The 144,179-nt window shown below is 45.5% G+C and overlaps 3 protein-coding genes and 2 long non-coding RNA genes across 23 annotated transcripts; 4 read left to right on the top strand and 1 right to left on the bottom strand.

Moving 5' to 3' along the window:
* Positions 1 to 34,609: 34,609 nt before the first annotated feature.
* LOC100343250 (signal peptidase complex subunit 3) lies at positions 34,610 to 37,407 on the top strand. The gene has a single exon (XM_008273059.4). It carries the CDS (start codon positions 34,937 to 34,939, stop codon positions 35,477 to 35,479), a length of 543 nt encoding a protein of 180 aa, XP_008271281.1. The 5' UTR covers positions 34,610 to 34,936; the 3' UTR covers positions 35,480 to 37,407.
* A 23,961-nt stretch (positions 37,408 to 61,368) lies between these two features.
* LOC127484897 (uncharacterized) lies at positions 61,369 to 81,136 on the top strand. The gene is made up of 6 exons (XR_011385331.1): positions 61,369 to 64,481; positions 66,544 to 66,777; positions 67,646 to 74,156; positions 75,332 to 75,549; positions 78,090 to 78,182; positions 81,000 to 81,136. It is a non-coding gene; the product is annotated as an uncharacterized lncRNA (long non-coding RNA).
* On the bottom strand, positions 77,839 to 118,497 carry LOC103351959 (uncharacterized). 14 transcript variants are annotated; one of them, XR_011385329.1, is made up of 11 exons: positions 117,996 to 118,434; positions 117,441 to 117,601; positions 107,261 to 107,449; positions 99,026 to 99,164; positions 97,176 to 97,323; positions 85,362 to 96,524; positions 84,243 to 84,392; positions 83,077 to 83,263; positions 82,517 to 82,583; positions 81,997 to 82,125; positions 77,839 to 80,892 (listed from the first exon to the last, which is right to left on the bottom strand). It is a non-coding gene; the product is annotated as an uncharacterized lncRNA (long non-coding RNA). The 14 variants fall into 14 exon arrangements; XR_007912110.2 differs by having other exon boundaries at positions 77,839 to 81,057; positions 84,243 to 96,524; positions 117,996 to 118,470; XR_011385328.1 differs by having other exon boundaries at positions 77,839 to 81,057; positions 84,243 to 85,470; positions 117,996 to 118,470.
* Positions 118,498 to 133,294: 14,797 nt separating this feature from the next.
* LOC100338018 (large ribosomal subunit protein bL32m) lies at positions 133,295 to 133,915 on the top strand (the record flags this gene model as incomplete). Its single annotated transcript, XM_002720333.5, has 1 exon — positions 133,295 to 133,915. A coding segment is annotated over one exon (498 nt), but the record flags the coding sequence as incomplete, so codon positions are not given.
* A 1,003-nt stretch (positions 133,916 to 134,918) lies between these two features.
* On the top strand, positions 134,919 to 138,298 carry TCEAL4 (transcription elongation factor A like 4). 6 transcript variants are annotated; one of them, XM_051827424.2, is made up of 3 exons: positions 134,919 to 135,209; positions 135,813 to 135,884; positions 136,231 to 138,298. In XM_051827424.2, the coding sequence occupies exon 3, from the start codon at positions 136,258 to 136,260 to the stop codon at positions 136,855 to 136,857; it is 600 nt and encodes a 199-aa protein (XP_051683384.1). In that variant the 5' UTR covers positions 134,919 to 135,209; positions 135,813 to 135,884; positions 136,231 to 136,257; the 3' UTR covers positions 136,858 to 138,298. The 6 variants fall into 6 exon arrangements, with proteins under 6 accessions (XP_051683384.1, XP_051683383.1, XP_069922532.1 ...); XM_051827423.2 differs by having other exon boundaries at positions 134,953 to 135,209; positions 136,236 to 138,298; XM_070066431.1 differs by having other exon boundaries at positions 135,076 to 135,209; positions 135,745 to 135,884; positions 136,236 to 138,298.
* The last annotated feature ends 5,881 nt before the right edge of the window (positions 138,299 to 144,179 follow it).

Raw genomic sequence — 144,179 nt, 5'->3', positions numbered from 1 at the left:
ATCAGCTTTCATAGTTCACAGACCTTCAAACTTTGGCTAGTATTACATCATCTCTTTTGGGTCTTCAGCTTGCTGACTGCAGACCTTGGACCTTATCAGACTCCAAAATCTTGTAAGCCAATTCCGTGTACTCTCTCTCTCTCTCTCAATATAGCAATCACATACACATACATGCACATATGTTCACATGCAGTGTGTGGGCACTACATGTGCATATGTATGTATGTATGTATCTCAATGACTAATACAGATTTTCATACTGGGAGTGGTTCTAGAAAAATGGAATACTAAGGATAAGTTTTCTGAATTGGTTGGTTATAGGGTTTCTGGAACTGGCTCTAATGTGATTTGATTTAAAGATGCTATTGATTTGCTCTTCAGAAGTAAATAGATCATTGATAGTACATAATGTTTTCTGGCAATAGAGATAAGCAAAATATTACCATTTGACACTCCTAAATCACTCATAAGATTCTAGAATATGGGTACTGTGTACATAATATTTTAAAACAATTTTATCAAGTTAATGAGTATAATGATATGGGTTGCCTGTACATAATGTAGTTGGACAAAGTGGAGACGGAAAAGGATGTGCTCAGAGATTTGAATTCATAGTTCAAGTTCCACATATATTACCTGAAAGCTTCTATGTGTACCTTTAAGTAGACCCTTATCTACGGTACCTAGAGGGCTGAGATTTCTGAAAATCAAACCCAAGATATCATTCTGTGATAAGCTAAATTACAATACAACTTAAGCTCCCTGCTTTATAGGATGGCCACTGTTAAAGTGAGGCCATTGATTTGGAAGAAACAGGATCCTGAAAGTTTGTATGGGCAATATATGATGAAACTATGATCGACCTGGAAACACTAAAATCCCAGATTCTGGTTAGTCTTCTTTGCCAGTGGATAGTTTCTCCATTTTTAACAAAATTGACCTCTGCAGTCTGTCTGAAGGAGTTAAACCTGAATTGCCTGAAGAAATTGTAATGGCCTCCATAAGGCAGTTGCTGCATAAGACAATGCTGAGTCACCTGACGACCCTCTCCATTGCCCTTTTTTGCCACAAGTCCTATAACTAGATCCAATCCCCAAAAGGTGAGGAATGAATTTTGACCCATGAGGAGATTCACTATATTCCAAAAGAACTACTAGAGTTTTCTAATCTCTGCAGACAGAAATTCAGCGAGAATGTGTGGGAATGGTTACTAAGGGTGTGGGATAATTATAGAAGGAACATAAAGTTGGATTAGTCCAAATTTACTCATGTAAGCTCTCTAAGCAGGGATTCTGCATTTAAAGGTGAGGGTCAGGAAGATAAAAAATGCTCTTACTACTTGAATGCTTAATTGAGACATGGACAAAAGTGACTACCGTGAGTAAATTGGAAATGTCTCACTTGCCTTGGTTTGATGTAGAAGAAGGGATTCAAAGGCTTAGAGTGGAATGTTAAATGTCATTTAAGACCTATTTACTCACCCTGGGAGAGTCCAAAAGACATACATACCTTTCACTACGACCATGAGAAATAAATTCATGAAGGGTTCCCTGACATAATTGAAAAGCTCTGTGACCACTCTTCTCTATAGGCCATAACTTACAGTGGGAACTACGGTCACTGAATTGAGAAACCTAAATGCAATGGGAGCAATTAGATCCCAGATGTTAGAGGCCAAGTGGTGATACCCAACTACCAAAGACAAGGTGTATTTAGTTAGAAAGCAGAGTCAGAGCAGCAATTGACATGTGCAAGCCTATGGCATTGGCTAGTCATTTATAGTATTCCTAGGAGTGAAATAGGAAGTTTAATTCTTATATCATCTTGATAAGCAGAAAAGTTCTAGATCAAATGAACAAAATTTTAAACAGAACCATAGTAACAGAGTCATGACCCCTTAATCAGTTCTCCTGGGGAGGCACTTTGTGTGACACAACCTTGTGAAAGAAGGGAAGGCCAGACTTCCTTGAGGTAGGACTCCTGTACTTTGTCAAAAATTTATACTGTTAATCTTTCTCCCAGTCTTCAACATGGACCTACAACCTTTTACCAGGGTAAATGTATATTGGGGAAAAGAAATGGTCAGATTCCAGGAGACCTAAGAGATAGAAAAAAAATCAACATGTATGTTTTCTACTCTATTCTCACCACATGACAGAATATTTATAACACCAGATGTGTGAGGTTTTCCCCCCAACACCAAGCAATTCTCCAGCACATGTCAACTGAATGTTCTCTAAGTCAATTCAGTTCTGACATTATCTACCTGGAGACAGCATCAGACCCAGTAGGTTGAAGGCTTAATCCCACAAGACTGCTATCCACTTCAAATTCCCATCAAGTCACAGGTTGTGACTTGTACTTTTGATCTACTTGTTGTAAACCAGGGGCTCTGAAGACCTCCTCAGTTTCAGCTAATTTACTAGAGTGGCTCACAGAAGCTAGGGAAAACACATTTACTGGTTTATTATAAAGGATATTACAAAGCATTCAGATGAATAGCCTGATATAAGAGATGCATTGATGGGATACAGGGTTGGAGAGGGATGCAGAGCTTCCATGCCTTTTCCAGGAATATGAACTTGTAACCACAATTCACATGTTCAGCTATCAGGAAGCTCTCTGATCTTAGTCTTTTTGAGTTTCTAATGAAGGCTTAATTGTGGACATAGAATTGATTAAATCATTACACAAAGGTGATTGACACGGGGCCAGCGCCATAGCACAGTAGATTAATCCTCTGCCTGTGGTACCGGCATCCCATATGGGCGCCAGTTTCAGTCCCGGCTGCTCCTCTTCCAATCCAGCTCTCTGCTATGGCCTGGGAAGGCAGTGGAGGATGGCCCAAGTCCTTGAGCCCCTGCACCCACGTGGGAGACCAGGAAGAGTCTCCTGGCTCCTGACTTCGGATCGGCACAGCTCCGGCCATTGCAGCCAACTGGGGAGTGAACCAATGGAAGGAAGACCTTTCTGTCTCTCCCTCTCACTGTCTGTAACTCTACCTCTCAAATAATAAATAAAATCTTTAAAAAAAAAAAAGGTGATCAACTCAACCTTCAGCCACACTCTCTTCCTTGTAGTTTGGGGGTGACAACAAGCCCCTGCCCTGAGGCTCTCTAGAAACTCACCAAGAGTTGCCTCTTTAGAACAAAGGAGGTTCTTCAAGAGGCTTCCATAGACTTGGCAGCTCATGACAAGAGCCTCGGGTAATTACTGATGTCATAAATAAGAGTGTCAATTGTTAAATCAACAACAGGAGTCACTGTGCACTTACTCCCCATGTAGAATCTCTGTCTTTAATGTGTTACAACAGTACCATGCGAATTGATGGTACTACTCAAAGCATATTCTCTACTGTGTGTGTCTGTGTGGGTGCAAACTGTTGAAATCTTTACTTAGTATATACCAGGTTGATCTTCTGTATATAAAGATAATTGAAAATGAATCTTGATGAAGAATGGGATGGGAGAGGGAGTAGGAGGTGGGATGGTTTGTAGGTGGGAGGGTGGTTGTGGGGGGAAAAACCACTATAATTCAAAAGTGTACTTTTGAAATTTATAGTTATTAAATAAAAGTTTTCTAAAAAAAAAAGAACAAAGGAGGTTCCTATTACCCAAGAAAGTCTGTCTATGTCAGGTGCTCTTATCTATAACTCAGGCAGGGAATTACAACAGTGTTAGAATCGCTGAGTCAGTAACTGGGGGCAGAGACCAATGTATATGTTTCTTACTGTACTACAAGATCCAAACTTCTACTGTAGTCCACCACTCAAAGCAGGGGCTTACAGAGGTCAGGAGATCAATAGAGTTTTAATTCAGGTCCATCTCACAGTGGGCCCAGTGGGTCTCCAGATACATTACATGGTTATTTCTCCAGTGCCAGAAGGCATGATTGAAGCAGACATATTCAACAGATAGCAGGATACCTACTTGGTTCTCTGACCTGTGGAATGAGAGTTCTTATGGTGGGAGATACCAAGTAGAAGGCACTAAAACTGCCCCTACCTAGGAAAAGGGTAAATAAAAAGCAATACTGCATTCCCAGAGGAGTTACAGAGTTAGGGCCACTATCAAGGGACTTGAAAGATTCCCACCACATCCCCTACAAACTTAACTGCTTGGCCTATGCAGAAGGCAGATCAGCTTTGGACAATGGTGCTGAATTATACAAAGCTTAATCAGGTGATGATGCCAATTGCAGTTGCTGTACCAAATGTGGTTTCATTTCTTAAGCAAATTAATATATCTGGTTGCTGGTATGCAGCTACTGATCTGGAAAATGCATTTTTCTGCATATCTATCAATAAGGACCACCAGAGTCAATTTTCTTTCAGTTGGTAAAGTGTCTTCACAATCCTAGCCCAGGGGAATATCAATTTATGAGCTCCATGTTGTAATTTGGTTGCAGGGAGTTTTTATTGCCTTTCCCATCCACAAGATATCACAATGGTCTATTACATTGATGACATTATGCTATTTAAACCTAGTGAGCAAGAAGTAGCAACTGCTCAGGACATGTTGGTAAGACATTTGCTTGACAGAGGATGGAAAATAAATTTGACACAAATTCAAGGGCTTGCTACCTTAAGGATCAAATGTATAAGATATGTTGGTATATCTGGCCCCTCCTACTACAAGTGCACTGTCTAGTGGCCTCTTTATTTTTGGAAGGGAACATATTCTTACCTGGTTGAGTTAGCCTGGCCCATTGACCAATTGATCCAAGAATCTGTCAATTTTGAGTGGAACTCAGGACAAGAGAAGGCTCTGCCAGTGCAGACTATTGTGCAAACTACTCTACCACTTGGGTACTATGATCTAGCATATCTAATGGTGCTTTAAATATCAGTGACAGATAGTGATTTTGTGTGGTCTTTGGCAGGCCACTATAGGTGAATGGCAATGTAGCCCCTTACACTTTGGAGCAAAGCCCTGCCTTCCTCTCCTTTTTGAAAAATAGCTCCTAGACTACTAGTAGGCCTTAGTAGACACTGACCACTTAACCATGGACCACCAAGTTTCCATGTGACATAGACTACCTACTGTGAACTAGGTATTGTATGTCCTACCTAGCCATAAAGGTAGATGTGCACAGCACTCCCTCATCAAATGGAAGTTGCATATATGAGCTTGGGCATTTGCAGGTCCTAAAGATACAAGTAATTTAAACAAAGTAGCCCAAATGATCATGGTCCCCACTTCAACTACATTCTTTTCTGTCTACATACACTATTTTGAATTATTTATAAAGATAATTTATTGGGGCCAGCGCTGTGGCATAGCAGGTAAGCTGCTGCCTGCGGTGACAGCATCCCATATGGGTGTTGGTTCGAGTCCTGGCTGTTCCACTTCCAATCCAGTTCCCTGCTTATGTGCCTGGGAATGCAGCAGAAATGGTCCAAGTCCTTGGGCCCTTGCACCCATGTGGGAGACCTGGAAGAAGCTCCTGTCTCTTGGCTTCAGCCTGGCCCAGCCACAGCCACAGCCATTGCAGCCATTTGGGGAGTGAACAAGCAGATGGAAGACCTCTCTCTCTCTCTGTCTGCCTCTGCCTCTCCCTCTCTGTGACTCCAACTTTCAAGTGAATAAATGAATCTTTTATTAAAAAGGTAATTTATCACCTCAGACTCATTTGCTGATTTACATATTTATTTCTGTGAGTATAGACTTATGTATATTTATTAGATAGGCTGGGTTGTTTTGTTAAATAGATCCATCTAGAAGAATGTCAAGTGTTAGGATTTTCTCTGATGTGAAACACGCACTTTGACTCAAGGATCATAAACCTGGAGCTGGTATTTTGGTGTAGCTGGTAAAAGCTGCCACCTGAGATGCCAACATCCCCTATGGGTGCCAGTTTGTGTTCTGGCTGCTCTACTTCTGATCCAGCTCCCTGCTAATGGCCTGGGAAAAGAAACAGACAATGGGCCAAGCGCTTGGGTCCCTGTATCCACATTGGAGACCTGGATGAAGCTCCTGGATTCAGCCTGGCCCAGCCCTGGCCATTATGGACATCTGGTAATTGAATCAGTGGATGGAAGATTCTCTCTCTCTCTCTCTCCCTCTCTCAAATAAATAAATAAATAAATAAATCTTTTTTTATTTAAAAGAGTAACAGAGAGAGGGGAAGAGACAGAGACAGAGGGGCAGGGGAGAGAGAGAGAGATGGATCTTCCATTTGCTGATTCACTCCCCAGATGGACTCAAGAGCCAGGACTGGGCCAAGCTGAAGCCAGTAGCTTCTTCCAGGTCTCTCATGTGGGTGGTAAGTGCCCAAGCTGTTTTCCCAGGCCATTATTAGAGAGCTGGGTCAGAAGTGGAGCAGCCAGGACATGAACTGGTGCCCATATGGGATGCTGGAATCACATGTGGTGGCTTTACCTGCTACACCATGATGCTGGCCTCATAAATTAATATTTTAAAAGGGTCATGAACCCACAAAAAAGTTCCCTGTAGCTACCATATTTCAACACTATTATATTGTCTTCTTGTAGTATATTAGACAATGTTTGTAGACAATACAGTTAACTATTACAAGTATGAAACATACTAATTTCGGATGATTTCACTGCACTTGTTAATTCCAAGTAAAAACAGATGACAGGGGCCAGCGCTGTGGCGTAGTGGGTAAAGCCGCCGCCTGCGGTGCCAGCATCCCATATGGGCGCTGTTTTCAGTCCCAGCTGCTCCACTTCTGAACCAGCTCTCTGCTATGGCCTGGGAAAGCAGTGGAAAATAGCCCAAGCCCTTGGGCCCCTGCACCCGTGTGGGAGATTCGGAGGAAGCTCTTGGCTCCTGGCTTTGGATCGGTGCAGCTCCGGCCGTTGTGGTCAGTTAGGGAGTGAACCAGCGGATAGAAGACCTCTCTCTATCTCTGCCTCTCCTTCTCTCTCTGTGTAACTCTGACTTTTAAATAAATAAATAAATGTTTTAAAAAACAGATGAGATAGAGGTCATTGAAATGACCAAGACAACTTATTACTGTCATTTAGTAAACCTATTTGCATAATCCCCTTCAGTGAAACTGAAGTATGAGATACAGGGTAGGGGAAGGGGAGATGTGTGCTTCATTTAAAAACACGTCATCTGTAGCTCAGCCTTCATGTCATCAGATGCTCACACTTTGGAAGGTGTTTTTCTAGTCTGACTTTTAGATAATAAGCATTGAAAATGCTTCCTAGGACTTTGGTTGCAAAAAGGAGATGGTATATAAAGAATACCAGTAGGAGTGTAGAGAGGTGGTCAGGGCATTATTACATTTTGTACTCATCAATGGTAAGGAATTTAATCTGTTTGAAATGTTAATGTGAATGAGTCATCTTTTCAGATCTACTATCTGAATTTACCACAGCACCCTTTCTGTATTTGATCCACTCTGGGAAAAACTAAAACTTAATCAATGCTGTAGAGTTTGGCCTTAGTGTTTGTCAGCTGTGTCAGTGGTTGGAAGGATAGATGGATGGATATACAGACAATGGATTAAACATGTGCTGATTCACAGATTTTTATCTTGAGTCAGCAGAAAAGCAAGATGTATTTGATGTCAGTGTGGCATGCGGTGAAGTATCACACAGTCTACACATGGACAGATAGGGTGCTGGTCTCTGCCTTTCCACTTAGTAGCAAATTGACCCCCAGCCAGGTTATTTAATCTGTATACATCATTGTTTCCCCAGCTACAAAATGATTTAAAGATCAGATCCTCTAGCTTCCAGTAACATTGTGGGAATTACGTGATTTATAAAAAAGTACCAGTACCAGCATTCAGAAAATGGGAACTTCCATGGCTCCCTGAGGTCAGGGGTCTTGCCCGTCTCTGGGAGTTTTAGGTTTCAGCTACCCATATGGTTCTGCAACCTCCTTTTTGAATTAAAAATAGCATCTGTTTAGGTTTCCACTTGCATTTCATTGGTCAATGTATTTTTTAAGATTTATTTATTTACTTGAAAGTCAAAGTTACACAGAGAGAGAAGGAGAGGGAGAGAGGGAGAGAGGGAGAGAGGGAGAGAGGGAGAGAGGGAGAGAAGGAGAGAGGGAGAGAGAGAGAGAGAGAGAGAGAGAGAGAGAGAGAGGTCTTCCATCCACTGGTTCACTCCTGATGGCTGCAATGGCTGGAGCTGCTTTGACCCAAAGCCAGGAGCCAGGAGCTTCTTCCAGGTCTTCCATTGTGAGTGCAGGTTTCTCAGGCCATAGCAGAGAGCTGGATTGGAAGTAGAGCAGCCTGGACTCGAACCAGAGGGCATATGGGATGCCAGCACTGCAGGTGGCAGCTTTACCCGCTATGCCACAGTGCCGGCTCTAGCCATGTATTTTCAAATGTTTCTTCACTTGAGTTCTCTGTATATAACTGTATTATTTATCTATTCCTGCACAACAAATTACCCCCAAACTTTCATCACTTAAAACAACACACATGGGTCAGGCATCTGGTGCAATACACTGCTTGGTACACCTGCATTTCTTATTGGAGTACCTGGGTTCAAGTCCCAGATCTGCTTCCAATTCCAGCTTCTTGCTAATGCATACCCTGGGAGGCAGAAGATAGCAACTCAAGTGCTTGGGTCCTGGCTACCCACATGGTAGACACAGATTGAACCCGAGCTCCTGTCTTCAGTCTGGCCCAGTCCTGGCTCTTAAGGATATTGGAGGAGTGAACCATGGTATGGAAGATCTTTCTCTATCTCTAACTCTGCCTTTCTGCCATTCCGATTAAATGAAAAAATATATTTAAATCTATTTTTAAAAAAGAAGTGTATATTAATAAATATTATTTTACTTGTGACAGGAATCTATATCAAGGTCCCTCATTAGACTATAGTTAAGTCCTAGGTAGGGGCCATAGTTGTCTCAAGGCTCACCTTGGGTAGGATTCAATTCCAACCTCATTCATCTGCTGTTGGCAGATCTCAGGGTCTCACTAGTTCATGGTCACATAGGTAGACCATAACATGCAAGCTGGTTTTCCTCATAGCTAGCATGAGAATGTGCCCAACAAGGAACACACAGCTTTTTTAAATCTAAAGTCAGAAAAGACATCCCTTTTCTTCCTACGTATTTCATTTATGAGTAGTAAGTCACTAATTCCAGCTCACACCATGAAAAAAATTACACAAGGGCATGAATACTAGGAGAAAAGGATCATTGGATGTAATCTTAGAGGCTGCCTACCACATTATCATTAAGCCCTCAGATTACTAAGAATGATTCATATATCATTAGAATTAGCCCCATATAATCTAAAAGTATTTATTTTGGCCTCCTCAGATAAGCTTTAGTGATTTATTTATCCATGCAATGTTTTAAGGTTTTTAATATTATAATTTAAAAGTAATATGCCTTATTATATAAATGAGCAATACCACCTACAGCATTACTTGTAATCATTCAGAGAGATTAGCACATTCAGATTCATGGTGGCTTTAGGACATAAAAGCTTTAATAAAATTCCAGGTTTTATTTCCCAGCAGGAATTAATGAAGCAATTTCTGAGATTTCCTGAATCTCTCTTAACTTTCCATAGCTTGATCTACAGTTTGTGTTTAATATTAGGTTACTTGAATAAATGTTATTATTAAAGGAGAGATAACTTAGAGTGCTTCTTGATTACATTAGTTTTGTCAACATTCATTTTCTACCCCTCAGATCATTTGTTGCAATGGAAGCATCTGTTTTTCTGAGTGTGCCCCTTCTTGCCTCTTTCAAATCTAATCAATTCCCATGATCCCAGAGCCAGGACTCCTGGCCCCAGGGTAAGGATTTGATTTCAGGCATCACCACAAGGATTGATATAATCACTAAGAGGGGTTGTTGAGTGAGCGTCCATGGAGCATTGTAAAATGAACAGTTCTTAAGCCCTGATAGCTCATCTTCTATATAGGAGGTCACTGGCATATGCAACATTTCTCAGTCTTCTTTTAATATTGTCCCCTACATAGAGACCTATTTAGACATTTGCTCCTCTACTTTCTGCCCAGAAAATGAAGTTTTAACATTATAGACATAATGATAATTATTTATGTATTGTGATCCTTTGTAATTCTACAAACCATTGTAATGCCGCCCTCCTCCTACCCTAAGGAGACAATTTTTAGCCCCTTAGGGGGAATATCACCCTTCCTAGGAGTACATGAAATACTGTTATCAAGGCAAAAGCTGGAATCCCTTCTTGCTCCCTGCTTAATGTGTAATGCTGAAATACTTTCTTAGTCTCTGCTAAACTGCTGTTTATCAGCCATAAAAAGAGACTTGATGCTTTTTTAAAGAACTGTTCTGTATGATAAATAAGAAAGCCTGTACAGCATAGATATCACATAGAACTTCATTAAATGTTCTTCCCGACCCAACTTTCTCCTCCCTTTCAGATAAGTGATGACAGTTGTCTAAACAAAACAGTATAACTTCCATAGACACCACCTGGAAATGACACCACAAAAAGTTGCACATACAATTATAATTTGAATGAAGCTTTGGGACAATTTTTATGCTGTATAATGACTTTGAAGAAGGATTTGGGGGGCTGCAAGTAGGACATCAAACTATTTGCTTGATTCCTCATCATTTTGTGCCCACTTATTTGATCTGCTCATTAATATTAGAAAAAAAAATTTCCCATTGAGTCCCACATGAAGAGAGAGGCAGATAAAGAGGCAGAAATCACAAGCCCTTGATCTTCATAACAGACCCATTACCCCTTATTTGACTCTGTTGGGATTTCATCTGCACCATCTACTTCTTCAAGGACAGTGGTTGTTGGGTGAGTACCCATGAGGACACAATACCAGAAATGTGTATGATTACAAGTTTCTAAGTCCTAGATGCTCATCATATATAAAGGAGACTGTTGGGTGTCTGTTGAAGAAAGTAGGAGGTATAATCCTACCACCGCACCTTACCAGACAGATCTGAAAATCAGTGAGTTAGATTTTATCATCTGTAAATCAGGAATGCTAATGTCTTCCTCACAGAGCCACCATGAGAAAGTTATGTAAAAGCATAACTGCTTGCACATGTTTAGCTATAAATATTTAAGTGACATCACAGAGCAGGTGCTCTTTTGAATCTTTTTTTCCCCCTCTTAAAACAGTACTTCTCAGAGTTCTTTAATAAGGCACCTTTGGGGTTGTTTTTATGTTTTGGCCATGCGGCATGACCATGCTTAAACAAGTGCCCAAGATTTTCCATACTCCAGACCTAAGAGTACAGTAACTGATGGAATTGCACTTGGTTTTCTCTTAGAAGTTGCTAAATGTCTTCACAAAGAAGTCATACCAATTTATCCTCTCCCAGAAGTTTATGGAGTAATCATGGCCCCACGTTTTCCACTTAATCATGGTGCAGCATAAACACAAAATTACTGAATGGATTTTCTTTTTGAACTCTACAATTATGCCAGAACATACTATAAGGCATAAACTGGGACCATTGTCTTTGCATTTAGAAATGCACATTTTCGGGGCCAACGCTGTGGTGCAGTGGGTTAAAGCCCTGGCTTGAAGCATCGGCATCCCATATGGGTGCTGGTTCTAGTCCCAGCTGCTCCACTTCTGAACCAGCTCTCTGCTATGGCCTGGGAAAGCAGTAGAAGATGGCCCAAGTCCTTGGGCCCCTGCACCCATGTGGGGGACCCAGAGGAAGCTCCTGGCTCCTGGCTTCGGATTGGCGCAGCTCCGGCAGTTGCGGCCATCTGGGGAGTGAACCAGTGGATGGGAGACCTCTCTCTCTCTCTTTCTCTCTGTCTCTACCTCTCTCTGTAACTCTGTCTTTCAAATAAATAAAATAAATCTTAAAAAAAGAAACTTGATTGCTTTTGTATGTATATTAGGTGAGGCCTTTGAGAAGTAATTGGACTGTGAAGCGTCTTCTCTCATGAATGGATTAATGTTGTTATCGCAGTGGACTTGTTATCACAGAAATGAATTTGTAACAAAAGGGTAAGTCCAGCCTCTTTTTGCTCTCTTTCAACCTCTCACCTGTTTCCAAATGCTTATACACCAAAAAGGCCCTTGCCAGATGCCCAGCACTAGATCTTGAACTTCCCAGCCTCCATAACTACAAGCCAATACATTTCTCTTCACTATAAATTACCTAGTTTCAGGTAGTCTGTTAGGGCAGGAAAATGGACTCAGAAAACTGGTACCAATTATTGGAGTTGTTACTATAGTAAATTCTTTATATTGTGGAAGTGGCTTTGGAAATAGGTAATGGGTAGAGTTTAGAAGAATTTGGAGGAACAAACCAGAAAAAGTTTAGGGGCCGGCGCTATCATGCAGCAGGTTAACGCCCTAGCCTGAAGCGCCAGCATCCCATATAGGTGCCAGTTTGAGTCCTGGCTGCTCCACTTCCCGTCCAGATCTCTGCTATGGCCTGGGAAAGCAGTGGAGGATGGCCCAAGTCCTTGGGCCCCTGCACCAGCATGGGAGACCTGGAAGAAGTTCCTGGCTCCTGGCTTCGGATCGGCGCAGCTCCAGCTGTTGTGGTCAGTTGGGGAGTGAACCAGTGGATGGAAGACCTTTCTCTCTTTCTCTGTCTCTCCTCTCTCTGTGTAACTCTGACTTTCAAATAAATAAATAAATCCTTAAAAAAAAAAAAAGAAAAAGCTTAGATGACTGTGGATGAAACATTAATTCTGGGGAGTGTTGAGGTTGATTTGTCTGAGAGGAGGAGCGCGGTGGGGGCAAGAGGTGTGGAGTCATCACACAGACCCCGGGAGTCAGGTGAAAGCAGGCCAGAGGGGAGCAGCCCGCACACTCATTTATTTCAGTTAGTACAACAGCTTAAATAGCCAAGGCAGCCAATCCGGTCAAGGGGCCGTTTATGCCCTAACCAGTCACAGCCTGTTGCCAGGCGGTATCCGAAGCCATCCAATCACAGCCTGTTGCCAGGCAGGCTCCGTTGCCATGTGGTTTCCAAAGCCATCCAATCACAGCCTGTTGCCAGGCAGGCTCCGTTGCCAGGTGGGTTTCAAAGCCATTCCTGAGTAACTGATGCTGGCTTGCCAGCAACCATCTCAGCATGGCCTTCTCATTCTACCACAGGGGAGGGCTTAGATGAAGAGAGGAACTGTAGGGAAAGTCTGAAACTTCTTAGAGATTACTTAAGTGATCATGATTAGAAAGTTTGTAGAATTATGAGTAGTAAAGGTCAGTCTGATGAACTCTTACAGGGAAATGAGGACCAAGTTGTTGGACTCTGAAGGAAAGGTCAGCCGTGTTATAAAGTGGCAACAAATTTGTGCTTTGTCTATGCCAAAGGGCTTTGTGGAAGGCAGAATTTAATAGCATTGAGCTATGATATATGGTGGAAGAAAGACATAAGCAGAAATGCATTCAGGCATGTGACATCCTTTGCATAGCTTCTTTTAGCTGTATTTAATAAAACATGAGAGAAAAGAATGATTTAAAGATATAATATATAGTTAAAAGGGAAACAGAACTTAAGAATTGGAATGATTCTCAATGTGGCCTTATGGTAGGGAATGAAAGAGCATTTTCAGGAAAGGAAGTCAAAGGTATGACTAAGCAACATTTGATTAAATTAGCATACATAGACCAAAGACACAGGTTATTCATCAGCACAATTATAGAAAGATCCCAAAGTGGTTATGGATGCTGTTCCTCCAATCTCTGGCCCAGGGTGCAAATACTTGTGGAAAGGAAATATCTAAGGTATGCTGGGAACCCTGAAGCATGATGCCCAGTGACGCCTCAAGTCTTTGCTCCTTGAATTCCAGTGCAGAACTTCTTGAACGCCCCAGCCATGGCCGAAGCAAACACAGGTGCTGCTGTCCACATGGTGCTAATTTTGCAGGTGCACAGAATGCAAGAGAAGTGGAGACATAGCTTTCTACACCTATATTTCAAAGGGTATCACAGAGAGATTAGGGTCCTGGGCAGAGACATGTCATAGAAATGGAGCCACAGCAAAGAATTCCTACTAAGACAATGCTTAATGGAGCTTTTGGAGCAGGCCAGCCTGAAGAACCTAGAACTATAGAGCTACTGGTGTGCAACACCAGCCTGGGAGAGCTTGCAGGCATGAGACTCCAACCTGTGAACATTGCTGTGTCAGCTAAGCCAGCAAAGCCATATAGATGGGGCTCTCTGAGGCTTGAGGTCTCAACTCCAACCCCATTGTGTCCAGAAGGCAGGACATGGAGTCCAGGAAGATTACTCTGCAGATTTAAGGTTTAATGTTGCTCATCTCATTGGGTTTTGACTTACTTGTGATTAGTTACTACCCTTTATTTTTCTTACCTATTTCTCTCATTTGGAATAAAAATGTGTATCCTGGGCCTGTCCCAACATTGTGTTTTGGAAACACATAACTTGCTCTGATTGCACAGGCTCACAGGATGAAATTTGCCTCATAATGAATCCTGCCATGAGTCTTTTTTCATCCATATCTGATTTAGATTGGACTCTGGACTTTGGCCTTTTGAGTTGACAGTGGACTGGGTTAAGAATTTGGAGGCTATTGGGATGGAATGAATGTATTTTGTATATGAGGAAAACAAGTTTTGAGTGGCTAGGGGCAGAATTCTATGGTTTGAATGTTTGTCCTCTCCAAAACTCATGTTTTTTTTTTTAAGATTTATTTGTTTATTTGAAAGTCAGAGTTACACAGAGAGAGGAGAGAAAGAGGTAGAGAGAGAGAGGTCTTCCATCTAATGGTTCACTCCCCAGATGGCTGCAACAGCCAGAGCTGCACCGATCCAAAACCAGGAGCCAGGAGATTCCTCCAGGTCTCCCATGCGGGTACAGGGGCCCAAGAACTTGGGCCATCTTCTACTGCTTTCCCAGGCCATAGCAGAGAGCTGGATCAGAAGTGGAGCGCCCATATGGGATGCCGTTACTGCAGGTGGCAGCTTTACCTACGCCACAGAGCTGGCCCCAAAAACTCATGTTGAAATGTGATTGCCCTGTGACAGTATTAGGAGTTGGTACCTTTCACAGGTGACTGGGCCATTAAGACATTACCCTCAAGAATGGATTACTGCCATTATCACAGCCATAAGTTAATAATAAAAGGGCAAGTTCAGCTACCTTTTGCTGTCTGTCTTGCCCTCTCACCTTTACCATGTGATAACGAAAAGCAAGAAGTCCCAGCCTCCAGAACTATGAGGAAACAAATTTCTGTTCTTTACAAATTACCCAGTCCCAATTATTTTGTTATAGCAACATAAATGGACTAAGAAATATGTTAGTTATAGGGAAACAAGATAAGGAAGAATGAAGAGTAATATAAAATCCAAACAATGGTCTGTCACATTAGCAAATAATAATAATTTTGTGACCCCCCCATTATCTGCTTAGATAGAATAAAACAGGTACCTTCATCTTATGTTTGATTGTGACATATTAGTAAAGAGACTTTAGAGTTAAATCAGTTTTTTTAAAGTTTTTTTAAAGAGATTTATTTATTTATTTGAAAGGCGGAGTTACACAAGTGTAGAGTCAGTGAAAGAGAGAGATCTTCCATCAGATGCTTCACTCCCCAGATGGCAGCCACAGCCGGAGCTGCGCTGATCCGAGGCCAGGAGCTTCTTCCCAGTCTCCCACTCAGGTGCAGCGGCCCAAGGATTTAGGCCATCTTGTACTGCTTTCCCAGGCCATAGCAGAGAACTGGATCAGAAGAGGAGCAGCTGGGACTAGAACCAGCGCCCATATGGGATGCTGGCACTGCAGATGGAGGCTTTACCTGCTATGCCACGGCACTGGCCCTCGATTAGATTTTAAAGTGTATGTTCTTTAACAAAGCAGTACCACATATGGAAACCTATCCTCCATGTAGAGCCTGAGGAAGCCCCTGCTATTATCACTCATGCATCCACACTGCTCATCACGCTGCCTATTTTCCTAACCGGATCAGTACTTTTAGGAATCCTTACCCTACTGCATTCATCCTTCTATGCAAACAGAGAAATATGTCTCATGGCTGGATGCCCAGCCTTGATGAACCATCCAGGAGCTCTCGAAGCATGCATTTGAAGCAGCACTGGGATCCCTACACCCTATCTTGGAGAAATCCCCCCTTACCATCCTTTCCTTGAGTCCCTAGAGTTCCTACTCACCTCACTAGGTCCAAGCAGCTCATAAGTTTAAATGTTTAATAAGGAATGGAAGAAGCACTGGCTTCAGTCTGCCGCTTCTTCCAGCTCTCCCTTTTGGCAAGGGGAAGGAGCACCTAGCCTGGCTCATTGCTGGACGTGCAGGGAGGAGAAACACTGGAAGAACAGAGATCCATACAGAGATGATAGCGATACCTCACTAGCAGGTTGTCATGAGACTGACTTCAGCCACTAAAGTGGAGAACCTGGATCTGAGCCCCTCTAAACTATGTGCTTTATTAGCAGGCGCTGTATTTTCTCCCTGGAGCAGGAAACTCGTGTGGCAACCTGGTCTCCCATGCTAGTCAGGGCCAGGATGCACCTCAAAATCACCTTGATGGCCTTTGCCTAAACCCTCACCAGCAACTCCCTTGTTGATAGAAAATAGGACTTCTGATTCAAAGGTAACTCAACTTATTAAGTAATAATACAGGCTGCAGAAACAGATATGTCCATTTGGGACTAGGAGTATACAAAAGGTTTGTGGAAAAATGAGATTAAAAGATATATTTATTTTGGTGCAATTTTTTTTAAAGTCCATATGTAGATTTTTTTCATTTAAAAGTTCATGTAAGATGCATATTATAGAAAAAACTATCGGGAGCCGGCGCTGTGACGAAGCGGGTTAACGCCCTGGCCTGAAGCACCGGCATGCCATATGGGCGTTGGTTCTAGTCCCAGCTGCTCCTCTTCTGATCCAGTTCTCTGCTATGGCCTGGGAAAGCAGTAGAAGATGGCCCAAGTCCTTGGGCCCCTGCACCTGAGTGGGAGACCGGGAAGAAGCTCCTGGCCCCTGACTTCGGATCGGCACAACTCTGGCTGTTGTGCCGATTTGGGGAGTGAACCAATAGACGGAAGACTTCTCTCTCTGTCTCTACCTCTCTCTGTAACTCTGTCTTTCAAATAAATAAAATAAATCTTAAGAAAAAAAGAAAAAACTACGCATTGATTTTTTTGCACCAAAATAAACTTATACTCTACTGCCATTTTTTCACAAACTTTTTGAAGTAGTACCTTTTATTCTTAAAGGTTTACTTATTTATTTGAAAGGCAGAGTTACAGAGAGAGGTAGAGACAGAGAGAGAGGCCTTCCATCTATTGGCTCACTCCCCAAATGGCCACAATGCCCAGAGCTGGGTCAGGCCAAAGCCAGGAGCCAGGAGCTTCTTCTGGATCTCCCACTTGGGTGCTTGAGTCCAAGCACTTGGGCCATGCTCCCCTGATTTCCCAGGTGCATTAGTCAGAAGCTGGAGCAGAGGTGGAGCAGCCAGGACATGAACCGGCACCCATATGGGATGCTGGCTTCTCAGGAGGCGGCTTAACTCATTACACCACAAGGCCAGTCCCTCAAAGTGTTCTTTATTTTTAAAGATTTATTTTATTTATTTGAAAGGTAGAGTTGGCGAAGAGAGGGACAGAGACAGAGACAGAGACAGAGAGAGATCTTCCATCCTCTAGTTCACTCCCCAGATGACCACAAGGCTGGAGCTGGGCCAGGCTGAAGCCAGGAGCCAAGAGCTTCTTCCAGGTCTCCCACGTGGGTGCAGGGCCCAAGCACTTGTGCCATCTTCCATTGTTTTCCCAGGCCATGGCAGCGAGGTGGATCAGAAGTGGAGCAGCTGGGACTCGAACCAGCACCTATATGGGATGCCAGCACTGCAGACGGCAGCTTAACCTGTTGCACCACAGCACCAGCCCCCTGTATGTGTCTCTTTCTCCTTCCTCCCACCAGGTAGCATTTGCTGTTATTTCCTGCATTTTGTTTTGGTACCAGCTTTTGTCTTTAGTTTCAGAGTTCTGTTCCATAGGCTTGTCAGATTTAGTGAATAAAAATACAGAATGCCTCATTGAGTTTGAATTCCAAAACATCAAAACTATGTTGCATGCCACATACTAATACTAAAAACTTTTCATTATTTATCTGGAATTCAATGTTAATAGAGATTTTATATTTTAATCTGTCCATTCTACACATGGGGAATTACACAGGCTGGAAATAAGGTTGTCTAATCAAAGCCCCTGCTGAACTCCCAGCAGACCCTGGCACCAGTCCTTATCCACATAATAGAGGTCTCCTGGATGTCTCAGACAAGGAGAGTGTCCAGATGACTGAGATGACAGACACCAGACTACCCAGCTGGCCCTGTCAATATGTACAATTCTGGCTACTGTTTAGAGGTGCAAAGCATAAATTGATATCCAAAACTAGTGGTTTAGGTGTACTCTTCCTCTTTTTCTGCAGTTTTTTTTTTAATCATTAGATAACATAGGGATTCTCTTATTCTTGTAGCCTTGGTAGGACTATGTTATAATTTTGGCTACAGTATGTGTGTGGGTTTATGTGTGCATGTCAACTTCTGAATATTTCCTCAATGTTCTCTTACATGTTTTTCCAAGGGAACTTTCATGGTGTATGATCTTCACACTACTCTTGGAATTTAGAACCTAATTCCAACCCCCCTCCATGATAGGAACCTCCACTGAAGTCACAAGGGTTAAGGTACTGAGAGACGGATCCTACAAATGGCTCCATTAGTCACATAGAAAGCCATGTCCTTAGAAGATTTCAAAGGATCCAGTCAGGATAAGGGGTACTTATTCACATTGAGAAGTGTTTCTCAAAGATGTCCTGAAATTCTTCCACTGTAAGTAGTCTTGCAAGGAAGCTGCTTTCCTTGAGCACATGTAGACAGATCTCCATCAGCAGACAGCAGAGAGGATACGCACTGCGGTGCTTGACTTCTGTGACTGTCCACTGGAGCACCACTGGGTGGATAAGTTTGTGCAACTCTGGGGTTCATTAAGAAGAAACTCATGTGCAGAGTTAAGCTACTTTCTCCAATATAACCCTTATAATTTACTGCTCTCTTTATTCTTTTGTCATATTTCCAAGTTTATGTAGAACTCAGAATTGGAGTGGGGATGGTATTTTGGAGGCCCCTTCAATCCCAAACATTATGGAGAAAGACTACCGTATTCTTGGAAAGACTGTGAAGGGGAAAAAAACGTGGCCCCATCGTATGACCCAACCCTGAGGGCAAAACAGAACGTATGTTGGCTAAGTGCTGATCACTACCAAGAGTTTTGGAGGGAGAGGGCCGGGGTGCACAACTCCTTGTTCTCCTTCCAAACTTGATGCGGGCCAGCCGCACCTGTTGAACGGAACCTGAAGGAGGGAGTGGGAATGAAAAGAGGGACAAGGGCGCAGAGAATGGAGCCAGAACAAAAGTCTGATCAAGGCTCATTTATTCCAGTGTCTCAGCGATATTTTATACATAACCAGCTGCAGCTCAAGGCAACACAGAAGTTAACAACACAGGCAAGCAACTTACCAGGCTTTCTGCAACACAATCATAACATAGTCAATTTTAGCAGAGTGCTCTTGTTTGATCATTCTCCTTCAGCATGGGAGTACGGGACTTTCTCATCCCAGGAATTCCACAAGCCAAGATTGACTTTGACTTTTCTATGACTTGTTTATGGGCTGCCTACACAAACTCACTCAGCTGGTAAGTGATTCCCTTCAAAGAGAAGGAATGAGTGTATACAGAGACTAGATGTGTTCCTTGCCCCCCTCCACACACACACACACAAATACATCATTGGAGAGAAAATTCTTGAAATGGAGGTTAAGAATTCTCTCCCCCAGGATATTGGGATCCTGAGAGATTCAATTATAGAAGTCCCTGCCTACTAATTAATATTCTAGCCTGGCTTTCCTGAAATAACTCAGATTCTTTAAATGGCTTCGTGTGTGTGTGTGCGTGTGTGTGTGTGTGTGTGTCTGGATCATTTAGTTCTCCTCCATGACAGGAGGAGACAACTTGTTAATGGATGCTGACCTGGACTCAAGAGGAGCAGAGTCCCGCCTTCGGATGTTGGACCTCAGCTGAGGGTGTGGGTGCCCCGCGGTGAGGACTGAACCTCCCTGGGATATGGGAGATGAAGGAATCCCAGCTCCAAGTCTGCTCGGTCCTACTTTGGAACTCCGTGCCTGGCTATCTCGTGAGCGAGAGGGTTCCTGGCCCCCAGGAATGGGGTGTACTGCTCCAGGAATGAACTTCATCTTTAATGTGCCTTTGCAACCAATTTACATATACAGCTGTTACAGCCATTTGGGGAGTGAACCAGTGGATGGAAGACTCTCTCCGTGTAACTCTACCCTTCAAAATAAATGAAATAAACCTTTTTTAAAAATCAGTTGACCAGAGACCAGTGCTGTGGCGTAGCGAGTTAAACCAACGCCTGCAACACCAGCATCCCATAAGAGCGCCTGTTTGAGTCCCAACTGATCCACTTCATATGTAGTTCCCTGCTAATGGGCCTGAGGAAACAGCGGAGGATGTCTCAAGAACTTGGGCCCCTGCCACCCATGTGGGAGACCCAGATGGAGTTCGATGTTCCAGCTCCAGCCTGGCTGTTGCAGCCATTTGAAGAGTGAGCCAGGGGAAGGAAGATGTCTCTCTCTCTCTCTCTCTCTCTCTCTCTCTCTCTCCCCCTCTCCCCCCCCTCTGTAGCTCTGCCTGTCAAATAAATAAATATTTTTTTAAAAATTCAGTTATTCATATAGGTGTGGGTCTATTTCTGAAATCTTTATTTTCTTCCTTTGATCTACTTGCCTAACTTGGTGCCAGTACCATGTTATCTCGATACTGTAGGTTTGTTTATAAGGAGTCTTGAAATTGGCAATGTTTACTGTCTAACTTTACTCTTTTTTTATGCTTTTTTCATAATCTATGTCAGATATATATATGATGTATATCATATATATATGAGTTTGGTGCAGTTGCCAAATTCTTTTTAAAATCTTTGTATGATTTTTATAAGAATTGATTGCATTAAATCTGTATATTAGTTTGAGGAGAATAAACATCTTAAAAATACTGAGCTTTCCCCAGTGGAAAGAACAGGTCTTCAAAGAAGGAGGTACCTTTCTCTGAAGGGAGGAGAGAACCTCCACTTTGACTATGACCTTGTCTAAACAAGATAAGAGTCGGAGAACTCAAGGGGCTTCCATAGCCTTGGAAACTCATGACTGGAGCATAGGGAGATTACTGATGCCATAAACAGGAGTGTCAATTTGTAAAGTCAACAACAGGAGTCACTGTGCACTTACTCCTCATGTAGGATCTCTGTCCTTAATGTGCTGTACATTGAGATTTAATGCTATAACGAGTACTCAAACAATATATTTCACTTTGTGTTTCTATGGGGGTGCAAACTGTTGAAATCTTTACTTAATGTATACTAAACTGATCTTCTGTTAAAAAAAAAAAAAGAAGAAATTAGCAATTCCCAACTTGACTCTCACTGGGATTAAACATGACAATAGGTCTGATCTGATTTCATCATCATTTAAAAAATCATCTATTATTTTTCACTTTATGTTTCTGTGTGGGAGCAAACTGTTGAAATCTTTACTTAATGTATGCTAAACTGATCTTCTGTATATAAAGAGAATTGAAAATGAATCCTCATATGAATGGAAGGGGAGAGGGCGTGGGAAAGGGGAGGGTTGCGGGTGGGAGGGACGTTATGGGGGGGAAGCCATTGTAATCCATAAGCCGTACTTTGGAAATTTATATTCATTAAATAAGTTAAAAAAATTAAAAAAAATACTGAGCTTTCTTTTTAAAAAAGATTCATTTATTTATTTGAAAAGTAGAGCTACAGAGAGTGAGCAAAAGACAGAGAGAGATCTTACATCTTCTAGTTCACTACCCAAATGGCTGCAATGGCAAGGGCCGGATCAGGCCAAAGGCAGGAACCTAGAATTGCATCCTGGTCTCCTGCATGAGGGGCAGGGGTTCAAGAACTTGGGCCATCTTCCACTACTTTTCCAGGCTCGTTAGCAGGGAGCTGGATCGGAAGTGGAGCAACCAGGACTCGAACTGATGTTCATATGGGATGTCGGAGTTGCGGGTGTTGCTGAATCTGCCAAGCCACAATGTTGGCCCCAATACCGAACTTTCTCACCCATGAACATAAGTCCTCCACTTCTTTGCTCTTCCTTAATTCTCTCTCCAATATTTTATATTGTTCAGTATACAGATATTTCACATGTGAGGAAACATCATTCATAATATTTTATACTTTTTCATGCTGCTATAAGTGGTGTTGTTTCTTAAATAGAATTCTTAATTATTGTACTTATTACATTTAATTATTTATACTTTCACTAAACCATCAGCAATCAAATGTTTAAAAATGTTTAAAAATGACTGTTCAGGAATCTTTTCTTTGAAAATGTGGGGTGTTTGAGGATGAAAAGTGTATTTGATGTTTAACATACATTATCTATCTATCTATCTACCTATCTATCTATTTATATCTCCATATCAGCTTTTATCAATCAATGGCAGGGCTGGCACTATGGCATAGCCGGTAAGACCATCGTCTGCAGTGCATCCCATATGGACAACCGGCTCAAGACCCGGCTACTCCACTTCCGATCCAGCTCTCTGCTACGGCCTGGGAGAGCAGTAGAGGATGGCCCAAGTCCTTGGGGCCCTTCACCCATGTGGGAGACCGAAGAAGCTCCTGTCTCCTGGCTTCGGATCAAGTCAGCTCTGGCCGTTGTGGCCAATTGGGGAGTGAACCAGTGGATGGAAGACCTCTCTCTCTCTCTGCCTCTCCTCTCTCTGTGTAACTCTGCCTTTCAAATAAATAAATCTTAAAAAAAAAAAGAAATCAATGGCAACACATTGAACCTGGTTTCAGTTCCCTCTCTGTTTGCAATTCAGCTTCCTAATAATGCTCACCCTGAGAGGCAGCAGGTGGGGACTCAAGTACGTGTGCCTCTGCCACCTGTGTGGGAGACCAAATTGAGTTTTGGGCTCCTAACTTTGGCCTGACCCAGCTCCTACTATTTCAGACATTTGGGGAGTGAACTAGCACTTGCTCTCACTCTCACTCTCGCTCTCTCTCTCCCTTCCAAATAAAAGCTTGGGCTCTTAGATGGTGAGAGAGGAATGGGAGAGAACAAGTACGTTTTTGATTTGTGTGTATGCCTTAATTTGTGTAGCGCTAAAGCTTCCAGGATTGTGTATTATGAAATGCCCTCGGTGTTAATTACTGCGTGTTATGTCAATCCTTTTCAGTTCCTAGAGCAAGGGGCTTGGGGCCGGCGCTGTGGCGCAGTGGGTTACAGGAGGCTTATTTTTCCCCACAGCTTTCCTTGGCCAGCATGATTACCATGGTACTCAGTGACTGTTGGGGGATTTGGCACAGGCTTGAGCTTCCATTTCCGATTTTTGCCTGAGTCACTTATTACTACGATAGTTAATGAAGTGTTGCTTTTATACTGCTCATATCCCTTCTAAAATTATTAGTTGGCATTTGATAATAGTGCAGAATTTCCTCTTCTGTTGCACGTATATAGGTATGTATGCAGTTATTTCTATCAGTGTGACTCAGGGATTCACTTTTTTTCTGAAAGGATTGCCATTCTGAAGCTTGGTTAGGATGTGTCTTTCAACAGATTTCTTCTGGCTTATTATTTGGGGGTTGGGGGAAGAAGATTGATCTGGGAGGTTCGTTTCTGCCAGATGGGGATGAGTGTCACCATTCTCTGTATGGTCTCCTTACACCACTCCAGTAGGTAGGGCTGCCTCGTTACAGCCACGTGAAAATGGAAGTGTCTGCTCCCTACTTGGCCTTCACTTGCATGGATTAGGGGCAGTGCAGTCATTTTCTGTGCCAATCACCTGCAGGGACATGACTGGAGAATGCACACCATTATATTGACAACAGATACATTTGAGTCAGAGGGTAGAAGATGGGCCGGTAAGAGATGCGCATTAACTTAGGCTCACGGTTGTCTGAAATTCTGTACTAATGAAAAAGTGTTTTGATAAAACATTTGAAACCAATGTACTTGCGATCAGACTGACAAAAATAATGTGTGCATGTGTCTTTACTACATGAGAGGATTCGTTGTACTCAATTACATGGGGAAACAAATCACATTTAAAGGTTGAGTTGCCTGTGCATGTGTGTGCATTTCTTCCTCTAGCTGTACTGCCTCAAATACTCATGCAACTCACAGTTGTAGCTTAATCTGCAGTTCTCATGAGGACCAGCTTCCTATCTCTGGTTTACAAAATGCAGAAAATGTGCTTTTTTATATTTGGGAAAAATTATGGCTTAAGAGAGTGTAAGGAAAAATTTTTAGGATGAAGAGGCTTGTATCTAGGTTCGGCTCTGGTAAACAAGTAACTTGTCTGCCGGATGACCTTCTCCTGCTCCTTGGGAGCCTGGCCAGTTTCCAGGGAGGAGGATAAAGGAATGTTTCTGATAAACAGGTGGGCATGCTTTGTGTCTCGGCTCTCTGGCCAAGATCCGAGACGGGACTCACTGCTTGCCTAAAATCTTGGCAATGAGCCCTCTTTGTCCTTGGGGGCTTTAAGAGGGAGCCAGAGCAAGCCTCTGCTGCTGCTGTTCCATCCCAGGGGAACACGCAGTCATGCTGGACGTTGAACTGCCGGTGATGATTACTGATGATGTTTGGTTCTCAGTAGGGATCCTTTTCCGGTGCTGTGTAAAGATTGCCTAGTGGTAAATTCCCAGGTTGAGTCCCTACTCTTAGGGACTCCCCCCCCCCCGTTCTCTCTCTCTCTTTCTCTCTCTCTCTGCCCTGCTTCTTAAAATTTGCTACTCAAATAAACTACTTGTTTCTTTATACTACAAGGCTTGCAGAGTATTTCTTGCGGATCGAACTAAAAGTAACTAAGTCTGTGCACAGCAGACAGCTAAAAAATAATTTGCTGTCACAGAGAGGTAGCCTCAGATATGTGAAAAATTCCTGAAAACTCATCCCATTCACCTCCCCATATTCCCCCCTCCCCACCTCCCTCCCTTCTTTTCTCACGCTGAACCCCACCCCCGACCTCTCAACGCTGCAATCCTGAATATGACCACAAGGTGGCATCACAGCTTTCTCCATTTTTGTTCTTTTGTAATGAAAGGAGTTTGTCAAGAGTAATGAATGCTGCGAATCAGTTTGTTTTCTAGGACACTCAGCCTGTTTGAAATATTCACCTGCATATTAAATCAGTTCCATTTGTTGCTGGCTGCAAATATATATATTTATATCATATTCACTAATGTATCTCTTTGCTCTTCAGTGTAGGTTGAGACGTCCACACTGTAGAAGGGTCCCTCCCTGAGAGCAGCACATGTATCTTCCATTACCCCGCTCCTGTAAGGCTTCCCAGACTCTCCCACTCGCTCTCAGTCATCCCCTCTCCAGCTGGCCGGATGCTGCTCCGGCATGCGCATGCTCTGTCAGTCGCCAGGACCCTGCCCTGAGCTGTTCTGTAGCCACTTAAAGGTGCCTGCCAAGGCCGGCAAGAGATACTCAGTAGTTCAACGCATGGATCCATGCCTGGGAATATAGAGTAGATGCTTTTTATTGTGTTCTTTTTTAAAGATGTATTTATTTACTCGAAAGTCAGAGTTATGCAGAGAGAAGGAGAGGCAGAGACAGAGAGGTCTTCCATCTGCTGGTTCACTCTCCAATTGGCTGCAACGGCCGGAGCTGTGCCGATCCGAAGCCAGGAGCCAGGAGCTTCTTCCTGGTCTTCCACGTGGTTTCAGGGGCGCAAGGACTTGGGCCATCTTCCACTGCTTTCCCAGGCCATAGCAGAGAGCTGGTTGGAAATGGAGCAGCCAGGAGTCCAACCAGTGCCCATATGGGATGCCGGCACTTCAGGCCAGGGCGTTAACCTGCTGAGCCACAGTGCTGGCCCCTATAATTCATTTTTACTGCCTGTCTAGAATTCTATCCAATGCATGTGGCATAATCACTTTTCACACCCTTGTTTTTCTCAGCATTCTGGCACCCCTGGTGTGTGGGTATATCTTTTCAGAGTCTGTGCGCTGTGAAAGGGCACAGTTCTCTGGAGAGTTCATGTGGCTCTTTGGACAGTTCACTGAATGTGTCCTGTTTGAATGCAGAAAACCCTCTGCGGAGCTCTAGGATGATGCTAACAGAACCAGGATGGGATATACATGTCCTTGTGAGTGTGAGTGTGAGTGTGTGCTGATGACAGTCACATTTCCCTCTGCTTCTTTATGCCTCTTCATGGCTTTGTGTAGAGATGCTGCCTAAGGGACTCTCAGGGGAGCACCCCACCACCACCGAAATTAGAGGCGTGGCCGTAGTTTCTGCTCAGACCAAGGATGGGCACACCCACCCCAAAGGAATGTGGCAGTGAGAGCAGCAGGGGGCATGGACATTATTGGTACTTGGAGTGTTTTTGAGAATTTGTAAATTTGCATGAGCATCTAAATGGGCCGGTCTCTGAAGAATTTACAACACAACCCTAATCCCTATCTTAGACCACCAGACCGAATTCCTTTTCCCAAATCCTTCTTAAGTTGATGTATAGCCTTGCCTACATGTCTGCTGGCCTGTAGACTTGCTGGTACCCTCTAAATAAAAGTGGGAGCGCATAGCTATCCACAGGCATGCTCTTAGAATAGATGCTCTCATGTCCTGTCTCCTCATTTGAAAAACCCCACAGTTTTGCATCCCACTTGATCTCCCTTTCTAAATTCAGACCCCGAAGTGAAGGAAGAGGATTCTCAGGATGGCAGTCCTTATGATCAGATCCTTATCCACATTCATCACTGTGTCCTGAGGATATAGTTCTAAAAGCGTAATTATTGGTGCAAAGGGCATGCTAAGTGAGCTGGTATGAATTTAGCCTCCCCAAACTGGAGTCATGTGAGAATGGAGATGAGTGAAGATGGTAATGACAGTGACATCCTGTCACACATCACATGGACTCCATTAGGAGCCACTCCCAAACCACTCTCACAGTAGGAAGATCGGGAAGTGATCAGACATAAACGAAACCACACAAGTAATACTTGAGCTAGTGGGAGTTGGGGGGTGGTCACTACTTACAGGAACACGGAGCAGGGGCAGCTCTTTATCAGATGACTGAGCTCACATCAGTTGTTGGAAGGAGGCGGATTCCAAGGATCTGGGTGGTGATGACTGTTGAAGCTTCTACTCCAGATTTGAAGGGCAGCCGTCCTCAGGAGACCCTCAACACTTCCATCCCTGGGTAGGGTACGACACCTGGCTAAAGTGAGTTCATAGACCTAAAAACATCCTGTGTGCAATAGGGCCTGTGAGGTTTGTAATGATCTAAATGTAGAGAGGCTACTTTGATCTCCTGAGTGAAGAGATTTAGCAGGTGGAATTTCATCCCATCACCTGGTAGCCCCTGAGGTTCACCTTAGACATACCCACTTTGTCTAAAAGCAGTAAATTCCCCTCCTTGAGGAGAGAACTTGATGTTTTATGTGAATTTAAAATAATTTCATGTATTTGCTAATTGTCTAAATAAATATCAGTGAAATCTAGTCACCATCATTTAGAAGGCATTGTGCCACTGGAGTTTGGATTCTTCTCTGATAGTTATATATTCATCAACCCTAGAGTGACATTTTATAGAATTCAAGTAATTTCAAAATGTTGTTTTAAAATGAATTGAAATTATCTTTTTAGGCCAGCACTGCGGCTCACTTGGCTAATCCTCCGCCTGCGGAGCCGGCACCCCAGGTTCTAATCCCAGTTGGGGCGCTGGTTCTGTCCCAGTTGCTCCTCTTCCTGTCCAGCTTTCTGCTGTGGCCTGGGGAAGGCAGTGGAGGATGGCCCAAGTGCTTGGGCCCTGCACCTGCATGAGAGACCAGGAAGAAGCACCTGGCTCCTGGCTTCGGATTGGCACAGCGCACCAGCTGTAGCGACCATTTGGGGGGTGAACCAACAGAGGGAAGACCTTTCTCTCTCTCTCTCTTTCTCTCTCTCTCTCACTGTCTAACTCTGCCTGTCAAAAAAATGATAAAAAAAATTATCTTTTCAAAATTAGCAATTTATCCTGGAAATTTGCCCAATTACTAACACAATCGTATTCTCCAAAATAACCAAGTATTCTTTTTTTAAATTATTTTATTTATTTATTTGACAGGTAGAGTTACAGACAATGAAAAGGAGAAACAGAGTGAAAGGTCTTCTGTCCATTGGTTCACTCCGAAAATGGCCGCAATGAATGGAGCTGCGCCGATCAAAGCCAGGAGCCAGGTGCTTCTTCCCGGTCTCCCACTCAGGTGCAAGGGCTCAAGGACCTGGGCCATCTTCTACTGCTTCCCCAAGCCACAGCAGAGAGCTGGATTGGAAGAGGAGCAGCTGGGTCTCGAACCAGCACTCATATGGGATGCTGGCACTGCAGGTGGAGGATTAACCTACTGCACCACACAGCCGGCCCCCCAAGTATTCTTAAACAGCACTATGATTTTTTTTACCAGTTGGGTCTTCAGAATGAAATGTTCACCAACTTTCCCTAAACATTTAGATGCCACTAATTGAAAATGATTATTTCTCTTTTAGTCATATATAGTGTGGACAATTTGGGAAAAAAAAAAGAGATAAGGTGCATATGCTAGTACGGAAAGACCATATTAGTGGAAATTGTTCTATAATTAAGATAATCACATCAGAAATTTGAAAAAGTATATTTCAAATGCTCTATTGAGGTATGATTGACATGTGATACCCTGGGTATATTTAGCTGTTTGTTTTAGTAAGGTTTTTTTTTAAAGATTTATTTATTTACTTGAAAGTCAGAGTTACACAGGAGAGAAGGAGAGGCAGAGAGAGAGGGGTCTTCCATCCACTGGTTCACTCCCCAGATGGCTGCAATGGCCGGACCTGTGCTGATCCAAAACCAGGAGCCAGGAATTTCTTCCAGGTCTCCCACAAGGGTGCAGGAGCCCAAGGACTTGGGCCATCTTCTACTGTTTCCCAGGCTGGATCGGAAGTGGAGCAGCCAGGACTCGAACCAGCACCCATATGGGATGCCGGTCCGGCAGGTGGTGGTTTCACCCACTATGCCACGGCACCGGCCCCTGTTTTAATAAGTTTTGACATCCTGTATGCATCAGCAAAAACAATACTGTGCTCAAGCTAATAAACATATCCATCACACCAAAAATCATTTTCCTCACACCTACCTGTTCCTTCCACCCCTTCCCATTTCCAGGTGACCACTGATCTGTCACTGTAAATTATTTTTCATTTCCTAAAATTTTGTGTAATGGAATCATGTACTATGTATCCTTTTTGTGTGTGACTTCTCACATTCAGCCTATTTATTTTTAGATTTATCCATACAGTTTCATGATTGAACAACTCCCTTTTTAAGTTGCTAAGTAGTATTCCATTATGTAGATATTCCACAATTCGTGTTAGCCATCCACTTTTTCATGGGCAGTGAGCGATTTTATGTTTGGGGCACTTTTAAATAGAGGTGTTGTAACACTGTGTAAAAATGTGTACATGGACTTCTTGTTTGTTTTTGTCTAGAGTAAATACTGGGTGTACAGTGGTTGGCTCATAGGGTAGAAGTGAAATTAACATTAGAAACTGCCAAACTGTTCCCAGAGTGGTTGTACCATTTTTCAGTACCATCAATATTACATGAGAACTCCATCCTCCACAGTCTCAACACTGCTTAGTATGGGCCTTTTAACTCGAGCCATTTTCAAGGGCATAAAAGGGTTTGTGACATCCAGTGTAGTTTGAACTCAAGTTTCCCTGACAATTAATGACATCATTGATCATCTCTTCATGTGATTATATGCAATTTGTGCATAGGTGAATTATCTGTTCTAATCATTTGTCTATTTATTAATTGGAATGTCTATTTGGCTCATATTGAGTCTTGCGAGATATTCTGTATTTTGGATATAAGTCTTTGGTCAGATATACAATTCACGAATATTTTCCTAGCTTATCTTTTTTTATCTTTTTCTCCCTCAAGTGGCTTCAGAGGAGCAGAAGATAACAATTTTGAGGAAGCACAATTTATAAGTTTGTTCACTTATGGATGATATTATTGGTGTGTTATCTAAGAAATATTTACCTATTCCTCCTATGTGTTCTTCTACAAGTTTTTACAGGTTTAGGCATTATATTTAGCTCTCATATTCACTTTAGTTGACTTCTACAAATGGAGTGTACATATGTACATACCCACATACACAAATACACACAATACATATTCATTATATGGGTATCACTGAATTGTATTTGTACCTTAGTTGAAAATTGGTTGTTCCTGGCCCAGCATTGGTTATCATGGCCATCTGGGTAGTGAAATCAGCTTATGGAAGGAAAATTTCTCTCTGTCTTTCCCACTCTCTAACTCTGATTTTATAAATGAAGAAATAAATCTTTTTAAAACAAAGATTTTTTTCCACAGTCTAGTAACTTTGCATTTTCATTTGAATGTTAGAATCAGCCTGTTAATTTCTCTTAAAACAAGTTTGGGGCCGGCGCTGTGGCTCACTAGGCTAATCCTCCGCCTGCGGCGCTGGCACTCCGGGTTCTAGTCCCGGTTGGGGCGTCGGATTCTGTCCCGGTTGCTCCTCTTCCAGGCCAGCTCTCTGCTGTGGCCCCGGGAGTGCAGTGGAGGATGGCCCAAGTGCTTGGGCCCTGCACCCCATGGGAGACCAGGATAAGCGCCTGGCTCCTGGCTTTGGATCAGTGCAGCACGCCAGCCACAGTAGCCATTGGGGGGGTGAACCAACGGAAAAGGAAGACCTTTATCTATCTCTGTCTCTCTCTCTCTCACTGTCCACTCTGCCTATCAAAAAAAAAAAAAAAACAAGTTTGGTAGAATTTTATTCCGCTTGCAGTATAGGCCTCTCAGCAATGCTTTTCAGTGTTCCATTGCACAGGTGTTGCAAATGTGTTTATGGATTATCCATAAATATTTCAAAGTTTTCATATTATTTTAAGTGGTATAATTTTTAAAACATAATTTTCAATGGCTATATTTTTAAAAAAATATTGATTGATTTTAAAGGCAGAGTTACAGAGAGAGAGAGAGAAAGGGAGAGAGAGAGAGAGAGAGAGAGAGAGAGAGAGAGAACCTTTAATCTGCTGGTTCACTCCTCAAATGGCCACAACAGCCAGAGATGGGGTGGTCAAAAGCCAGGATCCAGGAGCTACATCCAGGTCTCCCACGTGGATGAAGGGGCCCAAGAACTTGGGCCATCCTCTGCTACATTCCCAGGCCATTAGCAGGGAGCTGGATTGAAAGTAAAGCACATGGACTTGAACCAGCACTGCACTGGCCCCAGCAATTATATTTTCTATGAATTGTCGGCAAAAAGATGTTTTACAATAACTGTTAAATCTTTTTGATTGAAAGCACAGACATTCTGGGATGGAAAAGGTATTTTGATGCTTAAGTTGTATTTAGATATTGTGTTTCCATATCAACTTTTAGAGGTCATTGGCAATATATTGAAACTAAGGATAAGGCTGGCGCCGCGGCTCAATAGACTAATCCTCCACCTAGCGGTGCCGGCACACCGGGTTCTAGTCCCAGTCGGGGCACCGGATTCTGTCCCGGTTGCCCCTCTTCCAGGCCAGCTCTCTGCTGTGGCCAGGGAGTGCAGTGGGGGATGGCCCAAGTGCTTGGGCCCTGCACCCCATGGGAGACCAGGAGAAGCACCTGGCTCCTGCCTTTGGATCAGCGTGGTGCGCCGGCCGCGGCAGCCATTGGAGGGTGAACCAACGGCAAAAGGAAGACCTTTCTCTCTGTCTCTCTCTCTCTCACTGTCCACTCTGCCTGTCAAAAAATAAATAAATAAAAAATAAAAAAGAAAGAAACTAAGGATAGACAAGTCCCAAAGACAATTCTATAGGTCATCTCCAGAAAAATTAATAGTATAAGAACATAGCTTAGTACCTTTAAACTTTGTATGGGTAGTTAGAAATTAATCCATTGTAATGTGGTTCTTTTTCACCTCACAGTGAATCCACCTTAATGAATTCTTGGAATGTTGAATGGCGAGAGAGCGGGAGAGAGCATTTATGTACATAGACATGTATATATGCATGTGTGTATGCATTTGTATATCATTGAAACTGCCAGGAATGTTTATTTTGAGGGATACTTCAGGTTAATTACTGTGATTATGTCAGCCCTATTAAGTGCCTAGTGCATGTTGGGAAGAGGCTTGGAATGATGCTTTTTTCCTCACCTTTCCTAGGCCAGCATGGTTACCATGGTGACTCAGTGACTGCTGTGAGATTTGATGCACACTGAGAATCCATTTATGATTCTTGACTTAATTGCTTACTACAGTGTGTCGTGCGCTGTTTTTCCAATTCTGTTGTTCCTTCTAAAATGATTAGTTGACATTTGAGAATAGCTTAGATAGCATTTTGTTATTTAATTAGTCACATTTTTTAAAGATTTATTTTATTTATTTGAAAGACAGAGTTACACAGAGAGAATCAGCCAGAGAGAGAAAGAGGTCTTCAAGAACTTGGGCCATCATCTACTGCTTTCTCAGGTCATAGCAGAGAGCTGCATCGGAAGTGGAGCAGCTGGGACTCAAACCGACGCCCATATCGGATGCCTGCATTGCAGGAGGTGGCTTTACCCGCTACACCACAGCACCAGCCCCTCATGTATTGATTTATAGCATATGACTCATAGATTCCCATTTCTCTTAGATGGTTAAATTCCATTATTATTATTAAATATTTTATGCTCAGATTGTCCCAGAATTTCTTGGCGGGAGCCCCTTCAAATTCACCTCAGTGTCTATTTGACACCTCCTTAGAACTTGTCAAGCATATACTTCACTCTCTGAGCTCATCTTCCCAACTGTAGAAGCATGGAATGATGCTCACCTCACCTCACAGCATGACGATAAGCATCTCAAGAGAAAAACCTGAAAATAGCAACCTATGGTCTGTGGTATGCAGTAGGTCCACAACAAATCTGAGTTCCTTGCTCCAGCCTCCATGTTCTGTCGATGCAATCAATGCCTGGGTCTTTAACATAATAGCATGACTGCAGAGAGAATACTTGGAAATGAAATACCAGGCAGGGATAATTCCACTTTTCCATTATGTCCGAACTTCAGTGTCATTGTTGTATATGGGAGGTCATTGTGGATAGAGCTGGAGAAGAGGAAAAGCGTCATTGAACAACTCCAAGTGGGGAAAAGGCAAGCCATGGCTCACCTATCCCCTGTGTTTAATGTCTCTATTCCATGTACTTTCTCACCTCTTACTCTGCCATCTAGTGTCACACCAGACAAAGGTTTGGATTTTGTGCCCCACAACCAAGAACCCAGAGAGAAAAACCAAGTGTGATGTGGAGTCTAATAGCTTCAGGGAGTGGGAGTGAAGAGACCAGGGTTCCATCATGGGATATTTTAGGTAAGTGCCGTGCCTTCCACTGGCCTCATCTATAAAACAGGATAACAATGTCCAATCCTCCTGTATTGGTCACCTTTTTGTTACTGTAATGGAATACCTGTGACAACTCACTTTATGAAAAGAAAGCTTCATTTAGCTCACTTTTAGAGGTTCAAGTCCAAGATAAGGCATTCCCATTGCTTTGGCCTCTGATGAGGGTGGTGGATGACAATGGCGAGCCATGTGTGTAGGAAAGGTCATATGGTGAACCAGAAAACAAAGCAATTTTGTTGGCCCCAACTCAGACTTTCTTAAGAACCCTCTTGTGAGAACTCAAGAAGTTACATGAGAACTACCTTCCCAAGGCATATCCCCAATGACTTAAGGATCTCCCATTAAGGCACACCTCCCAAACACCATAGTTGAATTAAGTTTACTCCCTTTTTCTACCATTAACTTATGACTTTGGAGTTGAAAATTCTGTATGAGTTCAAGAACCAAATCATATCCAAAGTATAGCACCTCCCAACTACCAGTAATACTCTGGAGACTGAGTGAGATCCCACGTGGGAAAGCAAGCACTGGTCTTAGGAGAGAGGACCACTTTTGAAGAATTGCTTTAACTGACACTCCAAATGTCCCAGAACTCTCCAAGAAAGGCAATAAGTAAATTGTACTGAAACGTGAGCTGTTTGGGTCAAGATTTTTCCAGTGGATGGAAGACCTCTCTCTCTCTCTGCCTTTCCTTCTCTCTCTGTGTAACTCTGACTTTCAAATAAATAAATAAACCTTTAAAAAGGAAAAAGAAAGTGACTGGAACAGGGATGATTTAAAAAGGGATTGCCTCGAAGGCTGTCTCAGGAAGTGGTACTTGAGCTGACTCCTGCATGACAAGAAGAAGCCAAGTATGGACAGACAGTGTCCCCACTCTTGGTCTGGCACCAGTTGCGCCAGGAGCAGAGGGAAAGCTGGCGTGGCTGCAGCCTGGCAGACACGGTGCAATCATTGGGAGGGGATGTGGAAGGGGCTGACGGAAGCCACATGCACTGGACCAGGTCAGGGATTTGGCTTTGATGCTGAGGGAGGAGGGTTAGAGTCTGGGAGTGACCCGATCTGATTCTTGTTGTCAGGAGACGCTGAACAGGCACAAGTTACTGTGTGGGGCTGAGCATAAGGGGAATGTTGCAGAAATGCAAGGGAGGGACGCGGGTAAACAGGACGGTGCTGGAGCAGTGAGCAGAGGCAGGCTCGCATCTGAATAGGCGCGGCCAGGAGGGCAGGCAAGCCCCGCGGTGGTTGTGTGTGTGGGAATCAGGGACGACCACCGGGGCTTTTTGTTCCACCAGGTGGAGATGTGGTGCTACTGTTTTCTGAGATCAGTTGTTCCTTGCGCTTTGAGGTGTTCTCAGGTTAGTTCATCCCACAGTGGTTGTAGAAAATATTAGTGACTTGCAGAAAGCATTCGGGGCGGCGCGCGCTCCCGGGAACACGCGCACACTTGAGGAGTTGCGGATCTCAGGGAGGAGGTGCGCCTGAGGAAGCGGACCCCGGAGCCCTTCTGTACGGGTGGAGACGGGATTGTGGTTGACAGTCACGATGAACACACTGCTGTCGCGGGCAAACTCGCTGTTTGCCTTCTCGCTGAGCGTGATGGCGGCGGTCACCCTGGGCTGCTTCGTCACCACCGCATTCAAAGACAGGTGCGTGCCGGTGCAGCTGCAGGTCTCCCGGATCATGCTAAAAAATGTAGAAGACTTCACTGGACCCAGACAAAGAAGCGACCTGGGATTCATCACATTTCATATAACTGCTGATCTGGAGAAGACGTTTGACTGGAATGTTAAGCAGTTGTTTCTTTATTTATCAGCAGAATATTCAACAAAAAATAATGCTGTGAACCAGGTGGTCCTCTGGGACAAGATTGTTCTGAGAGGTGACAATCCGAAGCTGAGGGTGAAAGATGTGAAAGCGAAGTATTTTTTCTTTGATGATGGAAATGGTCTCAAGGGAAACCGGAATGTCACTTTGACCCTATCTTGGAATGTTGTACCAATTGCTGGAATTCTACCTCTTGTGACAGGATCAGGACATGTGTCTGTCCCATTTCCAGATGCATATGAAATAATGAAGAGTTACTAAGTTGTTCTGAATTTCAGACAGCATATTTTTAGACTTAACGAAGCACGTGTCATTTTATTTCTTTGCTTATATCATCGTTTGGTTTTTATTCTTAATTAATTTTTAGTATAAGAACCAACATGAAAAGGAATTCTTGAAAGGAAATGTTAATGGCCTAATTAAACTTAATTTTACAACCAAGAGAAGAAGAAGGAGGAGGAGGAGAAGAGGAAGAAGAGGAGAAGGGAGGAGAAAGAGGAGGGAAAGAAGAAAGCCCACGAGAATGGAGTATTATAAGACAACTGCATAATAAGGATTTGTAAAAAAGGATCCATATTTGAAGTGTTTGTTGTATTTCACTTATTCTTTCCAGACTATCATGGGAGCATGAAGGGTAGTCAAAACTCCCAGGTATCTATGGACTCATAGGAACTCTTGTGTTTTATGCCCTTCTTTATGTAAGTATACACTGGACGTGATGTACAAGTACACATCCTCTTTTAGAGTATATGTCATTACTGGAAAAATTAATGTTGTGAGTTGTTTGAAGACTGGCTTACAAAAAGGGGCCAGAAGTGATGGATTTTCTTTTTCATTTGTCTTGGGACTGTCCATAATACTTGTCTTTTTTTTTTTTTTTTACAGGTGGCTAGTTAGTTTCTAAACTTAAAAACGAAATAGCTCTTTATAGTTATAAGTCATCCTAATTCATTTTAATGTCTCAAGTCAAACAAATGTGTGGCTTTTGGTGCTTTCTCTAAGAGTGTCACTTTGCAGTAATGTCTTTGTATAGACTTTTAGCATTGCTATTGAAAGCTGATAATGTTTGCATGGTTTGCCCTATGAATTAAATTTGTTGTAGTCAGCATGTCTGTAGTGCCACTAAGTGGTGATTATTTACAATTTTCTGTAGGTCCACATTTTAATAATTATTGGGGTAATGATAATATTTGCAGGGTGCTTTTTCTAATACAAAACACTCTAATATAGTCCATTGTAGCTAGTAGTGCAAGTGTTAACTCCTTGCAGATGAAGAAATTAAAACTCAGAAGTTTGTTGAATTGCTCCGACATTAAATGGCTAGAAAGGGGAGAGTTAAGGCTTGAACTAAGATTTTCTGATTCTCTAAGTGTATCTTTTCACTTTTACTTAGATCACAATAAATCAAGTTTCACTTCAGGGCATAAGTTAACAGAGCTATTATCACACTTTGAATTGACATGAGATGGGTTTATAGTGAAAGCTGGCAACCTTGGTAATAAACAAACATTTCTCCATTTTAAAAAGCTTTCCTAGCTTTTAGCAGAGAGCTTGTGTACATTATATATGACAGCTAGTGGTTCAGAGATCTGTTTTTAAAAGTTATATTATGGCCTCAAATATTTATCATTTCTTTTTGGAGAGAACATTCAAAATCCTTTCTTCTAGCTATTTCGAAATATATGTTTTTGTTAAATATAGAGCACTGGAAGGTGTTCCTCCTAATTGTAATTACCCTAATGTGATCATTTCATATGTATGCATGTATTGAAACATCACACAGTACCCTAAAATATGTATAATTATGTGCCAATTAAAAATAAATGAAACTAAAAATAGCAAAGGTGTTGCATGTTTCACTTTTTTCTCCTTTAACTCGCTTTAAAAATTGTTTAAAGTGTACATATTTGTGGAGTACAGTGTGATAATCTTATATGTATTCAATGAATGATGATCAAATCAAGTTAGTTAGCATTTTCTTCTCTAAATATTTTTGGGGAATTTTTAACAATTGAACTTTTGATTACCAGTTATCACTCAACAATTGCACAAATCTATGAGGTACAATATGGCATTTCCACAAAGGTATACAATGGAACCGATCAAATCAAAACAACCAATGTTACCCTCTCCCCATCATCATGTTTTTGATGCCATTTCTGAAGTTATTTACATCACAAATACAAATTCGTAAGAATTTCATGAAAATATTGACTATACATGTTTAAAGATATTTGCAGTTACAATACATACTCAGAATATTTTCAAATGAGATTTTGAAAAGTATCAGTTGATGAATAGGACTGAGTTATAAGAATTGTGAAAGTTGTCAGAATCAAAATGTAATAACTTGGATCAGCCCTAAGTCAATGAAGGTGGAAAATTATGAAGGAAGGGTTCTCATGCATGATTTCTTTTTTCATATTATTTATTTATTTATTTGAAAGTCAGAGTTACACAGAGAGAGAAGGAGAGACAGAGAGAGAGAGAGAGAGAGAGAGAGAGAGAGAGGTCTTCCACCTGCTGGTTCACTCCCCAGTTGGCTGCAATGGCTGGAGCTGCACCCTGAAGCCAGAAGGCACCGGGTCTCCCACATAGGTGCAGGGACCCAAAAACTTGGGCCATCTTCTACTGCTTTCCCAGGCCATAGCAGAGAGCTGGATTAGAACTGGAGCGGCTGGGTCTCGAACTGGTGCCCATATGGGATGCCGGTGCTTCAGGCCAGAGCATTAACCTGCTGCGCCACAGTGCCGGCCCCTATAGTATGTTTTCTCACATTGCTGTGCCACTCTCAAATGACTTAATCTTTGGAGAATCTTGCTCTACTTGTTATTTAGTTTGGCAGACTATTAAACTTTATAGAAGATAGATGCAAACTATAAAACTATAAAATATCAGCCAGCTAATATTTATACAACATTCACCATTTTAATTTTTCATTGTGTATCTAGCACTGGTCTAAGGGTTTTTATATATTAACTATTTCTTCAAGCAACAACCCATGAATAGGAATGGATGTTTTCCCCATTTTACAGAAGGAGAAACTGAGACACAGAGATTTTTCACTTTTTGAGTGAGGCTGCCAGATCCTGGACTGTGAACCTCCAAAATCGTGAGCTGAAATAAACCTTGTTTCTTTCTTCCTAAGTCGCTGCACTTAGGTATTTTAGCTGTAGCAAGGCATGAGAATGCTTGTTTCCACACACACTGTCTTTAAAAACCCTGGGGAATGGATGACAACATGTGAGAAATCTGTGAAAACCACTGCACTAAACTTGGAGAATTCGATGTTTGAGAAGGATTCCTAGTCCTGGGCTTGTCTTTGAGAACTGAGTCTCTGCTCTCTCTGTCTCTGTGAATCTGGGTCTCAGGCCCCTAACTGGGAGAGCAGGTCTTACCTGAGGCAGAAAGTCCTGGTCACCTCAGAAGGGACCTCCCTTCCAGGGAATTACAAGCATAACACCAGTTCTGAAACCACACACTCTGACCTTGCAAAGCACTCAAGGAAGAGTAAAGTCTATAGTTCTCCTCCCTTGAGACCACACAGGGTGGACTTGTCCTTCAGTCTCTGTCTATAAGTGAGGGCCTCTTGGAAGGTCATCCCTTAGCGCTAGGTGCCAGTTTCCCAAGGTGCAACTTCTCCTGAACTCAACTGCATCATTTCCTGTTTAGATGCTGACTTTCCAGGACTGAGGGTGAAAGTTGGAATAAACTTGCTTGGAATGGAGAATGGAGTTCATTTGAGGCCATACAGAATGGGGTGAACTCCAACGTCCATTTTGCTCCCATGGACAGTTTATGACATGCAGGTCCACAGATCAAGAGGGCGGGTATGGAATGCACCTACAGAATTGGCCTGACAGTGCCTGGTGACCAGTAAGCCCCAATACATGTTTACTAAGTTTATGAAATGGAGATGTGGGACTGGGCAGGAAACAAAACTGTGCATAGGTTCTACTAAAAAAAAAAAAAAAACTATGCATAAGTCTTTTCAGTCTGTTTACAAACATAGACATCTTTCTAAGAGAATTGAAAAAAAGCACGGTACTTGTTTTTGTTTGTTTGTTTCATTTGAAAGTGAGTTACAGAGAGAGAGGGTGAGGCAGGAATCTTCCATCTGCTGGTTCACTCCCCAGATAGCCGCAAAGGCCAGGGCTGAGCCAAGCTGGAGCCAGGGTCCAAGTCTCCCATGTGAGTTAGCAGGGGCCCAAGCACTTGGGCCATCCTTTGCAGCTTTTCCCAGGCCATTAGCATGGAGCTGGATCAGAAGTGGAGCAGCCAGGACACAAACTGGCACCCATATGGGATGCTGGTGCTGCAGGAGGCAGCTTTACCTGCTGTACCACAATGGCGGCCCCTATATTTGTTTTTTCTTCATATGTTTTGAGGAAAAAAACTTGTCTCTGTTTACAAAATTATGCCTTTTTGTTAAGAGACAGGCAACATGTAAAAAATATATATCATGATGCCGCCAGGTGGGCAGAGTTAGAACTGCAGGATCGAGGTCTCAACAAGCGGGGCGTGGCTTTTGTTGATTTCCTGGCTCCTGACTTCTGCCTGGCCCAGTGTCAGCCACTGCAGCCGTTTGGGGAGTGAACCAGCAGATAGATCTTTCTGTATCTCCGTCCCTCTCTATAATTTTGCCTTTCAAGTAAATAAGTAAATATTTTATGAAAAAAAAAGAGTATTTAACATATGGAGGATTTGAAATCTATGATTAAATATTTCTGCATGCCTTTATGTATTTACACATAAAAATAGAACTTTCATCTTACATTTAGTCCTTTATCATGCTTGTTTCACTGTAGTGGGTGAAACAGCCCCACTCAAAATAATCCAATCCTGATCCCCCAAACTTTACTTGGAAATAGTGTCTATGCAATTAAAGATCTCTGCATGTGAATATCCTGGATTTAGGCTAGTGTCTAAATCCAATGAATGGGTTCTACATAAAAACAAAAACATGGCGATATTACATACACAGGGAAGAAGGCCATGTGAAGATGGAGGCAAAGATTGGAATTATGCTCCCACATACCAAGCAAAGCAAGAGTCACCGGAATCTAGAGGAACTAAGAGAGCATTCTCTCCTAGAGACTTCTGGTGCACTGCAGCCCTGCCTACGCCTTGGTTTTATGCTTCTAAACAGTAAGGTAATAAATTTCTCTGTTCAAGCCCAGAAAATTCATGATAATATGTTATAGTAGCCCTGGGACAAATAATAAACTCACTAATAGCATACTGAAATGTCATTGAGTATGGATAAATATTAGTCAGTAGCCTGTTTTTTCATGGCTACAGTGATACTAATGCCAATAAGATGTAAAATAACTAACATTTCCTGTGTAATACGATTCTTGTGTAATGAGTCATTCCATGCTCAGAGCACTCTTATTAAAATAGATACCGTTGCTAATTCCCATTTTATAACTGAAAAATTGAGAGCCTGGCAGAATAAGAAGTTTGCTCAAGATGGCACATTGAATGAACTGAGTGGCTTTGATCTTCCCGGTATGTCATGCTCCAGAGCCCAGGAAACTGTCATAGATTGGTTGTCAGGCGAAAGCTGCAGTCTGCACAAGCACACACATTTTAGGGGGTCACTCAATGTAATACAGATCATGTTGATACAGATATATGAAAACCTGAACCTAGTGACAAAAGAAGTCAGTTATGACCCTGGAGAGAATGTTTGTTGCAGTCCTGGGGTCAGAAGCCATAGGGATAAAGACTCAGTTGAGGGGCCGGCACTGTGGCACAGTGGGTTAAAGCCCTGGCCTGAAGCACTGGCATCCCAGTGGAGGATGGCCCAAGTGCTTGGGTCCTGCACCCCATGGGAGACCAGGAGAAGCATCTGGCTCCTGCCTTCGGATCAGCATGGTGTGCTGGCCGCAGCACGCCGGCTGCGGCGGCCATTGGAGGGTGAACCAACGGCAAAAGGAAGACCTTTCTCTCTCTCTCTCTCACTGTCCACTCTGCCTGTTTAAAAAAAAGGACTCAGTGGTAAGTTAATAGAAAATATAGAAAACTATGGGACTTTGAAGGGGAAGACAGAAGATAGGAGGGAGGGAGTACGGGGTGGGGGAGAGAAAGAGAGAGAGGGAGGGAGAGAGAGAATGAATTTCAATCCTCTGTCTGAATGAGTGATGAGGAGTCCAAAGAAGGATTGCTAAAAAATATTCAACTTCCTGAAAGCTGAGAAAGGTTCAATTTAATGTGAAAGTGATATGCCATCTCAGTTTTAGCCCTTGAATTTGCCCATATACTCCATTCCTTCTTATTTCCACTTCTGAGTTCACGAGGTGCCTCCAATGTGCTAGCATGGGTTTAAGCTCAATGAATATGCACTTACTGGCAAATGAAAGAATGGAGAATTGTGTCTGAAAGAAATGCTAGTTAATCTTGGATAGTTGCCTCACAGGGAAGCAGCAGGTGGCTGGAATCTGTGTGTGATGTGACTGGATAATGCATCATCTGAGGACCCTGCATTCGTGACTGTGAGATAGATAGATATTTTTCTGTAAACACATTAACATACCCAGAAGTCCAGGAGAAACTGTTGAACACCACACCTGGCTTCTCTGACCTATCACGGAGCTCACAAGGTGAGCTGACAGACGCACCTTGTCTTCCCAGCTTGGGGCCCCTGATTTGGGTCTGCTCCAAGGTTTGAGGGTGATCAGTGCTTATGAGATTATGAAATATCAAGAGGGCAGAGAGCCTTCTGGCTGTAAGACTCTGAACTTCGGGCAATCAGATGTGTATTTGCTTCCCTGCTCTAGACGTGTGTGCCCCCATCAGGGGAAACAGTGAGACGTGAGGGGCACAGTGCCTGCCTTTGTCCTGGGCTCAGCCAGCCCCTCCTGCCCTGTCCCAACTTTTAAAGGAGCAGAGAGGCCCCACGGGATCCCTATGCTCTGGACAGTTTCCTCATTGACCCCCGGGGACAGCTCTGTAGGGGCAGTGCGGTCAGGCTCATTTCACATGACCCAGCTCAGCTCCCAGAGCCTCGGTCTGCTGTGCAGGTGGGTGGGGGGAGTGGCAGGAGGTTCTGTCCCTCGCCCTCCCTAGGGGACCCTGAGCAGCCTCCCTTCTAGAAGATGGGCCTCCAGCTTGAGACGTGGTCAGAGGGCACAGCCCTGCTAGTGTGGCCCCGCGCCTCCCTGTACGGCCCCTCTCGGTGACAGGGGAGGTGGCATCCCAGCCTCTGTGCCAGGAGCCTTGGGTGTGGGGCCACCTGAGGGGCTGGTCCCTGAGGTGGTGCATGGGCTCTGGCAAAGGCTTGGGTGTTGCTCTGGGGACAGGTGACAGTGAAGGAAGTTAACGTGCTCTGAATATTTTGACCAAATACACTTCATACTTCATCTCCTTTCATCCTCACAGATTCAAGTCACCCATCCTTGTATTCAGATAAGGGAACTTTCAAAGGCTTTAAGTAAATCAGGGAAACCTTTTGTGGTCTTTCTATGAGCAGTTTAGCCTGTATTCTCAAGTTTTCCCATTTTGTCTTCATGCCTTCTAGGTGCTGAGTGACTTCATGTGCCTAGGGTATGCTATTACATGCACCTATGACCAAAATTATGACTTGTATAGTTTTTAAGTCACAACATCAATGAAATTTAAAAACAAATTCTCAAATGCTAAGAATTTTGTGAAAACTGTGGAGAAGCTAGAAAACTATACCTTAAACATTGGGTTAGTATTCATGTTTTGTGAAATACAAACAAAAAAGATTGGCAAGTAAGTGTGACAGAAAACTCATGTATAAATATACATAGGATGTATCTCCATTTTCCCTCTGTTTTAATGAAAGGAGTATATCTTGCTAACCATAACATGTCTTCTAGTATACCAGTTTTTTTGGAAAAATTCACTTGTATATTAAAGCAGTTTGAATTGCTGTTGATTGCAAATGTAAATTTGTAAATTTTTAAAAATTTATTTTAATTTTTATTTGAAAGGCAGAAAGTCAGATGGAAAGAAATCTTTCATCCCCTGGTTCTCTTTACCAAATGTCCACAACAGCCAGGGTTGGGCCAGGCTGAAGCCAAGGGGCCCGGAACTCAATCTGGATCCCAGCAATCCAAGTAATTGAGCCATCACCTTCTGCCTTCCAGGGTGCATTAGCAAGAAGCTGGATCAGAAGTGTAGGAGCCAGAATTCGAACCAGCACTTGAATATGGATGTAAGAGTCCCAAAAAGCAACTTAACCACTGTGCCAAGTGCTTACCCCACAAAACTATGTCTTATTTATTAATTTATCTCTTCCTCATCAGTGTGGGGTGAGGTGTCCACACCAGTAAGGTCCCTCCCAGAGAGAAGATTGTGCACTCTCCATGACCTCAGCGCAGTACAGGCTCCCCACACCTCCCTGCCCCGGACATGCCCTCTCCAGGGCCTTATGGACAACAGCTGCCCAGCCCCCATCTTCTATCACTCACTTCCTGCCTGCCTTGTTCTGCCCTATGCCAGCTCCCATGGTGACTGCCAAGGCACTGTGGGGCTAACTGGTGTTTCATTATATGGGTGTCCTAAAGTTTTTACATCTATCATTTTTCAGTTGGAAATCAGAATTATTTTGTCCATAGGTTCATAAACTGAGTTTTAAAGGACATGTTGTAGGGTTTGTTTTTTTTTAACACTTTGCATACCTGTCTTTGTAGAGAGGTGGATGATGGAGGCATGTTTGTGTACCCTCATGACAGAATCCTGAACTGCAGCTGAACACTGAGGTGCAAGAAGGCGGAAGGGAGGGGCAGGCTGTGAGCCAATCTCACCCTACAGAACTTTCTGGTAGTCTAGGTGGAAAAGAGGGAATTTCTAGGCAACAGGTATACAGACCTCTTCCAGACAGAAATTCAACCTTTTACTGTAGTAAAGAGAAAGTTGCATGTAAAAGGAACAATAGATTATAGTAATTATATTAATATATTATTATAATTACCCAAAATAATTTATTTTAAATAGTGACATAATTTCCATATGCTTACATGCATCAGTGTCTCACCATCTATGACCCAAAGTTTAAGTCAGCAGTACCTTCTTGATGAAAATTTAGTAGCCTTATCATACTTTCTTTTTTAGATTTTATTTTATTCATTTGAAAGAGAGTTACAGAGAGAGGCAGAGACAGAGAGAGAGGTTTCCCATATGCTGGTTCACTTCCCAGATGGCCACAATGGCCGGAGCTGTGCTGATCCGAAGCCAGGAGCCAGGAGCTTCTTCCAGGTCTCCCATGCGGGTGCAGGGGCCCAAGGACCCAGGCCATCTTTTACTGCTTTCCCAGGCCAGAGCAGAGAGCTGGATCAGAAGAGGAGCAGCTGGGACTTGAACCGGCGGCCATATGGGATACTGGCACTGCAGGTAGCAGCTTTAACCACTACTCCACAGCACCAGCCCTGCTACCACTTCTTTCAAAAGCAGCATATGAGGTCAGCACATGTGTACAAATACTTGGCATGCAACCTGACGTTCTGTCGGGGCCAGTGCTTCACAGCTGAGGAATAAGGGTCCACAAGTGTGTTTCGTGCCTGGTTGATTAAAGGATGAGATAAGGGGCTAGGGGAGGAGCTCTTTGAGATTTCTGACCAAGAAATTCAATTCTCTGGGCACAGGCCTGGTTTTGCTCATATGTGAAATCTGGCCAGTGTCCATGCTCCCCTACTTCTCGTTCAGAAGGTGCATTGCCCATTCCAAACTGAATATTCCATGCACCATCTTCTCAACAGCAAATGCCAGTCTCTCAGGAGATTGGGTGGGAACCGCAGGGTGCAAAGTCAGGGGAGCTGCAGGACACATTGCTAATATCCACTGGGATGAACAGGCAGCGGGGACACTTGTCCTGCTGAAGCCTGGTTGGGGTGCGTTTAGTGGCTGGTTTTCGTGTTGTCGCATTCACCGGCTAGTGGGTGTTTGTGGGTTCTGACCCCCGTTTTCTCTGCCTGTGGCTGTTTGTAACAATGCTGGGGGATTGGATATACCGTTCCTCCCCTAGCTTTAGCAAATTGTAACCCTGGAGCAGTAGGCCTCCTACACCACACGGATTTGTTACCTGCTGAAGAAATGTATAATACGTGAGAACGGACTTTCTTTCTCTTTCCCTTGCTGTTATCAATGCTGGCACTGGTGCTACTAGTATTGGTCGTTGTATTAGTAAACTGGCCAAAATACCCTTATCGGCCAAAATAACAGCTCATTTTCTTTGCCCTTTCCTCAGATATGAAAATCCACAAAGCTAAAAGCACACAAGGCATTTCACAAATGCAACTGGAGACATTTTTTTAAAATGTGCACTTTAGAAAGTTGCTGCCTTTTTATGCGGCTGCTAGCGGGCGTCCTATCAGGAGAGGCCTTCACGCGCAGTAGTAGTTGGCACGAGGGCACAATCAGTCCTTATTGAAAGGGCAAAGTCAGAGGGAGCAGAGAAACCTGCTAGCACCACCTGCAGCCTCGTGCGCGGCTTCTTTTGAATGGGCGCGTCCGCGTTTGTCTTTTTTTTCCCCAATGACTTGAATCTGTGCTGCTCTTCCGCACAGGTCGGGCTGCCCCGCTGACTCAAGGGAGCTTGGTGTGCTGTCTCAGTGGCTCTGTCCCCTGCTGGGCAACAATGCTCCCTACATTTTGTCTTTCACTACTGAGGGTTTTTTTCTGTTTTATTATCAAAATGCACAAAATGAAAGGGAGCTAGACAGATGTTCAAGAATCGGAGTCATGCCGAGGCAAGAATGCCAGCCAAGTGTGCAGTCCCCTGAGACGGTGTTCACAAAACACAGGAGGAGGGAGAGCGGGCTCAGGCTGGCCAGCCCTGCTGCTGCAGAGAGGCTGTGGCCAGCCTAGGAAAAAGCTCTCAGCCACTTCTCTCCCTATCCGCCAGTAGCCCTAAATGAGCAACTATGACACGAGCTGCACTTCTTGCAAAGCAGCCCGTGAAAGGGAAGAGGCTGCCGTGTGCGACAGGAGCTGTGGTTCTGGCCCAGGATTGGCAAAGAGGCCATGGGAAGCGAGAAAGGGCCATGGTGGACAGGGGACACCAGTGCCGTGACGGGGACAGACTGCTCTCTTCCTCCCTCATTCAGCAGCTCGTTTACTTTCAGAATCATCCAGATACAACCACATGAAGCAGGTGGGCTGTACTTCTTACCCCCATTTGACAGATGAGAAAACAGAGGCCCCGAGAGCTGCTTGGGAAATTGAGCTAGTAATGGATACAGCTGGTGAGACCCTGGGCCTGCAGCCGACGCCAGGGTGGGTTCTGATGCTGCAGCATATCCCGGCTATGAACAGCTAGCTGAGTGGTGCAGTATAACCTGAGGCTGGAAAACCTATCTTCCCAGGGCTCCCACCCTGGGGAAGGCTGACTCGAGGCATCTGAAGAGAACGTCACTATGAGTTTGTGGCTGCCCAAGCAGCCAGCATTCTAAGAATATTCCACATGCAGCACAGGCTAACCAAGCACTTCCTGTGAAAGCGTCCTGAAGTCTTTAGGTACTGAGTCCACGGGGAGAATGGGAGCTGCCCAGATATTTGGTTGTTCAGTTTTACTTTTGGTGTAAACCTAGAGGATGGCTTTCTTGCAGGGACGGAACAAGAGCACACTGAGGCTGACATGATATTGATAGTTGTCTCATTCCAAGTCCAGAGCCAGTGTCCAGAATGCTTATTGTGGGTGCTCTAATTGGGAGGGCCCAGGGCACCCTTCGCTGCTCCACTTCTGATCCAGCTCCTTGCTAACGTGCTTCGGAAAGCAGTGGAAGATGTCCCAAGTGCTTGGGCCCCTGTCACCCACATGGGAGACCCAGATGGAGTTCCAGGTTCCTGGCTTCGGCCTGGCCCAGCATCAGCTGTTGCAGCCATTTGGGAAGTGAATCAGCGAGTGAAATACCTCTCTCTTCCTCCTCCTCTTCTGTCACTCCTCTTCTCTTCTGTTTCCTCTTCTCTGTCACTCTGCCTTTCAAATAAATAAATAAATAAAGCTTAATAAAATCCAAGTATTAAAAAACAATATTCTCACTTCTTTTTTTTTTAAGATTTATTTTTATTTATTTGAAAGGCAGAGTTAGAGAGAGAGAGCTTCCATCTGCTGATTGACTTCCCAAATGGCCTCAACGGCCAGGGCTGGGCCAGACCAAAGCCAGGAGCCAGGAACTTTATCTGGGTCTCCCACGTGGGTGCAGGGGCCCAAGGACTCAGATCATTCTCTGTTGCATTCCCAGGCTCATTAGTAGGGAGTTGGATCAGAAGCAGCTGGGACTCTAACCAGCGTCCAGTATGGGATGCTGGTGTTGCAGGTGCCGGCCCTCCTACTCTTCTAATCCAGCTTTCACCATTGTGTACCCTGAAAGGTTCAAGTACTTGGATCCCTGCCCCCACCACCACCATGTAAGAGATCTAGATTGAGCTCCAGCCTGGCAGTTTCAGCCTGGCCCAGTCCTCGCTGTTGTGCTGTTGTGGGCATTTGAAGAGTGAACCAGTGGATAGAAGATATTCTCCCTCTCTTGCTCTCTCTCTCTCTCTCTCTCTCTCTCTGCCTTTCAAATAGAATGAAAATAAATACATAAAATTAATTAAAAGAAAAATATCATAATTTTTACCTATTGTAAAGGTAAATTCATTGTTTATCCATTCATCAGCTGATGGTCACTTGAGCAGGTTCCACTGACAATTATTAATTAGAGTACCTTGGGGCTGGCGCTGTGGCGCAGTGGGTTAACGCCCTGGCCTGAAGCACCGGCATCCCATATGGACGCCGGTTCAAGTCCCAGCTGCTCCTCTTCCAATCCAGCTCTCTGCTATGGCCTGGGATAGCAGTAGAAGATGGCCCAAGTCCTTGGGCCCCTGCACCCATGTGGGAGACCCAGAAGAAGCTCCTGGCTCCTGGCTTCAGATCGGTGCAGCTCCTGCCATTGCAGCCATCTGGGGAGTGAACCAGTGGATGGAAGACCTCTCTCTGTGTCTCTACCTCTCTCTGTAACTCTGTCTTTCAAATAAATAAAATAAGTCTTAAAAAATAGAGTACCTCAGTAAAGGTTAAGATCAAAGGAGATACATCATTCAGTTCCATCCATTTTAAAAACCTTACTATCTTACTCTCCAGGCCAGCTGTCTCAGAGGAAGCATCTGTTATTCTGACTGAGTCCCTGCCACCTTACCAGGTCACATAGTCCCCAGACACTTTTCTCTCTCTCTTTTTTAAAGATTTATTTATTTGAAAATCACAAGTTACACACACACACACACACAGAGAGAGAGAGAGAGAGAGAGAGAGAGAGAGAGAAAGAGAGAGAGAGAGGTCTTCCATCAGATGGTTCACTCCCCAGTTAGCCGCAACGTCAGGAGCTGCACCCGATCCAAAGCCAGGAGCTTCTTCCAGGTCTCCCATGCAGGTGCAGGGGCCCAAGGACTTGGGCCATCTTCCACTGCTTTCCCAGGCCATAGCAGAGAGCTGGATTGGAAGTGGAGCAGCTGGGTCTTGAACAGGTGCCCATATGGGATGCTGGCGCTTCAGGCCAAGGTGTTAATCCACTGTGCCACAGTGCTGGCCCCACCAGACCCTTTTCAAGGTTTCTTGATCCCATTGGCAGGATTTCACTTGCACTGTCAATGTCCTCATTTATCGTCACCAGGAGGGGTTCTTGAGTGAGCATCCAAGGGTAAGTGTAATTTGGTCAGTCCTTAAGCCTTGGTGGTGCATCAGCTACAGAAGAGGTAACTGGATGTATTCAGTGTTTCTCAACTTTCCGTCATTACTGCCTCCCCAAAAGAGACATTTTACAAATTTTTACCCTAACACACCCTGTCTGCCCAAAATAGGAAATTGTAATACCACAGATGTAGTGTTAACTGTTTATGTATTGTGACTCTGTATTGCCACAAAACATTGTCATGTGTACTATCCTTCTACCCTGAAGAACTTAACTTTCAGCCTGAAGTGATATCACCCATTTCAGGAGTGTACGAATTATTGTTCTAAAGGCAAAAGCTGAAACCCTATCCCCACCTTATTTACTGTATGGCAATGGAACACTTTCTTAGCCTCTGTCAACCTGCCCTTGATCATCTGCAAAAGGAGACTCCGGAGGCCTTATTTACAAAACTGTGGGATGAGAGAGAGAAATCCCGTTCAGAGTACATGGCACATAGTAGAGTTTCAACACTTGTTCATCCCAGCTCAGCTTTCTGTTCCCTCCTAGAGGGGTGATGACCAAACCACATAATTGCCATAGAGAACCCCTGGAAATGTAGCAGTGGGAAGTTGAGCCTGCTTACACTTACATTACGAATCAAGCTTTGGACCCATTTTTGTGTTGCAGGAGGGACATTCTAAGGGTTTATGGGAGTAGAAAGGAGATCATCAAACCATTTCCTTTATTCTTCATCATTTTCTATCCCTTTGTTTGATATTCTAGATTGATTTGGAAAAGGCAGTTTTCTACTGAGCCCCCAAATGAAGACAGGGGGCAAATAGCAAGGAGGCTGGAATCATAAACCCTTGACCCTCATATCAGATCTATTACCACATTTGGGATCTCGTACTGGGATCTAATTTGCACCCTCAGCTTCTAAGCTTTGCTAAGTGAATACCTATGAGGGAGAATAATACAAGTGTGTAAAACTACAAGCATAAACACATACACTTAGCCATTAAGATTTCTTTTTAAATTTCTGAATTACTGCAAGACATATTCCAAGGCAAATAAACCATACCACTTATAGGGAAATAAAAAAGTATTCTAGGGGCCCACATTGTGGCAGAGAGGGTTAAGCCTCCACTTGTGATGCCAGCATCCCATATGTCACAGCTGCTCCACTTCGGATTCAACTCTCTGCTAATGTGTCTTGGAAAGCAGCGATGGCCCACCTGCTTGGGCCCCTGCACCCACGGGGGAGACCCAGAAGAAGCTCCTGGCTCCTGGCTTCAGGATCGGCTCAGCTCCAGCCATTGTGGTCATTTGTAGAGTGAACCTTTAGATAGAAGCCCTCGCTCTCTAACTCTGCCTTTCAAATAATAAAAATAAATAAATCTTTTAAAAAGTATTCTAACATCAGGATACTAGATTAGCAAATATAAAAAATCTTATGCAACCCATTTGTCCAGATCTACAAAAACACGTGCTCTCTTCCCATACTTCCACAGTTCAGTTGGACAGTACTACTAACCATAGTGCAGAATTTTCTGTTCACTGATGAAAAAGCCCTTTATCCTCCTGATGTAACAGGAGGAACTCTCTGCAGTCCGCACTCTCTTTTGTCCACATGGCTCAGGGCAGAGCTGCCAATTTTTCTAGTGGGCTTATTGCCTTCAAGTCCCAAGTCCCTGAGGCATTGTTTGAAAATTCTGGTTTTATTATTATTCAAGTTTGGAGAGGCCGGCAGATAAGGAGACAACTGTCACTAAGGAGGTACTTCCTTATTCATAATTTCCAAGAGGAGGGGCTCTCCACACCACACAAGTCCACCCAGGAAGCCTTTAGTTTAGGTCAGGAGGCCGAGGAAGAAGGAAGAAAATGTGGCAAGAGCCTTTATCATGGTTACTATGGAAATGACAGGCAGGAAAGGCAAAAAGGTTTAGGATTGGCCACTCTGAGTAATTTCATCTGGCTCTGGGGTATAGAGGCTGTCATGAATCTTCTGGCACCAGACCCTAGGGTGATTAGGGAGGGTATTATTGGCCTGGAGTGATAAAGCCCATTCGTGGAGGTGGCCATGTTCATGTGTGTATGGGTGCTAGCAGGCTGGGGTGGATTGGTTAGTTTGTGAGGATAGCTTGGTTAGTTTGCATATGAGAGTTAACCACCCAGGTGATTTCTTTGCTAACATAAGGAATTAGTTAAACCTGTGAAGGGTACTCCTGCCCCAGTCTCTAAGGCCCCAGATGCCAGAGAAGCACCAAGCATACAGTAAGAAAAAGTAGGGGCGGGTGTTGTGGTGCAGTGGGTTAAGTGGCAGCCTGTGATGCCTTCGTCCCATATGGGGTATGAGTATTGGTTCAGAGTATTGGTTCAAGTCTGAGCTGATTCAGCTCCCTGCTAATGCACCTGGGAAAGCAGTGAAAGATGGCTAGAGCGCTTGGGCCCCTGCACCCACGTGGGAGACCAGGATGGAGTTCCAGCCTCACAGCAGCCATTTGAAGAGTGAACCCACAGATGGAAGATCTCTGCCTTCCAAATAAGTAAATACGTGTTAAAAAAAAAATTCCCCCCACGGCAACTTTTAAAGCAAACAAAATTCTTGACAACAGGGACATGCTTTGTTCATCAAACTGTGCCTAGTTCCTCTAATTAGCATGCTTTCTCAAAAGGTGGTCTGAGGAGTAAAAGTAATTGGCATTCAGCGACAGACAAGGTTACAAAGTAATGTGTGGAGGACCAGCCCTCGCATCCCGGTTTCCTTAGAAACATGACGTCATTACGGCGACCTTGCTGGCTGTGACGACTTTTTAATAGAGACCAACGAGTTCTCCAAGTTCTCCAGAGAAGAGCATGATCCTGTCTTCAGGTATTTAGACTCAATTGAGGGTGTCGGTGTTCCATGGTGGAGCCTGAAGCTCCCTGGGATGTAAGGAGACCAAGGACTCCCAAGGTCTAAGTCGGCTCGTTTCCTTTTTGGGAGTCGGTGCCGGCCGTCTCTTGAGGGAGAGTGAGGTGGGACCCGCCTGTCCCCAGAGAGTGGGGTGTCCTGTTCCAGGATGCCCTGGAGCTGTTTTCCATATAAATGCGGGGCTCAGGAGGATAGGACAGGTAACGACTCTGGCTGAGCCCCCCCCCCCCCCCCCCCGGGTCTTACAGACTCACTCGCAGGGTATCTGCGGCCGCAGTGCAAGCCTATGATTCTGGGGTTATTGCAGAGTCAGGGATTCGGGCACCTTCCTATGCCTTTTCAAATTTGTTTTGTTTGGGGAAGAAAAATGAGAAAAGGAGAAGAAATAGTCCCTGGTGAGAAACTTATTGGACCCTGTGGTACAATGCTCACTAAAGAAACTGTATTAGTACCATAAGTCACTACCCAGTGACTACCCTGCTTCTGGTCACACAGTCACTCATGAAGTACAGTGATTGCTACATTCTATCTCTCCAAGGGGCAGCTCTTCATTGGCTGACAGCTCATACTGGAGTCTGAAACAGGCAGGTTCTGAGGATCCCGGTCTTGATGGTTGCTGAAGCTTCACTCTAGATTTGAAGGACAGCTGTCTTCAGAACCGCCCCCCCCCACTTCCCTCTCAGATAAGATATGACAACTGCATCAAGTGAGTGATAGATCTAAACAAAAACCTGTTGTGCAATAACACATGTGAGGGGCATAAAATAGTATAAAAGTAAAGAAGCCACTGTAGTATCTTCCTTGGACAAGAACTTCAGCAGATGGAATTTCATCCTATCAATCATGCGATTTATAGTAGCCTCTTAGAGGCAGCTTCTTAGTCTGAGAGCAATGAGTTTCTAGCTTGAAGAAGGAACTTGATCTTATCATGCACTTTCAGTAAATATACTTCTATTTTCCTGACTGCTATAATAAGCAGTGTTTCCCATGTATTTCTCAGATGGGTGTTGAAATATACAGCTGGTCGGAAGACCTCTCTAGAAATCTGAGATTGTAACATGGATTCTTTAGTAACCATAATTTTATACATTCTGTGATTTTTTTAAGACAGGGGTTTTCCAGTTGTTACTTAAATATGTCAGTTACATGAACTTAGAATTTCAAAATAATATGTTTCCCCTATTTTAGTGATACATAGCAAAGTCCTTTACATTAACATATATTCCTAAATATTATTGTGATTATATTCCCAGTCTGTATTCCCCAGCCAACCTGCCGCCACCCTATCCTATCCCCAGGAAACCAGTGATATTCCTTCTATAGATCAGTTTGATTTCCTATAAATGGAGTCATACAGGTTATATTAAGGGGAGGTGAGGAGGAAGTATTGCTCGTATCACTCATCTTATTTTTAAATTTAATTTTAGCTTTTGAATTGTCTTTATTAGGCATGAATTTATGGAGATTTGAGTACTTTGCAGTTTTTGGCTTCTTATGAATAATGGTAATATGAATGTACTCATTCATATCGTTTAGGTAGACATTTTCTTTTATCTTGGGGTGTACCAAAGAGTGACACTTCTGAGCCATAGAGTATATGTCTGTTCAGCTCAGTAGGTAGTGCAATGTGATTTTTCACCATGGTTATTCCAGTCTGTATACCTGCCAGCATTGTATGACAGTTCTACTTGCCCCTGATCCTTATAAACATTTGTCACTTTGTTATTCATATGGGAATGTGGTGATGATCTCATTATAATTTTTTATAATTTTAAATTTCTTATTTAAAACTTTTTAACACACATAAAAATTATACATGTGTGATGTTTCTTATTTGAATATATTGTGTAACATCGAATCATAGTAAATATGTTTATCCTTTCAAGTATTTAATGTCTTTATAGTGAAAACACCCAAAATCCTTTCTTCCAGATTTTTAAAAATAGAGAAATGATAGTGCATTAACTATCTTTATCCTGTGCAATGGAACCCCCAAAACTTCTTACTTTTATCTAGCTATATAACCTAGTACATATCAATCAACGTGTCCCTAACCCCCACTCCCCACTTACCTCCCCAGCCTCTGTTAACCACCATTATGTTTTTAACTTCTGTGATGTTTGGATTCCACATATAAGTGAGATTCATGTGATATTTACCTTTCTGTGCTTGGCTTATTTCACTTATATAATGACTTTCAGGTATATGTGTGTTGCAAATGACAAGATTTCATCCTTTTTATGGCTGAATGATATTCCATTGTGTCTATGTACCACATTATCTTTATCTATTTGTTGGTGGGTGAATACTGAGATTGTTTCCATGTCTTGGCTATTGTGAATAGTGCTGCAGTATCCATGGGAATGCATATGTCTCTTCAACAGATGGATTTAATTTCCCTTGGATAGAATTGCTGGATCATATGATACTTTTCAGTTTTTTGAGGAACCTCCATACTGTTTTCTACAATGGCTGTCCTAATTTACGTTCCCACCAATGTAAATTGGTGGGTGTGCAAGGGTAAATGTGCAAGGGTGGCATTTTCTCCATATCCTCACCAACACTTGTTTTCTTTGTCTTTTTGATAATAGCCAATGTTACTGGAGTGGGGTGGTATCTTACTGTTGTTTTGATTTGCATTTCCCTGATGATTAGTGTGGTTGAACATTTTTTTCATGTACCTGTTAGCCATTTGTATGTCTCCCTTGGAGAAATAACTGTTTAGAACTACTGCCCATTTTTAGAATTGAATTTTTTTTTTGCTATTGAGTTGTTTGAGTGTTTGAGTGACTTATGATTCTGAATATTAATCCCTTGTTAGGTGTATGGCTTGCAAATATTTTCTCCCATTCTTAAGGTTTTCTTTTCACTCTCTTGTTTCCTTTGCTGTATTGGAGCTCTTTGATTTGTTAAAATCCAATTTATTTATTTTTGCTTCTATTTCCTGTGCTTTGAAGATCTGATCAAGAAAATCCTTGCCCATGTCAAGGTCTTGAAGTGTTTTTGCTAGGTTTTCTTCTAATAGTTTCAGTGTTTCAAGTCTAACAGTTAGGTATTTAATCCATTTTGAGGTGATTTTTGTACAGTGAGAAATAGTGATCTAGTTTCATTCTTCTGCATGTGGATATTCAATTTTCCCAACTCCATTTATTAAAAAGATTTTTCTTTTTCTAACGGATACTATTAGCAACTTTGTCAAAGATCAGTTGGCTGTAAATGTGTGGATTTACTTCTAGGATCTCTATTCTGCTCAACTGGTCTATGATTCTTTTTTATGCCAGTTTTAATCACTATAGCTTTTTTAATTACTATAGCTTTGTAATACAATTTAAAATCAAGTAGTGTATGCTTCCTACTTTGTTATTTTTGTTCAAGAGCCCTTTGGCTATTCAAGTCTTTGGTGGTTGCACATTTTAGTAGTGATTTTTCTAGTTCTATGAAAAATGACATTAGAATTTTGATAGGAATTGCAATGAATCTATAAATCACTTTGCTATTATGTGCATCTTACTTGTGGGGAGCAACTCGGACTAGACTGTTACTGGAATTAAGACTTATTCTATGCATCTGCTCTCCCACAATATGGCGCTGAGAAGGGAGTAACAGCTTCTACACAGCTGCCTCCAGTTCAACCAATAAACAGCAGGACCTGCTCCTGATTGGAGGAGAGCAGCGTACTCGGCGTGTGGGCAGCCGAGTTGGGATTGGTGGAAGAGGACTATAAAGGAGGAGAGAGACAACATGCACGAGGAACATCTATCTGAAGGAACACCTGTGCAGCCCCCGAGAGAGCCGGCCGGCGGTGTGCCGCTCCCCTGCGGAAGTGGGGAAAGTGGCCAGGGGGAACCGCCCTTCCACGGAGGTGGAAGGGACGGCAGCCAACCCGGGAAGAACCAGCAGCAAACCCGGGGAGGGCCGAGCAGACGAAAGAACAGCGCAGGGTCCTGTGTCGTTCCTCCACGAAGACGGGGAGCGACATTACTGATATTGATTCTTCAATCCATGAATACAGAGCGTCTTTCCATTTCTTTGTGTCCCCTTCATTTCTTTCATCAATGACTTATAGTTTTCCTTGTAGACATCTTTCTCCTGTTTCCTTAAATTTATTCCCAGGTATCTAACTTTTTTTGGCATTGGAAATAGAATTGCTTTCTTGATTTTTTTTTTCAGATGATTCACTATTGGTGTAGAAGATTACTATTGATTTTTCATATTGGCTTTGTATCCTGCAATTTTGCTGAATTTGTTTATTAATTTAATAGCATTTGGGAGGAGTCTTCAGAGTCTTTCTTTTTCGAAATATTCATTTATTTTCATTTTATTTGAAAGGTGGAGAGAAAGAGAGAATGTGTGTGTGTGTGTGTGTATGTGTGTGTGTATACAGAGAGAGAGAGAGAGAGAGAGAGAGAGAGAGTCGGCAACAGCTAGATCTGGGCAAAGTCATAACCAGGAGCCAAAGCACAATCTCGGTCTCCCATGTGGGTGGCAGGGACCCAGGTACTTGATCTAATATGCTGTCTCCCAGAGTGTGTGTTAGCAGGAAGCTAGATTAGAAGCTGAGGGACTCAAACTAGGCACTCTGATATGGGATGCAGACATCCTAAGCAGCAACTTAACCGCTATGCCAAATGCCTCCCCCTCTCATTATAATTTTAATTATAATTTCTTTGTAGTATAAGTTACTTTTAAGTAGAAGAACTTTCCTTTTTTTAAAAGATTTATTTATTTGTTTGAAAGTCAGAGTTACACAGAGAGAGGAGAGGCAGAGAGAGAGAGAGAGAGAGAGAGAGAGGTCCTCCATCCAATGGTTCACTCCCCAATTGGCCTCAATGGCTGGAGCGGCACCGAACCGAAGCCAGGAGCTTCCTCCGGGTCTCCCTTGTGGGTACAGGGGCCCAAGGACTTGGGCCATCTTCCTCTGCTTTCCCAGGCCACAGCAGAAAGCTGGATCGGAAGTGGAGCAGCCAGGTCTCGAACTGGCGCCCATATGAGATGCTGGTGCTTCAGGCCAGGGCGTTAACCTGCTGTGCCGCAGTGCTGGCCCTGATCTTTCCTTTTTTAACAACCTTCCCTGCTATAATTTTCCAAAGAAACAACCAAGAAGAAAGAGGTACACATGTGTTACAAGGAATAGCTCATGCAAATATGGAGGCTGAGAAGTTCCACAGTCTGCAGTCAGCAAGGTGTAGATGATGGACAGCCAATGTTGTAGTTCCAGTCTAGGTCTGAAGGATGGAGAGCTACAAGGCAGAAAAAGACCAAATCTCAGTTCAGGTACTGGGGCAGAAGTGTTCCCTCTTATTCAGCCTCCTGATTAACTTGATTGAATGAAGCCCATCCACATCAGGGAAGGCAATCTGCTTTCCTCAGTGTGTCAATAAAAATTTTATTTCACCCAGAAAAACCCTCACTGACACACCCAAAATAATTTTTTACCAAATATCTGAGCACTCTGTGGCTCAATCAAGTTGACATATGAAATAAATCATCAGAGCATCCAATTTATTTGCTTAAGAATCTGTACTTTCCAGCTCCCTGCTCATGTATCTGTGAAGGCAGTAGAAGATGGTCCAAGTGCTTAGACCCCTGCCACCCATATGGGAGACCTGGATGGAGTTCCAGGAACCTGGCTTTGGCCTGGGCCATTTTTGGCCATTGCAAGCCATTTGGGGAATCAACCAGTGAATCAAAGTACTTCTCTGTTTCTCCTTCACTCGCTTGCTCTCTCTCTCTCTCTCCGCTTTTCAAATAAATAAATAAATTTTTCTTTAAAAAAGAATCTGAATCTTTTGTCCTGTGGAATTTGCATTGCATATTTTGATGGCTGTATTTTTACATTGTGTTCCACTGGCCACTCTCCTACACTTCAAATTTGTATTAGATTTAGAGACTTCATAAGCTATAGTTATGTCTAAGTGCTCACAAAAGACGTATCATTCTTGGGTTTTTCTTTAAAGTTAATTAAGTTTCTCAAAAAAATATATAAATTAAACCTCATAAAGGTTTAATTTTATTGAATTAAAAGTATCTTTTTTTCCTTATTGTAAAAATAATCCTTCTGGTGTTCTGTTGCACAGTAGGGTGACAATAGTTAATGGCCGGTGCCGCGGCTCACTAGGCTAATCCTCCGCCTTGTGGCGCCGGCACACCGGGTTCTAGTCCCGGCCGGGGCGCCGGATTCTGTCCTGGTTGCCCCTCTTCCAGGCCAGCTCTCTGCTGTGGCCAGGGAGTGCAGTGGAGGATGGCCCACTGCACTCCCTGGCTTGGGCCCTGCACCCCATGGGAGACCAGGAGAAGCACCTGGCTCCTGGCTTCGGGTCAGCGCTGTGTGCCGGCCGCAGTGCGCCGGCCACGGCGGCCATTGGAGGGTGAACCAACGGCAAAGGAAGACCTTTCTCTCTGTCTCTCTCTCTCACTGTCCACTTTGCCTGTCAAAAAAATAAATAAATAAAAAAATAAAAAAGAATAACATACTGTATTTTTATAAATAGCTTGAAGAAAGGCTTTTGAATGTTCACACTACAAAGAAATCTTGAATATAAAAAACAATGGATGGTAATTATCCTAATTTGATCATTAAATTCTGTGCATGTACTGAAATATTACATTGTACCCCATAAATATGTACAATTGTTTGTCAATCAAAACAATCTAAAAGATTCAGAGACTTCACCAATTTCAAATTTGGGACAAAATATATTTTGTTGCTTATTCCTATAATATTATACCAGAAGTGTCACTGTGTCACATTGTTTGTATGACATTAAGACTGATTACTAGGTTCAAGTATTATTAGCCTATCAACCCATTATAAACTTTTCCATCTTCCTTACACATCAAATTTTGCATCCACTGAAGTTCATTGAATAGGTTTTCATTTCATTAAAGTTTGCAAAAAAGTGATGTATTTTGAAAGTGAGTTATGCAGAGAAAGGGATGGCAGTGTGATAGTCTCCAGGAACACTGGCCGGAGGGCTGTGTGCAGTGCGGAGCCACTCCTGCTGCTGGCTGCCTCACACCGGGAACCTTCTCAGGCCAGCTCCAGGCAGCCTTCCGGGAGCCACCTCTTCTGGTGGCTGCCAACCCCAGGGCTGAGCACCAGCCTCACACAGAGGCATCTTAACTGAACTTGCCTTCCGGTGCTCTATGTAGCCGAGACTCTCCTCTGTGCTGTGTGGACATCGGCAGCCCGTGCAACAATAAAGGAGCTCACTCGGTGAGTCTGGTGTGGTGGATGCTGGCCCGGGAAGTTTTGCACATGCGTGTTACTGTCTCCCATGAGCACCCACGGGAGGTCAGGCCTGACTTCTCCTTCCACAGAGATGCTGAGGAGATTGAAAAAGACGAGCAGGCAGCTCCCAAGAAAGCAGTGACTGGGGAGCAGTTTCGGGTGCATGGATGGCCCCAGCTCCTGAGTCTACTGGTACTCAGCCTGGACTTGCAGATTGGTTTGAAGGCCTGGAGATGCCCTCAGGGCCTACTCAGCTGTTCCCTACTGCAGACCGGAGCCCTCTGTCTCCCCCTAAGCCTGGGCCACAGCTCCCACTGCTCAGGCCACAGAATGGGTAGAGGCACGAGCCCTGAGTGGTCTCACACTGCTGTTCCCAGCATCTAAAGCAACACGGGAAGGAAGTTGATGGAAAATGAGCAGCGGTGGTGTTTTTTTAAAGACAGCACTATGTACCTTTATTTCCTTACTCTGACCCTTCCTGATGCCTTGCCCCTGTGTCCATAGATACTCGTCATTCTTAAGAACTTTCTGATGGCACAGGATTGTGTAGTGTTGTCATGGTTTACTCACCTGCACTTTTTTTAAGATTTATTTATTTATTTGAATGTCAGAGTTACACACAGAGAGGAGAGGGAAGAGAGAGAGGTCTTCTATCCACTGGTTCACTCCCCAGATGGCCGCATCCGAAGCCAGGAGTCAGGACCTTCTTCCAGGTCTCCCACATGGGTGCAGGGGCCCAAAGACTTGGGCCATCCTCTAATACTTTCACAGGCCATAGCAGAGAGCTGGATTGGAAGTGGAACAGCCAGGACTCGAACCGGTGCCCATATGGGATGCCGGCACTGCAGGTGGTGGCTTTACCCACTATGCCACAGTGCCGGCCCTCACTTGGACTTTTTTGATGGACGTATAAATTTCTCTTAATCCTTTGGAATAAAAATCCCTCCATATGTCTGTCTGCACATGTGTCCCTATGTGTATGTGTGGGCATTGTGTTTTATTCTTGTAGCTCTTTAACGAAGGGGCAGGAGTTTGAGACAGCAGTGAGGATGGTCCTTGGGATCCCTGCTTTCCACGTCACAGTGCCTGGTTCTAGTCCCAGCTCCTCTGCTTTCTTTTTTTTTAATGTGACAGATAAAGTGAGAGAGAGAGAGACAGAGAGAAAGGTCTTCCTTCCGTTGGTTCACCCCCCAAATGGCCACATGGCTGGGGCTACACCAATCCAAAGCCAGGAGCCAGGTACCTCCTCCTGGTCTCCCATGCGGGTGCAGGGGCCCAAGCACTTGGGCCATCCTCCACTGCCCTCCCGGGCCACAGCAGAGAGCTGGACTGGAAGAGGAGCAACGGGGACTAGAACCTGGCACCCACATGGGATTCTGGTGCTGCAGGTGGAAGATTAACCAAGTGAGCCAAGGCACTGGCCCCATCCTCTGCTTTCCATCAAGCATCCTGCTGGGGCACGCTCTGAGTGGTATGAGACAATGGCTCAAAGAGTTGTGCTTATTTTCCCTTAAGATTTATTATTTATTTGTAAGGTAGAGTTACAGAGAGAGACAGAAATCTTTCATCTGCTGGTTTACTCAAAGCTGAGCATTTGAACCCAGGCGCCTGAAACCCCATCTGGGTCTCCCCCATGGATGTCGGAGACCCAAGTACTTGGGCTGTCTTTCAGTGCTTTCCCATGTGCAGCAGGGAGCTGGATCAGAAGTGGAGTGTCTGGACCTTGAACCAGCACTCATATGGGATGCTGACATCGTAGGCTACTGTGTAGCCCATCACACTCCAAAGCCAGACCCAGTACCCGTGTCCCTGACACCCTCATGGAGACCTGGATTGAGTTATAGGCTCTCAAGATGGCCTTGCACCAGCCCTGGCTGTTGGTGAGCATTTGGGGAATCAATCAGTGGATGGAACCTCTGTCTCTGTCTCCCTGTCTCTTTGCTTTTCAAATAAATTCTAAGCTGATGAATAATAACAGTGTAAAGATACATGGAAACACATAGGTACACATGATTCATAGCCACATGTGGCACAGTAATGTTTCAGTTGTGGATGGGCCATAGGTACAACAGTAGTGGCACAAGATTATCAGGGACCTGTGGGATTTCTGTTACCTGGTGACCTTCCAGCCATCATAAGCTGCAGCACAATGCAGTACTCATGGGCTTGTGGTGCTGCTGATCTAAACACACTTACTTTGTGAAAAGTTGTCTACAGAGTAGAGGACCTTTGGGGCCAGCTTTGTGCAGCAGTGGGTTAAACCATCACCTGTGATGCCAGCATCCCATATGAGAGCCTGTTTGAGTCCTGGCAGCTCTTTTTTTTTTTTGACAGGCAGAGTGCACATGAGAGAGAGAGAGGTCTTCTTTTTGCCGTTGGTTCACCCTCCAATGGCCGCTGCAGCCGGCGCACTGCGCTGATCCGAAGGCAGGAGCCAGGTGCTTCTCCTGGTCTCCCATGGGGTGCAGGGCCCAAGCACTTGGGCCATCCTCCACTGCACTCCCGGGCCACAGCAGAGAGCTGGCCTGGAAGAGGGGCAACCGGGACAGAATCCAGCGCCCCGACCGGGACTAGAACCTGGTGTGCCGGCACCGCAGGCGGAGGATTAGCCTATTGAGTCGCGGTGTCAGCTGCTGCTCTTTTTCTGATCCAGCTTCTTGTAATGCACCTGGGAAAGCAACAGAAGGTGACCCACATCCTTGCACCTGAACCCGCATAGGAGACTTGGATGGAGTTCCAGGCACCTGGCTTCAGCATAGCCCAGCTGAAGCCATTGTCTATCTGGGGAGTAAACCAGTGGATGAGAGATTCAGTCTCTCTCTCTCTCTCTCTCTCTCTCTTTTTCTCCCTCTGTGTCTGCCTCTCTGTAATTCTGCCTTTCAAATAAATAAATCAATATTTTTTAGAAAAAGACATAGACATGGGTTTGTTTCTGTGTTTTTAACCATATAGTTATGTAGCCACCAGAATACGGCCTGTCTCCACTGATCTGAGATCTCCCTCCATCACCCTCTGAATTTCCACATTCAGTTTAGCATGTGTCAGTATTTCCTGTTCTGTTGCATGAGTCTTTTCTGTTGCATTAGTCAGTTCACGATTCAACCCTACACTGTCACACTGTGCGACCCTGAATTTTTGGTTGACTTGCAGGAGCAGGGATGAACCCCTGTTCATCACCAATGATTCTCCTTTCTCAGAGCTTGTCTGACCACTCGTGCTGTGTCAAGTGCCAGATAAATCTGATAATCTGTCTACTCCATAGAACTGTACCTGGTATTTTTCTTGGATCTGAAATAAATTATTTTCTTGGACCTGAAATAAATTATTGAACATGGAAATTTCTTGTTTCAGAATGGGGTGTCTTACTGCAGAATAGCACATATCTTTCTGTTTGTCAATTCTGATGTTTTATGTAAGTTTAGACATTGCTTGTTTAGCGTGTATAATCATTTCTTTTTGTTTATGTATTCTAGTATGTTTCTCATACATAGGAAATTATCAGTTTCTGATGTTAATAGTTTACTACTTTACTAAATTCTTCTTTCGTTGGTAGTAACTTTTCCATAAGGAGGACTTCCAATTTGAAATCTTAAAATGAACAAATAAGGGGAGATTTTACCCTTTCGTTACTTCTAATTGCATGATCCTGGCAGTTGCATGTCAAGAGTCCTCTCAGACAACATCAAATGTCAAGGTGGGCTTTTGTCTTGTCCATGTTTACTGCAGGGAGAAATCCAGTGTTGTCTCCATTCATTGAGACTCTAGCCCTTGATCCAAGGTGTACGTGTGTGCACATTGCCGTGCTAAGAAATCATCCAGCGATTCCTGTTTCACTGAGTTTTTAAAAGACATGAATGAATGTTAATGCCGTGAGATATCTTCTTTTAGAAAATTTATGCATCTGTTTATTTGAAAGGCAGAGTCACAGAGAAAGAGAGAGACATCTTCCATCTGCTGCTTGATTCCCTAAATGGCTGCAACAGATAGGACTGGGCCAAGATCAAGCCTGGAGCCAGGAGCTCCATCTGGGTCTCCCAGGTGGGTGGCAGAACCCCAAGTACGTGACCCTGTTTCTCTGCCTTCTCAGAAGCATTAACAACAAGAAGCTGGACCAGAAGCAAAGTAAGCACAACTCAAATCAGGCACTCCAGTATTGGGTGTCCCCCAGGACAGCGGGGAACCACCAGAAGATGCAGGAGGCAGAGGAGGACTATGAAGCCGTGAGAGGGGCGTGACCCGGGGACAGTTGATGTTGGCCATCCCATATCCCGAATTGTGAGAGAACACATTGCTGGGGTTTACACCACCAAGTCTGTGGCACTCTGTGAGGGCAGCCCTGGGAACAGAACACCTCACTATTGTACCTCCAGTGTGGCTGATTGAGAATGAGCATCCTCTGTGTCCTGCTTCCTTGTGGCTATAAGGACGGTCATGTCCATGATGATACATCAGAAGTGTAAAAATGGCTCTGAGTTCTTATGTGGCGAGTGCTTTAGTGCGTGCTGAGCTGTGCATGCTCACAGCTCCCTTACAAGGTAGATCCTGTGGGGAACCCCATTGTGTGGAAGAAAAACAGTGGAACAGAGAGAAGGAGGCTTTGCTGTGACTGCACAGGTGGTGTCAGGACGGCATGGATTCGTACCCGTGCTGTGATGGAGCGCAGCCTAGGGACCTGTCAGAGATTTGTTGTCAAGTGCAAGCCATGGTCTGCCCAGGCACGTGTATTTGAGGATGTCATTGAAAGGAATATTTTGTATGTCGCTATGTTTCTGTGAATTCACTGTTTCTAATGAGAAAAATGGTGAATTGTCAGTGTGGTGAGAGCCTGGTCACGGCAGTCCTGGGGACAAAAGCAATCCTGCACCAGGGGGAGGACTCCGTGGAAAGGGAGGAAGTTAACAGGGGAGCAGGGAATAGAGAAAATTCTTCTTGCATAAGGAAAGACAGACAGACAGATAGACATGGGCAAGGGATAGGCAGTTTGCAGAGACACAAACGGAAAGAAAGGGAGACATGGAGCAGTTGAGTGTGTGAGGAGAGGTCAGAGGAGGGGTTTGGAGTTGTTTAGCTTCTTGAAACTTGAGCAGGTTGCAAAGTCGATGTGAAGAAGCCATCCCATCCCAGATTTTTAAGCCTTGAGGTTGCTCATGTGTGCACTCACTCTGGGTACTTTTATTTCCTCTGCAGAGTGAATGAGATGACTCCAGTGGGATTTTGTGGGTTCTGAGCTGATGCAGATTCAGATATTTGTAAAAGAAAGGATGACTGAGAGTCACAGACTGCTAGGGACTCTTGGGTTTTTGCCTTTTCAGCAGGCAGCAGGCGGCTGAAATCCTGGTGTGATGTGGCTGCACAATGTGAGACCTGCAACCCAGCACCAGAGACTTCAGCATAGGTCTAAAAGTTTCCTGTACACGTCTCAACCTGAGCACCGCAGGAGGAGCCACTGGGACAACTCTTCACATGGGTTCTGTGCCCGCTGACAGAACTCAGGAGGTGAGTTCACAGGGCTCTGGACTTGGGTGTGCTCAGAGGTGTGATGACCAGTGCTTATGAGATTATGAAATATCAAGAGGGCAGAGAGCCTTCTGGCTGTAAGACTCTGAACTCCGGGCAATCAGATATGTATTTGCTTCCCTGCTCTAGACGTGTGTGCCCCCATCAGGGGAAACAGTGAGACGTGAGGTGCACAGTGCCTGCCTTTGTCCTGGGCTCAGCCAGCCCCTCCTGCCCTGTCCCAACTTTTAAAGGAGCAGAGAGGCCCCACGGGATCCCCCTGCTCTGGACAGTTTCCTCATTGACCCCCAGGAACAGCTCTGTAGGGGCGGTGCGGTCAGGCTCATTTCACATGACCCAGCTCAGCTCCCAGAGCCTCGGTCTGCTGTGCAGGTGGGTGGGTGGGGGGAGTGGCAGGAGGTTCTGTCCCTCGCCCTCCCTAGGGGACCCTGAGCAGCCTCCCTTCTAGAAGATGGGCCTCCAGCTTGAGACGTGGTCAAGAGGGCACAGCCCTGCTAGTGTGGCCCCGCGCCTCCCTGTACGGCCCCTCTCGGTGACAGGGGAGGCACCATCCCAGCCTCTGTGCCAGGAGCCCCGGGTGTGGGGCCACCTGAGGGGCTTGTCCCTGAGGTGGTGCATGGGCTCTGGACAGCACCTCTAGCTTTGTTCTTTTACAAAGTTGTATTCACAGTGGAGATCCTTTGTGTGTTTACATGAACTTTAACATGATCATGTCAGTTTCTTTAATAAAAAAAAATGGCTGTTGAGATTTAAGTGAATCCATCTGTCAGACTGGGAAGACTTGAGATGCTAACAATACTGAGTGCTCTGGTCCATGAACAGAGAGTGTCTCTAGCCAATTTACATCTTTATTTCTCTTAGCATTTTGGTGGTATTAAATGTAGATGCACTGCATATGTGTCATCAGATTACAAATAAACGTTTATGCTCTGATGCTTGCATAAGTGATAGCACATTTTAAAAAGTTTTATTCATTTATTTGAAAGGCAGAGCCACAAAGAGGCCTCCATATACTGCTTCACTCCCCGGATGGCCACAACGGCTCAAACTGAGCCTATCTGAAGCCAAGAGCCAGGAGTTTTTCCCGGTCCCTGAGGCAGCTGCAGGGTCCCAAGGACCTGGGTCATCTTTCACTGCTTTCCCAGTCCACAGCGGAGAGCCAGATCAGAAGTGGAGCTGCCAGGACTCAAACTGTCCACCATATGGGATGTTGGCAATGCAGGCGGTGGCTTTACCCACCATGCCACAGCATCGGCCCCAATGATATCATATTTTTAAGATTTATTAATTTGAGAGGCAATGTGACAGAGGAAGGAAGAGAGAGAAAGAGATCTTCCATTTGCTGGTTCACTCCACAGAAGGCTGTGAGAGCCAGGGCTGGGTCAAGCCAAAACCCAGATCCAGGAACTCCATCCGGTTCTCTTATGTGAGTGGCAGGGACCAAGGACTTACGCCATCTTCTGCTGCTTTCCCAGGTGCATCGGCAGGAAGCTCTATGAGAAGCGGAGTAGCCAGGGCTCTAACTAGCACTTTGATATGTGATGGTAGTGTTGTAAGCAGCAACTTAATCCACTGTGCCACAGTGTGCATGCCAGTTTTTAAAGTACAGTTGCTGTGGGCAGGCGCTGTGGCCCAGCAGGTTAAAGCCCCAGCATGCAGCACTGGCATCCCATACGGGTGCCGGTTTGAGTCCTGGCTGCTCCACTTCCACTCCAGCTCTCTGCTATGGCCTGGGAAAGCAGTAGAAGTGGCCCAAGTCCTTGGGTCCTTGCACTTGCATGGGAGACCCAGAAGAAGCTCCTGGCTCCTGGCTTTGGATCGGCCCAGCTCCAGCCGTCGTAAGAGGACTCTGTGCACCTTCAGGCGAGTGGAGCGTGGTACCGATTTTCCTCTCCTTCCCAAAACTCCACTGGGACATTAGATGAAAAATTCTGGAGTCATGTATAATTTCTGTCACTTTGCAGCAATAATGATGTGTGTGTTATTTGCATTATCCAGTGCAATTATGAAAAAACTAACATGTGCTTTTCCTGTCTCACAGCACAGCATCTCCGGCCACCGTGACAGGTGCAGATTTCTCCCCACCACAGCTGATCAGCTCTGCAGCAGGTTTCCCAGTGGGCAGCCAGGCGACCCCCTACTTCCATTCAGCTCCACCACTGCCCACCGCGAGGCAGCTTCACATCCACAAGTGAGGGCCTGTTCCCACTGCAGATGCCAGCTTGTGACCTGGTCCATAAGCAAAGTGGAAGTTCTCTTCTCCTTTCAGAGAAAGGTACCTCCTTCTTTGATGGCCCCTTCTTTCCACTGGGATCTCACTCACAGAGATCCTTTATGTAGGTCATTTTTTTGCCACAGTGTCTTGGCATGGAAACATGCTGAAATGCTCTCATGGGCTTTTTAGCCAGATCTGAATGCCTTAGGGCTGATTCTGGACTATTGTTTAGGGTGTTTGTCATTCTGTGAGTCTGCTGTGTAGCCTGCTTCCCATGTTGAATCATTATCTCCTTTTTAATTCTATCTACTGTTATTAGCAGACACTTGGTCTTATTTATGTGATCCCTTTGACAATTATTCCCATCTTTAAGATCACTTATGCACTTAAAATGATCACTTTGACATGGAAGTTGGCATTAGTACCACTCAGCTTAATGGGATTTGGAGTCCCATTAATAACCTTAGGGGTAAGTCCATGGGAACGTGTCGTTAACTGTACACATCCTCCATCTCTTATTCCCACTCTTATTTTTTACTGGGATCAATTTTCAATATGATTTAATCACCTACGAATAATTCTGTGTTAAGAGTTCAACCAATATATTAAGTAGAAAAAGAAAATAGTGAGAAAAATAAAATAAGCTGTTCCTCGACAGTCAGGACAAGGGCTGATCAAGTCATTGATGAGAAGCAATGACTCGATCAACTTCTTATTGTTAAAGATAATTTATTATTTATTTGAGAGCAGAGTTACACAGAGGAGAGGCAGAGAGAGAGAGAGGTCTTCCATCAGCTGGTTCACTCTCCAACTGACTGCAATGGCCAGAGCTGGGCCGATCCGAAGCCAGGAGGCAGGAGCTTCTTCCAGGTCTCCCACGCAGGTGCAGGGGTCCAAGGACATGGGCCATCTTCTACTGTTTTCCCAGGCCACAGCAGAGAGCTGGATCGGAAGAGGAGCAGCCAGATCTCGACCCGGTGCCGATAGGGATGCCTGTGCTGCAGGAGGCGGCTTTACCTGCTCTACCACAGTGCCAGCTCCTGTTCTCAACTTCTGAATCTGGTGCTGTGAACATTCTCGTTTGTACTGATGGGGTTCAGGAATAACTACTCCAAAATGTGACACTCTGGCATGCAGAATGTCGTAAGCTTTGAGAAAATGGTAGAAGCAGGGAACCCATTCTCACTCCGCTCCCTGAAGCAGGTCATCCACCTTAGCTGGGATTTTCTTCCCTTACCCTCAAGAGCAACTAGGATGCTCACAGGACAGGTCCCTCTGTCCCCAGAGGACGGGGCCATCCTTATCTCTGAATGAAGGGACACGGAGAACCATCTGAGCCCGCGGGCCTGGGTGAGTGTCCTCTACTTTACTGTCATGTGATCAGACCCCCGCCCCCTGGGGTGTTTCTCCACAACTGTGCCTTGTGCATCAACCCTGGACTAAAACCCTGTGGGCTAGCTGTTTCCTGGGCCTTCAGTTCCTTTATGCTAATTGGTTAGGCAGCAAATCCTCGCTCCTGACCATTCCCCCGTCATTGATGGTTACTGCTCCTCAAGAGTGGCTAGGCACAGACAGCGCCCATGTTACAGCTGTCTGTCTGTGTTACAGGTCTGGGTGCTGGAGAACTGTTACAGCTGTCTCTTACAGCTCTGTTCCAGCCCCTCCTCACGCGTTGGGTCACACCTGCTCCTCTGTGCTGATTCCTGAGGACTGCTGGACTCTTCTGCTGGAGCTGCTCTCCCCTGCCAGGTCTCTTCTCCTCACCAGGAAGACCGAGGCACGCCAGGAACCACTGAGCTCTGGCCGCCAGGCGACCTGCTCAGCATGCCAGGCTCCAAGGTTTCTGTCTCTCAGGGAGGAAGTTTGATGATTGGTCGAACTGTATGCTAAAGAGGAATTCTGTGTGAACAAATCAGGGAGTCAGGAAAACCCACATGCAATTGGCTCAGCGAGGAACCAATCCGCAGTGGCCTACCATGGCGCTCAGGGGACCTAGGGGAGTTAGCAGTGTTCTGAAACAGGTCCTTGGTGGGCGGGGCCTGGCGAGAAGCAGGAGCCAATCAGGAGTGGCCAGAGAGGCTTGCAGGTGCAGGAAGCCACAGGGTCCTTAAACTGTATGGGCCCTCCGGAAAGCCCCGCTGGGTGTCTCTTGGTGTTGAATGTCCGTCAGGTGGGGGAAATATCAGGAAGGAGGGATGAGAATTCCTGGGATCAGCTAATGTACGGTGGGGTTGACCAGGTATCTGCCTCCGGAGGAGACTGTGAGATCCCTTCAGTGACGCTGTTTCTGTGTTCCCGTACACGGAGCCCGTGGTTAGAGTCTCCTCATCTGTGCTAGTGCCAGGCAGCCGCTCGCTCGGCATGCTGAGTGATGTGACAGGGCCCCCTCAGGGCCTGCCTCGAGCACGGGGCTGCTGCTCAGGAGAGCCCGGCTGGGGTTTAGGCCTTTCCAGAGAGGAAGTTTGCCAATGGCTGGAGGTGCGTGCTCACCGGGTGTTCTCCGGGAAGCAATCAGCCTTAAGGAGGAAGCGCTGCGCCCTAAGGGGCCACGGGGTCAGGGCCAAGGGGAGGGGGAAGGCGGTGAAGAAGAGGAGCTGTGTAGGTGAAGGAACAAGAAGGCACAGCCCACGGGGCTGGGGTGCCGTTTCACTTCCCGGAGGGCGGCCGGCCGGCCAAGGGCTGTGCCTGCAGAACCACCCCAGCAGCAGCCAGAGGGCTCAGAGGGTGCGCGGCCATAGTTCGGCTGTTGGGGGTGCGACGGGGGCTTCTGGTGCAGGGCCCAGAGCTCGCAGGGCGTTCGCCTTTGTGGCTGCACCGCCGGCCCGGGGAGCCCGCAGCAGCCGGCAAGCAGCTCTCTGGGTGACAGGGAAGCAGGCCTTGTTCCCAGATGAGCCAGGTGTGGACAGAGGCCCAGAGACAAACTGCTCGGCTGAGGGCACATTTTGCGTTGGGGGTGGCATTGCCCCGCTAGGAAGAGCCAGGCGTGCAAGGACAGCACCCTGGGTCTGTGCCCGGGGAGTCCTCCCCAGCGTCCATTTTCAGGTGAACTTCCCGGCAGCAGGGCTGTGCTGGGGCAGGCTCACTGCCCCCAGGTGCTGCAGCCTAGGGCCTCTGCTTAGTAAGCTCTCTCAGGTGGTGGCACAGGCCTTTTTCATGGAAAGACCAAGTAACAGGGATTTAAGGAGGCATTTCCTGAGTGGACTAGCAGCCTGTTAATTGCATTTATCTCTGAAACTCATCATGGTGGCTTTGTGGACGTTGACTTTTTTTTTTTTTTTTTTTGACAGGCAGAGTGGACAGTGAGAGAGAGAGAGACAGAGAGAAAGGTCTTCCTTTGCCGTTGGTTCACCCTCCAATGGCCGCCACGGCTGGCATGCTGCGGCCGGCACACCACGCTAATCCGAAGGCAGGAGCCAGGTGCTTCTCCTGGTCTCCCATGGGGTGCAGGGCCCAAGGACTTGGGCCATCCTCCACTGCACTCCCGGGCCACAGCAGAGAGCTGGCCTGGAAGAGGGGCAACCGGGACAGAATCCAGCGCCCCGACTGGGACTAGAACCCGGTGTGCCGGCGCCGCAAGGCAGAGTATTAGCCTAGTGAGCCGCGGCGCCGGCCAGACGTTGACTACTTTTAAGGCAATCCACATGGCCTTGTGTGAGAGGGCTTCCACCTTCAGATGTGTGGACACAGCAGCGGCTCTGAGTCTAACCTTGGTGGGGAGTGAAGCCCCTACAGCGTGTGGAGAGAAAGGATCCCACCTCCACCTCTGCCCCGGCCCTGGCCTGCTGTGGGTCTCATGGGGCTGTCTCATGAGGAATGGAGAGTGTAGTGTACTGGTGCTGCTTTCTACACAAGGATAGTTTTTGGGGACATCACCGTGGATAAGTGGGTAGAGCCGGTGGCTGCAGTGCCGGCATCCCATATGGGCGCCGGTTTGAGTCCCAGCTGCTCCACTTCTGATCCAGCTCTCTGCTAGGGCCTGTGAAAGCAGTAGAAGATGGCTCAAGTGCTTGGGCCCCTGCATGCACGTGGGAGACCCAGAAGCTCCTGGCTCCTGATTAGCACAGCTCTGGCTGTTGAATCCATCTGGGGAGAGGACCAGCAAATGGAAGACGTCTCTCCATCTGCTTCTCTGTAACTCTGCCTTTCAAATAAACAAATCTTTAAAAAAAATTTACTTATATGAAAGGCAGAGTTGCTAAGAGTGAGACTGAGCAAGCAAGAGATAGAGGCAGATGTTTCAACCTCTGGTTCACTCCCCAGAAATGGTCTGGGCGGCCCTAGGAGCCTAGACTCCACCTGGGTCTCCCACGTGGGCTTCAGGGGCTGATGCACCTGGGCTGCCTGAGGCTGCTTTCCCTTTCACATTAGGATGCAAATAGATTAGAAGTGGAGTAGTTAGCCCTGGAAGCAGCCCTCATTTGGGATGCTGGTGTTAAAGTAGTGGCTGTACCCACTGCACCACAATGCCAACTCTGGCTTATACTCTTGCTGTGTGGTTTGGCTTTCTCTGAGCACTGCTGTTTAGTGGCATTGACATCCAGGGTTAAGGCTGGGTCAGGTGCAGGTTTCTGTGCAAGAGCACCTCAGGGGCGGTGGTGTTTCTTCCCTCTGCGAGTGCTGATGCAGGAGGCTCATTGTTGCTGCTTGTCTGTCCCAGGGACCAGGAGGGTGCTCCCTGGGTCTGCGTGTCGCCCGCCTCATCTGTCCCTTATAAAATGTCCCTTCTGCTTATATATCTGATGGGTAGTAATCCATTACAGTCTCTCATCTTTTCCTGCACAAAGTGAAATGCTGTCCTTTGGGTGGGCTTCTGAACTTCCTAATAGAGTATCTCGTATGCCATCTTGATTGTGAGTCATCTGGTACTGTGTTGACCCTAGTCCTGGAATCGACCATTTCTCCAGAGAAGCCTGGTTGCTTTCATGGACAGTGGTTTAGTGGAGTTACCATAGTTACCGTCTTGGGCATTGTTGTCATTTCAGTGCACGGAGCCAGAACATCTGTGTTGTAGCTTTAGGAGCATAGGCATCCTTCTCCATCCCCTTATGGGGATCATGTTTATCAGGCTTTCTGTTTCTTCTACTTTGAGATGCAGACAGAGCTCTGCCATCAGTTATTTGCACCCAAATGCTCACATCCTCCAGGGCTGAACAGGCCTACAGCAGTAGCTGAAAATGCGCAGGTTTTCCAGTGGCCAGCAAGGGCCTGACCGCTTGGACCATCTGCTGCCTCCCAGGGTGTGTGTTAGCAGGAAGCAGGAATGGCGTGCAGAGCCCTGGAACACAAATTCAGGACCCTGCTGTGGCACATGGGCATCTGAAACAGCAGATGAACCAGTGCCAAATGCTGGCCCCACGTATTTCTTCCAGCTATGCCGTATATATATATATATCCATCTTCTCCCCTGTTCACAGGGAAAGGGTGGCTTGTTGCACATCAATGCTGTGCAGCAGAGATTTCTTTAGAAATTCAAATGTTCTGTATTGTCTGGCAGAGGACCCATAGCTGCCTGTGGCACAGGAAGTATGGTGCGAGACGACGTGCTGAGTTCATCATTTAAATGTGACCTTTCGGTAGCTGCTGTACGGGACAGCCACGCGGACACTCCTATCTGTGCCTGGTTTTCACTGAACAGCATGTCTGGAGAGCACTCCATAGCAGTACCCGTAGTACTCAGGTGTAGACGTGCCTCAGTTCCTTTCCTGCCCCTTATTGGTGGGCAGCTCTCACAGTTGTACTCCCAGGAAGGCCCCTGGGCTTAGGCTTTCTACCTTTTTGCATTATGTTTTGGGATAGATTCTTAGAATAGGGATTGCTGGTTCAGGAGTGTGTACCTGGGTAATTGCGGTGGTTAGCATCAAGTCCCCTCTCCAGCGGTTTTACTGTGTGACATTTCCTCCAGCAAGGCGCCAGGCTGCCTCTTGTAAGAGGAAAGCTGGAGTGGGGGATATTGGGGAGAAGTCTGTGAAAACCATTTCACTACAGCAGGAGAATGAGGTGTTGGGTCAGGGGCTCTACTCCTGTGCTGGTCTTTGAGAATTCAGCCTCTGCTCTTTTTATCCAAGGCCCCTTTCCTGGGAGAGCAGGTCTTTCCTGAGGCAGAAAAAATATGGCTTTTTGTGTGGTGAAAATAACCTCTAGATATGGGTATCTGCCACCTGGTGGTCAGAGTCAGAACTGCAGGAGTGAGGTCTCAACCAGGGGCTAAGCCAAGGTTAGGGGATTCCACTGCATAGACCGAAGCTTTGTGGAATTTTCTACACACCTGTCATGATCCTGTTATATTCATGTCACACTGCAGTATTTAAGTCCTTGGACTACCAGTCCAGCCTGTTTGTGAACTGAATAGAAACCTGCTGGTGAAGAAGGGTGAGACACAGAAACACTTATGAACACACATACATTGTCAAATAACCTGTTGTTGTTGTTGTTGTTGTTAAAGATTAATTTATTTACTTGACAGGCAGAGTTAGAGAGGGAGACAGAAATAGAGAGGCCTTTCATCTGCTGGTTCACTCCCCAAATGGCCTCAACTGCAGATGCTGTACCAGGAGCTTCTCCCAGGCCTCCCATGTGGGTTCAGGGGTCCAAGCACTTGGGCCACCCTCCACTGCTTTCCCAGGCACATTAGTAGTGAGCTAGATCAGAAGTGGAGCAGCAGGGACTTGAAACACCACCCATATGGGATGTCGGCATCCCAGGCTGATGACTGGTCCTGGGCACTCTGAGGATTAAGATGGGATGGAGTGTGAAACTCCCTCCCTGCAGTAGGTGTGTGCACGTGAGCAGCTTGGCGGTTGGCTGCCTTCTCAAAGGACAAGAGCTTGTGCTGCTTCCTGGGTGCAGTTCCACATCTCACGAAAAGACCATCCACATGGTGGCCACACCCAGCCCTCTTAGCCCATGGGGCAGGATTTCGTCCCACCATCACCGTCATCAGCGAGGGCATTACAAAGCCCAGGATCCACATGAAGGTAGTGTCCCACTATCAGTGCTTAAGCTGGGGGCTGAAAGCCGTCATCTGTGCGGGAGGCTGCAGGGTGGCCTGAGCAGACAGAGGAGACATGTATGGCCCTAAGAAAGGTGCGGACCTTCTGTGGGTCTGAGCCTGGTCTGAAAGAACGTCTGACACTTAGTAGGACCTTGTTCTGTGTTACTCCCAGCCCACCCTGCCTCCTCTGCCCCACAAAACACAGGACCTGAAACAGCACCTGGAAATGTAGCAGGACATGAATGTTGGTCCCATCTCATCCTGTGCTTTTTTTTTTCCTGTCTCCTGTGTTCCTTCTGGTTTGCCATTACTGAGGCAGCTCCTTACTGAGCTTCAGAAATAAGTCACACAGAAGAGAAAGCATACTAACAGGATGGCTGGATGACAATGGAGCCGCCGAAGGAGGGTCCCAGTTACTCAGCCCTACTTACTGAGCACAGGACTGTGGGTGAGTGTCCCCTTGTTGGCCTCTCATCTCTCACAGAAGAGCACTCGACACAGAAACAGTGCTTCAGGCCATGGGTTTGGGGTGACAAGGGCTGGTATTTGACCCTGCCGAGCATTAACTGGTGGTTATATGAGCTTGAACAACTCGTTTATCTACCGTGTGGTCTGTAATTGTGTCTTTGCTTATTGATGATGAGTCTTATTGCTCATCGCAAAAGGGATTGCAGGCATGAGGAACACAGGGCCAGACATTCCAGAGTTCCATAAACCTATATTTTATCACCTTGCAGATTGGTTGACATGCAGAATAGACGACACGTACAGAAATGTCATGAGCAGAAGCAGGCATAACTATCAAATATCATGTATGCCTTGCGGATCCAAACAGATACTTTGTTCAAGCTGTAGAGCTGGATCAGCTGGTCAAGGATTCATTAACAAGTGGAGTTAGGAGTGGATCTTGGTGCTATGCTGGACAAGCCTCCCAGGAGGCTTGTTTCTCATATCGGAGTGCCTTGGATCTAGTCCCAGCTCTGCTTTCAAGTCTAACGGCTTGCCCAGGTGTGTCCTGGGAGGCATCAGGTGCTGGTTTGGGTTCTTGGCTCCCTGCCACCCACGAGGGAGACCTCGATTGAGTTCTAGATCCCCAGCTTCAGCCTGGCTCAGTTACAGCTGTTCCAGGCATTTGTCAACTGAGCTAGTAGATAGAAGATGTCTCTCTACCTTTCATATAAATTAAATGAAACTCATAAAAAAGTGAAGTTTGAACATCTTATACATTGATAATTTAGTAATACTTTACCTACAAGTTAGTACACGGGATAAAAGTTGACAAAAGTGAAAAGAAAAATTGTAAAGTCAGAATACTAAACTCTGAATATAATACAATACATCCATGAAGTATATATGTAATGTGTAAACACTGCATTTGCCTCTGTATACACAAAAGAACAGGTGAATGAATTTCACTCATTGTGGATTTCAAACACACTGGCATTGCTGCGTATTGTTTTAGCCTTAGGCCTTTGGGTCAGTATTAGGCATTTGCAAAGATTCAGGCGGGTCACATGTAAGATAAAAATGTAGTTGCTAACCTATCTGCTACGTAAGGAACTAACCACAGAAAGGAAATAAACCTTATCCCTCCCTGACTGCATCCCCTTTCTTCTCCCATAGCTGTAGTCCCTGTCCAGGACATGTATGTAATTGCTACGTCTGGCTTTATCCTTGTCCTCCACATGACAGCTCCGATGAACAGAACGATACTACTGTTTTTGCCATCACTGAGTACGCACGCAAACACCCCTCAGATGCACACAGCACCTTGCAGCGTTCTTGTCCTCCAGCTTGCCCGGCTATCTGAAAGTCCAGCTATTGGAAAATGGAATTACAAGGTAATGCATAGTGCCCATGATGCCTGGGACTCCCATCTGCCTGCGAGCTCCTCCCTCCCCCAGGAGTCATGTCTTTTTTAAATTTTTTTTGACAGGCAGAGTGGACAGTGAGAGAGACAGAGAGAAAGGTCTTCCTTCCGTTGGTTCACCCCCCAAATGGTTGCTATGGCTGGCGCGCTGCGCCGATCCGAAGCCAGGAGCCAGGTGCTTCTTCCTGGTCTCCCATGCGGGTGCAGGGCCCAAGCACTTGGGCCATCCTCCACTGCACTCCCGGGCCACAGCAGAGAGCTGGACTGGAAGAGGAGCAACCGGGACTAAAACCTGGCACCCATATGGGATGCCGGCGCTGTAGGCAGAGGATTAACCAAGTGAGCCACAGCACCGGCCCCATGCTGGCTTTTTAAAACCTGAACTTTCCTACATACTAATTAATATGCAGGTGAAACATTCTCAAATATTAGATGTTCTGACTTTACAAAAGAAAATAAGATTGATTTATTTATTTGAAAGGCACTTACAGAGGTGCAGAGGCAGAGAGACTGGTGTACTCCCAAGATGGCAGCAACAGCCAGAGCACCGATTGTGGCAGCTCCCTTGTTGCAGTCGGGCACTGTGTTAAGTGTTCTGTTGCTGATGGTGATGGTGGGATGAAATCCTGCCCCGTGGGCTAAGAGGCCTGCCTGGGTGTGCCCTGAGAGGCGGAACTGCACCCAGGGGGCAGCACAAGCTCCTGTCCCTTGAGAGGGCAGCTGATGGCCAGGCTGCTCACGTGCACACACCTGCTGCAGGGAGCGGGTTTCACCCTCCGTCCCGTCTTAACCCTCAGACTGCTGCCCAGCACCGGGAACATAAATACAACATTAGCTTAACTGACCTGGGCGGGAAACTACAAATTCCTGCTCTGAGACTGAAAGACAGTCACTGTTCATAAGACAGCCCAGAGGACAGTGGGTGCAGAGGAAACTAACAGGGTGCTGAGGAAACTAACAATGATAGGCATTTAATGTACAAACCATTATTATCGAGTTGTTCCCTTAAAAACAGTGTATTACTGGGCCTGCGCCACAGCTCACTAGGCTAATCCTCCGCCTTCGGCGCTGGCACACTGGGTTCTAGTCCCAGTCGGGGTGCCAGATTCTGTCCCGGTTGCCCCTCTTCCAGGCCAGCTCTCTGCTGTGGCCAGGGGGTGCAGTGGAGGATGGCCCAAGTCCTTGGACCCTGCACCCAATGGGAGACTAGGAGAAGCACCTGGCTCCTGGCTTCGGATCAGCGCAGCGCACCGGCCGCGGCGGCCATTGGAGGGTGAACCAATGGCAAAGGAAGACCTTCTTTCTCTCTGTCTCTCTCTCTCTCTCTCTCTCTCTCTCACTGTCCACTCTGCCTGTCAAAAAAAAAAAAAAACACAAAAAACAGTGTGTTACCAAACATTATCAATACTACATAAAATTCCACAAGTATAGTTAAAGCAGAAAACAAAGAAGTGTGACACCCAGGAAAACTTACTTCCAACCTCTACCAGTTTTGTATCCCTGAGGTATGAATTACTCTTAGAAGTCAATGGTATTGGGGCTGGTGCTGTGGCATAGCAGGTAAAGCCACCGCCTGCAAGTGCCGGCATCCTATGTGGGTGCTGGTTCAAGTCCTGGCTGTTCCACTTCCAGTCCAGCTCTCTGCTGTGGCCTGGGAGGGCAGTGGAGTATGGCCCAAGTCTCTGGGCCCCTGTACCCATGTGGGAGACCTGGAAGAAGCTCCTGGCTTCAGATCGGTGCAGCTCCAGCCATTGTGGCCATCTGGGGAGGGAAACATTGCATGGAAGACCTCTGTCTCTGTAGCTCACCTTTCAGGTAGGTAAATAAATCTTAAAAAAAAAAGTCAATGCTATTAAGAGCGCACAACAGAAGCAGAATAAGGGGCAGGCGTTGGGCGCAGCAGTTAGATTGCTGCTTGGGCAGCCGCATCCCAGATCAGAGTGCCTGGCTCGGGGCCCAGTTCTCCTGATTCCAGCTTCTGGCTGAAGTGCACCCTGGCAGAGAGCAGGGGATGGCTCATGTTCTTGGGTCCCGGGACATCATCGTGGGAGAGTGGGATTGAGTTGAAACTCCGGGCTTGGGCCTAGCCCAGTTCCAACTACTACAGGCATTTGAAGAGTTAAGAAGTGGACCAAAAATATCAGTCTCACTCTGTCTTCTCTTTTTGTGTGTCTGCCTTTCTAATAAAAATAAACTTTAAAAACTGTAAAAAAAATTTCGTTGATATGAAAACAAATGAAAGGAAGCAGAAAGAAAAAAATAAATAATAATCATGTTTAGTTAATTAGGTAAGTCACAAAATATAATGTACAATATTGTTCCATCGTGGTAGAGAATATACTTAAATAACTTATAGGTATGTTATGGTATACATATGGAAAATAGGTGCCAATAAGAAAAGGTCTTTGTATCTGGGATTGGGGTATAAGTGGGAACAGAAAGATACAAAGTAATTTTAACTTCTAATATATATTTTATTTATTTATTAAAGATGTTTTATTTATTTGAAAGGAGAGTAACCGAGAAGGGGAGAGACAGAGATCTTCTATTCACGGGTCAACTCTGGAAATGGCAGAAGCCTGGAATGGCATCTAGATCTCCCAGGTACATTAGCAGGCAGCGGGATTGGCATTAAAATATGGGATGTGGGCATCACAGCAGTGGTTTAATGCACTGTGCCACAATTCTGGCTCAACATTCTAATTGTCTTTGATATGTCTTAAATGGCAAAAGGAATTATTGGTTAAATTGACAAAGATATTCAGATTAGTTGGAAGGCAGAGAGAGGCAGACTTCTGTTTTCTGGTTCACTCCCCAAATGGCCGTGACATCTAGGTCTTGGCCAGACCCAAACCAGGAGCTAGGAACTCCATTTGGGTCTCCTATGTGAGTGGCATGAGCCTGAGCACGTGGGCCATCTCCCACTGCTTTCAAAGGCACAGTAGCAGGGAGTTGGATCAGAGGCAGAGCAGCGGGGACTTGAGCCAGCACTCCAGTATGGCATGCCGACATTGCAAGCAGCAGCTTAAACCATTGTACCACAGGCCAGCTCCTGAGTTAGTTTTTAAAATAAGAAAGCTTTGTGCATACTGAAACCATGAACCACATCACAAAATGATGGGGAAGTACACTAAGAATCATGTTCAGAATCTGATGGGTGAAAATGACAGATTTATTTAATGTGCTGTGCAGACAGTGGGGGGAGGTAGAAGATTCTCATTTAATAAATTTACCTGCGTTTTAAATATGTAAGCTTTATTGTACAAAATGTTCAGACTGGGGCTGGCACTGTGGCCTAGCAGGTAAAGCTGCTGCCTGCAGTGCCAGCATCCCATATGGGCGCTGGTTTGAGTTCCAGCTGCTCCACTTCCAATCCAGCTCTCTGCTGTCATCTGGGAAAGCAGTAGAAGATGGCCCAAGTGCTTGGGCCCCTGCACCCGTGTGGGAGAACTGGAACGCAGCTGGCTCCTGATCAACCCAGCTCTGCCCATGGTGGCCATTTGGAGAGTGAACCAGTGGAAGGAAGACCTTTCTCCATCATTCTGGCTCTGAAATAAAGAAATAAAATCTTAAAAAAAAAAAAAAACTGCCCCTCATCTGTAGGTGCAAGAGGAATGGAAATGAACGTTCATGCATAAGATTCCAGGGGGACAGAAACACCTTTTCCTCTATACATCCAATGCTCACAGCCTAGAGCCCTGTAACAATGAGATTAGCAAATGGGAAATATAAAATACATGTAATGTAAGTTCTACATGACATAGGAGGCCGTGTAAGGAACTGAAGGCCCAGGAAACAGCTAGCCCACAGGGTTTTAGTCCAGGGTTGATGCACAAGGCACAGTTGTGGAGAAACACCCCAGGGGGCAGGGGTCTGATCACATGACAGTAAAGTAGAGGACACTCACCCAGGCCTGCGGGCTCAGATGGTTCTCCGTGTCCTTTCATTCAGAGATAAGGATGGCCCCGTCCTCTGGGGACAGAGGGACCTGTCCTGTGAGCATCCTAGTTGCTACTTGAGGGGAAGGGAAGAAAATCCCAGCTAGGGCGGATGACCTGCTTCAGGGAGCGGGAGTGAGAATGGGTTCCCTGCTTCTACCATTTTCTCAAAGCTTACGACATTCTGCATGCCAGAGTGTCACGTTTTGGAGTAGTTATTCCTGAACCCCATCAGTACAAACGAGAATGTTCACAGCACTAGAATTCACAGTTGGAAACTGGGGCCGGTGCTATAGCATAGCAGGTAAAGCCTCATCCTGCAGCACAGGCTTCCCTATGGTCACCGGGTCGAGACCTGGTTGCTCCTCTTCCAATCAAACTCTGCTATGGCCTGGGAAAGCAGCAGAAGATGGTCTAAGTGCCTGGGCACATGCACTCATGTGGAACCCCAGAAGAAGCTCCTGGCTTCGGATTGGCACACCTCTGGGATTATGCAAGTGAACCCCGATGTTAGACATTTCTGTCTCTCCCTCTTTGTAACTCCACCTCTCAAATAAATAATACATCTTTACAAAGAAGTGGAAAACTCCAAACCTGACAAGAGGAACATAGCCACACAGTCTAAGAGTGCACACCAACCATGATCCCATTCTACACAGAAACAACACTCACTATGACAGGAAGAAATACATATCTGGTCTCTGCCCTCCATGTCCTGCGAATAAGCTCTAAAACCTTTGACATCTCTGCATGGTAACCACTTCTTTTGTATGGGGACCTGGAAGGCGTCAGGATGTGGCTGCTCATCCAGAGAGAACAAGGCATGATCACAGGATTGGCACTTTCAACCCCAGAGGGCAGCTGAAGGTTAAGTTGGTCACACTGGCCAGTGATGTCATCCAACAAGCCTAGGTGAGGCAGCCTTCACAGAGACCCAAAGGTCAGAGTTCAGATGGACTTCCTGGTTGCAGAACACGGGCAGGTTTCTGGAGGGTGGCACACCTGGGAGGGCACGGGAGCTCCACCCCCTCCCACAGGTCCAGCCTCGGGCATCTCGGCCATGTGGCTGTTCTTCTGTATCCTCGGTAATTCCATTATAATACATGGGCGAACACAGGTGACATGTTTCCCTGGGTTCTGTGAGCTGCTCTAGGAAATCAGTTAAACTCCAGGGTGAGGCGGTCATGGGATCCCCAATTTATGTTGGTCGATCTGAGCACAGGTCACAACCTGGCCCCTGGAGTGGGTATGGGGTCCTGGGACTGGGTCCTCACCTGTGGGATGCCACACTGCCTCAGGTGGGCAGAGCTGGAACTGAACAAAACTGTGGGTCACCAGCTGCCATCCACTGGGAAATCTGCCTCAGAACCGAGTGGCTGTGGGAAGTGAGAAATTGCCTCACATCTTGGTGGCCGGACACGCTGGGTTGTAATTAGTGTGACAGCAGGGAAAACACACTTTGTTTTTTTTCATACCCTATCAGAATAACTCCAAAGACTCACACACTGTAACGACGGAAGCAGCCAGACACAGAAGAGCACCTGTTGGGTGAAGACTTTTACTTGTAACGTCCCAGTGGAGTTGGGGAAGGAGAGGAAAATCAGCACCACGCTCCTCTCGTCTGAAGGTGCACAGCGTCCTCTTCCATCCCTCCAGGTAACCTCAGACAAGCAGGTGCCCTCTGAGCCGCTGAAAGGTGACTTACTGCACACAGGAACAGGGAGCGGCCCTGATTCTGCCTGGGCCCACACACCCCCAGGCTCAGCCACTGAGGGCTCCCCTGCCCTACCTCCAGGTGCGCTGCACAGGAGCAGCCCTCCCTCTGCTCACTGCAGTACCGACCCATCCCCCCTCCCTCCCCTGGCCTCCTCAACGTCCCCTGATGGCGCCCACACTGTCTTGTCCTCACCAGTCCATTCCCACATCCTGGCCAGCGTCTCCTGACAACAAGAATCAGATCGCGTCTCTCCCAGACTCTAACCCTCCTCACTCAGAATCCTAGCTGAATCCTGACCTGGCCCAGTGCACATGGCTCCCATCGGCCCCTTCACGTCCCCTCCCAGTGAGTGCACCGTGTCCGCCAGGCTGCAGCCATACCAGCTTTCCCTCTGCTACTGGCCCAATTGGTGCCTCACACTGGGTAGTGACACTGGTAAAATTATCCGTCCGTGCCTGGATGCTTGTCACTTGAGACTCAGCTCGAGAGTCACTTCAGAAAGCACTGCCCTCACACCCCTTCCATTCTAATCCTGCTCCCAGGCATCCCCTACCATATCTGTGCCTGTTTTCTTCAAAGCGGAAATCAGGAAATGAGATCACCACTGCAACTGGGTGTGGTTACTGCTGACTGCCAGTTCTGCCCAGCTGGACTGACAGCTCGAGGGACACAGCCTCTTGTCCCCTGTGCTGTTCCCAGTGCCCCGATCACAGCCTCCCCTGCACACTGCTGACTGAAGGTTCCTCAGGGGAAGACCTCTCACCTGTCAGACACACCAGAGAGGACACGATCTTCACAGCAAAGTAGCAGGGGCGACCAACGACGTAATTACACGTCAAAGTCCAAGTATGAGGAAGACCTCGTACCAAATCCTCAGCTTTGAATTTCCAACCTGGGAGAGAGTTAGAACCAACTGGAAAAAATCACTAAATAAATGGATAGGTCCCACCTCCCTCGTACTGACTGCAGAACCTTATGGTGGACCCAAATATCTGAAACCCAGTATGTATCCCCATGGGGCTGGCACTGTGGTGTTAGGCATCCACCTGTGGTGCTGGCATCCCATATGGGTGAGGGAGTGCAGAGAAACACTTTGATCTACTGCATGTTCCAAACATGCAGTAGTAACGGTACTTAACATACTGCTTAATTCAAAATCCTATACATTTCACGGTTTTGGAAATTTTGAGAAACTTAGTGCAGAGAAAGGATTACAAGTATATTTGTACGTACATGGGCAGTGGTGTTAGGGGTACTGCAGTTTGTAATAAATAGTGACGTACCTGAATTTACATCAAAGAATACAGGTAAAATAAACCTGCTGGCAGCAAAGGATGAAACAGTCGGGTGCTGTGAAAAAAAAAAAAAAAAAAGCAAAACCACAAGTGAAATCACATGGCATGGTAATTTCAACATTCTGGAAGAAATGTGTTCACATGACTACGGGCTGCGACTTCTTGCACCACAGCTACAAGAACAAATGCCCCCACACATCTTCCCCAACTGTGCCAGTCCTGATTCAAGAGAGGAACTCGGAGAAGACAGGTTTTGCAGCTGGGGAATAACCTTGTCACCTGTGAGGAAGAACCTAACGGGTTCACCTGAGAAGTGCAGGCACTGTGCCCCTCACGTCTCACTGTTTCCCCTGATGGGGGCACACACGTCTAGAGCAGGGAAGCAAATACACATCTGATTGCCCAGAGTTCAGAGTCTTACTGCCAGAAGGCTCTCTGCCCTCTTGATATTTCATAATCTCATAAGCACTGGTCACCACACCTCTGAGCACACCCAAGTCCAGGGCCCCACGCTGACATGGCAGGTGTGCGTACATCTGTGAACTCACCTCCCGAGTTCTGTCAGCGGGCACAGAACCCATGTGAAGAGTTGTCCCAGTGACTCCTCCTGCGGTGCTCAGTAGGTTGAGACGTGTATAGGAAATTTCTAGACCTATGCTGAAGTCTCTGGTGCTGGGTTGCAGGTTACATGTTGTGTAGCCACATCACACCAGGATTTCAGCCACCTGCTGCCTGCTGAAAAGGCAAAAACCCAAGAGTCCCTAGCAGTCTGTGACTTTCAGTCATCCTTTCTTTTACAGCCAATGCGTTTCTCCCTAGTACTCAGGAGAGCTACAGGTAATACCCAGGGCTGTCGGTATAAAAGTAACATAAGGGCTGGCTCTGTGGCATAGCGGGTAAAGCCCTCGCCTGTAGTGCCTGCATCCCATATGGCCACTGGTTCGAGTCCTGGCTGCTCCACTTCCAGTCCAGCTCTCTGCTTATGGCTTGGGAAAGCAGTAGAAGATGGCCCAAGTCCTTGGGCCCCTGCACCCTTGAGGGAGACCCGGAAGAAGCTCCTGGCTCCTGGTTTCGTATTGGTGCAGCCCCGGCCATTGCAGCCATCTGGGGAGTGAACCAGCAGATGGAAGACCTCTCTCTCTCTCTCTCTCTCTCTCTCTCTCTCTCTCTCTCTCTCTGCCTCTCCTTCTCTCTGTGTTAACTCTTTGAAGTAAATAAATAACTCTTTAAAAAAAAAAGTAACATAAGACACTCAGAACATGGATGGAGGAAGACCAGGGAGACACCAGAGGAACCGTGTTCCAAGAAGCAATATGAGAGAAAATTATCTGTGTTTCCTCACTGGCCCACATATCCCAGCCTGGGTGATGAAGGCGGCTCCCCTAGGAATGCCAACAGCCCTACACAAAAGGAACCCCAAGGAAACCCTGCTCTCCTGGCCAAAAAAAGCCTGCGTGGCCGTTCTCACATGACTCTACTGAGAGACCTGGCCAACCTCTGGAGTGGAAACACAGCACACCATGCAGGCACCATGCCACCCACCCCTACCTGGGAAAAGGAGTCTGTTATCTCAGAGTATCAGAGGAGGCAGGGTAAACCCTTACCCTCTCCTGACAGGTAAGGATCAGAAACCCAGCTCTCCATGGGTACAGGGGCACCAGATACTTCTCAACATAGATCATTTAAATCAGACACAGACTCTTAGGAACCATACCAAAATATTTGAGGACAGTCAGAGTTCCCTCTTCTAAGACCAGGAGAATCTCAGCTTCAGTGAGAAACTCAGTGCCCAGATGCCAGTCCTGACGTGACACAGATGTCAGAATGGTCTCACCAGAATTTCAAAGCAGGCTTCCTAAAGATGCTTCCCAGGGAAGTACAAAACTACATGAAACAAGCGAAAGTACAGAATCTCTGCAAATAATAAGATATAAACAAGAGCCAGTGGGGAATTTTAGAACTAAAACATACAATAACTGAAGGAAAATCTACATGGATAGACACAAAATTAGAACAGAGAAAACAACTGGAAGACAAAAAGATATAAATTATACAATCAGAGAAACATATAAAATTTTTTTTAAAAAAGAACAAATTCTGAGGGACACAGGAGGCATTAGTAAAGGATTTAACATTCCTATTGTTTTTGTTTCCTGGAAGGAAAAGAAAGAAGGCATGGGTGAAAACGTAGTCAAATAATAATGGCCAACAACCATCAATCCGACAGATTAAAATCCACAATTTGAAGGAGCTGAGTGAAACTAAAATATAATAAGCCCAAACAAACTCATGAGAAGGTACATGATAGTAAAAAATCAGCAAACTACAGACAGACAAAATGTTGAAATGGGGGAAGAGGAAAACTACATATCATCTACAGGCCAAAAGAATACCAAAGAGCAAATTTCTTCTGGAAACCCTGCTGTCCAAAAGAAGAGGACACAAAACTTCTGAAATGCTGAAATAAAAGAAGTGTCAGCCGGGAACTCAATGTCCAGACAAATCATCCTGCAGGAACCAGTGGATATTAAGAGAGACTCTCACACGATAGGAAACTAAGAGATTTCACAGTGGACCACAGAGCCCGAGAGAACGGCTGAAAGGTTCTGCGAATGGAAGGGAAGGCTCCAAAGAAAAGATTTAAGACTATCTGGAGGAGGAAGAACAGCAGAAAGAACACAAATACACTTTTAGACAAGAGATTTTTCATCCCCTCTTGAGATTGCCATATTTAACTTCGTGGTGGAGGCAAGAAGTCACACATTAGTGGATGCAGTCATCAGTCCATAGAGAGGAATCACTGAAGACTCAAGCAGAGAGGGGCTTCACTCACAGCGTTGGAAGGAGCTGAGCAGGCAGCAGTCTCCACTGTCCAGGGCCCCTATCATTGCAGGAATCAGTGAGTGGCAGCTGTCTTGGGAGAGGCAAACAGTTTCTCCATGCTGTAAATAGACAATAAGCAGGTGAGCACGTCTTCTCTTGACCCATGGTTCTGGTGACCTCAACGCTCCTGTCCCCTCCTGCAGAGTACACGTCTATTGGAAGACAATTCTTTCCAGACACCCCAAATGTGCTAACACCACTGAGTGTCACTCCCTGGATGACAAATGCCTCTGCTCCCAGGTCAGAGGACTCAGGGAACCTGGGAATCATCTGTATATTTGTTAATCCTCAAAAACAGGAAGTTGGCAGACATGTGGATTCAGAGACAAATGAAAGGGGACTGATCATGGGCCTCTCTGGTAAATCACAGGAGATATACAAATAGCACTCACAGGGATAGGGACAAGTGTGTGTGAGGAACGTGTGCAGATCACAGGTGTGAGATCCAGAAACGAATGTCACATCCCAGGGGAAATCATGAGCAGAGACCCTACTAAACATAGAGGACACGTCAGGTACCGTAGACTGAAAAGTGCACATTTCAGGAGAGTATGGTGAGTCCATGTGTCCACTCTGCACCGTCATCCACCCCCAAGGGGGTGTGTGATCAACCAATTCGATCTGCTTAAAGGTGGAGTAGTTGGTATCAAAATGAGTTCTGCAGCAATGATAAGTGCATGAAAGCAATTGCAAAATTCATAAAGGTGCTAAATATCCCCGGAACCTTTCAGAGCAGTGCTGGGCTGTGACCCAAGTCCTTGAGATGATAAGAGCCAAGACAATAAAGGAGGAGAAAAGCCCCCTGGACAAGCTCCAGGAGGACATGGAGGGAAACAAATGAGAGGGTGCTGGGATGGAGGATGTGACTCCTGGGGAAGGCAGAAACTCACAGGCAGATGGGAGACATAGGAGCAGGTTCAGAGACGCTAAAGCAGGTGTGTGGGCTGCAGACAGGGTGGGGCTCAGTTAGTGGTAAGTCCTGCCCCTTGATGTCGGCTTCCCACTTCAGTGAAGGCCGAGGGAACGGAGCATCCAGCTCTTCAGCACCGTGAGTGCTCCATGTGCCCTGCCCTGTGGATCGGGGAGCATGCACAGGGCTCCGTGCTCCTCATCGTTCATCAGTTTCAGGGTGGACAGGAGCTCTGCGGCATCCCGCCGAAGCCCATGTGTCCTTCCGCAATCTGGACCGACTCCAAGTGGCCTCTGACTCTGAGTGAGCATGCAGCTATCCAGAGCCCCGTCTGCTTCCTTGGGGGCACCCTCATCCTCGCTGTCACCAGGCTGGGCTCCCTGTCTCCTTCATCCCTTTCAGCCCCTGTGAGCCCTGCCCAGCTCCTCCCTGAGGATTCTCCAATGGCTCCAGATGCTATACCCCACAATTCCATAGTATGGAGTTTCCACAGAGTGCCCCGTAACTCCCAGCAGAGCCTGCAGCGTGTGCAGGGACTACTGTGACTTCTTCATGCCACGGGGGCCTCTGGCCATGTGAAGAGTGGCGGCTGCTCAGTGAACCCCTGGGTGAGGGTGCCCAGTCTAGGGAGGAGGAGGATGTCGCCCTGGGGAGGCTCAGGCACTGGACCCAGGAGAGCTCCTCACGCTCCCTCCATTGTCCCTGCCTGCACACCCTCAGTCAGGCCTTTGCAACTCCAGTAAGGTGGCAGAGCCCCAGGTCATGTGCACCACAGGGGGAATATAGAGGGCCCAACAGAGCACTGAAAAATCACAATTATTCCATGAGAAGTGAGGAGTCCTCCCTACCCAGTCCATCACACTGCATAGCCCAGGGAGGACCTGGAACTCAGTCTGGGTCTCCCACATGGATGGCAGGGAGCCAGCTACCTAAGCCATTACCTGCTGCCCCACAGGGTATGAATTGACAGGTAGCTAGAATTGGAATGGTAGCTGGAACTAGAACTCAAGCACTCACAGATGGGTGCCATCCTCCCAGATGGTTCCTTAACTGCTGCACCAAACACCCCTGAACTCCAGTGTTCAATGAATCCTTTACCAGTGGACCCAACTCTACACCCTGAACATAGCATCTGTGTGAACACGCAAGACAAGCACCACATTCAATGAGTTAACACCTGCTTCAGCTCAGGAGACTTCAGTAAATCTCATTCGTCTGCACGTCAACCGCTCTGTCCGAGGGGAAAAAACATCACAGTCCATGGAAGCCTGCAATAGAATCCCCACTCCTACCATTTACTCTCGGGATGGGTGGCAGGAATCACCATCATCACCAATGATCAATAAAAAGATGCAGTTATAGGCCACATGGTATTTGAATGCCCAGCTTGCTTAAGATCAGTGAACCAAGAATTAGTGCTTGCCAGTGCCCAGTACTGGTCCTGTCACCCCAAGCCCACAAAGCAGGATCAGTGTGCACTATTGAGATTCCTGTATACAATAACACAGCTTCTCCTCCAAAACAAAATGAAGAGACAATGTACAAAAGACAATTAAGGGACAGCATACGGCAAGCACTCAAATCACCACTTAGGACTCCTGCATCACATACCAGAGTCCCTGAGTTCAAGATTCTGCTTCTGATTCCACCTGCCAGCTAAAGCACCCTGAGAGGCAGCAGATAACGTCTCGAGTTCTGGGAACCCTGGACACCCACATGGGAAACCCAGGTTCAGTTTGAAATCCTGGCATGGCCCTAGCCCAGTTCCAGCAGCTGCAGGCATCTGAGGAATGAGAGGGTAGATGGACGATCCCTGTGTGTCTCTGTCTCCCTTTGTGCATGTCTGCCTTTGTAATAAGTAAAAATACAAGTAAGAATAATGAAAAGATACAGATAAAATCACCCATTAACATACAGAAACAAACAAGAAAAATAAAATCAATCAGGCAAGTGACAAATATAGAATATGACTCCATTATACAAGATATATATGTAAAAATATATATAAATACATGTACATATAGTTTACAGATGCTGTGATTAAATACGTTACTATACACATATGGAGAAAAACACGAAGAGTAGCTACCACAATTAAGAGACATGGTCTTTGTATTACTACAGATGGGGTAACAGTGGGGACAGAAAGAGAAGACAAATGATTTCAATTTATAGTACACTTTTGAATTATCCTTCATGTTTTAAATATCAAAAACAATTAATGGGTAATGTGAGAAAGATATTGAGATACAGTTTTTAAGATAACAAAGTTTGTAAACACAGATAATGAACCAAATCACAAGATGATAGCGTGGAAATAGGCTTACAAAGAATCATATTCAGAGTCTGATGGGTGAAAAAGACACATTAAATGGATTCATTTAATGCACCGTGCTGCAATGGGTGAGGTAGAGAAATCCCTTACGAATTTACCTGAGTTTTTTTTTTTAATTATTTCTTTATTTGAAAGGCAGAGTTACAGAAAGGCAGAGGCAGAAGCAGAGAGAGAGAAGTCTTCCATTTTCTGGCTTACTACCCAGATGGTCGACCAGAGCTGGGCTGATCCAAAGCCAGAATCCAGGAGCTTCCTCCAGGTCTCCCACATAATGGGTGCAGGGGCCCAAGGACTTGGGCCATCTTCTACTGCTTTCCCAGGCCACAGCAGAGAGCTGGATCAAAGGGGAACAGCCAGGACTCGAACCAGCACCCATATGAGATGCCGGCACTAGAGGTGGTGGCTTTACCCGCTCCATTACATCAGAGCACCAGCCCCAATTTACCTGAGTTTTAAATATGGAAACTCTAGTGTTTCTAATAAGGAGACTTTATTGTACAAAATGCTCAAAACATGAAATAACTGAACTGTTTCGAAACAGTTCTCTCTAGTCTTTGCTGTGTAAGCAAGTTCACAGAATACTGTTTTCCGTGCAAAATAGCAGATAAAAACAAGTTATCTGACAGTGTGTCTGTGTGCATGGGTGTGTGCTTGTTTGTCTCTCAGGCTTCTTCGCAACAGCTGTTCACATACCAAGTCCAGCAGTTTTCCACTCAGTTCACAAACAGGCTGGACTGTAGTCCCAGAGCTGAAAGATCCCAGGGAACACATGACTATAGGAAGATTGTGATGAGTGTGCAGAAAATTTCAGAAAGCTTTGCTCTATACAATGGAATCCATGAAACTCACTCCCCTCCAACCCTCTACCCTGGTTGAAACCTTACTCCTGCAGTTCTGACCCTGGTCACCAGGTGACAGTGTTATCCCCTTTCTTCAGGTTATTTTTGTGCCCCCATCCCCAACTAAATTTTTTAAACAGATTTTCCCTCAAAGGTGATAACACAAAAACACTACAGTGTTTCTCCAACTCCCCTTAAAAATCTATATGTTTACAAAGGCTGACAGGATACATGCATGGTTTCATTTCCCGCCCACTCCCACAGCTCCATCTAGTGAATGTAGTAGATACACAGTGGGGTTCATGGGGCACCAGGCCCTCTCAGTGCAGTCGGCACAGCCTCCTCCACCTTCTGAGTCCATCTCAAGTCCTCTGTCAAGGGAGCAACACTGGAGCAACACGGATGGCAGAGTCCAGCCCATGCTCTAGGGCCTCAAACGGACCCCATTCCAGGCAAGGTCAGCCTGACCTTCACCCTGAATGCTGGAAACTCAGCATCTGCACAGCAATGATGGGGGTGAGTGGGGAGAGGATTAACCCTGGGAAACTGAGGCACCCAGCACTAAGGGGCAGCTGTCTCCTGAAGGGACCCCACTCACAGATGCAGAAAGGGCCAAGGTCACCCTGCGTGGTCTCATGGGTGGGGCCACAGGCTTCCCTCTCCCTTTAGCCTTTCCTGGGATGGAGCATGTGGTTTCTGAACAGGCTGGAAGAGACGTCCCTTCAAAATGTCATGTAGCAGATGCCCCGTGGAGGGGACTTGAAGTCACCTCCTGTGATTACACAGTTGTTCTCTCCTGGGACCGGCTGTCTCTCTTCCAGAAATCCACACCAAAGACAAAATGTCAGCAGTCACTGAGCCCCCATGGTACCCGTGCTGGGAAAGGAAACCTGTTCCGTGTGTCTAGGAAGCAAGTATAACGGGCATGGCCAGTGATGAAGTACCCTTGCCATAAACACACCTGGGAGCCTCAGTGACACACACACACACACACACACACACACACATGCTGTTTCTCATTCTCGCTCTCACCACCCACAATCCCAGGTGTTCCCTGAGGTGGATTTACAGGGATAAAGAAAACCACACACAACAGATCCACTTGTAAATACACATATAAAGTGGAAAATGGCTAAAGTATGCATTCACTGGGATTTTTCTGAAGCTGCATGAATTCTCTAGAACATATGCCTTGCCAGTATCAGTAGACTGTCATTGCCTTCTACAAGCTGATAAATACCAGTAACCACAAATGAAGCATCAATACTCTGTCCATTCTACAATAGCCTGAGCTTCCAACTAACAAGTTCCTCAACAGCTACTGTGAAACTCTTGTCACTGACAGTTCAGACAACACCAATAATTAGCAAGTGTTCTTGAAAATAGGGATCTGCATTGTGGCGCAGTGAGTTCTGCTGCGACTCACCAGGGTCATCCCACGTCGGAGTGCCGGTTCAAGTCCCAGCTGCTCTGCTTCCAATCCAGCCCCATCATAATGCACCTAGGAAAGCAGGGGAAGATGGCCCAAGTGCTTGGGGCCTGCCACTCATGTGGGAGACCTGGATGGACTTCAGGCATTCTGGGTTCAACCTGGCCCAGTACTGGCTGTGGTGACTATTTTAGGGAGTGAACATGCAGATGGAAGATCTGTCCCTCACTCTCAATGAGTAAATAAGTAAGTAAATAAATAAATCTTTTCAAATACCAACTACAGAAGCAAGAGAAAGTAAGAATTTTTGAAAATAATCTGATTACACATGCACAAAACTTGTACACCTAATACCACCATATTGCTGAGAGAACAAAAGAAAACCTCAGATGTTGGTGTGGTCATGCAGTGGGTGAAGCGGCAGCCTCCAGGCTGGGATCCCACATCAGAGCACAGGATGATCCCAGGATGCTCTGGTTTCGATGCAGCTCCCTGGGAAAGCAACAGAAGATGGCCCGAGGCATTGGGCCCTGACATCATGTGGGAGATCCAGATGGAGTTACAGGGTTCTGGCTCTGGCATAAAACACAGCATGGAAGATTCTCCCCATTTCACATAAATAAATATGGGCCACGTTGTACACACTGGGTTAAGCTGCCACCTGGATACCAGCAGCCCATAGCAGCATCAGTGTGAGTGCCGACTGCTCTGCTTCCCATCCAGAAATTAATAAATGAAACTTCCTCAGATTCAGGAACTTCAGTTTTTCCATACAGTGTTCAGAAAAAAAGACAAGGCCATGGCCCGGAGAAATTAGTTTAACATCATGTATGTGATAACTGATTTTTAATCAGAAAACAGAGAAACCTCACAGAAGTCATAAAAAAGACAGCTAATGGTCCAACAAAGAAGCAGGCACAGACCAGTGTTGTGGCACAGCGGGTTAAGCCGCCACTTGTGAAGCTGATATTCCGTATCAGAGTGCTGTTTCAGGAACCAGGAGCTCTGCTTCTGACACAGCTGCCTGATAGTGCACTGGTAAAGCAGCAGAACACACTCCAGGGACCGGGGCACCTGCCACCCACTTGGGAGATCAGGATGAAGTTCCTGGCTCCTGGTTTCATCCTGGCACAGACCTGGCTGTTGTTGCTATTAGGGCAGTGAAACAGCAGAAAGAAGAGATCTCGAACTCCATCTCTCTCTGGCTCTATCAAATGAAGAAAATAATTTTGAGAAAAGAAACAGGCTAGGCCGGCGCCGTGGCTCAATAGGCTAATCCTCCACCTTGCGGCGCCGGCACACCGGGTTCTAGTCCCGGTTGGGGCGCCGGATTCTGTCCCGGTTGCCCCTCTTCCAGGCCAGCTCTCTGCTATGGCCAGGGAGTGCAGTGGAGGATGGCCCAGGTGCTTGGGCCCTGCACCCCATGGGAGACCAGGAAAAGCACCTGGATCCTGGCTCCTGCCATCGGATCAGCGCGGTGCGCCGGCTGCAGCGGCGGCCATTGGAGGGTGAACCAATGGCAAAGGAAGACCTTTCTCTCTCTGTCTCTCTCTCTCACTGTCCACTCTGCCTGTCAGAAAAAAAAAAAAAGAAACAGGCTAAAGAAGTGACTAGATGATACACTAAAGAAGATATACAAATGTCAAACAAGAACACAGAAATCACTGAACACAATTAATCTTTAGGGAAAGATCAATGAAAACGACAATGAAATACAATTACATTACTAGAGAATGACCACAGTCTATCAAAACCCCAACCATCCCACGTACCAGCAGGTTTGTGTAAGATGAAACTCTCATACACTGCAAGGCCAATGAAAACTGGTGCAACCACACTGGCAACCATCTGTCAGTGCATCACAATATCGATTTTTTAAAAGATTTTATTTATTTGAGAGGCGAAGTTACAGACAGAAAGGTCTTCTATCCGCTGCTTCACTCCCCAGATGACCACAATAGCAGGAGCTGGGCCTATCCAGAGCCAGATGCCAGAAATTCTCCCGAGCCTCCCACTCAGGTACAGAAGCCCAAATACTTGGGCCATCTTCTACTGCTTTCGCAGACCATAAGCAGAGAGACAGATTGGAAGAATAGAAGCCAGGACACAAACCAGTGGCATAGGCTAAGCCCACTATGTCACTAAGCCGGCCCCCACAACATCAATCTTACTTCTACAGTATGATGTAGCCAGTGCACTCCCAAGTATCTGTCCTAGGGAAGAAGTCCTATGTCCCTGCAAAGACCCATGAGTGCACTATGGTCCATGGCAGATTCACATACAACAGCCCCAGATGGAAACAACACACGATTTCCTCAAGTGGTGAATGGATAAAACATACAATATTAGACTTCCAGAGCAGAATACTACTCAGCAGTAAATGTGGACATGTGCAACAAAACAGGTCAAATGAAAAACAAATCGTATCAAAGAAGGCAAATCAACATCACCAAAAACATACACATCTCTAAGACTCCATTCATCTCCAGTGTCTTGGGCAAGAATCCTAACGCACAGGGACAGGAGCGCTGCGCTTCCCTGGGCATAGGGCAGCAGGAGGTGAGGAGACACTGGGTACTACTGAACCGAAACCTTACGTCCTGGGAAACACAACAATGGTGTTTGGGGACACCAAGGGGTACCACTGTCATATGACAAAGGACAAGCTATTACTCTTGAAAACACTGAATTGCTGTAGCTGACAAATTTAACAACACTAGATAAACTCCTTGCTTACCACACACCCCCACTGTAGAATGGCTGAAACCAGAGCAGTCATTGCAGAATGCATATTATCATGTCTGACGGCTCAGGGACCTCAGAGCCAGGTGCATACCCCAGCACCCAGCAGAGAGAGGCATGGGAGGGACTGGTGAGCTCTAGAGCAGGTGTTATCCCTGATGGCTGCCCGACTCTGAGGCGGAGCTTTATTACTCCCATTTTACACGGGGGAAGCTGAGGTCAGGAGTCGGTACAGGCCCATCATGACACGCCTGTCTTTGCATGGAAAGTGGCGCCAGGACACCCTGCAGTGGGACACTCCATTCACCATTCCACATGAGACAGCCCCATGGAGACCCACAGCAAGCCAGGCCGGGGCAGAGGTGGAGGTGGGATCCGTTCTCTCCACACGCTGTAGGGGCTTCACTCCCCACCAAGGTTAGACTCAGAGCCGCTGCTGTGTCCACACATCTGAAGGTGGAAGCCCTCTCACACAAGGCCATGTGGATTGCCTTAAAAGTAGTCAACATCCACAAAGCCACCATGATGAGTTTCAGAGATAAATGCCATTAACAGGCTGCTAGTCCACTCAGGAAATGCCTCCTTAAATCCCTGTTACTTGGTCTTTCCATGAAAAAAGCCTGTGCCACCACCTGAGAGGGCTTACTAAGCAGAGGCCCTAGGCTGCAGCACCTGGGGGCAGTGAGCCTGCCCCAGCACAGCCCTGCTGCCGGGAAGTTCACCTGAAAATGGACGCTGGGGAGGACTCCCCGGGCACAGACCCAGGGTGCTGTCCTTGCACGCCTGGCTCTTCCTAGCGGGGCAATGCCACCCCCAACGCAAAATGTGCCCTCAGCCGAGCAGTTTGTCTCTGGGCCTCTGTCCACACCTGGCTCATCTGGGAACAAGGCCTGCTTCCCTGTCACCCAGAGAGCTGCTTGCCGGCTGCTGCGGGCTCCCCGGGCCGGCGGTGCAGCCACAAAGGCGAACGCCCTGCGAGCTCTGGGCCCTGCACCAGAAGCCCCCGTCGCACCCCCAACAGCCGAACTATGGCCGCGCACCCTCTGAGCCCTCTGGCTGCTGCTGGGGTGGTTCTGCAGGCACAGCCCTTGGCCGGCCGGCCGCCCTCCGGGAAGTGAAACGGCACCCCAGCCCCGTGGGCTGTGCCTTCTTGTTCCTTCACCTACACAGCTCCTCTTCTTCACCGCCTTCCCCCTCCCCTTGGCCCTGACCCCGTGGCCCCTTAGGGCGCAGCGCTTCCTCCTTAAGGCTGATTGCTTCCCGGAGAACACCCGGTGAGCACGCACCTCCAGCCATTGGCAAACTTCCTCTCTGGAAAGGCCTAAACCCCAGCCGGGCTCTCCTGAGCAGCAGCCCCGTGCTCGAGGCAGGCCCTGAGGGGGCCCTGTCACATCACTCAGCATGCCGAGCGGCTGCCCCGCGCTAGCACAGATGAGGAGACGCTAACCACCCGGCTCCGCTAACCACGGGCTCCGTGTACGGGAACACAGAAACAGCGTCACTGAAGGGATCTCACAGTCTCCTCCGGAGGCAGATACCTGGTCAACCCCACCGTACATTAGCTGATCCCAGGAATTCTCATCCCTCCTTCCTGATATTTCCCCCACCTGACGGACATTCAACACCAAGAGACACCCAGCGGGGCTTTCCGGAGGGCCCATACAGTTTAAGGACCCTGTGGCTTCCTGCACCTGCAAGCCTCTCTGGCCACTCCTGATTGGCTCCTGCTTCTCGCCAGGCCCCGCCCACCAAGGACCTGTTTCAGAACACTGCTAACTCCCCTAGGTCCCCTGAGCGCCATGGTAGGCCACTGCGGATTGGTTCCTCGCTGAGCCAATTGCATGTGGGTTTTCCTGACTCCCTGATTTGTTCACACAGAATTCCTCTTTAGCATACAGTTCGACCAATCATCAAACTTCCTCCCTGAGAGACAGAAACCTTGGAGCCTGGCATGCTGAGCAGGTCGCCTGGCGGCCAGAGCTCAGTGGTTCCTGGCGTGCCTCGGTCTTCCTGGTGAGGAGAAGAGACCTGGCAGGGGAGAGCAGCTCCAGCAGAAGAGTCCAGCAGTCCTCAGGAATCAGCACAGAGGAGCAGGTGTGACCCAACGCGTGAGGAGGGGCTGGAACAGAGCTGTAAGAGACAGCTGTTAACAGTTCTCCAGCACCCAGACCTGTAACACAGACAGACAGCTGTAACATGGGCGCTGTCTGTGCCTAGCCACTCTTGAGGAGCAGTAACCATCAATGACGGGGGAATGGTCAGGAGCGAGGATTTGCTGCCTAACCAATTAGCATAAAGGAACTGAAGGCCCAGGAAACAGCTAGCCCACAGGGTTTTAGTCCAGGGTTGATGCACAAGGCACAGTTGTGGAGAAACACCCCAGGGGGCGGGGGTCTGATCACATGACAGTAAAGTAGAGGACACTCACCCAGGCCCGCGGGCTCAGATGGTTCTCCGTGTCCCTTCATTCAGAGATAAGGATGGCCCCGTCCTCTGGGGACAGAGGGACCTGTCCTGTGAGCATCCTAGTTGCTACTTGAGGGGAAGGGAAGAAAATCCCAGCTAGGGTGGATGACCTGCTTCAGGGAGCGGCAGTGAGAATGGGTTCCCTGCTTCTACCATTTTCTCAAAGCTTACAACATTCTGCATGCCAGAGTGTCACATTTTGGAGTAGTTATTCCTGAACCCCATCAGTACAAACGAGAATGTTCACAGCACCAGATTCAGAAGTTGACATCAGGAGCTGGCACTGGCACTGTGGTAGAGCAGGTAAAGCCGCCTCCTGCAGCACAGGCATCCCTATCGGCACCAGGTTGAGACTTGGCTGCTGCACTTCCAATCCAGCTCTCTGCTGTGGCCTGGGAAAGCAGCAGAAGATGGTTTAAGTGCTTGGGCCCCTAAACCTAATGGGAGACCCAGAAGAAGCTCCTGCCTCCGGCTTCGGATCAGCCCACCTCTGGCCATTACGGCCAAAGATCAAAGACCTTTCTGTTTCTCCCTCTCTGTTATAAATCTACTTCTCAAATAAATAATAAATACATCTTCAAAACGAAAAAATAGAAAACTCCAAATGCTGACAAGAGAAACATATAACCACTTCGTGAAACAGCCACACAGTCTAAGAGTACACACCAACCATGATCCCATTCTGCACAGATAAACAACACTCACTATGATAGTAAGAAATACGTATCTGGCCTCTGCTACCCTCCATGTCCTGAGAATAATCTCTAAAACCTGACATCGCTGCGTAGTAGCCACTTCTTTTGTATGACCATAAGATGCCTGGAGCCTGGGGACATGGAAGGCTTCAGGATGGGGCCGCTCACCCAGAGAGAACAAGGCATGATCACAGGATTGGCGCTTTCAGCCCCACCGCAATCTCTGCGGAGGGGAGGGGGGCTGAAGGTTAAGGTTGGTCACCAATGGCCGCTGGAAATCCCAATGCAAACCTGTCAATCAGAAGCCCGGGTCACAAGCTGGTATCTGCAGTGGGAACAGGCCCTCACCTGTGGGATGTGAAGCTGCCTCGCGGTGGGCAGTGGTGGAGCTGAATGGAAGTAGGGTCGCCCGGCTGCCCACTGGGAAACCTCTGCAGAGCTGATCAGCTGTGGTGGGGAGAAATCTGCACCTGTCACGGTGGCCGGAGATGCTGTGCTGTGAGACAGGAAAAGCACGTGTTAGTTTTTTTCATAATTGCACTGGATAATGCAAATAACACACACATCATTATCACTGCAAAGTGACAGAAATTATACATGACTCCAGAATTTTTCATCTAATGTCCCAGTGGAGTTTTGGGAAGGAGAGGAAAATCGGCACCACGCTCCACTCGCCTGAAGGTGCACAGCGTCCTCTTACAACGGCTGGAGCTGGGCCGATCCAAAGCCAGGAGCCAGGAGCTTCTTCCTGGTCTCCCGTGCAAGTGCAAGGACCCAAGGACTTGGGCCACTTCTACTGCTTTCCCAGGCCATAGCAGAGAGCTGGAGTGGAAATGGAGCAGCCAGGACTCAAACCGGCGCCCGTATGGGATGCCAGTGCTGCATGCTGGGGCTTTAACCTACTGGGCCACAGCGCCTGCCCACAGCAACTGTACTTTAAAAACTGGCATGCACACTGTGGCACAGTGGATTAAGTTGCTGCTTACAACACTACCATCACATATCAAAGTGCTAGTTAGAGCCCTGGCTACTCCGCTTCTCATAGAGCTTCCTGCCGATGCACCTGGGAAAGCAGCAGAAGATGGCGTAAGTCCTTGGTCCCTGCCACTCACATAAGAGAACCGGATGGAGTTCCTGGATCTGGGTTTTGGCTTGACCCAGCCCTGGCTCTCACAGCCTTCTGTGGAGTGAACCAGCAAATGGAAGATCTCTTTCTCTCTCTTCCTTCCTCTGTCACATTACTTCTCAAAAAAAACTTAAAAAAAATCTTAAAAGTACGATTATCATTCAATAAAAAAAAAACTAAGTGGAAAAAATATGATTATCATTGGGCCCGGCACTGTGGTGTACTATGTAAAGCCGCTGCCTGCAATGCTGGTATCCCATATGGGCGCTGGTTCAATTCCTGGCAGCTCCATTTCCGATCTGGCTCTCCGCTGTTTCCTGGGAAAGCCGTAAAAGATGGCCCAGGTCCTTGGCACCCTGCACCAGCATGGGGGAAAGGGAAGAAGCTGCTGGCTCCTGGCTTCAGATTGACCCAGCTATGGCCATTGCAGACATCTGGGCAGTGAACCAGAGTATAAAAGACCTCTTTCTCTCTCTGCCTCTTCCTCTCTGTGGCTCTGCCTTTCAAATAAATGAATAAATCTTTTTAAAAATGATATCATTTATGGAAGCATCAAAGAGTATAAACGTTTACTAATAATCTGATGACACATATGCAATGCATGTACACTTAACACCAAAACACTAAGAGAAATAACGATCTAAATCAGCGAGAGACACACTCTATTCATGGACCAGAAGACTCAGTATTGTTAGCATCTCAATTTTCCCCAGTCTGATAGATAGATTCACTTAAATCCCAACAGTCATTTTTTTAAAGAAATTGAGATGATCATGTTAAGGTTCATGTAAACATGCAAAGGTTCTCCACTGTGAATACAACTTTGTAAAAGAACAAAGCTAGAGAACAATCATACCTGAAGCCAAGATTCTTGTTAAACCTACAGTCATCCAGTGTGCTACTGGCGTGAAATGAGAAAATATCATCAAAGGAATGGGATTAAAAATCAGAAACAGCCAAATATATATAAACATGGGACCATACTTCATCTCCAGGGTATTCTTCATTGTCAGGAGGATTGACAGCTGTTATCCTATTGTATAGATGAGGCTGGTGGAGGGACGTGACTTACCTCTACTGTCGCCACGATGGGAGCCTGATCTCCTCACTCTTGCTCTGCTAGCCAGTCTAGGAGCTCCATTCCACACCTGCATCGCCTCTTAGAACTTCTGGTTCTGGGTGCACAGTCTGCACCCTTCCCTGGTGTGAATCTAGAAGAAGGGACAGTAAGGGGATACGCAAGTACATAGAAGAAAGAGGAAAGTAGGAGGATGGGAAACAAAACAGACACATACATATAGAGAAAGCTGATTTTTGACATACAAAAGCAATTCAGTGCAAGGAAGAAAGTATTTTTTTTCTTTTTTTAAAGATTTGTTATTTATTTTAAAGAGTTACAGAGAGAGACAGAGATCTTCCATCTATTGGTTCAACCCCCAGATGGCTGCAACAGCCAGGACTAGGCCAGGTCAAAGCCAGGAGCTTCTTCTGGGTTCTCCATGGGTGGCAGGGACCCAAACACTTGGACCACCTTCTGTTACTTTTCCCAGGCCATTAAAAGGGAGCTGGATCAGAAGTAGAGTAGCCGGGGCACAAATCGCCACACACATGGGATGCCAGCATTGCAGGCAATGGGTTTACCTGCTTCTGCAATGACACTGGGGAGGGAAGAGATGGGAGGGGAGGGCAGGGGGGGGAGGGAGGGGAGGGGAGGGGAGGGGAGGTCCTAACTATCCCAAGTACTACCAGGTTTGTGGAGGATGAAACTCACACACTGCGGGGGCCATGAAAAACAGAACAACCACACTGGAAATCACTGGCCACTGTCTCACCATGTTACCCTTAAGTCTACTATGTGATCCAGCTATTGCACTCACAAATCTTTATCCTGAGAGAAGGAGGCCTGTGTCTGTGCAAAGACTTACATGAGTACAACACTGTCTACAGCAGTTTCATGCGTATAACACTGCCCAAGCAGCCACAATTTCCCAAATGGGTGAATGTATAAAACAAACAGTATTATATTGATACAGTGGAATATTACCCAGCAATATAAAAATAAGCAATGTGGATATGTACAACAAAATGAATAAACCTTAAACACTGTGAATGAAGAAATCCAAATCAAAAAAATCAAAAGCCAAACAAACAGAAATATCTCCATGATGCCATTTACTTAGAACGTCTTGGAGAAGAATCCTAACGCACAGTGACAGAGGCTGCACTTGGCTGGGCACAGGGCAGTAGGAGGCGATGAGACACTGGGTACCCCCGAACTGAAAATGGTGTCCTGAGACAACACAACAATGGTATTTAGGCTCTTCTGAGAATTTCAGGGGACACAGCTGCATAGCGCTGTGATAAAACAAAGTACATGATAATTGACAATGACTACTTTTGAAAATAACTGAACTGTTGTACTTGACCAATTTAACAATTTTTGATAAATTCCTGGCATCCCAAAAATTTCCAGAGTAGAATGGCTGAAAACATGGCAATCATTTTAGAATGCATATTATCATCTCAAGTTGCTCGGAGGTTGAGGGAGGAGACCGGGGGAGGGGGGGGGTGATATGATGGATTACTATTTAGCAGGTGTTATCACTGACGGCTGCAGCAACTCTGACAGGGAGCCTTCTGATCACCGCTTTACAGAGGGGAGGTTGGGGCCTGAGAGCTACCTGTCCCATCCTGCCGACCCCACCTTTCCTTGGAAGGTAGCTCCAGGACACCCCACTCCCTGGGGCCAGAAGGGTCCCATCTCCCCCTCCCTCACGAGGAGGCCGGGCACCAACTCCTAAAGCGGGACCAAGCCAACTTGGATCTGGGATTCCTCTGTCTCCCGGCACCCCTGGGAGCTTCACTCCTCACCACTGTTGGGCTCAGAGCCACCACCATTTCCAAAAGACCTTTCTTTATGAGGGACTCTGCTTTTCCAGCAAGGCCACGTAGGTTGCCACTAAAAAGTCATCATAGCCGATAAAGTCGCAATGATGACGTCGAGTTTCCATGACAACACAGCTGCTACTCCCCTCCAGAAATGCTTCTTTAAATCCCTTTGTTACCTTGTGTTTCCATGAAAAAAGACCTTTGCCTTCCCGCCACCACGCCCTCACCCCTCACGCTCTGGGAGATGAGCGAGGCCCTGGGAAGGGGGGGGACATGGAGAATCACGCAGCGTGACGAAGCACCCTCCGTACAGAACACTGAGAGACTGTCCCTAATCACGGGACTGGAAGATCTGGAAACCAAAACGTCACATAAGGGACCTCAGAGTTTCTGGGAGGCAGGCCTACAAGAACATAGGCATATAGTAGGCAGAAACCTAGTCAATCCCACCATGCATTAGTTTATCCTGGGGGATTCTAATCCCCCATTCCTGCTGTTTTCTACCATGGGAGGGGCGGCCATGACCAAAACACATCCAGTCCCACTCCACACTCACTTCCTCTAGAGCAAGCATGCCTTTCCTGGCTGAGGAGTTTGGAAGGAGAAAAACTGGTCAGCCAGGCCCTCTCCCTCCAGAACTCTGAGGACACAGCGTCCCTGCAGGGCCACTTGCTCTGCTTTGCCCGCGGGGTGAGCTCTACTCCTCTGTCTCAGTGGTTGCCCAATTACTCCAATGTCCTTGTTCCAAAATGCAGGATCATGAGGGGTCGGTCCCCCACATACACTCCTGCTCCAAGTCTGATCTTTCTACCAACTAGGAAGATCCACAATGAATAAGAACAATACACATGGGGCTGGCGCTGTGGTGTAGCAGGTAAAGCCACCGCCTACAGTGCCAGCATCCCATACAGGCACCAGTTTGAGACCTGGCTGCTCCACTTCCAATCCAGCTCTCTGCTATGGCCTGGGAAAGCAGTGGAAGATAGCCTGGGTCTTTTGGCCCCTGCACCCACGTGGGAGGCCCAGAGGAAGCTCCTGGCTCTTGACTTCAGATCAGCGCAGCTCTGGCCATTGCAGCCATCTGGGGAGTAATCAGCGGATGGAAGACCTTTCTCTCTGTCTCTACCTCTCTCTGTAACTCTTTCAAATAAATAAAAAAAAAAATCTTTTTTTAAAAAATGTGATGTGGCCTAGTCCTCTGAGGGCTGACAATAACGGTCCAACCTCTTCATACAAAGGCCTTGATGGACGTGTTCTATACAAGCATGGATGCACCTAAACCTGCAGCTGCATCCCAAGCCTGCTGACTCTGCGTCCTGTGTTCCTTCAGCCAATCACCCTTCCCCACCCTGCCTGCATATCACCGCAGGTTGCCCTGATGAGCAAAGTCAAGGTCATGTCTGACCACTTCCTATTCTTCATGCCTAGCAGTAGCTGAAGAGTGGGCCCAGACCAGAGTCTAGGGCCTGCCCTGAGTGACAGGATGTCACCATAACTACGACTTTGATTCCTCCACAGAGTTTCTCACGAGATTCCATTTTGGGGAGACTAAATGGCATTAGCTCTGTGGCACATCCTTTGCACCAAGAATCTCTCCTTTACAGGTTTTTCTTCAGAACATAGTGAGGGATGTTGATAAGGATCTGGCTAGGAGGACAGCCATTAAATAATTCCTTTCCTCCACTTCTGCCCCTGAATGTAGGGAGACCAAACAGTATGCACAGCCAGGAAGGGGCAGAAGGGAAATACGGTTGTCAGCACACACACACACACACACACACGTACATACGATTGTCATACGCTGACCTGGATCAGTCATCACGGTAGCTGGGCCCAAAGAGGGCACATTTAGGTCACTAGTGCCAACAGTGATGTGAACTATGCCGTGTGCTGTGCCCTTTAGCAGTGTACACAGTCTGAAAAGGTCCCACCCAGTGAGGATGACGGCAAACGCCACAGCACTCTGAATGACACAGGGTCATAGGAATTGTCACATGGAATACTGATAAGCAGTAAAAATAAATGACGATGTAAACAGGCATGAGAGATATTTGCTGCCTAACCAAGGAGCATTCTTTCTTTGTGTGGAGAAACATACACTTTCATTTCCTGCTGTTCAGAACATGCGTTAATAATGGCATCTGAATGTATTAATTCATAATTTCTGTAGATTTTCAGGTTCTGAAAAATTTGAGAAACTGACCACAAAGAAATGCATATAGATGAGCAAGGCAGTTATGTAGAGCAGTCTGTAATAATGCATAGTAAACTATCTGAGTTTTCATCAAAACAATACGGGTAAAATAAACTTTGTGGTATTATATCATGAAAGCCTAGTTGTTGTAATAAAAAAAAGGTGAAATCCTGGGGCTGGAGCCATGGCATAAAAGATTAAGCCTCTACATGCAGTGCTGGAATCCCATGTGGGCGCTGGATTGAGTCCCAGCTGTTCCTCTTCCTATCCAGCTCTCTGCTATGGCCTGGGAAAGCAGTAGAAGATGGCCCAAGTCCTTGGGCCCCTGCACCCGCGTGGAAGACCTGGAAGAAGCTCCTGGCTCCTGGCTTCAGATCGGCCTAGCATTGCCATTGTGTCCATTGGGGAGGGAGCCAGCAGATGGAAGACCTCGCTCTCTGGCTCTTTCTCTCAGTCTGTAGCTCTGCCTCTCAAATAAGTAAATAAATCTTTAAAATAAAAATTCTCACAGAAACGTGTTTACATGGCTACCTTCAGCTAAGGTTTCCACTATAGCTGTAGAAAAAAGTCTCCTGCTTTCTGTCTGATTGTGGCAGATGATCAGAGGAATACAGGGGAGAGAGTTTTTGCAGCTCAGTAATGAGCCTGTAAACTGTGAGGAACCTGTTGTACTCCTGAGAAGAACCTACACTGGAGTTCACCTGCGAAGTGCTGGAAACTAGCCCCACCACCCTCACCTGGTTCATTACATACTAAAAGCCCCAAGATGAAGCTCATAAAAAGCATGCCAGTGACACTATTCCAAGAGAAAAGAAAAGAAATGTATGTGGGTAGAGAACGGTGACCGTGAGGGTGAAGTTAGGCTGAGAAGGTCATGAACAGCATGGATGCACTTGGCTTGTCAGGTCTCTGTTCATCCAGAGCCCTCACAGCCCCAAACTAATCGTTCCCTTCCTCTCATACAGGGCTTTCTCTACTGCACAGTGACAGGACACTACACTTCCTTTTGGACACCCTGAGCCTTCCTGTAGTATTCCTATGAATCCTTCCTTTCCCTCCTAGACTTCCAGAAAGCTTTGTGGGGTCGCTTGGGCCACAGGCCCTCCCTCCCACCTTCCAGCTCTACCAAGTTCCACCTGCACTGCAGGATTTGGTCACAAGGTGGCACCATCGTACCTCTACTGTGAAAACTACAAGCCCAATGTGTCTGTAATGAGCACAAAGTGTAATATCTCCCTTAAAACCCAGCTAATAAACCTAAGTACAGAATGCTTCTGACTCTGTCCTGAAAAAACTCAGCATATGTGAAAGAACACTGTAGAAACATATACTCTGGACCATAGACATGACATTATTAAACACCAAGGTGCTCATGGTGCCTTAGCTCACACAGATGAGCAGGTGCAGGGCAGGAGGAGGTGACAGAGAGGTGACAGGCTAGCAATAATGGGATCAGGGCAGGTGTGGCCATGGTATGCAGGAGAAGGGTGGCTGAGAAGAGGCGGGAGGACGTCTAGGAAGCCTGTACAGGGTGAGGTAATGCGGGAAGAACACCCTGCTCTCTGGGAGGAACCCCTGCAGTGTGGACACCTCAGCCCACAGAGAAGGGAGAGACAAGTCAGGGGATGTGATGGAGAAGTGGGGTGAACAGCAAGTGGACCTGATTTCATGTTCATGTGCATGTACCACACAGGTGTCATTACAGCAGACAAACCCCTTCCAGACCTGTGTGACTATGCAAGATGCATGCATTTTCATCAAAGACTCAGAGGAAAAATGGAGGTGGGTGTCATCAGGTGACCAGAGCCAGGACTAATTGAGTGTTCCAGACCAGGGTTCAGAAAGAAGGAAAGCGCAGAAGATCACAGCTTGGCTTCAACCAGAACTTTCAGGAGTTACTGCCTAATGACAGGAAGCTTCGGTATCCATTATTGTCCATGATTATTTAGAACTGAGATTGGCTCCAGCCCCTATCTAATTTAAAATGATACTTCACCTGTAAGTATCTGGGTCATAAAGCTAAAGGAGAAATAAGAAACATACATACACAGAGAGTTCAATTTGTTATCTACTTTGTTTCACCAGAAAATTGCATGTAATTCATACCTTTCCAAATTAATAAATACATGTGAGTGTTACTTTATCAATCTCTTTAGAAGTAAATACTTTTCACCTTGGAAGCAGACATTGAACCTAGCAGTTAAGATGCCTGCCTGCACATCAGAGATCCTGGGTTTAATTTCTGGCTACAGCTTCTCTCCAGCTTCTCACCAATGTAGACCCTGGGAGGCAGCAGTGATGTCTCAATAATTGGGTTCTTGCCACCACGGTGAGAGACCTGGATTGCATTTCCAGCTCTTGGCTCTGACCTTGGCCCAGTCCTGGCTATTGCAGTCATTTGGGGTATAAACCAGGAGATGGAAGCTCTCTGTCCATGTACCTCTCAAATAGAAAAAAAAAAAAAAGGCATTTTCCACCTAAATACAAAATTTCAACATATACAACTCATGAATGCGAATCTACATTTCCTGCTGGCCCATCTCCTATCTGATGTAAATGCATCTGTTGGCAACAGAATGCTGGACAGTATCCAGATGTGTATCTACAGGTAAGATTTAGAAGAACACACACACACACACAGAGTGTTTCCCAAAGGTGCCACCATGGGACTCATCTTCTGCACCTGGTCTTTCCATCTCACATTTTTTCTTAAGATTTATAATTGGGTGCTGTGGCATAGCAGGTTAAGCTGCCACCGGCAGTACTGGCATCCCATATGGGTGCCGGTTTGAGACCCAGCTGCTCCACTTCCGATCCAGTTCTCTGCTGTGGTCTGGAAGAGCCGTGGAGGATGGCCCAAGTCCTTGGGCCTCTGCACCCATGTGGGAGACCCAGAAGAGGCTCCTGGCTCCTGGCTTCGGATCCGCGCAGCTCCAGCCACTGCAGCCAATTGGGGAGTGAACCAGCGGATGGAAGACCTCTCTCTCTCTGCCTCTCCTTCTCTCTCTGTGTAACTCTTTCAAATAAATAAATAAATCTTTAAAAAAAATACCTGAAGCTAGGACCTAACAGGAATAACTGACATAATGACTGATCAAGTGCTAGGATGAAAGTATAAAGACATGAAGTATGAAGTGCTTTTGCATCAAGAACTCAGTACATGTTGCCTTCCTTCCCTCTCACTCACCTGTCCTCAGGGCAGCACCCGAGTTCCCGCCAGACCCCACGCACCACCTCAGGGACCAGCCCCTCAGGTGGCCCCACACCCGGGGCTCCTGGCACGGAGGCTGGGATGGTGCCTCCCCTGCCACCGAGAGGGGCCGTGCAGGGAGGCGCGGGGCGCACTAGCAGGGCTGTGCCCTCTGACCACGTCTCAAGCTGGAGGCCCATCTTCTAGAAGGGAGGCTGCTCAGGGTCCCCTAGGGAGGACGAGGGACAGAACCTCCTGCCACTCCCCTCCCCCCACCCACCTGCACAGCAGACCGAGGCTCTGGGAGCTGAGCTGGGTCATGTGAAATGGGCCTGACCGCACCGCCCCTACAGAGCTGTCCCCGGGGGTCAATGAGGAAACTGTCCAGAGCAGGGGGATCCCGTGGGGCCTCTCTGCTCCTTTAAAAGTTGGGACAGGGCAGGAGGGGCTGGCTGAGCCCAGCACAAAGGCAGGCACTGTGCACCTCACGTCTGTTTCCCCTGATGGGGGCACACACGTCTGATGTGACCTGAGTCCAAAGTTTTAGAGCCAGAAGGTTCCTCTATGTTCTTGGGTGTTTCATATTCTAATAGGAATTATTCTGGCTGGTGCCGTGGCTCACTAGGCTAATCCTCCGCCTGCGGCACCGGCACACCGGGTTCTAGTCCCGGTCGGGGCGCCGGATTCTGTCCCGGTTGCCCCTCTTCCAGGCCAGCTCTCTGCTGTGGCCTAGAAGTGCAGTGGAGGATGGCCCAAGTGCTTGGGCCCTGCGCCCGCATGGGAGACCAGAAGCACCTGGCTCCTGGCTTCGGGTCAGCGCTGTGTGCCGGTCGTAGCACGCTGGCCACAGCAGCCATTGGGGGGTGAACCAACAGTAAAGGAAGAAAGACCTTTCTCTCTCTCTCTCTCTCTCACTGTCCACTCTGTCATAAAAAAAAAAGAAAGAATTGTTCACCCTCATACCTCGGAGCAGACTCAAATTCAGTGCCCCATGCTGGGAAGATGTGTGTGTGTGTGTGTTTCTGTGTACTCACCACATGAGCACAGTGATAGGTCAGAGAAGCCAGGTGTGGTGTTCGTCCAGTGGCTGCTCGTGCGGTGCTGCGTGGGTTCATATATGTACAGGAAATGTCCGCACCTGTCCTGTCGTCTCTAGTGCAGTGTCCTCAAGTGCTACAAAATCCACCAGCATCTCAGCAAGATTCCAGTCATTCAGTGCCTCCCTGGGAGACAAAACTCAAAGAGTAACCAGTACTTCTTGTCACACAATTATCCTTTCTTCCATTGACAAGTAACTATTTATTGAACTAAAAACCCATACTATTCCATTGCAGGGATCTCATTATTTCTCAAGTACAAATAGGAAGGCACTAAAGAAATGAACATATGGACAACTTCCATGGTTTAAATCGGAGATAAGTTGAATTCTTCACATTGACTTTTTGTCATGCTCAACTTTCAAGTAATTAAAGATTTTCAAAATCCACCCTAGATATTTCATTACCTATTCAGCAACAGAAGAGCCCCCTTCTAATCCTCCCTTCAATTTTAAACCAGGGGTGGTCCCTACATTCCCTCTTAACATTCTTTTTTTTCCCGCTGACTCCTTATCCCACTGCACTACAGTCCTCAGCACTGCAAGGAATATGTATTCCAAGGTCACAAATCACTTTTGTTTGTCTGTTTGTTAAATGCAAAGAGACAAAGTTCTTCCATCTGCTATTTTACTCCTCAAATACCTACAACAGGCAGATCTGAGCCAGGCTGAAGTCAGGAGCCTTGAGCTCCATCTAGGTCTCCCACATGAATGGCAGGGGCCCAAGAATTTGAGCTATCACCTGCTGATTCCCAGGGTGCACATTAGCAGGTAGCTGGGCAGCAACTAGAAGCAGGACTCGATCCCATGCACTCTGATGTGGCATGTGGGCATCCCAAGCAGTGACTTAGCCCACTGTACCACAATGCCCACCCATACAAATAATCTTTTTGCCACTAGGTGCAGTTTCCAGTTTTTTGTGTGAATATATTAACTTATTAGGCATTATTTTTAATGGCCTACCAAGATACACATGATTGAGAAAACTGCTTCTTTCACTTAATAAATCTTTGATACTGTTCCACACTCTAGGTCATAACAAACTGGGTACAAATATAAGCTGTCTCACTCTCTATGCCATCTTGGGCAAGGTCCTTGCTCTCTCTCTTCCTCAATTTATCATCTATAAAATTCTGATTATTCACAGTATCTACCTGGTAAGGGTGCTGTGAGCATTAATTCCTCAATATATTTAAAAACACTTAGTACATAAGGAATTTTCACCAAGTTTTAAATTTCTCTTTATATATTATCATTGGTAATACTATCCTGATAACCATATAAAATACAGTTTAGACTGAGGTTTTACAATTAGTGGTACCCTAAATACTGGATGATCTCATCTCCAAATCCTGAAGTGCATATGCAGAGTCTGTTTCCAAATAAGATCACATTCACAGGTACTGGGGGCTAAGGCTTGGACAGAACTTGTTGGGGGATATAATTCAACCCAGTGCTGTTATACAAGCAGGTTAACTAACCAAAATGACATCTTATTTTATATACACACACACACACTCATCCATACATACATACATAAATATGTAAGCCCAGAAAGAGCTCAAGGGTCCATTAAAAAAAACCTGCAGCAACACAATAGAGTAGAAAATAGAGACTATCCACAAAGCCAGCATCTCTGTGGAGACCAGCATACCTGAGACACCTGGAGATGACTTGCAGGAAAAAAGAAAGGCATAGGCTATTGCTGATTGCCTTGCAGGGGGGACCATGGCAGTCTCCAGAGGCCTGCTCCGCAAAGAACTTCAGCCTCTCACCACTGAGGTAAACCAATAGGCATTCCTGCCAGGGAAATCCAGAGAAAGAGATGCAGGTGCCCACCCCTCCCCCCCTACCACCACCAAATATAGCCACACTGGAGAAGGACTTCTCCCAACCCCCAGCATTTCCCAATCCATCCATCCATAGCCATTCTGGGAATGCTCATACTCTAGACAGAGGCTCTGCAGCTGCTTTGTAAACCATTCATGCCTCAGATGCTGTGACCTTGGCAATAGTAATCTAGCGCATACTCTGGGCTCCAGAGCCAAGCCCATGCTAGACATGGACCATGCTCCAAGCACTGGCTCAGATGTCCTACAGCTATAAACCATGCCACGGGGTCAGAGCCAGGCTAACTTCGCTCACACCTGTGGTCATATTCTTGGCTCTCTGACTACAGCACAAGAATGTATGCCTTGCATACTGCCACCAACATGGCAGTGGGAATGCTTGTGCTCCAGGGGTCATGTTCATGACCACCAGAATTCCAGAGTTATAGCCTTGCAGGTGAACCTATGCTTCAAGTCCCAGCTCCATGACAGCTCCACAAACACCATCAGACACCAGTGCCACTGCCATTGAAAACAAGCAGAAAATCCATGTGCAGCGTCAAGAGGGATCCATCCAATAGCAACAGAACACATGTTTGTCTCAAGCACACAGGGAATAGTCTCCGTAATATGTTAGACCACAAAACAAGTCTTAACCAAATCAAGAAGACTGAAATCATATCAAGCATCTTTGCCAAACACAGTGATACGAAACTATAAATAAATAGCAACAGCCATTTTGGAAAATGCATAAATATATGGAAATTAAACATGTTCCCAAACAATGAATCAAAGGAGAAATTAAAAGGGAAATTTAAAAAAATCTTGAGACAAATAAAAATGAAAAAAAAAAATATGCCAAGCTACAGGATGTAGCAAAAACAGTTCTATGAGGGAAATCTATAGCAATTAATACCTACATCGCAAGAGGAAGATCCCAATAAACAACTTAACATTATATCTTAACGAACTAGATAAGGGGCCGGCACTGTGGTGTAGTAGGCTAAGTCTCTGCCTGTGGTACCAGCATCCCATATGGGCACCTGTTCTAGTCCCACCAGCTCTTCTTCTGATTTAGCTCTCTGCTATGGCCTGGGAAAGTAATTGAAGACAATCCAGGTGCTTGGACCCCCGCACCTGCATGGGAGACCCGGAAGAAATTCCTGGCTCCTGGCTTTGAATAGGCCCAGCTCCTGCCATTGTGGCCATTTGGGGAGTGAACCAGCAGATCTAAGTCCTTTGTCTGTCTCTCCTTCTCTCTGTCTGTAACTCTTTCCAAAAAATAAAATCTCTTAAAAAAAGGAACCAGATAAAAAAGAACACAATAATCCCAAAGTTATTTGGAGAAAGGATATAATAAAGACCAGAGTAGAAATAACTGAAAGGGGCAGCGCTGTGGTGCAGCAGGTAAAGCTGCCATCTGCAGTGCCAGCATCCCATATGGGCACTGGTTCGAGAGCTGGCTGCTCCACTTCTGATCCGGCTCTCTGCTGTGGCCTTAGAAAGCAGTAGAAGATGGCCTGAGTCCTTGAGCCCCTGCACCCATGTGGGAGACCGGAGGAAGCTCCTGCCTCCTGGCTTCAGATCGGCCCAGCTCCTGTCAGTTGCAGTCATTTGGGGAGTGAACCAGCAGATGGAAGGCCTCTCTCTCCACCTCTGCCACTGCCTCTCTAACTCTGCCTTTCAAATAAATAATCTTTAACAAAAAAAAGAATTGAAAAAGAGACTAAAATAACAATGGAAGAGATAAACAAAACTAAGAATTGGTTTGTTAAAAGATAAACAAAATCAACAAAATATTAACTGAACAAAGAAAAAAGATAACTCAAATCAGAATGAAAGAAGAGATACTACAACAGATACTAGGATAAGAGACTGCTATAAACAATTATAAAACAAATCATAATTCCTAGAGGAAATGGACAGTGTCCTAGACAAATACAAGCTACCAAGACTGTTATGAAGAAACAGAAAATCTGAACTGATCAAAAATGAGTAAGGAGATTGAATCAGTAATTTAAAATCTCCCATCAAAGAAAAATCCTAAGACCTGAAGGTTTTACTACTGAATTTTATCAAACATTTAAAGAACTAATATTAATTCCCCTCAAACTTTTTCACAAAGTTAAAAAGGAAGAAAAATTTTAAAATCATATTATAAGGCCAGGATTATCCTGGAACCAAAAGCAAACAAGGATACTGCAAGAAATAAAACTACAGACTCATATGCCTGATGAACAGACGAAAACCCCTCAACAATATACTAGCAAACACATTAAACACAACAGCACATTTTTTAAAATATTTATTTTATTTATTTGAAAGACAGAGTTACTGAGAGAGGTAGAGACAGAGAGAGAGGTCTTCCATCCACTGGTTCATTCCTCAGATGGGTGCAACGGCCAGAGCTGTGCTGATCTAAAGCCAGGAGCCAGGAACTTCTTGCAGGTCTCCCATGTGGGTGCAGGAGCCCAAGGACTTGGGCCATTTTCTACTGCTTTCCCAGGCCATAGCAGAGAGCTGGATCAGAAGAGGAGCAGCCGGGACTAGAACTGGCGCCCATATGGGATGCCGGTGCTTCAGGCCAGGGCTTTAACCTACTGCCCCACAGCGCCGGCCCCACAACAGCACATTAAAAGGATCACTTACCATGATCACATGAGATTCGTCCCTGGGATTCTAAGAATGACTCAGGAAAAAAATTTAAAAATGAAAAAAAAAAAAAAAGACTGAGTATCTCAGTATATGAAAATCAATAAACATGATACACTATATTCACAAAATGAAGAATAAAAAATGCATTATGATCTCAATAGATGCAGAAATGGCCTTTGACAAAATCCAACATCTTTTTATGATTAAAATTCTCAAAAAAATAAAAATTAAAAAATTAAAAAAAAAAACATAAAGGGGTAGCAGGTAAAGCTGCTGCCAGAAGTGCCGGCAACCCACATGGGTGCTGGTTCGAGTCCTGCCTGCTCCTCTTCCAATCCAGCTCTCTGTGGTGGCCTGGGAAAGCAGTAGAGGATGGCCCAAGTCCTTGGGCCCTGCACCTGCATGGGAGACCTGAAGAAGCTCCTGGCTCCTGGCTTCGGATCGGCGCAGCTCCGGCCGTTGCAGCCATCTGGGGTGTGAACCAGTGGATTGAAGACTGTCTCTCTGCCTCTCCTTCTTTCTCTGTGTAACTCTGACTTTCAAATAAATAATTTTTTTAAAAATTTTTTTAAATCTCAGAAAATTAGGTACAGAAATGCATTTCAACAAAAAAATCCATATTTACAAGACTACAGCTAACATACTGAATGGTGAAAAAGATTTAAAATTTTCCCTTTACAATCAGCAACAAGGTAAGTGGCCCACTCATGCCACTTCTACTCAACATTATAATAGAAGCCGTAGACAGAGCAGTTAAAGAAATAAAAATCATACAAATCAGAAAAGAAGTTCAATTGTCTCTTTTTGCAGATATCATGATGCTTTATACACACACACACACACACACACAAGCACACACACAAGGGAGCTTCAAAATATTCACGAAAAAGTCATATTATCTTTAAAAAAAGATTTATGTATTTATTTGAAATAAGAGTTATAGAGACAGAGGCAGAGAGAGAAAAAGGGCTTCTATCTGCTGGTTCGCTCTCCAAATGGCCGCAGTGGCCAGAGCTGGGCCAATCCTAAGCCAGGAGCTTCTTCCCTGGTCTCCCACATGGGCGCAGGGACCCAAGGACTTGGACCATCTTCTACTGCTTTCCCAGGCCATAGCAGAGAGCTGGAGTGGAAGTGGAACAGCTGGGACCCGAACCTATATGGGATGCCAGCACTGCAGGGGGCAGCTTTACCCGATATGCCACAGCACCAGCCCTTACATTATCTTTTAATTCCATTTTCCATGAACTTTTGAAAAGGCCCCTTGTATTAAAAAAATATTAATGAATCCACCAAAAACCTGCTAGAACTAATTAAAAAAAAGTTCAGTAAATTTGCAGGATGTAAAGCAAACAGAAAAATCAGCTACATTTTCACGTATCAACAATGAATAATCTGAAAAAGAAATAAAAGAAACTCATTCCCATTTATAATAGAGTCAGAGAGAATAAAATACTCAGTAATAAATTTAATCAAGGAAGTAAAAGATCCATACACTGATTATTACAAAACACTGATGAAAAAAATTGAAGAAAAAATAAAGGAAAAGGTATTCTGAGTTCCTGGATTTAAAAAACATTGTTAAAATCTCCATACTATCCAAAGTGATCTACACTTTCAATGCTCATCAAAACTCCAATGGCATTCAAAAAGAAAATACAGGGACAGGCACTCTAGCACAGCAGGTTGAGCCACCACCTATGACTCCAGCATCTTGTGTGTGTGTGTGTGTGTGTGTGTATTCACACCTCTATACATATATGCTCTTTCCCTCTCTTTCTCACAACCCAGAACCCAGGAATTCATCAAGGTGGATTTGTTTGGGAAAAACTACGATTTAATGCTGAAAGTCAAGAGCTACTGAACTATTTTATTTTAGCAATAAATTATTCCAGATCGCTTACAGAATTGTGTCAGGGACATTTTTTTCTCTCTAGTCTTTATATATTGCTGATAATTTCTAAAAGCTGATAATGGAAATACAGGCAAAGGAGTGCTGTGATGGTTAATTTTGTATGTAAAATTTTCTGGGTCACAGTGCCTCGATATTTAGTTAATTATTCTGGATGCTCCATGAAGCTGTTTTTGTATAAGATTTACATTTAAATTGGCAGACTAAGTAAAGCAGATTGTCCTTCCCAATGCGGGTGAGCCTTACCCAATCAGTTGGAAGCCTGAGTAGAATTAAAAAGGAAATGTCCCCCAAAGAAAGAGCTCTACCAGCTCACTCTTTGATTTCATAGCAATACTGGCTCTTCCTGCCTTTGTACTCAACTTCAACTCTTTCCTGAATCTGAGCCCTGTGGCCATATCCACTAGATTTTCAACTCACCATGCCTCCACAATCACATGAACCAATTTCTTAAAATAAAAATCTTTGGGGCCGACGCTGTGGCATAGCGGGTAAAGCCCCAGCCTGCAGTGCCGTCATGCCATATGGGTGCCGGTTCAAGTCCTGGCAGCTCTACTTCCGGTCCAGCTCTCTGCTATAGCCTGGGAAGGCAATGGAAGTTGGCTCAAGTCCTTAGGCCCCTGCACCCGTGAAGGAAACCTAGAAGAAGCTCCTGGCTCCTGGCTTCGGATCGGCGCAGCTCTGGCCATTGTGGTCATCTGGGCAGTGAACCAGCGGATGGAAGACCTCTCTATCTGCCTCTGCCTCTCTGTAACTGCATTTCAAATAAAATAAATGAACAAATATTAAAAAAAAAAGATGTCTAATCTCCTCAAACTGATCTATAGATTCAGTGCAACTCCAATAAAAATCTAGCATTTTTTTTAAAGATTTATTTATTTATTTGAAAGTGTGGGGAGCAACTCGAACTAGACTAAGTTACTGGAATTAAGACTTATTCTATGCATCTGCTCTCCCACAATATGGCGCTGGGAGAGGAGGAAACAGCTTCTACACAGCTGCCTCCAGTTCAACCAATAAACTGTAGGACCTGCTCCTGATTGGAGGAGAGCAGCGTACTCGGCGTGTGGGTAGCAGAGTTGGGATTGGTGGAAGAGGACTATAAAGGAGGAGAGAGACAACATGCACCGGGAACATCTATCTGAAGGAACACCTGAGCAGCCCCCGAGAGAGCCGGCCGGCTGGCGGTGTGCTGCTCCCCCGCGGAAGTGGGGAAAGTGGCAGGGGGAACCCCCCTTCCACGGAGGTAGAAGGGACGGTAGCCAACCCGGGAAGAACCAGCAGCAAACCCGGGGAGGGCCGAGCAGGCAAAAGAACAACGCAGGGTTTAATGTCGTTCCTCCATGAAGAGGAGGAGCGACATAATGGTGCCGTGACACGGATATGAAGCCTAGGCAGGGTCCTGTGTCGTTCCTCCACGAAGAGGGGGAGCGACAGAAAGAGTTAGAGAGGTGGAGACAGAGACAGAGAGAGGTCTTCCATCTGCTGGTTCATACCCCAAATGGCCACAATGGCTGGAAGTCAGGAGCCAGGAGCCTCCTCCAGGTCTCTCACACAGGTGTAGGGGCCCAAGGACTTGGGCCATCTTCTACTGCTTTCCCAGGCCATAGCAGAGAGCTGGATCAGAAGAGGAGTAGCTGGTACTAAAACTGGCAGCCGTATGAGATGCTGGTGCTTCAGACCAGGGCTTTAACCCACTGCGCCACAGCACCAGCCCCCTAGCATACATTTTTAAAAAAGAAATTGACAGGGCCGCCTGCAGTGTCAGCATCCCACGGGTGTACCAGTTCAAGTCCAGCTGCTCCACTTCCGATCTCTCTGCTAATGTGCCTGGGAAAGCAGTGGAGGATGGTCCAAGGCCTTGGGCCCTTGTACCATGTGGGAAACCTGGAAGAAGCTCCTGGCTTTGGATCAGCCCAGCTCTTGCTATTGTGGCCATTTGGGGAGTGAACCAGTGGATGGAGGATCTCTCTCTCTCTCTTTCTCTCTTTCTCTCTCTGCCTCTGCCTCTCTGTAACTCTGCCTTTCAAATGAAAACACACACACACACATATATATATATTAAAGAAATTGACAAGCTTATTCTAAAACTCATGTGGAAATGCAAAGGGCCCACACTATGGAAAACAACTTCAAAAAAGCACAAAGTTGCAGGACAAATTCAGTTTCTGGCTTCAGTAAAAACCTACAGTAATCAGAACAATGTGGTATTGGCAGCAGCATAGAAAGGTATATCAAAATAACAAAGTAGAGAGACCCACACACATATGGACAACTGATTTTTGACAAAGATGCAAAGGCAATTAGGGTTCTGAAACAACTGAATTTCCATACAGCCCAAAATAAACTTGTATCCATACATCATATCATACACAAAAGGGAACTCAAAATGGCTCATAGGCTTAGATATAAAAGCTAGAACTATAAAGTATCTAGACAGAAACACAGGATTTGTGTTAGGTGATGATTTCTTGGATATGATACAAATATAGCAACATCCAAAGCAAAAATGAACAAGTTGATAAATCAGTCTCATAAAAAAAAAAAAAAACTTCTGTACTTCCAAAGATAGTATTCACAAAATAAAATGATAAGCCACTGACTGGGAGGAAATTTTCAGAAATAATATATCTGTAGGGCCGGCGCTGTGGAGCAGTGGGTTCAGGCCCTGGCCTGAAGTACCGGCATCCCATATGTGCGCCAGTTCTAGTCCTGGCTGCTCCTATTCCAATCCAATTCTCTGCTATGGCCTGGGAAAGCAGTAGAAGATGGCCCAAGTCCTTGGGCCCCTGCACCCACGTGGGAGACCCAGGATCCTGGCTCCTGGCTTTAGATCGGCACAGCTCTGGCCACTGCGGCCATCTGGGGAGTGAACCAGCGGATGCGGACCTCTCTCTCTGTAACTCTTTCAAATAAATAAATAAAATAAATCTTTAAAATATATATATCTGTTAAAGACATGTATCCAGATTTTAGAAAATCTCACAATGGTTAATAACGAATGCTTTCCCCTGCGGCCTCTGCCGAGGATGGGTCACCCTGCTGAGCTCCGGATGATTTGAAGGTAAGGCATGCTCCATCTTGCAGAGAGGAAATAATGGCCAGGGTACTGTCTGCACATGGGGCTTGCATATGCCACCTCCTGCATGAGAACCCTGCCCCTGTTAGCACCTCAGCTGCTGCATGCCATCTCCTACATGAGAACCCTGCTCCTGTTAGCACCTCAGCTGCCTGACAGTCCCTGGTGACACCAGAGGGAAACTGGAATTAGGTGGTCAGGATTACTGCTCTGTAAATATCAAAGCTGCCAACTGCCATAGGTACCAGTTAATAAACACAAGTGCCCTTCCTAATTGCACCAGCCAAGTATCAAGTCCCAGGCCTGTAACATATGAAGAGCTCTGGCTGTTGCAGCCATCTGGGGAGTGAACCAGCAGATGGAAGACCTCTCTGCCTCTACCTCTCCCTATAAGTCTTTCAGATAAAGAAAATAAATATTTTTAAAAAATTAAGTTCCTTCCCTAACTGAACTAGATTCATTGCTGTGTGACAAAGAACAGCATTCCCTAAGCTGGGCGGCAAGAGCTACTATAGAGCATGTGAAATTCCACCTGCTACATCTGTTCTCCAATGAAGAGATCAAAGTAGCTTCTCTACTTTCAGACCATTTTGTGAATGCCACAGTGAAGACTGCACAATATATATTTTCAGATGTAGGAACTCACTTGAGCCAGGTGCCGCATCCCATACTGGAAGCGCTGGGGGTCTCTTGAGAAAGGCTGGCCTTCAAATCAGTAGTAGAAGCTTCAGCAGCCAGCTCCACCCAGATCCTCAGAACCCACCTCCTTCAGACACCTGATATGCGCTCGGTCATCAGCATGAAGAGCTGCCCAGGAAGAAATGGCATACAGGAGTCATTATGCTTTCCAGAGTCACTACGTGCCCAGGACCACGCTAGACACTGGGTCAGTGAGCAACACTGACACAGTTGGGTAGTGATTATAATAACCAGAGGGTACAATGAGTTTCCTACCAGAAGCTTATTCTTTCCCCATCTATCCTCTAACAACAGATTTTTGAAGGGCTAAGGCGCGGTCTGAACTTACACAGGCCTTCGTGATCCCCCAATGACCCACACGGTACTGACTGGGCTTGCACAGGTGTTCTCACTGAGGCCGCAGCAATCCTGCGGGTGAGCCTTCTTACTCCCATTTTACAGCTGGGAAGCTGGGTTCCGACAGAGTCGTTACCCGTCCCGTCCTCCCGCGCCCCGCCTTTACCTGGAAAGTCGCTCCAGGACACCCTGGAGCAGGACCCACCACCACCACCACCAATAACTGGGAACAGGAGAGTCCCAGCTCCCTCCCCTTCACGAGATGGCCAGCACTGAGTCCCAAAGCAGACTTCCTTGGATGCAGCATTCCCTTCGTCTCTTCACACTCCAGGGAGCTTCACCTTCCATCGCGGGGTACCTACACCCTCAGCTGCGGCCCAAACACCTGAAGTCGAAACCCTGCCTCTCTCGCCATGTTGAAATCTAATAAAAAGTCTTCAGGGCCTCCATCGTCGCCGTAATGACGTCAGGTCACTATGGCAACCGCGATGCACCCGCTGATTCGCCACACAGGAAACGCCTCCGAACAGAGTTCCTCCACTGGGCAACGCACTCCACTCCCCAACCCTGACGCTCCGCTTTTTCTTAAACACCATCACTCTTCATGGCATTACCTGAGCTGTCAAAGCAATTACAGGAACTAGGCTTGGATGCAGGCTATTGGGGAAACTCTGCCCAGGTTGCTGGAAGTAAACATGTCCCTGTTGTCTTGAATTTTGTCTGCTTTAAAAGTAACCTTGGGGAAATACGAGGGTACCTAAGTTTGTGGAAAATAGAATTAAAAGGTAAATTTATTTTGGTGCAAAAAAAAAATGAATCACATGCATAGTTTTTCATAACATGTAATTTCTACGAACTTTTTGAAGATTCCCTTGTATGCATTTATTTCAAAATTTTAGTGTTGGGGCCAGCGCTGTGCCTTAGCAGGTAAATTCGCCTGCATTCCATATGGTCCCGGGTTGGAGTCCCGGGTGCTCCACTTTCGATGCAGCTCCCTGTTAATGTGTCTCGGAAAGCAGCAGAAGATGGCCCAAGTGCCTGGGACTCTGCACCCACATGGGAGAATTGGATGAAGCGCCTGGCTCCTAGCTTCAAAATCCACCCAGCTATTGCAGCCATTTGAGGAATGAACCAGTGGATGGAAGACCTCTCTCTGCCTCTCTCTCTCTAACCCTGCCTTTCAAATAAATAAATGTTTTAAAATAAATATCAGTGTTCTCTATTCACTCTCCTTCATTTTCCAGTAGGCAGCCAGCCTTTGATGTCCCTTCCCTTTGCCTAAGAAAGGTTAAAAGCAGGGATATGGTCCGGGAGTGCATTGTGGCACAGCAGGTTAAGCTGCTGCCTGCTAACAGTCATCAGGTATTAGCGCTGATCCAAATCATGGCTACTCCACTCCCAGTCCAGCTCCCTGCTAATGTGCCTGGGAAGGCAGTGGGATATGTCCCAAGTACTTGGTCCCTGCCCGGATGGAGTTCCCAGCTTTTGTTTATTTTATTTATTTGAAAGGCACAGTTGGAGAGAGAGAGAGAGAGAGAGAGAGAGAGAGAGAGAGAGAGCGCAAGATTTTGCATCCTCTGGTTCACTCCCCAAATGGCCACAAAGGCCTGGGCTGGGACAGACAGAAGCCAGGAGCCAGGAGCTTCTTCCAGGTCTCTCACATGCATGTAGGAGCCCAAGGACTCAGGCCATCTCCAGCTGCTTCCCAAGGTACATTAGCGGGGAGCTGGATGGGAAGTGGAGCAGCTGGGACTCGAATCAGCACCCATATGGGATGCTAGCATTGCAGGTGGTATCTTTACCCATTACTTCACAATGCTGGCCCTGGGAACCAGCAGGTGGAAGATCTGTCTGTCTCTCCCTCTCTTTCTATCACTCTGCCTTTCAAATAAATTAATCTTTTAAAAAAATTGTGTGTGTGTGTGTGTGTGTGTGTGTGTGTGTTTTAAAGGCAGGACTGGAAGCATAAGCTATCTAAAGCCAATGTTTGTTCCATCCTTTGTGAAAACTCAAACTTTTAACAAAAGGAAGGGGTTGTTTGTGCTTGATCAGGAGGGAGGGGCCTCTGAGGACAGACAGGGTGAAGAAGAGATTTCTCCCAAACAGAGATGAGACCAGAGATCTACATTTCCCTCCAGGTGTAGGCTAGGCACTTGAGCACAGCTCCATATCAATGCTTGGGGTAGCTCCGTGGATGGTCCTTTGAGACTGAGCATTCAGTCATGACAGATGTTCTCATTTGGAGTAAAAGATGGATGAAGGAGGAATATTTGACCCTAATCACAATACACCAAGCATTCTTAAGAGATGTGGCATCACACGTAAGATACCGAAGTAGGATTTTCATAGATATTCAAATGGCCTGTGGCCCTCCAAAGGATCAGAGTAAATTAAGCAGATACATACACATTTGTGGTACTAAAAATTTTACATTATGGAGTGAGCATCTGACTAAGCAGTTAAGACACTGGTTAGGATGCCCACATCCCACATGGGAACATTTGGGTTTGATTCCCAGCTCCAGCTCCTGACTCCAGCTTCCTGCTAATGTAAATTCTGGCATCCCATATGGGCTCTGGTTCTAGTACTGGCTGCTCCTCTTCAATCCAGCTCTCTGCTATGGCATGGGAAAACAGTAGAAGATGGCCCAAGTCCTTGGGCCCCTGCGCCCATGTGGGAGACCCGGAGGAGGCTCCTGGCTCCTGGCTTCGGATCGGCGCAGCTCTGGCTGTTGCAGCCATCTGGGGAGTGAACCAGCAGATGGAAGACCTCTCTCTCTCTCTCTCTCTCTCTCTCTAACTCTGCCTTTCAAATAAATAAATAAATCTTAAGAGGAGCAGCGGAATATGGCCCAAGTCCTTGGGCCCCTGCACCCACATGGGAGACCAGGAAGAAGCTCCTGGCTCCTGGCTTCAGATTGGCTCAGCTCCAGCCATTGTGGCCATTTGGGGACTGAACCAGCAGATGGAAGATCTCTCTCTCTCTCTTTCTCTCTCTCTCTATGACTCTACCTCTCTCTGTAACTCTTTCAAATAAACAAGTAAAATAAATCTTTTTAAAAATACATAAACAGGCCGGCGCCACGGCTCACTAGGCTAATCCTCTGCCTTGCGGCGCCGGCACACCGGGTTCTAGTCCCAGTCGGGGCACCGGATTCTGTCCCGGTTGCCCCTCTTTCAGGCCAGCTCTCTGCTGTGGCCAGGGAGTGCAGTGGAGGATGGCCCAAGTGCTTGGGCCCTGCACCCCATGGGAGACCAGGATAAGTACCTAGCTCCTGCCATCGGATCAGCGCGGTGCGCACCGGCCGCGGCGGACATTGGAGGATGAACCAATGGCAAAGGAAGACCTTTCTCTCTGTCTCTCTCTCTCACTGTCTACTCTGCCTGTCAAAAAAAAATACATAAACAGGATTAACATGGAAATACAAATTTAAAACCTACAGCTATAAAAAGTGGGGCATCAGAAAGCAGATTGACTACAAAAGGGCACAGGAGAATTTTCTTAGCATGATGGAACTGTTATATGTCTTGATTATGGTGGTATTTCCACAACATAAATAAATATTTTTAATAAAAAAGTAAATTTTTCAAAATAATAGCTTAATGAAGATAATTTTAAAAGCATGCATAATGAGAAGATCAGTACTACATAATGAGGAGATCACTATTATATTGTGATTCTAATTTGGCATCTTAAAAATAAATAGGGATAGGTTAAGATACCTGCACACACATCAGAGAACCTGGTTTAGATACCTAGCTCCAGCTTCCTGCCAATACAGACCCTGAGAGGCAGTGATGCTGGCTCCATCCACATGTCTAGTTTGTCAAAGTTCTTTGTGTTTTAATGGTACATTGACTATATCATATAAAAATGGATCAAAGACATAAACATAAAAACTAAAGCTACAAAACTCTGCTTCCAATCCAGCTCCCTGCTAATGCATCTGAGAAAACAGAAGATGGCCCAGTTGCTTGAGCCCCTGCCACCCACTTGGGAGACCCTGATGGATTTCTGGACTCCTTCTGGCTTCAGTTTGGCGCATACCTGACTGTTGCAGAAATTTAGGAAGTGAACCAGCAGATGGAGGAGATCTCTCTCCCTACTTTTCAGATAAACAAATATTTGTAAACGCTCATAATGTCTGCCAGTATCATAACAAAAGTTTGAAGAAAGTTGTTATAGCATGTTGGTTCAGAACATTTTATATTATGTGAGAAGGTATTTTAATATGGGAAATCCATTAGGACATTCACAGTATTTTGACCATTTTGCTCTCAAAAATTCAGGAAGCAAACCGAAGCATTGGTGAAAGAACATTAGAAATGCACTGTATTTTGGCTGAAAGTACAGGGGTGATTGTGGCCGATGAATCTTAAGTAGAGCGAAAAAATGATGCTTGATGTTGAAGGATGAGTATAGGCAATGAGTACATCTGATTAACCTGGTAGACAAAAGAGAAACAAAGAAAACCTAAATGAGCAGTCATGCTCCTGTGCTGTGTTTTACTAGAAGGACAAGGAAATAGCTTTAGCTGCTGTAAAGAACATAAACAAGAATGAAGGGGAAACAGTGTTAGAGAATAAAAACACCACCTTAGCTACTCTCAAGTGACTCCATTTTTCTCCTCCCCCATTTTTGCTTAACAAAAGCTAACTACTCACTTTTCAACTAATCAGACTTATGTTTAATTTAATAGACTTGTGTAAGAATTTGGGGAGGGGGGGCAGTGTTGTGGAGCAGTAGGTTAAGCCGCAGCTTGTGACACCACATCCCATATGAGCACCGATTTGAGTCCCAGCTGCTCCACTTTGGATCCAGATCCCCACTAATGTGCCTAGGAAGGCAGTAGAAGATGGCTTGAGTGCTTGGGTCCCTGCCAGCCACGTGGGAGACCAGGATGAAGTTTTGGGCTTCTGGCATCAGCCTGAACTGGCCGTCTGGGGAGTGAACCAATAGATCTCTATCTCTTGCTCTCACTCCTGTTCTTTCGCTCTCTCTCTCTCACTTTGCCTGTCAAATAAATAAACAAATCTAAAAAAAAAAATTCTAGGGGCTCACCTCAGAGAAGCCAGCTAAAATTGAAGGACTTCAGATACAGAAAGAACATATGATCACCAGCTGTAAATAGCTGAGCCCAGATCAAATGGACCACTACCTCTCATTACCCTCCTTAATTCTCTCCCCAACTTCCCTTTTCCTTTTAAAAGTCCCCCTGTGAACTTGAGCATTTGAGATGGCTTTTGTGACGAAAAGTCCACCATCTCCTTAAGTTGCTAGCCTCTTGAATAAGCCAGATTTCCTCTCATCAATTCTTGTCTCTCAAGTATTGGCCTGTGAGCAGTGAGTAAATGGACCTTTGTTCTCAGTAACACCACAAACTTTTTTTGACTTCATTTTAATATAAAACGGGGGAAATAAACAAAAAGCATGCAAATATACAAATGAAAAATGTCAGGGCAAGTGTTGTGGCAGAGCAGATTAAGCCACTTCTTGGGATGCCTGCATCTCCTATCAGAGCGCCTGGGATTGAGTCCTGCCTCCAATTTCCATCCAGCTTCCTGATAAGGTGCATCCTGGGAGGTAGCAGATGATGGCCTAGGTCCTGGGGTTCCTGCCACCCACGTGGGAGACCCAGATGGAGTTCCTAGTGTTCTGGGTATGTAGAATCAAAATCAAAATGGAGTGAGTGTGGCTAAAAGCTAACTGCAGATCTCTTGCTTCTGTACATATTAGCTTTGCTTGCTAATGGCTAAGGTTGTATCTTGTGAAACTATGTGGGCCCAAATTCCCAGGAATTAAGAAAGGACTAAATTGACATAAATTATTTTTTCAGAGATTTATTTATTTATTTGAAAGTCAGAGTTACACAGAGAGAGGCGAGGCAGAGAGAGAGAGAGAGGTCTTCGATCTGCTGGTTCACTCCCCAGATGGCCGCAACGGCCGGAGCTGCGCCGATCCGAAGCCAGGAGCCAGGAGCTTCTTCCCAGTCTCCCATGTGGGTTCAGGGGTCCGAGGACTTGGGCCATCTTCTACTGCTTTCCCAGGCCATAGAAGAGAGCTGGATTGGAAGTGAAGCAGCCAGGACTAGAACCGGCACCCACTTGGGATGCCGGTGCTTCAGGCCAGGGCTTTAACCCGCTGCGCCACAGCGCTGGCCCCTCATTATTTTTGCCACTGTAAAAATTTGCACAGATGCCAGCAAAAACAGAAATGGCCAACAAGAAGAAAACAGAACGATCAAAAATAAAACCCTGAAGAAAAAAACAAAAACAAAACCCTCAGAGTATCTGTCAGGGAAGAAGAGGCAGACCATGAAGCCGCAGCCAGAGCAGGTTTGTTCAGAAGAATAAAGCCTGGGAGGGGCTCACGCCCAGGTGGACACGGCCAAGAGGGAGCACCTTCCCTCACAGACTAGCACAGACCAGCGGTTTTCCTAGTACAAAGTGGCCGGGAGAGGCGTGGGGGCCTGAGCGAAAGCCGGGCTGTGAGACAGAGGTAGAGCCTGGGCTACTTCTAAAGGCCCTGTGAGAGTGCAGTGTGAGCTGGGAGGGGCTGGGGCTGGGGCTGGGGCTGGACTCTGGGGCTGAGGCTGAGGCTGGGGGGAAGAGCTTGGGAAGAGCTGGGAGAGCTCAGGCTGACAGCTGGACTCTTCAGATAGTGCTGTGTCCCACAGTCCAGGCAGGGCGGGGCTGTATTAACAGGGCAGAGAAATGAGGGCCTGCTTGCTGTTATGTAGGCGAGAGGTCAACATGGATCCAAGGCTTTTTGTCTTTGCTACATTGGTATCTTCTTCCCATCTTCCCCTCTCTCCAAACCTTTATAATAGCTGTATAATATTATAGTCCTGATCACATTTAAAAACTGTTGATTATTAAAAAACAAGGAATCCCCCTCTTAGTATTTTTTTTGTCTGTTCTACTTAATATGACTGGTTTAATTCTGTAATTATCACACAGTTATTCTTAAGTGTTGAAAATTAACTGAAATGTGATCCCTGTTAAACATAAGAGTGGGAATAAGAGAGGGAAGAGATGTATAATTTGGGGCATGCTCGGGCTGACTTGCCCCAATTGGTAGAGTTGGAAACATACCAGGGGATTCCAGTTCAATCCCATCAAGGTGGCATGTGCCAATGCCATCTCACTATTCCAAGTGATCAATTTCAGTTCACAATTGATCATAATGAAAGGACTAAGAGTCAAAGGGAGCACATAAACAAGTCTAGTACCTGCTAACACTAACCGATAGAATAAATAAAGGGGAGAGTGATCCAACATGGGAAGCGAGATACTCAGCAGACTCATAGAATGGCGGATGTCCTAAATAGCACTCTGGCCTCAGAATCAGCCCTAAAGGCACTCGGATCTGGCTGAAAAGCCCATGAGAGTATTTCAGGCATGGAAAGCCAAGACACTCTGGCAAAAAGATCTCTGTGAGTGAGATCCCAGTGGAAAGAACAGGTCTTCAAAGAGGGAGGTGCCTTTCTCTGAAGGGAGGAGAGAACCTCCACTTTGACTATGACCGTGTCTAAACAAGATAAGAGTCGGAGAACTCAAGGGGCTTCCATAGCCTTGGAAACTCATGACTGGAGCATAGGGAGATTACTGATGCCATAAACAGGAGTGTCAATTTGTAAAGTCAACAACAGGAGTCACTGTGCGCTTACTCCTCATGTAGGATCTCTGTCCTTAATGTGCTGTACATTGAGGCTTAATGCTATAACGAGTACTCAAACAGTATATTTCACTTTGTGTTTCTATGGGGGTGCAAACAATTGAAATCTTTACTTAATGTACACTAAACTGATCATCTGTAAAAAAAAAAAAAAAAGAAATTATCAATTCCCAACTTGACTCTCACTGGGATTAAACATGACAATAGGTCTGATCTGATTTCATCATCATTTTAAAAAAATCATCTATTATTTTTCACTTTATGTTTCTGTGTGGGAGCAAACTGTTGAAATCCTTACTTAAGGTATACTAAGCTGATCTTCTGTATATTAAGATAATCGAAAATGAATCTTGATGTGAATGGAAGGGGAGAGGGAGTGGGAAAGGGGAGGGTTGTGGGTGGGAGGGACGGTATGGGGGGGGGAGCCATTGTAACCCATGAGTCGTACTTTGGAAATTTATATTCATTAAATAAAAGATAAAAAAAAAACAAGGAATCCATTGGAAACTCAACTTTTTGGTTTCATAAATTGTGACGTAAATATATATATATATATATATACTGTATTGTGCTCATAGAATAATAATAATAATAATAATAATAAACTGTTTTCCATCTCACTACTTGGCACCAGACTGGAGACAAAAAGGAGGGAAACCCAGTAAATGACTTTCCCTCAGCCTCTCCAAGGCCATCTGTGCACCTCAGTCCCCCATGACTACATTTTATATGCCTTCTCCTATTTAATCCAGCCTTGCACTTAGATATTGGCAGGAGCCAACTAAAAAAAAAAAGCATAATTCACCTGAGCAAGGTAAAAGGTAAGAATAGTAACCTGTATCTACATTTACACGGCTATAGTAACCCTGTTGGGATAGGAGTCCAGGCCCCATCTATCACATGGTATTATACTTGCACTCTAAAGCAAAACCCAATCTCAAGATTGGAGAGGTAGCAAAGAAGAAAAAGCTACAGACCCAGGAGAGACCCAAATGTTTCCTGATAGACTGGGTATTTTGAGGATGGGATCAAAGAGGATACTTGGCAAGAGAATTTATATTTGGCTTGCAGTAAGAATTTTCACTGGAACTGCTAATCCAAGAAGTTGAGTTTCCCTGCAGAAATAACCTCCACAGAACACACACATAATGTGTGATTTTGAAGAAAAATGTAGCATTATCCTTACAGCCAAGTCTGGAATTTCTGAAAGTGTTTATCTTGCCAGCCTATTTCAGTAATGTTTGCAGATCTTATAGATAAGGTGAGAGCACCAAATGTGGGACTAATATAGCTTTATCACATAGTAACAGAAGATTTAACATAGCAACAGAAGATTTAATGTATTGATAGGCACAGACATAGTGCACCAAAGACATATATTTAAATACTCTGGAGGCCGGCACTGTGGCATAGCAGGTAAAGCTGCCGCCTGCAGTGCCAGCATCCCCTATGGGCACCTGTCTTCAGATCAGCGCAGCTCTGACCGTTGTGGCCAACTGGGGACTGAACCATTGGATGGAAGACCTCTCTCTGCCTCTCCTTCTCTCTGTTTGTATCTCTGACTTTCAAATAAATAAATAAATAAATCTTTTTAAAAAATACTCTGACTGTAATACTAAGTCAAAAATACCTGAAAGATTTAACTCATTAAGACTTTTTGAAAGGCACACAGAAAAAGATAAAATCTGGGACAAATTTTGCGTAACTCCCTAATAGAGACAGTTTTCCTCTCCTCCACTCCATTCAGAATTTCTTTCCAAAAACAAACCACAGTATCCAAGGCAAATAGTGGAGGTCTGGTTCTTCTAACCAGTCTCTTGACCCTAGCTCAAATCATCACTGTACAACTTCTGGTCAGGAGACATAAAAAAAGGCATTCTAATCTCATCTAGCCTTAAATTTTCAAAGGGTACTAAAAGCCTTGGAATTTCATTGCATTTCTTCTATAAACCTTAGGGCAGAGAGGCAGGAGGGCATGGGAGAGAGGGGTACACATCAGGGGAGATGGGAGGGAAGGTTGTTGTGCTAATGGCTGTTGAACATGTTGCTCGCTAGAACTTGAACCATGATGAGGCTGTGGCCATGCCTCTGCAGCCAAACACCCAAACAGTCTGTTGTCCATGTCTGGAATTGTCCTGCAGTCTGTCCAGTCTCAGGAGCAAAGTTGAATCCATGATTTGTTGAGACTAGGGTACGCAGCAGCACCAGATGATGCAGTGGAAGCACTGGAGAGGGACATAGAGCCAAAGGGAGGGTGAAGATTGAAAGTTGCCCACATATAATAATAAAAAAGGGGGAGGGCAGTGGAGGATAGCCCAGGTACTTGGGCCCCCTGCACCTGCATGGGAGACCAGGAAGAAGCACCTGCCTCCTGGTTTTGGATTGGCGCAGTGCCGTGGCGGCCATTTGGGGAGTGAACCAACAGAAGGAAGACCTTTCTCTCTGTGTCTCTCTCTCACTGTCTATAGCTCTACCTGTCAAATAAATAATAATAATAATAAAAGAAAGTTGCCCACACTGGGGCCAGCGCTGTGGTGTAGTGGATAAAGCTGCCATCTGCAGTGCTGGCATCCCATATGGGTGCTGGTTCGAATCCTGTCTGCTCCTCTTCTGATCCAGCTCTCTGCTATGGCCTGGGAAAGAAGTAGAAGATGGCCCAAGTCCTTGGGCCCTTGCACCCAAAAGGGAAGACTTGAAGGAAGATCCTGGCTCCTGGCTTTGGATGGCACAGCTCCGGCCATTGCAGCCAATTGGGGAGTGAACCAGCAGATGGAAGACCTCTCTCTCTGCCTCTCCTTCTCTCTGTGTGTAACTCTGACTTTTAAATAAATAAATAAATCTAAAAAAAAAAAGTTGCCCACACTAAACTGAGTGAATGAATCTTGGAGGCTGGCAGGCCACCTGCTGGGCAGAGAAGCTTGGGCAAGTGCTGGGGATTCTAGTTGGGGCTGTTCCCTAGGTGGGGTTGGAATGACCTAAAATCTGGGCTAATATCTGTCCTGCCGAAGAAGACAGCTGGATGATGGTTACAGGAGGGACCAGGCCGCTATTCCTGAAATTCTCTGTCAGCCAGGGGTAGAAAGGAAAGTGTTGCCCCAGGAGAATAGCTGTTTGGTGGCAAGGACAGTGCTGGAGGAGATACCTTTACTCTGATCTGCATTAATGTTGGAATACATTTCTGAAAATCTTGGCTATCTTGGGCTAATAGACTATCTGATTTCTTGAGGGTCTTGCTGTGTTCTGGCTCTTGTGGTTATAACAAGATGAACAGAAATCTGGGAATGATTGTAGTTCATAAGTAAATCTCTTCTAGGAACCATGTCCAATATACTTATTTTTTAAAAATCAAGAAATAATACCCTTACCGATCTCCCTGACTCTGGAATTTCAATTCTATTTCATTCAGATTTGTTCAATATTATTCTTTTCCAGCCTATAATCTTTCACTTTGATAAACACAAACATTTCTGACCTACAATTATGCATGGAATAGATTATGGGAGTGTCCAAAGAAAACAGTTTATGCCCCAGTCTCCACTGACTCACTTAATAAAAACCTGCAGCCCCTAAGTCACAACCTTGGCTCAAAGTGTAGGGAGGTGACTCAACTGAACCAGTAAGAACCTTCCTGGGATGTGAAGCCTTAAGACTGAAGACCAAAGTGGTATAGTTCTTTGCCTGTCATTTGTTTGGCTGATTGTTTAACCCTTTGCCTCCAATCATGTAGATTTAATGATATGAGTTTAGGACTAGCAATAGTAAACATATCTCCTGGTTCTTAAACCTTATGAGGAGAACCATGGTGTCTGAGTCTGTTTGGGTTGTTGTAACAAAACATCTGAGGCTGGTTGATTTATTTAAAAACCAGAAATGTGTTACAGTTCGGGAGGCTGAAATTCCAAGACCAAGGTGTTGACAGTGTCAGTGTCTAATAAGGTTCAGTTCTCTGTTTCAAAATGGTGTTTTGCTGCTGTGTCCTCACTTGGAAGAAGGCAGAAGGCAGAAGGACAAAAGGGGCCGAGCTAGTTTCCTCCCACTCCTTTATAAGGTCACATCTTCATTAAGGAGGGCAGAGCCCTCGTGGCCTAATCACCATGTAGACTCCACTTCTTAATGGTGTTGCATTGGTGATTAAGTTACAATATGAAGTTTGGAGAGGACACAAACATTCAAACCACAGCACATGGTAGTCAATGAAGAAGTAAAGTTTTCCTCCATCCACACATACATGCATGCTATATGGATGCTGAATTATTTTATTTTTCACATTCAGGCACATTGAAAAGAACTTCCACCACATTAACTTAGTCACATGAAATCCTAGCTTCTGATGCAGTGGCCAGTATGATGGAATTGGTCCAGATTCTCACATATCACTGCCCTCTTCCTTTTGATCCTGGTCCTCATTCCAGGCTAAGAGAAGAATGACTGGAGTGGGGAAGAGGAAGCTTGGGAAAATAATCATCTGGGGCCGGCGCTGTGGTGCAGTGGGTTAACACCCTTGCCTGAAGCACCAGCATTCCATATGGGCACCGGTTCAAGACCCAGCCGCTCCACTTCCGATCCAGCTCTCTGCTATGGCCTGGGAAAGCAGTAGAAGATGGCGCAAGTCCTTGGGCCCCTGCACCCATGTGGGAGACCTGGAAGAATCTCCTGGCTCCTGGTTTCGGCACCCCCGCCATTGCAGTCATTTGAGGATAGAAGATCTCTCGCTCTGTCTCTCCTCCTCTCTAACTCTGCCTTCCAAATAAATAAAAAAAAAAAACACCTTTCTCAGTATTAATCTACTTGACAAGAAATATTTTAAAACAAAAGATAATGTAGTGTGGATTTACTTGACTTACCCCAATTACCATTTGAGTAATTAATTAAAATTAAAATACATCTTGTTCATGTCTTGCTGATATAATCATTTCTACTAGATATATACTACAAGTGCAACTACCAAGTCATAATATACATAAATATTTAGCTTAAATAGATACTGATTTTTTAAGTAGTTGTATCAACTTATGCTTCCACTTATAGTACACAAGAGTACTTCAGGGGCCTGCACTGTGGTATAGTAGGTTAAGCCTCTGCCTGCGGAGCCAGCATCCCATAATGGGCACTGGTTTATGTCCTGACTGCTCCACTTCCAATCCAGCTCTCTGCTGTGGCCTGGGAAAGCGGTGGAGGATGGCCCAAGTGCTTGGGCCCCTGCATACACATGGGAGACTCAGAAGTAGTTCCGGAGGCTCCTGGCTTTGGATCAGCTCACCTCTGGCTGTTGCGGCCATTTGGGGAGTAAATGAGTGGATGGAGGGCCTCTTTCTCTGTCTGTGACTTTGCCTCTCAAATAAATCAAATAAATCTTTTTTTAAAAGAGTACTTAAAATGCACGCACAGTTATAGTTTTTTGCAATACTCATTTCCATGAACTTTTGAAGACCTCTGGTATATGCAAGTTCCAGTTACTCTATATCCTTGCCAAATGTCTGTATGATCAGTCTTTTGACTATTATCCATTCTCCCGTTTTACATATATGCAAACTATCTGAGCCTAAAAGATGTCAAATACTTTTCTAAGTACTACATCTGAATTCTAGACTCTTCCCACCATACCAGCCCAACAACTTTTCAATTATGGATTTCCAGCCCTCAGAAATGGGTTGTTCCCAAAATACATGAAATGATTTTCCATAAATTTAAAATTATTTCAAAATAAAGTTACCACCTCAAAATGAATAGAATGATACCTATACCCTAACACACATCTATATTAGTACCCACACAAAATTACATCTTAATGATGGTTGTGGTGGTGATGGGAATTGTTTTCTTTGATCTAAGTAAGACATGGGTTGACAACATTTTTCTGAGAAGAGCCCAATAGTAAGCATTTTAGGCATTGTGGATCACATATTTGTACTTTCTTTTACTCCTGTTATTATTGTAACTTTTATACAGGTTGTTCCGGTTGCTATCATTGCATAGCCAATTGCTTAGAAATTTAGCAGTATAAAAATCATTTATATTCATGAAGTGTTCAGCTGCTAAGTTCTTTTTTTAAAAAAAAGATTTATTTATTTATTTATGTTAAAGTCAGAGTTACATGGAGCATGGAGAGAGAGAGGAGAGGCAGAGAGAGAGAGAGGGTCCCCCATCCACCGCGCCCATACAGGATGCCAGCACTGCAGGCGGCTGCTTTACTCACTATGTCACAGTGCCCCCCTCCCGCCCCCCCCCCCCCCATGGATTTTGGAATCAGGTTGTCAATTTCTGCAAAGAAGCCAGCTGAGGTTTTGGTAGAGATTATTTTGAATCTGTAGATCAATTTGAGAAACATTGCTAATGTTAACATCCAATCTATGAACATAGGATATCTCTCCATTTATTTAGGTATTCTTTTATTTCTTCCAACAATGTTTGGTGGATTTTGGTGTACAAAACTTGGACTTTTAAAATTAAATTTATTTCTAAGTGTTTTATTCTTTGTGATGCTATTCCAAATGGAATTGTTTTCATTCTTGCCTCTGAATTATTCATTGCTAGCATAGAAATGCAATTGAATTTTGTAAATGGGTACTTCAAAAAATTTGCATAAAATGAAATTGAAAGTGTGAGTTTATTTTGGTGCAAGCCTTTTTGAAATCCATGCATAGTTTTTTTTCAAAATACACATTTTCCAGTGTAATGAAAAATTTTAGCACCAAAATAAATGCATATTTTAAATTTCATTTTCCATGAACTCCTTTTGAACTACTCCTGAGTACAGAAAGGGTAGTCTTCCACGTTGCTGAACTCATATATTATTTCTCACAGTTCTTTGGTGGATTATTTGCAATTTTCTAGATTCAAAATCACGTCATCTGCAAAAAGACAAAGTTTAATGTCCTTTCTTCCAATCTGGATGCATTTACTTCATTTCTCTTGCTTATTCTGAGATTTGTATGTGTCTCAGAAAATAAAGCTCTTCACTTTCCCTCAGATGTTTAACTAATTATGCAAATATAATTTATGTAATAACTTATTCTTCCCTACTGAGCAGAAATGTTTCTTTTTCACACACTAAAAACTTGTACACCTGGGTGTGTTAGTGGATGCTCTCTGCTTTATTTCTGTTACTACACTTATTCCAGTGCTACCCTGAGTTAAGATTGCATTTTATAAACCATTCTGCCTCCTTGATGCATGAATTCTGCCACCAGAGATAAATGAAATAGCACCCCAGATAAGGTGGCCAGCACAGTGCCTGACACAGAAATGATATTCTGTAGAGAGCAATACAACTACATACTTGTAGCTGTTTTGTGTATCCATACTAGTGTCACCATTCGTGGGGATGGTTGATAGTTAATAAATAATTATTTCTACTGTGTTTCAGCACCCGATATATAAGAATTAATTCTTTTTATAAACCAAACACCCAAAGATAACCAGAGTAAACAGATGTACTAAGAGGATTATAAAATTAAATCGGTTGTGATGGACAGTTGTAATGTTCTTTTTTTTTTTTCTATTATAAATTAAGCCAATGAAATCACCACTATGGTCTCAAAACTAGCAAAGCACAAATGCTCAAGAAACAAAATTTCTCTGGGGATTTTTAAAATAAAACGTTTTAAAATATAAAGTTTTAACAGAATTTTATTATCCCCAAGGGCAAACATTAGAACTGGAATTCTGATATCAAATATTTTTATTTTTAAACAATTTGCAAAGTTGGCTTTCAGAAAAATTCACCGGGCGTCGCCCGTGCTGGTTGTGATGTTTCAGCAGCACCAGGCATTCCGGGTACTGTTCTGAAACTGGTGGGAGCAACTACAGCGGAAGCTTCAACTGGGCCGCCCAGGCTTTCCTCGTGTGCCATGGGAACCAGCATTAGCAGTCCAGGGGCCAACCATCTTTACAGAGCCAAAGGATACCAGTGAGAGTGAGAATTCCAGCCTTTTGGACACTATCTTTTGGATGGCAGCTCCTAAAAACAGACGCACCATTGAAGTTAATCGGTGTAGGAGAAGAAATCCTCATAAGCTTATTAAAGTTAAGAATAATATAGACGTGTGTCCAGAATGTGGCCACCTGAAACAGAAGCACGTCCTTTGTGGCTATTGCTATGAGAAAGTGCGTAAGGAGACTGCAGCAATCAGACAACAGATAGGAAAACAAGAAGGAGGCCCTTTTAAGGCTCCTACGGTAGAGACTGTGGTGCTGTACACGGGGGAGACACCATCTGAAGAAGATCAGGGCAAGAGGATCATTGAACCGGATAGGAAGCGGCCATCCTGGTTCACCCAGAATTGACACTGAAGATGGTAAAAGGATAATGTCACAGCAGAACATTTCTCCTGAAAGAGAAAGACTTTGTTTATTTTAAAATCAGCAATATGGTTGGAAATATTCTTTAAGCAGTTTTGTGTGGAAAAACTTGAAAAATGTATCATGATGACTCAAAAGTATTTGTTTATACAAAGTCTCAGTGGATTAATATGTCTGTTTATGTTACAGTAAAAGGTTTTCAGTAAAGATAAAATTTCCAGAACAAAAATAAAACAGTTTAAAATTCAAAAAAAAAAAAAGAAAAAAAAAGAAAAATTCACCAATACACTCAGGGGAGAGTACTTGTGTCCCAATCCTTCAACAAATCTGTTATAGATTTTCATGAATTTTCAATTTTCTTGAATTGTTCAGCTGTTTGTTATTATATATTGAAGTACTTTCCACACCAAGAAGTTATGTGGAGATAGATTATCTGCATGAGAACAAATAGAGGGTACTTAACAGCTTGGTATAGCAAGGCAATCAGACACCATCATTTGTGTTTTGTAGAGATTTAATTGCATGCAGGGAGTGGGAAAGCTTTATAATAGAAAAATACAGAAGCCTTCACTATGCTGTGGTTGGAGATGTTGCCATGGAGAAGCTGGAGGCAGGTCAGCTAAAAGCTGGGCACCCCCTGTACTTGGTTAGGGGTACATATTTGCTTTTCCTAGATGGTCAAGGGGCAACAAACCAGAAGATTGCTCCAGAGGCTGTGGTTTGGCTTCCTGTGTACTTGGTGCAAAAGTTGTGGAATGCAGTTCTATTGTCATATGTATTATCCCTTATATATTCAACTTTTCACTTAAGATAAATTACTTTCTCTTATTCTGCTCTTAATTTCATTTTTTTAATTCGTTAGAAAATGTATCTTTGTGCATTGCAAGAAATAGGGTCAATTTCATTTTGGGGGAAATTGTTTCCTAAATTTTTTTCTAGGGTGTCATAGCCCACTCTCCATACCATATTTAAACTCACATTTATATTATTTTATGGGGTGAGTCTACGTTCGTTCTTTCTACGGAATTTAAGAGCAACATTTTTAAGACTCCTCCCCCGGACAGCCCAACCCATTAACCCACCCCCACCCCCACCCCCACAGCACCCCTTTGTGGTTTTCATTAAAATTCTTTTTTGACCAACTTACCCACAGGAGAAAAAAAAGTCCAGAGAGGTGAGGGAGTACCTGCTCTTGAGGAGGCGGTGGGTAGCAGGCAGGCGTGAGCTAGTAGGCGGGGCATGGAGAGGTCGAACTCGGGGCCTGCGACGCTCACGTGACCCGCAGGGCAGATGTGAGCAGCAGTTTGGGTGTCCGCCCTCCCTGCCCACGGTCGGATCCTGTAGCGGTGCTCTCCGGTACCAAGGCACCAAGGCTCCTGATTGTTGCTCCAGCTTTTTTCAGGTCAGTGCGAGGGCCTTCTTCCACGTTGCCAGAGAAATGGCAGGAGGGGGGAGGGGGGAGGGGGACGGGTACACGGTCGGGGCAAAAACTGGGGGTGGGGCTCGGGTCTAGGGAAGCTGTCCCCGGTGAGGACCGAGATGAAGGTGGGAAAACGGTGCAGGGTGGCTGCGGGTGAGCCAGCCGGCGGTGGGCAGTAGGTGGGTAAGCTGGATTCTCCTATGTATCCATGCCTGCTTTCTAGGCACTTCTCTGCCCTCCGTCCATTTTGGAGACGCAGATGGTGGGCTGGGAGGCGCCCCAGCAGCAAGACGGTGGAAATAATCCCCTTCTACCATTCACTGCGTAAAAAAAACTGTTGACCGCTAGGGTGTGGAGGCTAAGCGCCCTCAGGAGAGAAGGATGCAGAGGGCCAAACATAGTTTGGAAAATACCGTGTCTGACACCCGAGCCCTAAGAAGAAATGGCGGCCGGCCTGTCGGGGGTGGGTGTAGGGGAATTGGGGAGGAAAACATTGGGTGAGTAGGGCTATATTTAGGAAAGGACAAAGTCCCTGCGAGTCCGCGGAGCGCGCAGTCCCCGCCCCTGTGCCCTGCCTGTCCGCAGGTCTGCGCGTCGGTGGTGGCCAGCGCCCCGGGAGGCCTGAGAGGAGGAGCCAGCTGCGCGGAATCCCTGCAGGTCAGCGGCAGGGGAGGCTCGGGCGGGGACCCCGAAGGGTCGGTGGCACGCAGGGCACGGCCTGGGCCGAATGCGGGCCCGCCGCCCGTATGCCCTCCCTCCGCCCCACCGCGCGGGCGCCCTGCCCCGCCGGGCCGGTGTGGAGCAGGTGGCAGCGCCTGCCACTGGGTGGTTGGCTCAGGCGTGCGGAGCGAGGGGTGTGCAGGCGGCGCACTGGGAGGCCCGGCCAGGCGAGGGGTCCCCTCCCAGGGCGCGGGATGAAGTCGGATGCGCACCTGCCTCTGTGCCCACGTCCTGAGTCTCCCCCATCTCCTCTTTGTCTCCTCCCCTCCGCCCCTACCCCCAGCACAGGACAAGGAGGGGGCATCGCAACATGGAAACAGCCCGCAGTGAAGATGGAGGAACGCCTGCGAACCAGGGCGTGATGGCAAACGAAGAACAGCCGCAGGATGAGGGAAGGCCAGAAGTAGCTTCTACTCTGGAAGACAAGGACATGTTAGGGAACAGGGGAAAGACGGAGGATGAGGACGGGCTGAGGGATAAGGACAAGCCAGAGCATGAGGGAAAGGCCCAGGGAGGAGGAGAGGCAGGGAGAGAGGGAAAAGCGGAAGAGGGAGGCAAGTCAGAGAGCTTGGGCAAGCCAGAGAGTGAAACCAGGGCTGCAGCAAAGCGCCCGGCTGAGGACGACGTACCCAGGAAAGCCAAAAGAAAAACCAACAAGGGGCTGGCTCAGTATCTCAAGGAGTACAAAGAGTCCATACACGATATGAATTTCAGCAATGAGGACATGATCAGAGAATTTGACAATATGGCTAAGGTGGAGGATGACAGGAGAAAATGCAAACAGAAGTTGGGAGCTTTCGTGTGGATGCAAAGAAATTTACAGGACCCCTTCTACCCGAGGGGCCCAAGGGAATTCAGGGGAGGCTGCAGGGCCCCGCGAAGGGACATTGAAGACATCCCTTATGTGTAGTAAGATTTGCTAACCATATGCTACTACTTGGCTTTAGATGTCCAGCCCGTTACCAGTAGCCTTTTGACTCAAGTGCAGTGTTCTAAATTGCAGTAGCAGATTTGCATTCATTGCATGGGAAAATGTTTATAATATATTGTAAAATTAAGAAAAAAAACACAACTTGCAGTACCATATATATATGGCATCAGTCCATTTTTGTAAAACTACATTTTACATATAGAAAACAACTCTAAAAGTTGTGCACACTAAAACATTAGCAGTAGTTACCTGTGGGTAATATTTTTATTCTATCCTTTTTTCATTCATCCACAGTTTGTTCTAAAAATAGATTACTTTTGTCATAAGATAATGAAAAATAGAAATATATGAGCAATCAAAAGAACTGTCCAGTGAGCTTATGAAGGCAGTGGAGACACAATTCTTGTTGTCCAGGACATAAAGTTGATAGGAAAACATTGCATTATCTCTGGGACTCAAAGCTAGAGGAATCAACTTGATGATTATTACAGATCTTAAGGAGCAGCCTTGTTATCTGTGAACTGAGGATAAAACTTGCCTTCCAGGACTGTGGAGAAGATCAAATGAGGTACAATGTGAAGCTATGATGGGTTGGCTCCTACCCTCTTCCCCACACTAGCAGAAGCAGCCCTCAGGCACCTGGGGGAAGCTGGAGGGAGGTCTCACCTGTACTCAGGAATAAGGCCAGATAACTGAGAGGTGGGGGCCACTCTCCCCTGAGTAATGTCATGTCTGGTGGGCACGGTGCCTCTTCTGGATCCTGCATATCCTAAGGTCCCCGCTGCTGCTGGTGGCCTAGAGACTGATGGGCTAAAGCAACACCTGTGTCCCAAGAGAAGGGGTAGAGAATTGCTCTTCTTATGATAGAGTTCTGCTAACTCTATCATAGGTAGTGGGTAGTATCCAGTTGTCATTTGGGCCCTGACATTTTATACAAAGTTCTTACAAAGCACTGCTTTTCATGTTTCTTGTTGATAGGTGTGTGTGGTTTTGGTTTTGGTTTTGTTTTTTTGCATAGAGACATCTCGCTAGATTTAGATACTGGAGGCTGGGTGAAGAGAAAAAAATCTAAATGACCAGATGCTGTGCCATTTGCACTTGTTAATCTCATGTCTGCTGACTTTTTTTCTCAGGAGTTGTCTCCCAGGAAATTCCTGTTAAGCTCTGCCTTATTATTTCAACAAATCCATCTACTTATGTGATTTTCCCCCTCGCTGGCTCTTCCAATAGCTTTTTATTTGCTTATAGTGCTTTCTTAAATGAACTTTTATGTGAGGATGGTTGTAGATTTACAGAATTATTGCAAAGATAGTACAGTTTCTGCATACTGCATATCACTATCCCCTGTTGTTAAATGTCTAACATTGCTGTGGTGGATTTCTCATGATGAACCAATACTAATAAATTATTATTAACTAAAGTACAAAGTTTGTTCTGATTTCCCCTAATGTGCTTTTTCTGCTCGAGGGTCCTATCCATGCTACCGCATTACATTTAGTTACCATGTCTCCATAGGTTCCTCTTAGTTGGGAGAGTTTTGACTATCCTTGTTTTTGATGACCTTCACACTTTTAAAAAAAAAAAGATTTATTTATTTGAAAGTCAGAGTTAACAGAGAGAAGGAGAGGCAGAGAGAGAGAGAGAGAGAGAGAGGTCTTCCATCCGCTTTTCACTCCCCATGCAGTTGTAACAGACGGAGTTGTGCTGATCCGAAGCCAGGAGTTTCTTCCGGGTCACCCCCACAGGGGCAGGGGCTCAAGGACTTGGGCCATCTTCTACTGCTTTCCCAGGCCATAGCAGAGAGCCGTATTGGAAGTGGAGCAGCCAGGACTTGAACCAGTGCCTATATGGGGTGCACGGCACTGCAGGCAGCAGCTTTACCCACTAAGCCACAGCGTCGGCCCTGATGACCTTCACGCTTTTGAGGAGTACTAGTCAGGTATTTTGTATAATGGCCCACAATTTGGGTTTCCTTGATTGTTTTTCTTGTGTTTACACAGGTATTATGTGTTTTGCAGATGACCACAGGGGTAAAATGCTATATTATATAAAGGGTACATATTGCAAATATCACTTACTACTGTAGATGTTAACTTTGGTCACTTTTCTGAGACAGTGTTTGTCAGGTTTCTTCATGATAGGATTACTCGTTCATTTCTCCTTTTCCATTCTGTACTCTTTGGAATAAAGTCACTGTTGGCAGCACATACTTAGAAAACGGGGCATTTTACTCCAGCTCCTTAATGGCAGAGTATCTATAAAATGCTTTTTGGAATTCTTTTGCACGGGATATTTGACTCTTCTTCTCCATGTATTTATATATTCAACTTATATCAGCATAGGCTCGTGCATATTTAATACTTTTGGTTATGATATAATACTACTTTATACACTTTGTTGGTGAAATTGTTCCAGCTTTGGTCATTAGGAGCTCTTTCAGTTGGCTTTTGTATTCATCTGACATACCTCCATCATTGTATTACGGATTTTTTTATGTTACTTTCTGACATTACAAGATGCTATAGCCTTTTCTTACAGATTTCCTGCTGAAGTCCTAGAATCAGTCATTTCTCCAACAAGCCCTGCTTATCTTTGTTGGAGAATGGTATTAAAAAAAAAGATGGGGGTAGATGGTGTTTAGCTTAGTTGTTATGATGCAAGTTAAAAGATGTTGGCATCCCATATTGGTTCAATACCTGCCTCTGACTCTTGACTCCAGCTAACTTGGAGCATGGGATACAGTGGTCATAGCTCAAATAATTGGGCTTCTACCACCCACATGAGAGACCTAGATTGAGTTCCTGGCTCCCGGCTTACTCCTTGCTATTGGGATATCGTTGCTTGTAGGCCCTCAGTTGACAGAAAGCAGATATATGTGTATCGTGACCCGTGTGTGTGTGTGTGTGCATGTGTGTGTGTACACATACCTTTATATATAATAAAAATATATATATATAATAAAATATATGTAGGAATATATGAAACAGTTATAGATATAAAGCTAAACATTAATTTATACAGATATTTACAACTTAAGTCTGTTGTCATATGGATCATTCTAGCCTCACCTTGCTTACCTGGTTTTTTGAAGATTTATTTATTTATTTGAAAAGCAGAGCGACAGAGAGGGAGAGACAGAGATCTTCCATCTACTGGTGGGACTGGTCTGGATCCGAAGTGGAGCCTCACTCTAATATGAGATACCAGTGTCTCAGGCATTAGCTTAAATGACTCTGCCAGCTTCTTCCTTGCTTATCTTTAACCTTCCATTCCAATTTCAAGAAATCTGTCTTGTTCATGGTTCAATTCCTGTATAGTTGTGTGGTGGTTTTAAAATTGTTAGCTATAGGAAACAACTGCATTAACTAGACTAGACTGAAATGTACAGTTCACTTTGCTTTTAATCTTAAGAGATTCCACTCATTTCCAAATTTACCTATGTCATCACCTTTTTGTCCTCATCCCTTTAACTTAGTTTGATTCATATGTTTAAAATACATTTGGATTGTTTTTGCTACATTCTGTGTATTAGGAATGCAATTGTAAGTGGTACTTTAAAATTTCACATTCCACTTCTTCTTTGCTAATATATAGGAAATCTGTTGACCTTTTATATTACATTAGCACTAGATTTTACAACCAAGAATATATTGGTTCTTTGGCATTTTCTACATAATCATTTCCTCTGCAAATAAAGATAGTTTTATTTCCTTCTCTGTGTGTTTTATTTCCTGTTTTTTCTTTCTGATTTTCATTTTATTTGAAAGGCAGAGAGACAGAGGGAGAGACAGACAGAGATCTTCCATCTGCTGGTTCACTCCTCCAAAGCCTGCAACAGCCAGGGTTGGGCCAGGCAGAAGCCAAGAGCCTGGGACTTCTTATAGGTCTCCCGTGTAGATGGGAGAGACTCAAGTACTTGAGCCATCTACTGCTGTCTCCCTGGGTATGCATTGTCAGGAAGCTTGATCAGAAGTAGCGTAGCCATGAATTGAATCCAGCACTCACATATGGGATGCTGGCATCCCAAGCAGCGTTCTAACTGCTGTGCCAAATGCCTGCCCCATATATTTCTTATACTAGATAGGAATTCTAGTGTTATGTTTAATAAGAGCAATGAGAAAGGCCATTCATGCCTTGTTCCTAATCTTAAGGGGTAAAATAGGGTGGACATTAGATTCAATGGTTAAGATGCTGCATGGTATGCCTTCATTCCACATTGGCTTGCCTGGGTTTGAGTTCTGGTTCTTCTTCTGATGGCAGCTTCCTGCTAATGCACACTCTGGGAGGAAGCTTATGATGGCCCAAGTACTTGGGCCACTCCCACCTACGTGGGAGACCCAGATTGAGTTTAGGGCTCCTGGCTTCAGCCTGGCCCAGCCCTGGCTATTGCAGGCATTTGGAGAGTGAATCAATGGATGAAAGATTTATCTTTGAATGTTTCTTTTTCTCTGCCTTTCAAATAAATTTTAAAAATTTATTTTTTAATTTAAAGGTTTTTGTAAGATTTATTTATCTATTTATTTATTTACTTGAAGAGCAACAGAGAGAGAGGAGAGACAGATCTTTCATTTGCTCTCCCAAATCTGGCTGCAATAGCCAGATCTGTGCCTAGCCAAAGCCAGGAACTGAGAACTCTTTTCTGCTCTCCCAGGTGGGTGGCAGGGGCCTAAGTGCCTTCCCAGGTGCATTGGCCAGCAGCTGGATGGGAAGTGGAGAATACAGGATGAACCCACACTCGTATGAGATGCCAGCGTTGCAAGCAATAGTTTAATTTGCTGCACCACAATGTTGGCCCCGTAATTTTTTTTAAGGTGAAAAGCATCACTTTGTCACCATCAAATATGATGTTGGCTGCAGATTTTTGGAGATGTTCATTGTCAAAGAGCTTCCTCTCTAATTCTATGTTGTTGAATCCTATGCTGTTAATCAGTGTTGAATTCCCTCAACTGCTTTTCTACATCTGGTGATATCATGATTTTTCTTTTAATATGTTAATGTGTTTGATTACATTGATTGATTTTTTTTCAAACGTTGAACCAGCCTTACACAATTTTTAGACATTGTTGGGTTTGACTTGTCAATTTTTTTTGAAGATTGTTACATCTGTTTTTATGAGAGATGTTGATCAGTAATTTTCCATTCCTGTGATGTTTTTTTCTGGAGTTGGAATTAGAGTAATGCTGGCCTCACAGAATGGATCTTAACATATTATTTCTGTTTCTATTTTACTGAAGAGATTGTGGAGAATTGCTGTTATTTCTTCATTAAATGGCTGGTAGAATTTATTGCTGATATGTTATGGTCCTGGAAGTTTATATCTTTGGAAGGTTAGTAATTATTTAATCCATTTCTTTTAACAGATAAAGGGCTATTAAGGTTACTTGTTCCTTGTGTGAGTTTTGATGGTATGTATGTTCACAAATTTGTAGGCATAGAGAAAGGGAGAGACCAAGAGAAAGATCTGTTCTGTTGGTTCATTCCCCAGTTGTCCTCAACAGCCAGGGCTGGGTCAGGCTGAATCAAGGAGCAAGGAACTGTATCTGGGTCTGCATGTAGGTGAAAGGGCCCAAGCACTTGGGTCATGATTTGCTGCTTTCCCAAGTGCATTAGTAGGGAGCTGGGAATCAAATCAGCACTCCAACATGGGATGCTGGCATTGCAAGTGACTGCTTAACATGTTGTGCCACAGTACTGCCCACGATTTTATTTATCATTTTAAAGAGCAAGTTTTTGGCTTTCTTTATTTCCTTTATTGTTTTCCTATTTTCAGTTTCATTGATTTCTTCTCTAATTTTTATTCTGTCTTTTCTCCTGCTTGTAGGCTTAAATTTTTATTCTGTCTTGTCTTCTGCTTTATAGGCTTAAATTACTCTTCTTTCTCTTGTTTCCTAAGGTGAAAACTTAGATTATTGATTTTAGATAATTCTTTTTCTCATATATACATTTAAACTAGAAATTTCCTTTTAACTATTTATTTATTTACTTATTTATTTAGAGACAGAGGTAGAAAGAAAGAAATCCCTCATTTGATGGGTCACTTCTCAAATGCCTGCAACAGCTGGTGCTGGGCCAGGCCAAAGCTGGGAATGAGGAGCCGGGAATTCAATGTGGGTCTTCCACATGGGTTTCAGGGACCCAACCACTTGAGCCATCAACCATGGCCTCCCAGGGTGCACATTAGCAGGAAGCAAGGATTGGAGTGGAGCTGAGACTTGAACTCAGGTACTGTGATACAGGATGCAGGTGTTTCAACCAGCAGCTTAACACCAGGCCAAAATCCCACCCTGAAATTTTTCCCTTCAACACTGCTTTTGCAGTGTTTTCTTTTAGTACAAAATATTTTTATATTTTTTTGAGAATTCTTTGAATCATGTGTTATTTAGAAAGAAGTATGTTTAATTTGCAAATATTTGGGTTTCCAGCTTTCTGTTATTGATTTCTAGTTTAATTCCAGTGAGCGCATACTATTATGATTTATATTCTTTTTTAAAAAAAGATTATTGGGGCTGGCGCTGTGGCACAACGGGTTAAAGTCCCGGCCTACAGTGCCCGTATCCCATATGGGTGCCATTTTGGGTCCTGGCTGCTCCACTTCCAATCTGGCTCTCTGCTGTGGCCTGGGAAAGCAGTGAAGGATGGCCCAAGTCCTTGGGCCCCTGCACCCATATGGGAGACCTGGAAGAGGCTCCTGGCTCCTGGCTTCGGATCGGCGCAGCTCCGGCTGGTGTGGCCAGTTGGAGAGTGAGCCAGCGGAATGGAAGACCTCTCTTTCTTTGCCTCTCCTCTCTCTGTGTAACTCTGACTTTCAAATAAATAAATAAATAAATCTTTTTTTTTTTTTTTTAAAGGCGAAGTGTCAGAGAGAGGGAGACACAAAGAAAGACAGATCTTCCATTCACTGGTTCACTTCCCAAATGGCCACAATAGCCAGGGCTGGTCCAGGCCAAAGGAGCCAGGAGCTTCTTCCAGGTCTCCCACGTGGGTGGCAGGGGCTCAAGCCCTTGGGCCATCATCTGCCGCCTTTCTGAGTGCATTAGCAGGAAGCTGGACCGGAAACAGAGCAGCTGGGACTTCAACAAGCATTCTGGTATGGGATGCCATTTGGATAGGGGATGCTGGTATCACAAGCACTGGCATAACTTGCCGTGCCACAATGCCATCCCCAATGATTTATATTCTTTTAAACTTGTTTATGGTGTTTCACGACCCAGAACATCATGAATATTCTTTGTGAGCTCAAAATAATTCAGTATTATGCTGCTGGATGGAAGGTTCTATAAATTGTCAATGATGACCAATTA

The sequence above is a fragment of the Oryctolagus cuniculus genome, chromosome X (genome assembly GCF_964237555.1).
Source record: "Oryctolagus cuniculus chromosome X, mOryCun1.1, whole genome shotgun sequence".
Lineage (NCBI taxonomy): Eukaryota > Metazoa > Chordata > Mammalia > Lagomorpha > Leporidae > Oryctolagus > Oryctolagus cuniculus.
Note: the sequence above shows the minus strand (reverse complement) of the source record. Positions and strands in the feature narration are given on the sequence as shown.

What these genes read in the sequence shown, in the direction of transcription:
- LOC100343250 (XM_008273059.4), top strand. Translation starts at nt 34,937, where the DNA reads ATGAACACACTGCTGTCGCGGGCAAACTCGCTGTTTGCCTTCTCGCTG.
- TCEAL4 (XM_051827424.2), top strand. Translation starts at nt 136,258, where the DNA reads ATGGAAACAGCCCGCAGTGAAGATGGAGGAACGCCTGCGAACCAGGGC.